At 34.5% G+C, this 144,179-nt stretch overlaps 1 protein-coding gene and 1 long non-coding RNA gene across 4 annotated transcripts; one reads left to right on the top strand and one right to left on the bottom strand.

Moving 5' to 3' along the window:
- Positions 1 to 27,152: 27,152 nt before the first annotated feature.
- LOC140849553 (uncharacterized) lies at positions 27,153 to 98,310 on the bottom strand. Of its 2 annotated transcripts, none has more exons than XR_012131570.1 (3): positions 96,977 to 98,310; positions 96,494 to 96,570; positions 27,153 to 30,442 (listed from the first exon to the last, which is right to left on the bottom strand). It is a non-coding gene; the product is annotated as an uncharacterized lncRNA (long non-coding RNA). The 2 variants fall into 2 exon arrangements; XR_012131569.1 differs by lacking the exon at positions 27,153 to 30,442 and adding an exon at positions 93,869 to 96,189.
- A 204-nt stretch (positions 98,311 to 98,514) lies between these two features.
- Positions 98,515 to 141,973, top strand: PCDH10 (protocadherin 10). 2 transcript variants are annotated; one of them, XM_036990782.2, is made up of 5 exons: positions 98,515 to 101,979; positions 103,584 to 103,642; positions 104,190 to 104,296; positions 111,603 to 111,908; positions 136,686 to 141,973. In XM_036990782.2, exons 1-5 carry the CDS (start codon positions 99,352 to 99,354, stop codon positions 136,703 to 136,705), a joined length of 3,120 nt encoding a protein of 1,039 aa, XP_036846677.2. In that variant the 5' UTR covers positions 98,515 to 99,351; the 3' UTR covers positions 136,706 to 141,973. The 2 variants fall into 2 exon arrangements, with proteins under 2 accessions (XP_036846677.2, XP_017531667.3); XM_017676178.3 differs by lacking the exon at positions 136,686 to 141,973 and adding an exon at positions 118,027 to 118,787.
- Positions 141,974 to 144,179: the final 2,206 nt, after the last annotated feature.

Genomic DNA, 144,179 nt, shown 5'->3' with positions numbered 1-144,179 from the left:
GTTATGTTTTTTAGAAATCTAAAGCAATTCTCTTCTATGGAACTCCTTGTAATGATGTGAATTTGATAATATGTTTTGTTAATTATTACACCAAAACCTTAACAATATTAGCAAATACATTAATGGACAGTAACCACAATGTTCAAATTACTTTACATATTAATTCAACCCTTATAAAAACCATAAATATCTTAATTTAAAAATAGCACAGTCTGATGGAGTAACTTGCCCAAAGTCACATAGCTAAGTAATAGAATTCAAACTTAAGAGTTTCAAGTCATGAATATTGCAGAGCAAGTTCAAAAACAGTTTGGACTTCTAAATCCCATTTCTGTATTTTGCTATTGTTTCAATAAAGCCAAGTTCATAAAGAAATAAGAAAGACAACTTCCCTTTGACATTGTTAAAGACTACTTTTAGATTCAGAGGGTATATTCTAGAGATTTGGGGATGCAGAGGTATAAGTCGCTGTCATTTTGTGTGTCTGCTTGCCTATGCTGATTCCCAAAGCTGACAGCTGCGTAGTCACTTTGCTCTAGACAGATCTCTAATTATCACAAGGAGTGTCACAGAATTCCAAAATAATAGTAATTTGAATTTTAAACACTTAATTATGTGTCATACAGCTTTTGGGAACAGAAAGGGGGTTTTATTAACCATAAAGCTGGAGTTTTCAGTCCATCCAAAATGCCAAAAATAATTATTACAGAATTTCAAGCTGAAATTAAGGAAGAACAATACATCTCTTAGATTTGATAGAGCACTTTGAAAGAGTTAAATCTAGGTGTCTATTTAGTGTATTAATCTCTCTTTTTAATAATTTAATACAAAAAGTGTTTATAAAAGAGTGGAAGTCTCTTGGTGGGATGTTTAAATGGAGTGCACAATTTAAGTCCGTGTTCATTCACTGTGATGGGATCTTCATTTGATATGTACTTTACTAATCACTTTGAAATTACAAATATCAAAATGGAGAATTTACCATGCATGGGAGTATCCAACCAAAGAATATTTTTTACTTTTTGATAATTGCAACTTATTTTGAAAGGATAGAAACAAACTTTACTCAAATGCTTTCATTATTAAAATGCAGTATTAACCTAGTGTTAAGTCTTCTGTGCTTACAGGATATTATGTAGATTTAAAATATTTAAGTTTATATATTTCTCTTCTTAACTCATTTTATGAGACCAGCATTGCTTTTTTTTCTTCAACTATAAAGATCACTACAATATAGAAAATAATGTACTTGTAGGTTGAAGTGTATCAATGTAACCTAAAGGACCAAAAATATCATAGGATAGGACTTCTGGCTTCAATGTGGATGCATAAACAGTTTGGGAGTTGTCACTCAGCCTTCACAACAACAACATGAAGAAACTAATAAATGATAAACAATGTATTTCCTTGGACATAGCAGACAACTGACATAGCAGGATAAAAAGGTACTGATAAGTCTGGACAGAGAGGCAGATCCAGAGAGTCACAGCTGGTATCTCTCACCAGGAACAGAAATTACTAGAACCATAAACTGATGGACAGTTGATAATTTTAACAGCAAGCTGGAAGCTGGCTGTGGATTAGCACGAAAATAAGAAAATCCTGGTGGATGAAGCATTAAGGAAGCCCACATATTTTGTGGGTTTTTCCCTCTGCAACTCCTGCTCCCCCAGATTCTCACAGTAGAGAGCCAAGAAATATGCCCTGAAGGTTCTGGCAAGGGTAGTGGAAATGTAACTATTTTGAAACAGTCTAAGAGTCTTCTCCATAATAAAGGTCTATGCTCTAGAGCAAAAGACTTTATTAGGGCTGTATCCCAAATGGGGGAACCCAACTGCAGTCATCTCTAGGCTTCCCACCTCACCTAAGGTGCAGGGGTGCTGGAGGTGGGGAGAAACTGCAAAGTCTCTTATTAGAGAATACTTTCCTCCCTCTGCTCTTATCACCACACCAACAGGACGCTGGTGTAACAGTAGATTAGAGCTAAAAGAAATGCAAGACATAAATTCTCAGGAGAAATTTTTAGGAAGCCTAAGGACAACAGGGGAACTAGAAACAGGACAGTACAGGAATTTGAAGCCCCTAGAACCTACAGCTACAGGAAAAGTTAAACACAACCCATTTCTAGCCACATTAATATAATTTTTCACCAGACCCAGATATTTCTGACAATGACTGCTACTAAAAATTTAAAGATGAATATTGCCAATTTTACACAATCTTTTCTAGAAAATACTAGAAACTTCCTCTTTTTGTGAAACCAGCATTACTCTAGAATGAAAATCAAATAAATATATTACAAGAAAAGAAAATTGAAGACCAATATTACTAATGAACACAGATACAAAATTCTTAACAAAATATTAAGAAATCAATTTCAATATATTTTTTAAAAAGAATTATATACCACAAACAAGTGAGAATTTTTTGCTGCAAGACTATTTCAACATTTCAAAATACGTGTTAATCTACCTCATCAACAGGCTGAGGGAAAACAATCATGTAATCATATCAATACAGAAAAAGCATTTATCAAAGTCCAACAACCATTCATCATAAAATCTTTCTGCAAATTAGAGATAGAGGGAGACTCCCTCAACTTGAACATCTACAAAAAACATTAGCCATAATCATAATCAATGATAAGAGATTGAAGTTTTACCCCTAACATCTGGAAGAAGCAAGGATATCCTCTCTCATCATTTCTATAGAACACTATATTGTAAGACCTAGTGTTCTTATATATCAAAACAAAGAAGTGGGAAAAAGGAAAACAATGTGTTGACAATAGTACCAACAAATGAAATACTTAGGAATAAATCTAAGAGAATACATACAGCATTTATATGAAAAATACTATAAAATTCTGATGAAAAAATATCAAAGATCTAAATGAGTATTCTACTGGTGGGATTGTAAATTGGTGCAGCCACTATGGAAAGCAGGATGGAGGTTTCTCAAAGAACTAAAACTAGAAATATCATATGGCCCAGAAATTCCATTTCTTGGAATTTACCCAAAGAAAATAAAAGCATTATTCAAAATGCATAATTATATGCACTCCTATGTTTACTGCAAAATTATTTACAATAGCCAAAATATGGAAGCCACCTAAATGTCTATTGATAGATGAATGGATAAAAAAGATGTGGTACATACATTCAATAGAATATAACTCAGCCATAAAAAAGAAGGAAATCTTGCCATTTCACAACATGGATGAACTCAGAGTGTATTATGCTAATGAGATAACTCAGAGAACGATAAAAATCATGTGATTTCACTTATATGTGGAATCAAAAAAAATGGAAAAACAAACGAAACAAATAGATCTATAGACACAGAGAACAGACTGGTGGTTGCCATAGGCAAGTGGGTGGGAGGATAGGTGAAATATGTAAAGGGGAAAAAAATTAGTGATAATGTTATCTTGACCTGGGCAATAGGTACATGAGGTATAACCTCACAATTCATCAAGTTCTACACTAAAATTGTACATTTTAATGTATGCACTTAAAACAAAAAATGAATTAATACATAAATAGTGTTATTGTGCTGGAAGACCCAATGTTATTAAGATCAAATTATCCAATCTTAATAAACAAATAAATGGGAGAGAAGACACAAATCCATCAGAACTGCAAATAATTTATGCAGTTACTATATGCTCAAGGAGTGGGAGCATAAACTCTATACTCCTTATGGATAACTACACATGGTGACTTTCTTCAAAAGAGTACACTGTGGAAACAATGAAAAAAGAGAACTTTACAGTGGAGAAACCTGACAAACACTACCTCAGTCAAAGAATCACAGTTAGTATGAATAGTCAAAAATCATATCGATAATATGAATCCCTGATATGATATGATGAAAATGGTACTTTACCTCTGTGGTCTTCCTTCCCAAAACCCATAATCCCAATCTAATCATGTAAAAACTTCGGAAAAATACCCACAGCTGGACATTCTAGAAAATACCTGACTAGTTCTCACAACTGTCAAAGTTATCAAAAACAGAGTGTAAGAAAATGTCACAGCTGACAGAAGCCTAAGGAAAAATGATAACTAAAGGTAATGTGGTATCCTCAGCTGGATCCTGCAACGAAACATGTTATTAGATAAAAATCAAGAAAATCTGAATTAATTACAGACTTTAGTTAATAACAATTTATCAACATTATAACAAGTGTTTCACACTAATGTAAGATGTTAGTAATAGAAACTGGATGTGAAGAATATGGGAACCCTACTATGTTTATAATTTTGCTGTAAATCTAAACTGTTCCATAAATAAAGATTATTTTTAAAAGTCATAAACTTATTTATGCTTGGAACAATTCCATTTTAAATTAAATTATGGCAAGCATACTCTGGAATATTTTAAACATATGTCCTCCTAGGATCCCGTATAGTTTGTTTCACTTCTCTATAGGTACACTGTATTTAACCAACATTATCAAAAATAATCAAAATATTTTAAGGTTCATTTAATAAGAGGAGATGAATTAACAATGGAAACTATTAGTAAAAATTAAATTAAAAATGCCATAAAAAGACCAAGCAAAAGTGGTTATTATTTCTTCTACACATCCACAGCAATTTTCAAATTTATACATTATTTGGTTCTAAACATCTTAAGATCTGAATGGAATTTACCTAAATAATCCTAATAAATCTACTATTGTTTCTTAACAATTGTAGTTGAGAGGTATTTTGAGTATATTTAGTCCCAAGATTAAATAAGTAAATGAATAAACATTTATCAAAGAATCAGACTGAAAAAATGGATTTTTAGGGGAAAAGAAATGGATAAAGATAAAGAGGCTTTTCTCTTTAAATAAAATTGTGTGATCACAGGCTTAAAAAAATCACAATTATTTAACTGTTTCCCAAATGTTAACAAATAGCTCACTTAAGATATTTAAGTTTCCACAATACCAACCTTATCATAAACAAAAGAAAAATATATCATCATTATTTGAATTATACATTGCAGGGCTTATGAAAATGAAATTTAAAATCTAAACAGGGAATACACATATCAACTTACTAGTCATATAAAATATAACTGTTAATTATATAAGCTTGTAAATGTACCAGAATTTCCAGAAAGCCTACAACATATCCAACAGGTCCTAGTCAGGTAAAAAGCTACCTTTGCACAAGATAGTGAGCTTTTAAATTTAGGGTAAGTATTTTGAAAATAATACTGAAAAGTATTAATTCAATTTGTCATTTTAGAAATGATAGCATTACATAATTTAAATTTTTGACATATAATTAATAGGTTATATTATAACTGAAATAAGTAAAATTGTTTCTACTTGTTTCTATGGAGAAGAATAAGCTATGGCAGAGAAATCAAAACAAGATATTTATTTGATGTCATAAAGAGAGATAAACACATTGATTATAATTTCCTCAAATCATTAAAAGAAGCAAAAGATTTTCTGAAATGAGAAGTATACATGTATCTCAGGTTCAATTAGTGAGATAACAAATTATGACATTATGAAAGAATAGGATAATATTAAATAAATGTTGATAAACAGATTAACTTTATAAGGACAAATAAATGAATCAAACAGCAGTAATGGAAATAGTAATGATAACAACCTGTAAAAAAAGGGAATAAAATTTTCATGGATTATTATATGGATCAGTCTCGAAATTTTAACAATATTACTTAAATACAGGATCTTCCCTATATGAGTTAGAATACAAAAGAATATGGAGAGTTTGACATTTAACTGTGTTAGAGAACCAGAAGTTGAGAACTGTATCAATTAATCTTATTTTTGTTTGCAGAGTATGAATTCTCATATTTTAATGTCTATGTCAAATATAGGAAGGGAAATACATGACTCAGACTATCAAATCTCCACTTTTCATCACCATAATTAATAATGTGGATAAATATCATAATGTTCAAATTCCCACTGAATTTGATTTTTTACACTTCATTTTGAAAATACTGGTTGTATGTGGCAGGTTTATTATTATTATTATTATTATTATTATTATTATAGGTAATAGATTTGTTACTCATTTATATTAATCAAGGATGGATTTAGAGCCAGAAACAGAAACATTTTGACACTAGATTGTAAAAGATAGAGAAAATGTTTCTGATAATATAGAATGATCTGACTTAATTGTTAGAATTAAAATCAGCTAATATTTTGAAGTTACAGATAAGTGAAAAAATGAGAAAACAGGGAGAACTGAGAAAAATAATTGAAGTTCTACTAAAATAAGTATTTGAATAATATTTTCAGAAGTCCCATTTGTTTTTTGGTGATTGCAAAATAATGTATAACCACTCATATTTTATATTGATCCCTAAAGTATGGGTTTCTTTGAAAGCACTGACAGTGGGATATCAAGAATAGCTGGTTTAGATAATAATGGAACAATACAGTATTTTGTGAAAGTTGGAAAATCTGACTGAGGTAGTAAAATTATTTTGATTGTAATATACTGTTCATTATAAGTTTCAAAAAGGAGAAAATGAGGTTAAGAGATGAACAAATAAAACTTTGAAATGGTATATGAAAAAAGTCCATAATTTGCTACTATCGAAATATTAATAATTTTTAAAAATATTTATGAAACATACATATTTTGAGCATTTAATTTTCAATTGATACAAGCTGGAAAACTACTGATCATTCTAAAATCAAAATATATACTTCTTCTTTAAATAAATTCTGTCATTCTAATTTTTATCTGCACTTAAAATATTATACCACTAAAGCATTAAAATAAAACTATTTTAATTTCTTTTATACATACAATATTTCACACTATGCAATCCTTTTCTCTATCATTAGTATTTTAATTTTGAGGTGAAATGATCCTAGGTTTCACTTTAACCAGTTCTGACAACCAAAATTTAATTCTTACAATTGCCAACATACAAACACACAGATACACACATTCACTTCAGCAAACATTACATCTAATAATTTCTGAAGAAAATATTTAAGACTGTCTACATTTGCATATCATTTCCTTCCTGAAAATGTACTTCCTCTGTCTTAACTACCATTTTCACCCTTTCTATTGAAACAATTTGTTCTCCCTGTGCCTTTTACCCAAACTGCCTTCCCTCCCAAGTCCACTATAAAACAGTATGTTAACACTTCCTTCATGGATTTTTTCTGTTTGAACATATTACAATTTATGTTTATAATAGCAATTATTTTGTTCTTCTATAGAGGAGATTAAGTTCCTAGAAGGCAAAGCTATTTTATTCATTTCATAAACCAAATCAAGAATGATTCATATATTAATTCATATATTAATGAATCATTCACTGTTTTAGAGTCACTGAAAAGAATGAACTCAAGTTCAAACATACATTTAACTTAAATCAACAGGAAGCAACAGAGAGCACTGAGAACCTACTAGGGTCCATATGCACAATGGAAAATTATTCCTTCAGTTTGTTTTTGTCTGACTTCGGGGGTCTAATTTTTTTTAAAAAAATGTTTTTTTGTGTATATGGACATACATTAATGAAAGAATTTCCAAAAGAGAAACATATAAACATATAACTAGGAAGAATTTAAAGTAGGAATAACATTGTATTTCTTTCTTCACTTATAAAAGTGGTCAGTCATTTGTAATTAATGACCCACACTTTGTCCAAAACTTTAAGCATATCTATGTGCTTGACAATGCGAACTCAGAATAAGAAGGTGACAGTCTCAGCATCTGCTCGGCCATTATGCCCCGATGATCTCAGATCACATCGCATCTGAATCATATTAAGATGATTTACGTAAGTTTTACTTTGAGCATAGAGTAAAATGAAACTATTACTTGAAGAATAACTATGCAGATGGCACTCTATCAGATGTCTTGCATATGTAAGTTAATTTAACTCTAAAACAAGCCTAAAATGTCTGTCCTGTTTCCACCATTTAAAGAAAAGAAAACTAGGGTAAGCCAAGTCATTTGACTTGCCCAAGGTAACAGCTGCTAATGCCTTTTTGAAGACAGCATGAATAAAGTGAATACATGAAAAAGAATGTGAACTTTCTAACGTGTATAAATTATTTAGAGAAAAGAGAATTAAGAAAGTATTCACTGCAGTAAAGAAAGTGAAGTTTGGAAGTTTGGAAAAATAGGTTGGGACCAATGTGTAAATGGCCTTGAATACTAAAGAATTTAGGTTTCGTCCTATCAACAGTAAAGAGTCATTGCTGGTTTTCAAGCTGGGCCTGATAAAAGTAGAATTTTAGGAACATTAATCTGACAGCAGTTATATAGAATGGATTTTTGCCAATGACCTAAATAATGGGATTGAAAGTTTATTCTCATTAAGACATTGCTAAAGCTATTTGAGATAATGTGTTGTGAAGAAATGATGCATAAATTGTTTTCTAACAACCTGAAAATATTTTTCAGTGCCTTAAAAAATAGGATACTGCTTTTTTGGGTGATAGTTGTTTGCTTGTATATTGTCTTTTGTTTCTGTTTTCTAAAACAAAACATATCTAAATAACATTTAATATGGTGGCATTGATTAAAACACTTGCCTATCCCCATATTTTGTATAGCCAAGTAGGTTATATTTGATTTCACTTACAGTCCATTCATTCTTATGAGACACACTTTTGCCCACAAAATAAATGTATTTTCCAATTAGTCAATAGATTTTTATATTTGGTCTAGTACATAGGCCACTCATTGTTATGCACCACAGTTTTATCCACAAAGGATATGTATGTATTTCTCAGTCATGTATAAGTGTGCTTTTATTTTTTTATAAAGGGTATGAAGATTAGAATTAATTTTGCTGATAAGTCTGTGGTGGATATGCTGTGTTTTTTACCTAGAGTAATAGTAAGCATCCCAAATGCATTAAGAACTGATTGTGAATTCTTAGCATAGGGTGCAAAATAAAGCAGAAGGGCTAAATACTCTGTTTTATGAATGAAAAAATTATATATACACACATGTGTGTGTATGTGTGTATATATATATATTATGTGTATATATATATATATTTTATATATATGGATGATGACTTTGGGTAAAAAAGGAATTAATGGTAAATATTAGAAGATGAAATAACAAAACCTTCAATGAAAAATGTCAAAGTACATAGAAAAATTATAATAAGATGAAAAGAAGATACGATGCTGCAATTGCGCCATTAAGTTTCAAGTGGTTTTGAGTACTTTTTATCACAGTTTACAGTGGGGAGGATAGGTGTTTTGCAGAATGAAAGGAAGGAGGCATATTAAATAAGCACTGAGTACTAATTAGAAACAGGTGAAATAAATACTTAAACCAATGTTAGTGTTCCTCATCAAGGTGGGATAAAGTAGGAATTTCCTTCTTAATTTGATTTTTGTTGTTCTTGATTCACTAGAGAGAGTCATAAAATCATTTGCCTATATTGGCAAATGGCTAAATTTTAATGAAAAGGAATAGTTGGGTTTTTTTAAATAGAATTTATTCAGTTGATTTCAGGTTTATCCTCATCTGTATGTAAAACAACATGAATTTCTAAATCAAAATATTTTGTACATCCACTTAGTAAAGTCAGTGGCTTATATAATTTATAATAATACAAGATATGGAAAGAATTAATCAAATATCCTTTCTTCTGTACAGTGAGATAGCACTCTACAAATGCTAAACATCGTATATTAAAAACTTAAATCTCTTCTATCTAGAACAAAAAGATATGCTAATTCCGGCCAAAATGGAGTAAGTAACAGACACTGGATAGATCCTCTTCCTTAAGGTAACAATGTGAACTTAAAAAAAGGAAAGAAACAGCAATTTTTTTTCAAACTATCATTGATATACATATCATATGCTGGTTTAAAATATACAATGCAGTAGTTCAGCAGTTTTATTCATATTATTAAATCTTCACCCCTCCAGTGCAGTTAACTATCAACATAGGAAGATGTTACAGAACCTTTGACTGTATTCTCCATGCTATACTACTGTCCCTGTGACCAATGTATATTGTGATTGTGAATTACTGTGCCCCTTTATTCTCTTTACCCTCCCCCAAACCCACTCTAAGCCCTTCCCCTTGATAACCAGTAGTTACTTTTCAGTGTCCATGAGTCTACTGCTATTTTAATTCTTCTGTTTTGCTTTGTTTTTATATTCCACAAATAAGTGAAATCATGTGATATTTGTCTTTCTCCACCTGGCTTAATTCAGTAAGCATAATACTTTCTAGATTAATCCATGTGGTTTCAAATGGGGGATTTCTTTTCTTTCCATGGCTGAATAATATTCCATTGCATACATGTACCACATCTTCCTTATCCATTCATCTATTAGGTTGCTTCCATACCTGGCTATTGTAAATTGTGTGGCAATTAACAAAGGGATACATATATCTTTTTGAATCAGGGATTTTGAAGAAATAGCAATTTTTAAAAATTGAACATTAGGCAAATATGACAGAGATCCCTGAGAGAAAGGAAACAATCAAAGCAGCCTTGTGATTGTCCTTGTTTCCTAACTGGAAAGAGTTTCTAGGCTGCAGCTCAGATAGGAAGAATGTAGGCAGAACCCAAGCAGCCTCCCAGAATGGAGAAGTTGGAGCTAAAATCCATAAATTTTGTCCATTTTCAGGAGATTCTAACCATTTTGAGAAGGTGCACAGAGTGAGAGCTTGGCAAAACTGTCAAGGATGCCCCTTGGGCCTATAAATGAGTACTGATCAGTGAATTCATACGAGGGTGCTACCCTGCTGAAGAATGAACCACACAAGAGCAGCAGAAAGACCAATTCTGAGCTTTCAGAGCATCAAGAATATTCATATTCCATCGTTAAAGTCAATAGTAAAATCTCATAATTTATGGAGCATCAATTACTCAGAAGATATTGGCTTAATACAGAGGCAAAATTATCCTTAGACAGATGGACACTCTATTTCCAACTAACAAAACTTAAAAGCAAAATTCAGACATCTCAAAATATTACTAAATGATTTAACTGCATTTCAGAATAAAACAGAAGACCATAATATAACAATTTAAAAGTATACAGCACCCAATAAAGGTGAAATTTTCAATATATGGTATCCAATATAAATTTATCAGACCTTCAAAGAAGTAGGCAAATATGAATTAGTATAGAACAGAAACAAATGACACAGATGATAGAATTAATAAAAAAGGACATTATAACAGTACAACAAACTTCCATACATTCCAAAAAAAATAGAATGATGAAGTACAGTAAGTAAACACCTGGCAAATATACCCAACTTGAACATGACATGAAAAGTGTAACATACCATAAACAATAAAAATAAAATCCATTTAGGATCAATGACAGATTCACACAACAAGGAATAAAAGATTAGTGAACTTGAAGATGTAGCAAAAAAAAAAAGCTATCCAAAATGAAAATCAGAGAGGTAACTGAGTGGAAGGAAAAATGAATAAAGCATCAGTGAACTAAGGAACAATTTTCAGCATAATAGTATACATTTTACTGGAGTCCTTGAAAAAGGGAGCCAGAAAAATATTTGAAGAAATAATATCCAAAAAGTTTCTAAATTTAATGAAAGTTTTAAGCTCTGAGTTTGAACATGTTCAATGAACTTCACACCCAAAAAACATGAAGAAATTGATATTAAGTTACATGAATATGAAATTGTCAATGGCTAATGATAATTAGAATATCTTAATCAACCAGAGAAAATGCATTTTGATAGAGAGAAGCAAAGATTTAAAATGACAAGAAGCATCTAATTAGAATAAACACAAGTCATATGACAGTAAAGTTACATATATAAAGTACAGAAAGGAAAATAAAAAACTGTAAACTAGGAATTATATCTCCATCAAAAACATCCTACAGAAATCATGATAAAATAAGGACTTTTCAGACATACAGAAGCTGAAAGAATTTTTTACCAGCAAACATTCACAATAAGAAATGGGAAAAGAAATGCTTCATACAGAAGAAAAATGATATCCAATGGAAATCATAAAGAGCACTAACAATGGTGACTATGTGAATAAATGTAACATTTTTCTAAATTTTCTTTAGTATGTAATTGACTTTTTCAAGCAAAAATAAGATGTAGACAAAATTAATTAGATGATAATGATGCAAAAATTTGGAAGGGAAAATTCACTCAAAAACAGCAAAATATACAAATTCTCATAGAATTATTTGCCAAAATCAAAAATTATCTGGGCCACAAAATAAGTCTCAATAAATTTAAAAATAATTATGTCTTGTAAAGCATACTATCTCACTTTCATGGAATTAGATTACAATTCTATAACAGAAAGATTGCTGTAAAATTTGTAAGTAGCTGAAAAATAATATAATTCTAAAAAATAAATCAAGGATGGAATTAGGAAGTATATTCAACTGAATAGGAATGAAAACAACATATCAGAATTCATGTAAGGAAGGCCACTAGAGCACTGCCTACAGAAAAATTCAAATGCCTATCAGAGAAAAAGAAGGGTTTCAAATCAGTGTCCTCAGTTTCCATCTTAAGAAACTACAAATAGAAGAACAAATTAAGCCCATCATGGCAAGATCACAGTAAGCAGAAGAAGAGAAATAATAAAGACCAAGAAAATAATAGAGAAGAAAGCAAAAACACTAGACCGTCTAATCTGGTTCTTTGAGAAGATGACTAAAATCATATTGGCCTCTAATAAAACTGATTGAGAAAAATGAGAGAAGACACAAGTTATTAATATCAGAAATGAGAAATGTAACATTACTGTTTATGAATTCTACATAGATTAGACGTTAAGAAAATATTACGAACAATCTGTGCCATTCAATTCAACAATTTAGGTTAAGTGAAAAAATTCCTTCAAAGATATAGACTACCAAATCTCACTCAAGAAGAAATAAACACAGATCTAATAATCTTACATATTAAACTATTGAATATATAGTTGAAAAATCTTCCCACAAAGAAAAGCCAGGCATGAACAGCATCACTGGCAAATTCTACCAAAGAGTTAAGAAAAAAGTAATACCCATCCTACATAGTGTAGTACTCTCATACACTTATGACAATAGATCAATGGAACAGAAGAGGGAGTCCATGAATAGACCCATGTATATGGTCAACTGATTTTTGAAAAACTGCAAAGACAAGTCAAAGGGAGAAGGTTAATCTTTTCACCACATTTTACTGGAAGAGCTTCAATTCTTACCTAGCTTCATGTGCAAAATTAAATTAAAATGGATCTTACACCTAAATGTAGAAAAACTACATAGAAAAACTAAACCTCTCAACTTTTTGGAAGAAAACGTTGGGGAAAATAGACCAGGTTAGACCAATATTTCATTAATATGACATTAAAAACATAATGTAATCAAGAAAAAATCATGTTTGTCAAAATTAAAAAAATTATCAAAATTTACAAAATTAAAAACTTTTGCTTTTCATAAGACACAGCCAAGAAAATGAAAAGCTGTACTATGGGAAAAGTTATTTGCAATTACATATCTATAAAAGGATTTGTGCTCCAAATATATAAAGAACTCAAACTAATAAAAGAACAAGAAGGGAGGCAGAGCCAACATGGCAGCGTGAGTAGGACAGTGGGAATCTCCTCTCAAAAACATATATATTTTTGAAAATACAACAAGTACAACTAATCCTAAAAGAGAGACCAGAAGACACAGGACAACAGCCAGACCACACCACTCGTGTGAGAGCCCAGCGCCTGGTGAAAGGGGTAACATACAACCCCCAGCCTGGCGGGACCCGAGCATGCCTTCCCCCAGCTCCCAGAGGGAGGGAGAGGGAGCCCAGGACTGCTAAACACCCAGCCCCGGCCACCCGCACCAGAGCGCAGACACAGAGCATGTGTGGAGGGCTGGAAAATAGGGAAACAGGGCAGAATGACCTATGAGTGGTTTCCAAAGCCGATGCCCCTGTGACAAAGAAAAGCGAGTGCTTTTTGAAAGTCTTAAAGGGAGAGGGGCATAACAGCTGGACGGATACAACACAGGTCACAGCCCAGAGGCTGGAAATTACAGGGAAAACCGGGCAAACTAACCCCCTGGGCAACAGCTCTGAGACCCCTCACGAAGGTAAACAGCCAAACAGCCCCCCTGTCCGTTACCCCTCTGGGTGCTGTGAAAGCAGAGAAGCAGCCTAAGGCAGACCCCACCCTCAGAAAGGAAGCTTCCTCCATACCGGCCGGGCAAGACACAAAGACCCAGTCTACACGCAATTACCCAACACAAGTCAGTAGGGGTCACAGCTGTCCCAGTAAAGAAAGGCCAGTAGCAAGTGAAAAGTTGGGCCCTCCCAGCCGACAGTCAATAGCACCTGTCAACATGAAAAGGCAAAAAAATATGATCCAGACAAGATTAACCCAGACAGCTTCAGCATCTGCTACATCTTCCCCTGAGAAGGAACCTGGGGAGATAGATTTAACCAGTCTTCCTGAAAAAGAATTCAAAACAAAAGTCAAAACCATGCTGATGGACTTGCAGAGAAATATGCAAGAACTAAGGAAGGAGAATACAGAAATAAAACAAGCTCTGGAAGGACTGCAAAACAGAATGGATGAGATGCAAGAGACCATTAATGAAGTAGAAAACAGAGAACAGGAATGCAGAGAAGCTGATGCAGAGAGAGATAAAAGGATCTCCAGGAATGAAAGAATTCTAAGAGAGCTGAATGACCAATTGAAACGGAACAATATCCGCATTGTAGGGGGACTAGAAGAAGAAGAGAGAGAAAAAGGGATAGAAAGTGTCTTTGAAGAAATAATTGCTGAAAATGTCCCCAAACCAGAGGAAGAAATAGCCTCTCAGACCACAGAGGTACACAGAACTCCCATGACAAGGGATACAAGGAGGGCAACACCAAGACACATGATAATTAAAATGGCAAAGATCAAAGACAAGGACAAAGTATTAAAGGCAGCCAGAGAGAAAAAAAAAAAGGTTACCTACAAAGGAAAACCCATCAGGCTATCATCAGACTTCTCAACAGAAACCCTACAGGCCAGAAGAGAATGGCATGATATACTTAATGCAATGAAACAGAAGGGCCTCGAACCAAGACTACTGTATCCAGCAGGAATATCATTTAAATATGAAGGAGGGATTAAACAATTCCCAGACAAGCAAAAGTTGAGGGAATTTGGCTCACACAAACCACCTCTACAGGGCATACTACAGGGACTGCTCTAGGTGGGAGCACTACTAAAAAGAGCACAGAACAAAACACCCAACATATGAAGAAGGGAGGAGGAGGAATAAGAAGGGAGAGAAATAAAGAATCATCAGACCGCGTGTATAATAGCTCAATGAGCAAGTTAAGTTAGACAGTAAGACAGTAAAGAAGATAACCCTGAACCTTTGGTAACCACAAACTTAAAGCCTGCAATGGCAATAAGTACATACCTTTCAATAAACACCCTAAATGTAAATGGACTGAATGCACCAATCAAAAGACAGAGTAGTAGAATGGATAAAAAAGTAAGCCCCATCTATATGCTGCTTAAAAGAAATTCACCTCAAACCCAAAGATATGCACAGACTAAAAGTCAAGGGATGGAAAAAGATATTTCATGCAAACAACAGAGAGAAGAAAGCAGGTGTTGTAATTCTGGTATCAGACAAAACAGACTTCAAAATAAAGAAAGTAACAAAAGACAAAGAAGGATATAATGATAAAGGGCTCAGTCCAACAAGTGGATATAACCATTATAAATATATATGCACCCAATACAGGAGCACCAACATATCTGAAACAAAAACTAACAGAACTAAAGGAGGAAATAGAATGCAATGCATTCATTCGAGGAGACTTCAACACACCACTCACTCCAAAGGACAGATCCACCAGACAGAAAATAAGTAAGGACACAGAGGCACTGAACAACACACTAGAACAGATGGACCTAATAGACATCTACGAACTCTACATCCAAAAGCAACAGGATACACATTCTTCTCAAGTACACATGGAACATTCTCCAGAATAGACCACATACTAGGACACAAAAAGAGCCTCTGTAAATTCCGAAAGATTGAAATCCTACCAACCAACTTTTCAGACCACAAAGGAATAAAACTAGAAATAAACTGTACAAAGAAAGCAAAAAGGCTCACAACCACATGGAGTCTTAACAACACGCACCTAAATAATCAATGGATTAATGACCAAATCAAAATGGAGATCCAGCAATATATGGAAACAAACGACAACAACACAAAGCCCCAACTACTGTGGGACAGAGCAAAAGCAGTCTTAAGAGTAAAGTATATAGCAATACAGGCATATTTAAAAAAGGAAGAAGAATCCAAAATGAATGGTCTAATGACACAATTATCGAAATTGGAAAAAGAAGAACAAATGAGGCAGAAGGAGGTCAGCAGAAGGAGGGACATAATAAAGATCAGAGAAGAAATAAATAAAATTGAGAAGAATAAAACAATAGCAAAAATCAATGAAACCAAGAGCTGGTCCTTCGAGAAAATAAACAAAATAGATAAGCCTCTAGAGAGACTTATTAAGAGGAAAAGAGAGTCAACAAAAATCAACAGAATCAGAAATGAGAGGAAAAATCACAACGCACCCCACAGAAATACAAAGATTTATTAGAGAGTACTATGAAAACCTATATGCTAACAAGCTGGGAAACCTAGGAGAAATGGACAACTTCCTAGAAAAATACAACCTTCCAAGACCGACCCAGAAAGAAACAGAAAATCTAAACAGACCAATTACCAGCAATGAAATTGAAGCGGTAATCAAAAAACTACCAAAGAACAAAACTCCCAGGACAGATGGATACACCTCGGAATTTTATCAGACATACAGGGAAGACATAATACCCATTCCCCTTAAAGTTATCCAAAAAATAGAAGAGGTGGGAATACTCCCAAACTCATTCTATGAAGCTAACATCACCCTAATACCAAAACCAGGCAAAGACCCCACCAAAAAATAAAATTATAAACCAATATCCCTGATGAACGTAAATGCAAAACTACTCAACAAAATATTAGCAAACCGAATTCAAAAATACATCATAAGGATCGTGCATGAGGACCAAGTGGGATTCATCCCAGGGATGCAAGGATGGTACAACATTCGAAAGTCCATTAATATCATCTACCACATCAACAAAAAGAAAGACAAAAACCATATGATCATCTCCATAGATGCTGAAAAAGCATTTGACAAAGTTCAACATCCATTCGTGATAAAAACTCTCAGCAAAATGAGAATAGAGGGCAAGTACCTCAACATAATAAAGGCCATTTATGATAAACCCACAGCCAACATTATATTGAACAACGAGGAGCTGAAAGCTTTTCCTCTGAGATCAGGAACTAGACAGGGATGTCCACTCTCCCCACTGTTATTTAACATAGTACTGGAGGTCCTAACCACGGCAATCACACAAAACCAAAAAATACAAGGAATCCAGATTGGTAAAGAAGAAGTTAAACTGTCACTATGTGCAGATGACATGATACTGTCCATAAAAAACCCTAAAGATTCCACCCCAAAACTACTAGAACTGATATCGGAATACAGCAAAGTTTCAGGATACAAAATCAACACACAGAAATCTGTGGCTTTCCTATACACTAACAATGAACCAACCGAAAGAGAAATCAGGAAAACAACTCCATTCACAATTGCATCAAAAAAAATAAAGTACCTAGGAATAAACCTTATGAAAGAAGTGAAAGACTTACACTCTGAAAACTACAAGTCACTCTTAAGAGAAATTAAAGGGGACACTAACAGATGGAAACGCATCCCATGCTTGTGGCTAGGAAGAATTAATATCATCAAAATGGCCATCCTGCCCAAAGCATTATACAGGTTTGATGCAATCCCTGTCAAATTACCAGCAACATTCTTCAATGAATTGTAACAAATAATTCAAAAATTCATATGAAACACCAAAGACCGCATATAGCCAAAGCAATCTTGAGAAAGAAGAATAAAGTGGTGGGGATCTCACTCCCCAACTTCAAGCTCTACTATAAAGCCATAGTAATCGAGACAATTTGGTACTGGCACAAGAACAGAGCCACAGACCAGTGGAACAGATTAGAGACTCCAGAAATTAACCCAAACATATATGGTCGATTAATATTTGATAAAGGAGTCATGGACATACAATGGCGAAATGACAGTCTCTTCAACAGATGGTGCTGGCAATACTGGACAGCTACATGTAGGAGAATGGAACTGGACCATTGTCTAACCCCATATACAAAAGTCAACTCAAAATGGATCAAAGACCTGAATGTAAGTCATGAAATCATTAAACTCCTGGAAAAAAACATAGGCAAAAACCTCTTAGACATAAACATGAGTGACCTCTTCTTGAACATATCTCCCCGGGCAAGGAAAACAACAGCAAAAATGAACCAGTGAGACTATATTAAGCTGAAGAGCTTCTGTACAGCAAAAGACACCATCAATAGAACAAAAAGGAACCCTACAGTATGGGAGAATATTTTTGAAAATGACAGATCCAATAAAGGCTTGACATCCAGAATATATAAAGAGCTCACACGCCTCAACAAACAAAAAACAAATAACCCAATTAAAAAGCTGAACAGACAGTTCTCCAAAAAACAAATACAGATGGCCAACAGACACACGAAAATTGCTCCACATCGCTAATTATCAGAGAAATGCAAATTAAAACTACAATGAGGTATCACCTCACACCAGTAAGGATGGCTGCCATCCAAACGACAAATGACAACAAATGTTGGTGAGGATGTGGAGAAAGGGGAACCCTCCTACACTGCTGGTGGGAATGTAAATTAGTTCAACCATTGTGGAAAGCAGTATGGAGGTACATCAAAATGCTCAAAACAGACTTACCATTTGACCCAGGAATTCCACTTCTAGGAATTTACCCTAAGAACGCAGCAATCAAGTTTGAGAAAGACAGATGCACCCCTATGTTTATCGCAGCACTATTTACAAAAGCCAAGAATTGGAAGCAACCTAAATGTCCATCGATAGATGAATGGATAAAGAAGATGTGGTACATATACACAATGGAATACTACTCAGCCATAAGAAAAGGGCAAATCCTACCATTTGCAGCAACATGGATGGAGCTAGAGGGTATTATGCTCAGTGAAACAAGCCAAGCAGAGAAAGAGAAATACCAAATGATTTCACTCATCTGTGGAGTATAAGAACAAAGGAAAAACTGAAGGAACAAAACAGCAGCAGAATCACAGAACTCAAGAATGGACTAATAGGTACCAAAGGGAAAGGGGCTGGGGAGGATGGGTGGGTAGGGAGGGATAAGCGGGGGAAGAAGAAGGGGGGTATTAAGATTATCAAGCATGGGGGGCTGGGAGAAAGGGGAGGGCTGTAGAACACAGAGAAGACAAGTAGTGATTCTACAACATTTTGATATGCTGATGGACAGTGACTGTAAAGGGGTTTATAGGGGAGACCTGGTATAGGGGAGAGCCTTGTAAACATAATATTCGTCATTTAAGTGTAGATTAATGATACCAAAAAAAAAAAAAGCAGTTCCTGTGTGGTGACCTCCAATGAGTTCTACACAATGGTATAAAGGGCATATAAAAGTGTAGGCAAAGAGTCTGTTTGTGTTTATACAAAGGATCAAAGCCTAATTTGGCTACCCCCAAAAATGAACTAAGATACGATATGAAAAAGAACTTCCAACATCAGCATTCTCTGGAAGACTCATACGAGAAGATGATCATCAAAAAACTCCAACAAAGATCCATGTGCTGCTACAGCTGTAGATGCACTCATACTACCAGTTCCTGGACTTGCTATGGGAATGAAGAAGGAGGTATCTAGGCTGGCCTGTGCATACAGTAAAACAACAAATTTGACTGGATCTATACTGTTGGAACTCAACCGAGAATTAGAAGTGCAAATTGTAGCACTCCAAAATCTTACAACTACAGACTATCTACTGTTAAAAGAACATATGGGATGTGAACAGTTCCCAGGAATGGGTTGTTTTAATTTGTCTGATTTCCCTCAGACTATTCAAGTTCAGTTGGACAATATCCACCATATCATAGATAAGTTTTCACAAATGCCTAGGGTGCCTAACTGGTTTTCTTGGTTTCACTGGAGATGGCTGGTAATTATAGGTATGCTTTGGTTATGTAACTGTACTCCTATTATGTTAATGTGTGTGCGCAACTTAATTAGTAGTTTAAAACCTATACATGCTGAAGTTACTCTACAAGAAGATATGTCAAAGAAATAATCAATCTTCCCATGTTTTCTTCCGCCTGCTACTTCTATAGCTTTTCTTCTTCCTTCCTAATTACAACCCTTAAATAGAATTCGGGCCTCATATCAAATTTACCGAGTATCATAATTCTTCGAAGTGGTAAAGATACCTCAAGACATATGCTGGGCATAGAAGCCACAGGGCCTAAAAATGCAAACAAGTAAAAAGCTAACTTTTTCACACAATAAGGCTTCTCTCTCACTTACCAACTTAACATTTCCCTGAATGACCCCCGAAGATGACTGGTTAGCCAGAGACGGGTAAGATTCCTCAAGAGAGGAACAACCTAAGACAGGCACAGTCGCAGCGGGGCCATCAGGTGAGAAATTGGGGATCAACAGAGGTGAGGCTTAGAACCTCTCCCCCCCTGTTCTGAGAGAAATCTTCTGCATCCGTGGATGTTTTATTGCCCTTGTCTAGCTTGGATTAATACATAGTCTACAGGCACACACCTGCTCATCTACATTTGCTCTCTTACAACACTACACTATATTTTCTACCTTTATCTTGCATCTACCTACCACTTCAGCATTTTATTAAAAATAATAATAATAAAGAGAGAAATGTGGTATCCACATATAAATCAAGTATAAAAATCAAATGAATATTCATATTTGGACTGATTGTGTATATTTCATAATGCATGATCAAACCCAAAAGTTTCTGTGATGACTGCCGTTGTACTGTTCACCATGTAACTTATTCACTATGTAAGAATTTGTTCTCCATGTAAGAACTTGTTCATTATGCTTCAGAAGATTAGAGGCTGATGAAAATTAGGCTTGGGGTGGATTAATGATTGTGCATTGAGCATTGACTCCCCTATTCAGAATTTTATTGTTGTTAACAACCGTTTGATCAATAAATGTGAGAGATACCCTCTCAAAAAACAAACAAAAAAAAGTACACACTTCCAATTGTAAAATAAATAAGTAACCGAGATGTAATGTATAGCATAAGGAATATAGTCAAAATATTGTAACAACTTTGTATGGTGATAGCTGGTAGCTAGAATTATCATGTATATGAATGTTGAATCACTGTGTTGTACACCTGAAACTAATGTGATACTGTGTCTCAACTTCCCTTCAATAAAAAATAATTATCTACAAAAAAAAGAAAAAAAAATAAGAACAAGTAAGACAAAAAATAAATGAGCAAAATATTTTAAAAGACACCTTACCAAAAAAGATATAGGGATGACAAATAAACATACAAAAAGATACTCAACATGATTAGGAAAATGACAACCACAATGAGATAACTCTACATACCTACTAGAAAGGCTATCTACCTACTGTGAGAATTGGTAAGGATATGGAGCAACAAGAACATCCATACATAGAATGGGAATGGAAAATGCTACAGACTTTGGAAAGTTTGCTGTTTCTTAAGTTAAAACACCTATCTTGGGACCCAGACATGCTACTCCATATTTCCTAAGACAAATGAAAGCATGGGTCTATACAAAGATTTGTACATGGATATTCATAGCAGGTTTGATAGGCCCAAACTGAAAATGGCCCAAATGTACACCAGTGGGAAATGGAAATATAGCATATCCACAAAATGGAATAGTACTCAGGAATAAAAGGAATGAGGTTTTGATATACACAAAAACAGCTTTCAAAATAATTATGTGTAATGAAACAGGGCAGATAAATAAGAGGCTAAGCAAACAATAAAAACATACTGTATGTTTTTATTTATATAAAATTTTAGAATATGAAAACATTATTATTGACAAGAAGCAGATAAGTAGTACCCTGGAGACAGGGTGAAGGATTAGGGTGAGGCATAAGAAAGTACAGGAAGGGGCATAAGAAATTTAATAGTTGATGGCTGTTCTTACTATGTTGAGAGTGATGATTTCACAAGGGCATCATCTTTCAGAACTTGTCAAATAAGTATATACAGGTTATTGTAAGTCAATTATACCTCTATAGAGCTTTAATACATTGTTAGGGCATCTTCTTTTAGGTATAAATCTAATTTTTCCATTAGCTATAAATCTAATTTTCTTATTCTCTTCATAAAATTTGTATCATGTAAGAGTTGGTCTTTTCTTCCTGTATTTCTTTCTTCACCTTGTGTTCACTCCTCAGTCCGTGCCAACCTGGCTTCCACCCCAAGCTTCTGTCGAAATTGTTCCCACTAAAGTAATCAATGACCTCTACATTATTCAACCTGAATTACTTTTTCTTTTCCTGCTTCACTTGGCTCCTCAACAGCATTCAACAATGTTAACGTCTTCCTTCTTTTTTCAAACACTCTGTTTTACTACCAAAAAATCATTTTCATCAAGTTTTCATCCATGTTTGAGCCAATCTCATTATCCAATATTGGCTCGGTCATCTCAACTTGTTCATCAAATGTCAGTGTTCCTATGAATCAAGTTTCTCTATTCTTAATCGTCAAACCACCTCAAACAGTTTAGTCTTCTTTTTTTAACCCTTTCATTCTCTACAATATGGCCTGCATGGCTTTTTAAAAATGCAAATCTTGTTTGCTACCCACTCCTAAAATCATTCATATTGACAATCTCAGATTAAAATTATAGCTTCAGCATGATCTCAAGCATAATCTTGTCCTTACCTACTTGCAGACCATCTTATACATACTGCTTCTAAGTCTTTGAATTCCAGGTGTACCAATCTTATTTAAATTACTTGAACATTGCTTTCCTTCAAACAAGGCTTTAATATGCTTTTCTCACAGGCTGGAATCCTTTCCAAGCCCTCCCTGCCTTTCATCTTTTTAAAACTCTATCCCTCAGATCCCAGCTCAAATGAATTTTTATTAGGAAAGACTTTCCTGTTATCAGATCTGGAGGCAGCCTGTTTCTTTTCCTCTTGGCCCTTTTAATATATTTGGATTAAAAACCGATATATTTGCTTAGTGAATGTATATTTCACCAATTTAAAAATCTCAGAGGCCACAGCCATATCTATTTTGTTCACAACTGTTTTCTCATTGCCTTGAACAGTGCCTGACACATGGAAGATAAATGAATCAACAAATTAGTATTGTGTGTGCTGTAGAAAGCATTATCACAGTTAATTCTCTCAATAACTTATATAGGATACAGTATTATAGTCTAAAAAGCACAGGCTTAGATACAGAAGTTAGGGGGTCAAAGTTAGCTTCCACCACTTCTTAAATGTGTGACTTAGATAATTTATTCAACTTTCTAGGCTTAAACTTCCTAATCTCTATAGTACTTTATAATTAATAATAGCTCTCCCTTGAGGTTTTTTTAAAGTATATTACATTCAATGATCAATACAAATTCTCAATAGAGAACCTGTAAAACTAGATGGATAATATATTTTAAATATCATTTCATACATTAATATATTTTAAAGGGAAATTGCAGGCAATCAATTCTTGCATTAATTTCAAGAGATTTAAACAAAAATAGGTGATGCCTCAATATGATAGACTTTCAAAGATAATACTTAAGAATTTGAATGCAGTAAGTTCAGTTTAGGATATGACCAGTCTGCATAATAACAGCTTGTGTAAACTCGTTTGATTACTTGAAGCTTTACTTACATTCATTTTCCATATATTTTTTTCAGTAATACTTAGATCAAGAGAGTGATTTTTTTCATACTGGTTATAGTTATATAACTATTTCAATGTTTATATTACATTACTCACCATCAAATAATTTCATTAGCTCCCAGTTTTATTTGCATGTTTTCAATGATTTAAAAGCAGTATCATAAATTAATTACACCATAAATAATAATAAATTATAATATATATTTAATATAGAAATAATATATAATAATTAAATATTTAAAGTCATAAGGAAATTTAAAATCCTATCATTAATTTTATAATTACTAAATAAACAGTCATGTACATAATCATTATTCATGGTGTTTTGATTGATACAATCTGGGAAATGTGTGAAACAAAATGTGTTCAATTTTTCCTTTTTCATGGAAAAGTCATAGGACTGTATTTCCTTGGCCTTGAAAAAAAAGTTGTGAGAAACTTCAACTGCCAAATGACTTAAAACATATAAAAATCATTAGTAAGGAAAACACTATGAAGAAATGGTTTAATATAAATAATATATTAGCTTAAAAAATACTAAAAGTTAGGAATATGATAACAAAACATGTTTTTAAATATCTCCATTTTTTTCAACAAAAAAATGTTCTAATTAACATGTCTTTAGTGTTCATGACTCAAATAGTATAAGAAAAAGCAGAAGTTCATAATTTTAAATGTAAAGGAATTTTAACTTCATTATATTAAAATATAAATACTATATTAGAATTTCATTGAGATCAACATGATCTACATTATGGTAAATTAGTAGTATGATCAATTAAAATGGCCCCATATGTTTGACTAGATTTCCCAAGGTATGGTGTATATTTCTATTCCCCTTGATTCTGGGCTAGACCCATAATTTTCCTTGACTACCAGAACACAACAGAAATAACTGTGTAACTTATGAGGTTGCACCTTAAGAGAGCTGAAGTTCTTACCTTCATATGTTCAGGAAGTTTCCTCTTGGAGATAACCTACCATACAGAGAGAATTTCAAAGCAGGGATGCCATGGGGAAGACAGTCAAGGTGCTCCCACTAACATCCTCAGCTGTGTCCAGGAAACTGCCAGAATTCACTACCAGCCTTGTTGAGTAAGCCATCTTAGATGTTCCAGTCCAATTGAGCCTCCAGAAAACCACAGTTTCAGCTGGCACCAAGTAAAGAAGATCTGCCAAATTTACTCCACTGCCTTAGTCTATTCAGGCTGCTGCAGCAGAATACCACAGACTGAGTGACTTACAAACAAACTTCTTTCTCAGAGTTTTGGAGGTCAGAATGTCAAAGATCAATACACTGGCAGATTCACGGTCTGGTGAAGGCCTGCTGCCTGGTTCATAGAATGTCATCTTCCCACTGCAGTCTCACATGGTAAAAGGGGAAAAGGAGCTCTCTGGGTCTCTTTTATAAGGGTTCATCTCATTCATAAGAGCTCCATCCTCATGACCTAAACATCTCCCAGAAGCCCCACCTCCTAATCCCTTCACACTCCTGGGGGAACACAAACACCAGTCAATCCAGAAAACCAAGAGAAATAATAAACCATGTTGTTCTCTAGAACCACTAAGTTTAGGGTGGTTTGCTATGCAGAAGTAGAAACTGAAAGAGAGGATACGAGATCAACTGTGACTTAAAACGAACTGACAGTAGTTCTATGTGTGCCCTTGGTCGATTCACAGTGCACTCCATTTCTCTGAGTTTTCATGTCAATCAAAATCACTTTGTGGGATTGTCGTGAGAAGTGAAAAGAAGAATTCCTGTAAACAGATAGTGAAACTAAGTGACCAGAACTTAGTAAAAAGGTCAAAATTGTAGTGGCTATCACTGTGTTGTTGCTATTGATGTTAATGTTAAGCTTGTCTGCATGAACTATCATATATGAGGCTTTAGACTGCTGAGGGCTTGTGATGTTAAGCAGGGAATAGAAAAATAAAAAATCATATAAAAATATAAAGCATATAAAAAGAAATAAACAACAAAAGCAGATAGCTTAGATTCAATATAGATATATATATATATTTCAAAGGATACATATTTTAATAAGTTGTTATTTTAAATAACAGCAATATTGGACAGAAAGGTAATTTTGACATTGAGTAAATGATATAACTTATTTTTCCTAAATTACTGCTTCAAAGTACATTATGCTTTTCCCTTTTTGCCCAGAAATATTCAAATGGATGCATTTATAATGATGTTTTTATGAAGTCTAAATGCCTGATGTTGGTTTACTATTTATCTATAGTTTGGCATGATGATAGAATTTATGTTATTGCTTATCTAATAAAAATTATTGATTTGGGTATTTAATATAAAACTCAAATGATCTTATCCCAGAAATATGTCATGTACATGTCTCAATTATATTTCATTAGATGCCCCATTTTGTTCTTCATTTATCTGATTAAATTTTAATTTCTGACAAGAACTTTCACTTATCTTGGGCATTCAGGGAATCCTTTTTTCTTTTATTTATATTTTTAAAGTTTCCCAGTGGTATTCTCTAATTAGCTCTAAATTTTGACTTCACATTTAGAATGGCTGTTCTTTGTCCTTAAGAGAAAATTAACATGGGATTGATACTAATAACTAGTATCTATTTGTGTTACCCAAACAACAAGTATTTTTATCTTTATGTTTGACCAACTGCACATTGTAAACCACTAATTTCACTTGCAAAGAGTCAAACTCTTAATTTTCTCTGCATTTACCCTTTCCAGCTCAGCAGGACATGTCTCTTCTCTCAAGCCTCGATTACAGACTTAATTTATCCAATATAAAAGGGCAGTCATTTTAATACATGGTTATGAAAACTCTGCTACTGCTCACTAGTGATCTGTCCACCAAATGCTATGTATACCTCCTTTAAACTTGTATCTTTAGAGTTCTCTTATGATTGACTAATTTCTATAGGCTCATGGTATTAACATAAACCTAGAGTAGTTCCAACAGATTACAGGAGAAATGCAAAAGGGAAGTGAATTAAGAGAAAGTTATATTTCTGAGGAGAATACAGTTTATAAAATTTACTAAAGAGAATACACATATATTAAAATCATCCAGCAGTTCCTACAGCCTCCATTTTATTTAGTGTAGATATAAAGTAGCTACTCAAGCTTAGTCAGCCCAGTCTATTTTCTTACTCAGAGTTGTCTTATTCAGAAATGTCTTGATCAATGTAACAGCTACATTCAAATTCTTATTTTTTGTAATTAGCGAAGTCAACAAAAAAAAAAGACAGTAAAAATCACAGAACTTGCCTGATATTTTTCAATGATTAAACAGGACATCATTAACAAGAAATGTGATGAGAAAAATTACTTTAATGGTAAAAATACAGGCACAAATTAATGGACCAGTGTCAAGTAGGAAATTAATAACTAATGACTAGCTAAATAAATTTTGTTTTCAGATTTTCTATCACTAGAGTTGTGTTCAAGCCTTTCAATAGCATCATTTTAAAAAACAATCTTAACTGGCATAATATGGGTTATATTATCCGGAAGGTATTGTGAAGATCCTAGAGCAAGAGAAACTTCCTTAATTGTCCAGGCTGTGACAGAAGTGAAACTGATTTATCCTTGTTACCTAGTGGTAAGCCCACAGTGAATATCTGTACCAAAATACCACCTTATATATGCAAGAAAGAATAAGGATAAATGGAATTTGGATGTCAGAGCAAAGCTATAACCCTATGACAAATAGTTTTAATTATCAGTTCATGGCTTCCTTCCTTGTTCAATAGAGACTCAGCCAAGGACTATATGAGCTAAGCAGTTCAACATCAATTAGGTATCAGATTCACCTACCATACAGATAGGCATGACCAACAATATTCTAACACCAAGTGGAAGTAGTATACAGAGAACAGAACCCAAGCAGGTTTAAAGACATAGCTAAGCAGCATGAGGAGCTGGCTCACACTCAGTTCCACCTATTCTTGCCACATTTCCATCTTTCCTTCAGGTCATAACTATGAACCCATGATTCCCCAAATACAAATCCAGCTTACAGATAGTGCCATGTTGGTATTATCCAAATATAACTGCCACAGTGGTACCACCACATTCAGGTGACTCTAAAGGAGAAGGAAAATCTTCCTTGGGGACAGAATTTCAAGAATACATTTAGTTGGCCACTTGCCCTGAAGGAGAGTTGGCCAAAGATAGAGACCTAAGGAGGGCTGATTTTCCTTCTCTGCTGCCCTTACCAAGTAGAAAATGTGGTATTGGCCCATGAATGACCACTCAGATTCTCCTGGTAGAGGCTTTCAAATTTGTAATCTGAGAAATTTATACAAATATATAAAGTCAAATTACAGATTGGGTCGATTATGGCAGACTCAAGAGACCAGGTGCAACAGTCTCAACAATAAGAGTCAATTAAAAATAAAGCACTGGTGATGTTTAACCAGACATTTCCTCTGGGTTGTCCTGCTGACATCGGTCCTTGTCCAAGCCTACTGCTACAGGACTCCCTAAAGTTCCATGGTCCAGCAGACCCTTTCCTAAAAAGTACTACTTTATTCAAGGAATGTTTTTTGAAACCAAGAAATATGGCAAATACAATGTCATCTGTCTCTACATATAAAGATAACTTGAAATTTTTTATTCACCAAGAGATATATTTTATGAGTTTAATGCTAGATGTCTTTGAAAAACAAAAATACTTTCACTTCCAACATATAAACATTTATGTATAGAGATTTGTATTTTAGAATTAAATTGTCATTCTGGGGTTAAGTTTTACAGAAAAGATAGCCATAACTAATATAAAGCTCCATAAATTGCAATGCACTAAAATATTATTTGAATGGTTTTCCTAACAATATAATGTAAAAATATATACATATATGATTAGAAAGTTTCTAAAATGCTGAAAGCATTATATACTAATTAGCATTTGGAAGCTGAGATTAATGTTGTATTTTAAAGGGAAATATGAAGCTTTTTCAGAACATAACTGGAGTTGAAATAGAATAGAAATTAAAATTTAATCCATACTTTGTAAAAAATTGGCTTTAATATGAGAATTGGTCTAAGTACACTAATGTGGCAGGACTGTAAAATAATCAGCAAGCAAGAAAATAAATTTTAAAAATGCATAATTGGAAAGCAATAATAAATAATGTTTACTTTGTTTGAATAATCTATGAACTATAATTACCATTTCTGTTTATTCAAGTCTGGCTCAAAACATAAATCAATTTAAGGCCAAGTAAGCTGCTGTTTTCTTCTTCTGATCTTTCATTTCTTTAAAGAATATTTGCAGGGGGCAGCATTTCTACTTCGCTTTTAAATTGGAAGAAGAGCCTACTGAACTCATGAATAGAAAACTCAATTTAAAACTTAATGGCATCATTTACCATATGAATTATTATAATTAAGCATGTTAAGTGGGCCTTGGCTTCAATGTCTATGTTCAGAATATTTGAATACTCGAATAGAACACTGAAGATATTGTTCCTCCTCGAACCAATAAAGTATCATCAAAGGGAGCAACTGACTTAAAGGAACTGTGGTCACTACAAATGTCAATGAAGCTAGAAATAGTCCTTTAAAAATCAGTTATGCTGCCAATGAATGCAGAAAGGTGAAGCTTATGAGTCACTGATACAATCAAATAAAGAGTTGAATGGGCTTAATCAATAAATAATACAAACTAAAATATCCAGCACTTAAATTCATTTGGACATATTCAGTTTAAAAGACCACATTCCATATACAAAGAGATATAACATTTACTTTACCTAACAATGTTGTTTTTCTACCTGTTTTAAAGAGAAAATAAAAGTGATCTTGAGCCATAGTATGAATCTCACTCTGTACTTAAGCATAAAGGGAGAAAACATTAGAAATAATAAAGAACATTCTTCTCCAATCTCCAAACACACATTTAATCGGCATAATGTAACTGATGGACGTCCTCCACAAAAGTATGTAGAGGTGATGGACAGTGCCCAAGTCGCTCATAAGGCACTTAATAAATGAGAGTGAGAGAGAGACAGACGCAGAATAATCAAGTATTTCAAAAGGAGTAAGTTGTAGGTTTTTCCAAGTTGAGAGGCATAAAAGTGTCAGGATAATTTAAACTGTTTGATACGCAAATGTGTAATAATGTCTTAGGATCTCAAAAGAGATAATGCAACTTGCAAAAACTCTTAGGTCAGAATTTATATACTAATTTTATCTCATTCAGAATCTAAATTAAAATAAGCCTTGGCTCTGACTACATACTTTGCCAGAGTTTTGATAAAAAACATGCTTTGATAAAGTTAATTCATATATCAGGAACCATCAAAATGGATGCCATTCCAGTGGCCCAGCTGTAAACTTTAGTCAGCCTATATTTACAGGAAACACCTATCAAGGAAATGTAACATACACCAGTTACAATCCTCCAGGTTGGCTTTAGCTAGTGAAGAAAATAAGACCTGTTAGCCTTATCTTGAAATCCTTACCCTCCTAGCCAACAATGCCGTTTCCACATTCTCTGTTCCAGTGCTCTTGTGAAGCTCACTCTTGTCCCATATCCTTCCTAGTAGAATGTGCTACTACTTGTCAGGTGCTGTATTCCTCCAATGCATTCATGAATTGTTTAACCTTGAACAAAGAACAGAAAACAACGAACTCATTATTACAGCATTTTAGTCTTGTCATTTGACAGTTTTTACCAATCCACAGGCACTGTTGCTACTTAACATGGCAATGGGTCTTGGAGGCATTGGTTATTGTGTGAAATATTCAGCACACAATTAAAATTATAACAAGGCAATAGTTTTTGATCATCTCTCCCAAAAACTCACTAAAATATCTATAAAAAAAGAAAAAAAATGACACGAAGATTTACTCTTAAAGAAAAAAAAGACTCTTGCCACTACATGAGTAGATTCATTTAATTAGATCTAAGAATTTCATTTAATCTTGTCCCTCTTTCACATCTAAAATGGATCATCTTCATAAATGCAAAAGAAGGCATAAAGATACTTTGTCTTTCCTTCAATGCTTGCATGCTAACCAGAAACCCTTAAACTGTAGTAACCATACTCTAAAATTTGGGATAAATACCTTACTTAAAGAACAACACTATGAAAATAATCATTTTAAAAATAACAATTATGATTTCCAAAAATAAACAAAAAACTGGATTTTGTATTGAAAAAAGAACATACTAGAAAGTAAAATAATAAATTTAGTGTTTTGGAAGGAAAAATTAGAGACCTGGAAGTCTAAATGATATAATCTTCTAGAATGACTTATAGATGATTATATAGCATTAAGGAGTCAGATTTTAACTTAAGCACCCACCAAGGAGAAAGTTCCAGGGCACATTCCAGAAAATGAAATTCCTAACTAGCTACACCTAAAGAAAATAGATGAATAAAGATATTGCCTCAAACCAGCTCAATCCCTGATTACTTCAAGGCATTTTTTTCCCCCTATACTCATTCATGGCTTTCCAATAGCTAGAAAATTACTTTTATTTTATTTTTTTATTGAAGTGTAATTGACATAAATTAATTTAACTTATACAACATAGTGATTCAACATTTATATACATTATGAAGTGATCACCATAATAAATCTATCTACTATCTGTCACTGTATAAAGTTATTACATTATTATTAACTATGCTCCTTATGCTGTACATTGCATACCCACATCTTATTTATTTTATAACCAGAAGTTTGTCCCTTTTAATTGCCTTCCCCTGTTTTGCCCATCACCCTAGCCCTCTCTTCTCTAGCAACTACTAGTTTATTCTTATTATCTATGAGTCTGTTTCTATTTTGTTTTGCTTTTTTAGATTCCACATATAAGTGAAATCATACACTATGTCTCTCTCTGACTTATTTCACTTATCCTAATACCTTCTCGGTCTATTCATACTGTTGCAAATAGCAAGATTTAATTCCCTTTTATGGCTGAGCATTATTATATATATATATTTTCATTGTAGCATTACTTACAATAACCAAGATCTGGAAGCAACCTAAGTGTCCACTGAAACATACCAAATCTTTATCCATTTCCATTCATCTTCAGACAGGCACTTAGGTACCTACTGTATTTTAGAGGTGCATATACCTTTTCAAATTAGTTTTTTCATTTTCTTTGAATAACTACCCAGATGTGGAATTGCTGGGCTGCATAGTGGTTGTATTTTAATTTTTGGGGAAACCCATGCTGTTTTCCATAGTGGCTATACATTCCCACTATTGGTGCATTCCTACCAACAGTATACAAGGATTCCCTTTTCTCCATATCCTCATCCACCTTGTTTTTTTTTTGCCTTTTGAATAGCAATTTTGGCAGGTATGAGATGATATTCATTATATTTTTGATTTGCATTTTCCTGATGATTAGTGATGTTAAATATCTTTTTGTTTACCTGTTGGATATCTGTATGTCCTCTTGGAGAAATATCTATCTATTCAGATACTCTTTTAATTGGACTGTTTGGGTATATATATATATATATATATATATATATATATATATATATATATATATATACACACACACACACACATATATATATATGGAGAGAGAGAGTTGTGTGAGTTCTTTATGTATTTTGGATACTAACTCCTTATCAGTTATATCACTTACAAATATCTTCTTCCATTCAGTGGTTTGCTCTTTTGTTTTGTTGATGGTTTCCTTCTCTGTAAAAATAGTATTTTTTACTTGATATAGTCTCATTTATTTGTTTGTGCTTTTATTACCCTTGCCTGAGGAGACAGCTACAAAAAGCAATATTTCTTAAAGTATACTCTATATAGGGGAAAATCTCTTCATAATAATTCTAAGGTACTATTTGTACCAATGATGAAAAATCAATAATGGTTAGGTGTTTGTGCCTTAGTACAAATTAAAGCAGTGGCATCAAACTGTACTAACATTCCTTATATTGTCATCTTCTTCACAGCTTGCACTCACAATTAAAACACAATCACATTTTTTTAAATGCCATTACCGCTTATGATGATGCAGTAAAAATGATTTTATTAATTCTTGACTCTTAAAAATGCATTTCTTTCTTATAATGTTGCTATTCAAAGCAATTCTGTCATCTTCTAAAATATATTAACTCAAGAAAAACCATTTATGTGATTTTTTTTTAGTTGCGAACTGAACAGGACACTTTCTCATGGGACATCTTTTTAATGGAATTATAAAAGGATAGCAGAGAAAGAATGAAGCAGAAGCAACACTTGAAGAGCTTAATGGCCAAAATTTTCCCAAAACTAATGTATAAAGAATGTAGCACTGAAAAGGTAACACAGAGAAAACAAAATAATTTTAATATGGAATTAATCCAAAAGAAAGCAAGCAATTGAAAAGGAATACAAAAGTATAAGTGGAAAACATGTAATAAGGTGATAAATATACACTTCATACATTTAATATAAAGGGAATCAAAACACGAATTAAATAATATTATTTTCAAACTGTAATAAAACATCTCACATACATGCCACTTCAAGAGACATGACTTAAACCTAAGGACACAGAAAGATGGAAGGTAAAATGATCTGAAAGAAACCACATACACAATCACAAAAGGCTAGTCTAGTACAGTATTGAAATGGGACACTGTAGGGTTAAAAGCATTATTAAATGCAAAGAGAATCATATCATAATGATAATGTGTTCAGTACACCATAAGATATAATTATAAAACTATAAGCACCCTGTAACATAGCTTTAAAATTTTTAACTCTATAATTGACAGTAATCAAGGGAGTAATACATTCAAAATATTGATGTATGATAAATAACATTGCCATAAATAGAAAGCTGAGCCCTACAAAGATAGACTTTATTCTTTTCAAGTGCAAATAGAGCAATTACCAAAATAGATGATTTTCTTGGTTATATAACAAGGTACAGCATGTTTTAAAAGACTAAAATCACTTAAAATATATTCTCTGGCCACAACAAAATTAAGTCAGAATCTGGTAACAAAATATGGCTTGAAAATCTCCAGTTTTTGGGAAATTAAGCAAAACACTTTTAAATAATGCACAGGTAAAAGAAATCACTGTAGAAATTAAAGGGAATTTTCAAAGGAAAGCTAGTTAAGTCATAACATTTCAAATTTTGTGAGATGCAGATGACACAGCACTTAAAGGAATACTGAGACCCTTAATCATATATTACAAGAGAACAAAAGTTGAAAATAAGTGATCTATGCTTATATTAACTATTTTAATTAAGAAAGGGTTAATAGAATCTCAAAGCAGACAGCTATATCTAAGTTCACATTTTAGTAGAGCAACAGAGTACACCCGGAAAGAACACTTATTCTATAAATGGTGCTAAATCACTTGTACAGTTATATTTAAAAAATGAATCTTAACTTCTCACACCATAAACAAAAACTAACTGTAATTAGAATATAGATCTAAATATGGAAGGTAAAATAAAAATGCTTTCAAAAGCAAACATGAAAGACTATCTTTATTATCTTAGGTAACAACCAAAATATTTTAACAAAATGATAATAGAGAATAAACATAAAGAACAAAAGCTGTACACTGGATTATATTAAAATTTATTTGTTCAAAATATACTATTTAAATAACAAATATATCTTTAATAATTCTATATTGTTTAACATATAATGTTATCATATATATATATATATCCACACAACAAAAATATAAGTGGAACAACTAAAAAAAAACCTGTATATGTCAAAATGATAAAGGTAGAACAAAATGGAAAAATATTGAAATACTTGAGCAAACTATTCAAAAGAGAAATATCTAAGCAAATTACATCAAAAATCAAGAAAATGAATATTCAAGATGAATCAACAATTACTGTGATAAATACATTGATATATTTTAATATTTTTTGAACTGACGGTTTTTTATTTATCTGTAAAGAGCATCTTCTATATAATGGTGTGCTACTATGCATCACCTCCAAATGGAGATGGAATCAGCCATGTTGGGAGTATTACCATCATACACGCACAAAAAACAGCAAATACTAAAAATCAGGTATTTTTTTGATTGTCTATATTTCAGAAACATAATGTGTATTGTACATTAAAATAAAAATGTGCTTTTTCTGTAGCCAATACATTGTGAATAGAATGAAAAAATTTAAAAAATGTATTATTCTGCTGTTCTAAACCTATTATCTCAATTCAAGCAGCAAAGAAGTTCCTCACATCACTGATGAACAAATGAGCTTATGATGTGTCTTTGTTATTTCACTTTGTCTTACTCATTGATGCAAATGAAAAATATTAACCAACATTCATGTCAGGGTTATACTTATTAGTCAACACATCCAATAGGATTGAAGCAAAAGACAAGGCAAACACTCTGTGAAAACAATTGGCTATAAATAATTTAAAATCAACAGTATTGAATATTTTATTATTTTTAAGTCATGTGCTGTACATTTCAATCAATAAAATTTATTAGAAACATATATGTATATATACATATGCATATATAATCACACATTTTTGAGAGCCTGTTTTTAAATATTTTAAATATTTAGCAGCATAACAATGAGGCATCCAAGTGTTATTTAATAAATTCAATTTTTTTGTGATTGTGATGTATAGGGCCTTTCTAAGGGGCAGGACCCAGAGAAAGGTTCTCCCTCATCAGGTATAAGGAAATGGTACTATTAGGGAGGTTAAATTACTCTCCCAAGGCCCATCATTTTTAATGCCGTAAAAGACCTTAAAGCCAGAAATTCTAACACTAGAACTCATGAATTCTTGGCTCTCCAACCTCAGTGAGAGCATAGGATATATATATCCTAAGAAAGCAGAGAATATCTGTAAGTGGAAATAAATAACATGATCATGGTTGGTGAAACTAAATAATGTACGAATGTCAGTTTTCTACAAATTAATCTATATTATAATCCACATCCCAAAACTGATTGTAAAAGCTGGTAACTGGAGGGTGGAGCCAGGAAGGCAGTGTAAGTAGAGCAGTGGAAATCTCCTCCCCAAAACACATAGAGCTATGAAAATATAACTATGAAAAGAAAACTCTTCCTAAAATAGAGACCAGAGGACACAGGACAACATCCAGACCACACCCACACCTGAAAGAACCCAGCACCTTGCGAAGGGGGTAAGATACAAGCCCCGGCCTGGCGGGACCCGAGCGCCCCTCCCCCCGGGTCCCGGCGGGTGGAAAGAAACCAGAGCGGTTTTTTTTTTGGTGAGTGCTTTTTGGAAACCTTAAAGGGATGGGGACCCGGATGCCAGGGAGGCAGGGTGGCGGGACTGGTTGGTGGGTGCCTGAGACCAGCGCCTGAGGACGTTTTTCCCCTTTTTTTTTCTTCTTTTTGGCGAGTGCTTTTTGGAAGCCTTAAAGGGACAGGGACCCCAATACCAGCAAAACAGGGCAGCAAGACTGGTGAATGGGTACCTGAGACCGGCACCTGGGGACAAAGAAAATCACGTGTTTTTCCCAATACTAGGGAGGCAGGGCGGTGGGACGGGTGGGCAGGGGCCTGGGGCCGGCACCTGAGGACAAAGAAAATTGCACGTTTCTCCCTTTTTTTTGGCGAGTGCTTGTTGGAAGCCTTGGAGGGACGGGGACCCCAATACCAGGGAGGCAGGGCAGCAAGACCGGTGGGCGGGTGCCTGCGACCGGCGCCTGAGGACAAAGAAAATTGCGCGTTTCTCCCTTTTTTTTTCTTTTTGGCGAGTGCTTTTTGGAGGTCTTAGGGGGACAAAGATCCCAGTGCCAGGGAGGCAGGGCGGCAGGACCGGTGGGCGGATGCCTGGGACTGGCACCTGAGGACAAACAATATCATGCGTTTTTCACTTTTTTTTTTTTTTTTTGGCAGGTGCTTTTTGGAAGCCTTGAAGGGACAGGGACCCCGGTGCTAGGGAGGCAGGCAGCAGGACCGGTGAGCGAGTGCCTGGGACCGGTGCCTGAGGACAAAGAAAATCACGTGTTTTTTTCCTTTTTTTTTTTCTTTTTCCTCTTTCATTGTTGCTGTTGTTGTTTTGGTTTGGAGAGTGCTTTTTGGAAGTCTTAAAGGGGCAGGACAGGACACTTAGACCAGAGGCAAGGAATCTGGGGATCTCTGGGAACTCTAACCCCTGGGCAACAGGGAGCACAGAGGTCCCTTATGGAGATAAATAACCTCCCGGCCGATACCCCTCCAACGGGGCTCCACCATTTTGGAGGAGCAGCCCCAGCCAGGCCACGCCCACAGCAACAGAGGAGATAAACTCCATGGCAAACGGGCAGGTAGCAGAAGCCCTGTCTGTGTACAGCTGACAAGCATAAGCCACTAGAGGTCGCTATTCTCCCAGGAGAGGAAGGCCACAAACCAACAAGAAGGAAAGCTCTTCGAGCGGTCACTCGTACCAGCTCTACAAACTATCTCTATCACCATGTAAAGGCAAAACTGCAGGCAGACAAAAATCACAAAGACAACACCTGAGAGGGAGACAGACCTAACCAGTCCTCCTGAAAAAGAATTCAAAATAAAAATCATGAACATGCTGACAGAGATGCAGAGAAAAATGCAAGAGCAATGGGATGAGATGCAGAGAAAAATGCAAGAGCAATGGGATGAAGTCCGGAGGGAGATCACAGATGTCAGGAAGGAGATCACAGAAGAGAAACAATCCCTGGAAGGATTTATAAGCAGAATGGAAAAGATGCAAGAGGCCATTGAAGGAATAGAAGCCAGAGAACAGGAACGTATAGAAGCTGACATAGAGAGAGATAAAAGGATTCCAGGAATGAAACAACACTAAGAGAACTATGTGACCAAGCCAAAAGGAATAATATTCGTATTATAGGGGTACCAGAAGAAGAAGAAAGAGGAAAAGGGATAGAAAGTCTCTTTGAAGAAATAATTGCTGAAAACTTCCCCAAACTGGGGGAGGAAATAATCAAACAGACCATGGAATTACACAGAACCCCCAACAGAAAGGATCCAAGGAGGACAACACCAAGACACATAGTAATTAAAATGGCAAGGATCAAGGACAAGGAAAGAGTTTTAAAGGCAGCTAGAGAGAAAAAGGTCACCTATAAAGGAAAACCCATCAGACTAACATCAGACCAATTTTTCAGACCACAAAGGTATAAAAGCAGAAATAAATTCTACAAAGAAAACAAAAAGGCTCACAAACACATGGAGGCTTAACAACATGCTTCTAAATAATCAATGGATCAATGAACAAATCAAAATAGAGATCAAGGAATATATAGAAACAAATGACAACAACAACACAAAGCCCCAACTTCTGTGGGATGCAGCAAAAGCAGTCTTAAGAGGAAAGTATATAGCAATCCAGACACACTTGAAGAAGGAAGAACAATCCCCAATGAATAGTCTAACATCACAATTACCGAAACTGGGAAATGAAGAACAAATGAGGCCTAAAGTCAGCAGAAGGAGGGACATAATAAAGATCAGAGAAGAAATAAACAAAATTGAGAAAAATAAAACAATAGCAAAAATCAATGAAACCAAGAGCTAGTTCTTTGAGAAAATAAACAAAATAGATAAGCCTCTAGCCAAATTTATTAAGAGAAAAAGAGAATCAATACAAATCAACATAATCAGAAATGAGAATGGAAAAATCAGGACAGACTCCACAGAAATACAAAGAATTATTAAAGACTACTATGAAAACCTATATGCCAAAACAAGCTGGAAAACCTAGAAGAAATGGACAACTTCCTAAAAAAATACAACCTCCCAAGACTGACCAAGGAAGAAACACAAAAGTTAAACAAACCAATTACGAGCAAAGAAATTGAAACAGTAATCAAAAAACTACCCAAGCACAAAACCCCGGACCTGATGGATTTACCTCGGAATTTTATCAGACACACAGAGAAGACATAATACCCATTCTCCTTAAAGTGTTCCAAAAAATAGAAGAAGAGGGAATACTCCCAAACACATTCTATGAAGCCAACATCACCCTAATACCAAAACCAGGCAAAGACCCCACCAAAAAAGAAAATTACAGACCAATATCCCTGATAAATGTAGATGCAAAAATACTCAGTAAAATATTAGCAAACAGAATTCAACAGTATATCAAAAGGATCATACACCATGACCAAGTGGGATTCATCCAAGGGATGCAAGGATGGTACAACATTCGAAAATCCATCAACATCATCCACCACATCAACAAAAAGAAAGACAAAAACCATATGATCATCTACATAGATGCTGAAAAAGCATTTGACAAAATTCAAAATCCATTCATGATAAAAAATCTCAGCAAAATGGGAATAGAGGGAAAGTACCTCAACATAATAAAGGCCATATATGAAAAACCCACAGCCAGCATTATACTGAACAGCAAGAAGCTGAAAGTATTTCCTCTGAGATAGGGAACCAGACAGGGATGCCCATTCTCCCCACGGTTATTTAACATAGTATTAGAGGTCCTGGCCACGGCAATCAGACAAAACAAAGAAATACAAGGAATCCAGATTGGTAAAGAAGAAGTTAAACTGTCACTATTTGCAGATGATATGATTCTGTACATAAAAAACCCTAAAGACTCCACTCCAAAACTACTAGAACTGATATCGGAATACAGCAAAGTTGCAGGATACAAAATCAACACACAGAAATATGTAGCTTTTCTATACACTATCAATGAACCAATAGAAAGAGAAATCAGGAAAACAATTCTATTCACCATTGCATCAAAAAGAATAAAATACCTAGGAATAAACCTAACCAAAGAAGTGAAAGACTTATACTCTGAAAACTACAAGTCACTCTTAAGAGAAATTAAAGGGGACACTAATAAATGGAAACTCATTCCATGCTCATGGCTAGGAAGAATTAATATCGTCAAAATGCCCATCCTGCCCAAAGCAATATATAGATTTGATGCAATCCCTATCAAATTACCAGTAACATTCTTCAATGAATTGGAACAAATAATTCAAAAATTCATATGGAAACACCAAAGACCTCGAATAGCCAAAGCAATCCTGAGAAAGAAGAATAAAGTAGGAGGGATCTCACTCCCCAACTTCAAGCTCTACTACAAAGCCATAGTAATCAAGACAATTTGGTACTGGCACATGAACAGAGCCACAGACCAGTGGAACAGATTAGAGACTCCAGAAATTAACCCAAACATATATGGTCGATTAATATTTGATAAAGGAGTCATGGACATACAATGGCAAAATGACAGTCTCTTTAACAGATGGTGCTGGCAAAACTGGACAGCTACATGAAGGAGAATGAAACTGGACCATTGTCTCACCCCATATACAAAGGTAAACTCAAAATGGATGAAAGACCTGAATGTAAGTCATGAAACCATTAAACTCTTGGAAAAAAACATAGGCAAAAATCTCTTAGACATAAACATGAGTGACCTCTTCTTGAACATATCTCCCCAGGCAAGGAAAACAACAGCAAAAATGAGCAAGTGGGACTACATTAAGCTGAAAAGCTTCTGTACAGTGAAAGACACCATCAATAGAACAAAAAGGAACCCTACAGTATGGGAGAATATATTTGAAAATGACAGATCCGATAAAGGCTTGACGTCCAGAATATATAAAGAGCTCACATGCCTCAACAAACAAAAAACAAATAACCCAATTAAAAAATGGGCAGAGGAACTGAAGAGACAGTTCTCCAAAAAAGAAATACAGATGGCCAACAGACACATGAAAAGATGCTCCACATAGCTAATTATCAGAGAAATGCAAATTAAAACTGCAATGAGGTATCACCTCACACCAGTAAGGATAGCTGCCATTCAAAAGACAAACAACAACAAATGTTGGCGAGTCTGTGGAGAAAGGGGAACCCTCCTACACTGCTGGTGGGAATGTAAATTAGTTCAACCACTGTGGAAAGCAGTATGGAGGTTCATTAAAATGCTCAAAACAGACCTACCATTTGACCCAGGAATTTCACTCCTAGGAATTTACCCTAAGAACGCAGCAATCAAGTTTGAGAAAGACAGATGCACCCCTATGTTTATCGCAGCACTATTTACAATAGCCAAGAATTGGAAGCAACCTAAATGTCCATCGGTAGATGAATGGATAAAGAAGATGTGGTACGTATACACAATGGAATACTACTCAGCCATAAGAAGTGGAAAAATTCAACCATTTTCAGCAACATGGATGTAGCTGGAGAGTATTATGCTCAGTGAAATAAGCCAAGCGGAGAAAGAGAAATACCAAATGATTTCACTCATCTGAGGAGTATAAGAACAAAGGTAAAACTGAAGGAACAAAACAGCAGTGGAATTACAGAACCCAAAAATGGACTAACAGGTACCAAAGGGAAAGGAACTGGGGAGGATGGGTGGGCAGGGAGGGATAAGTGGGGGAAGAAGAAGGGGGGTATTAAGATTAGCATGCATGGGGGGGAGGGAGAAAGGGAAGGGTAGGCTGTACAACACACAGAGGACAAGTAGTGATTCTACAACTTTTTGCTAAGCTGATGGACAGTAACCATAATGTGGTTTTTAGGGGGGACCTGATATAGGGGAGAGCATAGTAAACAAAGTATTCTTCATGTAAGTGTAGATTAAAGATTATAAAAAAGAAAGAAAGAAAGAAAGAAAAGGGGGATTACTCCTTGATAGGATAAAACTATTGGTAAATCAAAGATCAACGCATGCTTTTAATATCCTTAATGTTGATCACTTAAAGGGTGTCAGATGATCATCTATGGAGGTACTCTTTTCTGATAATATTCCTTACTCTTAATAAAAAAAAAAAAAAGCAGTTCCTGTGTGCTGACCTCCAATGAGTTCTACACAGTGGTATAGAGGGCATGTCAAAGTGTGGGCAAAGGGTCTGTTTGTTTCTATGCAGAAGATCAAGGCCTAGCTTGGCTACCCAGAAAATGAACTAAGATACGATATGAGGAGGAGCTTCTGGCATCAGCACTCTTTGGAGGACTTGTGCCTGGGGACGATCATCAAAAAGCCTCCACAGGATCTGGACGATGCTGCAGTTGTGGCTGCATCCACCCCACCGTTTCCTGGACTTGCCATTGGAATGAGGAGGGAGATGTCTAGGCTGGCATGTGCATACAGTGAGACAACGAATTTGACCAGATCTGTACTTTTGGAACTCAACCAGGAGTTGGGAGGGGTGCAAGTTGTAGCACTCCAAAATCTTATGACTATAGACTATCTACAGTTTAAAGAACATATGGGATGTGAACAGATCCCAGAAATGGGTTGCTTTAATTTGTCTGATTTCTCTCAGACTGTTCAAGTACAGTTGGACAATGTCCATCATATCATAGACAAATTTTCACAAATGCCTAAGGTGCCTAACTGGGTTTCTTGGCTTCACTGGAGATGGCTGGTAATTATAGATTTGCTTAGTTTATGTCACCATATTCCTATTATGTTAATATGTGTGCGCAAGCAAGTTAGTAGTTTAAAACCTATACATGCTTAAGGTACTCTACAAGAAGATATGTCAAAGAAATAATCAATCCTCCCATGTTTTCTTCCATATGCTACCTCTATAGCTTTTCTTCTTCCTTCCTAATTACAACCCTTAAATAGAATTCGTGCCTCATATTGAATTTACCGAGCATCATAATTCCTCCAGGTGGTAAAGATACCTGGAGACAAGTGCTGGGCATAGAAGCCACAGGGCATAAATCTGCAAAGAAGTAAAAAGCTAACCTTTTCAAACAATATAGCTTCTCTCTCACTTACCAACTTTACATTTCCCTGTATGGGCCCGGAAGATGACTGGTTAGCCAGAGACAGGTAAGATTCCTCAAGGGAGGAACAACCTAAGACAGGCACAGTCGCAGGGGGGCCATCAGGTGAGAAATTGAATTGGGGATCAACAGAGGTGAGGCTCAGAACCTCACCCCCCTTGTTTTGAGAGAAATCTTCTGCTTCCGTGGATGTTTTGCTGCCCTTGTTTAGCTTGAATTAATACTTAGTCCATAGGCACACACCTGATCATCTACATTTGCTGTCTTACAATACTAAACTATGTTTTCTACCTTTATCTTGCATCTACCTACCACTTCAGCATTTTATTAAAAATAAAAATAATAATAATAATAAAGGGAGAAATGTGGGATCCACATATAAATCAAGTATAAAAATCAAACGAATATTCATATTTAACCTGATTGTTTATAGTTCATAATGCATGATCAAAACCGAAAGTTTCTGTGATGAATGCCCTTGTACTGTTCACCATGTAAGAATTTATTCACTATGTAAGAATTCGTTCACCATGTAGAACTTGTTCGTTGTACTTCAGAAGATTGGAGACTGATGAGAATTAGGCTTGAGATGGATTAATGATTGTGCATTGAGCATTGACCCCCCTATACAGAATTTTATTGTTGTTATCAACCATTTGATCAATAAATATGAGAGATGCCCTCTCAAAAAAAAAAAAGAAAAAAAGCTGGTAACTGAACTATAAATTCATGTGGAATAATGAAGGGCAATGCCTCACCACGACAAATTTACAGCTGTAGCATTAGGAGCAGCAACTTTATCCTGTCAGATATTAAGACATGATAGTAATACCAACTGTGTAATGATTGGCAACAGATAGACAAATAAAATATAAGAATTACATCCAACTTCTCCTCAGAAACAATGCAAGCATAAAGATAGCAGAGTGAAACATTTAAAGTTCTGAGAGAGAAAAAAATCACCAGCTTAGAATTCTATATCCTGTGATATTATCTTTTCAAAGTAAAGAAATAAAGATGTTTTCAAATAAAAACTGAAGGAATTTTTAGACATGCCTTGCAAAAATCTAAAAATAAGTTCTTTAGAGAAGGAAAATAACATAGGTCAGAAATTTAGATCTACATGAAGAAAGGAAATGAATTAAAGAAAGTATAGTGAAGGTAAAAATAAAACTTTTATTTTCTTAATTAATCTAATAGATAACAGTTTGTTCAAAATAATTATAGCAACAATATATTCCATTATATATGATTATGTGTATATCTTATGTTTGTGTATATATATGATTACATATATTGTGTATACATATATATGATTATATATGAGAAATGAATGGCAGTAATGATACATGAGACAGGAGGAAAAAATTAAGATTATTTTCTTATTAAAAGATATGCTCCCCACAAATTGATGTACTGTTATTTGAAAGTAACTTTAAATTAGTTGTAAATGTACACTGCAAGTTTTGAATAACCACTGATAAAGTAAAAGAAAAAAAGATATAAATGTAATGCTAAGGAGAGAAAACTGAATCATATAAAATGTTTAATTAAAACCACAAATGGCAGTAAAATAATGGAAGACAAGTATAGGAACAAACAAGGGCAACAAATAGAAAACAGCAATGAATATGCTAGCTATTAATCAAACTATATCAATAATCACTTTGAATGTCAGTGTTCTAAATGTACCAACCAAAAATTAAATTTTCAGAATGGATCAAAACAAATAACACAACTGTATGTTGTCTACAAAGAAACTACCTTAAATATAAAGACTTAAATGAATTAGAAATAAACACATGGAGAACTATTTACCATGGTAATAATAACCAAAAAAAGGCAGGAGTAGCACTACTAATTTCAAACAAACCAGACTAAAAAGTAAGAAAAGTTAATAAAGACAAAGAAGGGCATTACATAATGGTAAGGGGTCAATTCTCCAAAGACTTAAATCTTAATGGGTATGCATCTAATGAAAGAGCATCAAACATGAGGCAAAACTGATAAAACTGTCAGGAGAAATAGATAAATCTAGTATCATAGTTGAATAGTTCAAACACCTCCCTATCAGAAATGGAGTAGATAGAAAGTCAGTAAGGACAAAATTAAACTCAACAACACCCTTTACCAATTAGATAGAATTAACATCTATAGACTACATATTCCAGCAAAAGCAGAATAGACATTTTCTCAAGCAAAAATAGAACATTCCTCAAGATATACTACATATTTTAGGACATAAAACATATCTTAATGAGTTTAAAAGAATTTAAATATATAATGATATACTCTCAGAACCAAAGTGGAATTAGACTAAAGATCAATAACAGAGAGATAACTAGAAAAGTCCCCAAATACAAAGAGATTAAACAAACATTCCTAAATAACACATGGATCAAAGAAATCACAAGAGAAACTTAAAAATATTGAGATGTAAGTGAAATTCAAATACAACCTGTCAATTCATGGGATGCAGAACAAGCAGTGCTTACAGAGGACATAAAGAATGTATACATAAGAAACAAGCTCTAGAAACAGCAATATAAGTTTCTACCTTAGGAAATGAGAAAAAGAAGAGTGAATTAAACCCAAAAGAAGTGAAAAAAAAGAAGTAAGAATAAGAGCAGAAATCAATGATATTGAAAAAAGGAAATCAATAGAGTAAGTCAATAAAATAAAAGTTCTCTGAAAAGGTCAATAATCCTCTAATCATGCTAACTAAGAAAAAAAGAAAGAATGCAAATTACTAATATTAGAGATGAAAGAGGGGTAATCACTGCAAATTCAATGGAAATTAAAAGGATAATAAAATAATATTATGACTAATAATATGCCCATAAATTTGGTAACTTAGATAAGTGGGTAAATTCCTTGAAAGACACAATATGTCAAAATTTACACAAGAATAGGCCTGTAAGTATTAGAGAAATTGAATTAATAATAACCTTCCAAAACAGAAAGCATCAGGGCCATATGGGTTCACAGGTGAATTCTACTAAATAAAAAGCAAGAAATTATACCACTTCTTTACAACTCCTTCAGAAGAAGGAAGTACAGGAGATACTTCTTAACTCATTCTGTAAGGCCATCATTACCCTACTACTAAAATCACACTGATTTTAAGAGCCTATAGAACATAATTTCTCATGAACCAAGATGTAAAAATCCTCAATAAAATATTATCAAATCAAATCCAACAATATATAAAAAGAATTATACATGATAACAAAGTGAGACTTATCCCAGGCATACAAGACTGATTCAACTTTCAAAAATTAACTAAAATAATCCATCAAATAAACAGATGGATAAATAAAAATCAAATGATCATATTAACAGATGCAGAAAAAGTAATTCAAGAAATATTCTTGATAAAAAGTCTCAATAATTTAGGAACAGAAAGGGACTTTCCCAATTTGAGAGACCATCTACAAAAAAACCCTACAGTTAACATTGTATTTAATGATGAAACTCCTCAAAGCTACCCCACTAACATCAGGTACAAGGCAAAGACATCCCTTCTCACTACTCCATTTCAGCAGCATACTGGAAATAATCATTAAAGTAATAAAGCAAGAAAAGGAAACAAAAGGTAGGTATATGGATTGGAAAGGAAATCATAAAACTGTCTTTGCAGAAGACACAATTGTAGAAAATCTGAAAGAACTGACAAAAATAAATGATTATAGCAAGCTTTCAGGATACAAGGTTAATAAACAAAAGTCAACTTTTTCCTATGTACTGACAAGGAATGAGTAGAATTTGAAATTAAAACACAGTATCATTTATACAATCAAAAACAAGTACTCTTATATAAACCTAAGAAAATATGCACAAGATCTTAATAAGGAAAACTACAAAAATCTGAAAGAAATCTAACAGCTATGAAATGGTGACATATTCCATGTTCATGGATAGGAAGACTCAATATTGTCAAGATGTTGGTTCTTCCCAATTTGATCTGTGAATTCAGTGCAATCCCAGTCAAAATCTCAGCAAGTTATTTTATGGATATTGACAATCAAATTAAATCTAAAGTCTATATGAACAGGCAAAAGACCTGGAATAACCAACACAATATTGAGAGGAGCAAAGATGGAGGACTGATGCAACCTGACTTTAGTATGTATATAAAGCCACAGAAATCAAAACAGCATGGAATTAGTTAAAGAATAGATAAATAAATCAATGGAACAGAATAAAGAACCCAGAATAGACTCCCATTCATACAGTTAACTGTTGAAAAAGGAGCAAATATAATACAATGAAGCAAAGATAGTCTCTTCAACAAATGGTACTGAAACAAATGGACATCCACATGCAAAAACAAAAACCAATCACACCCTTTACAAAAATAACTGCAAATGTATCATAGACTTAATTGTAAAATGCAAAACTACACAAATCCTTGACAGTAACATGGGAGAAAACCTAGATGACCTTGGGTGTGACAATGCCTTTTTAGATATACCACCAAAGGCAGGACCCATAAAAGAACTGATAATCTGGACTTCATTATAATGAAAAACTTTTGCTGTGAAAGACAATATCTAATGAACTAGAAGAGAATCCACACACAGGGAGAAAATATTTTGTAAACAATGTATCTGATAAAGGAGTGCTATCTATAATACACAAAGATTCTTAAAGCAAAAATAAGAAAATAAACACCACAATTAAAAAATAAGTCATCCTTAACAGACATCTCAGCAAAGAAAGATATAGATAATACACATATAAAAATATAGTAAGTTATCTGTCATCAAGGAAATGCAAATTAAACCAAAAAAATACCACAACACATCTATTAGAATAGCCAAAATCTGGAACAGTGACAACAAATGCTGATAAGGATGCAGAGCAACAGGAACTCTCATACGTTGCCAGTGGAAATGCAAAATGATACACCATTTTGGAAGATAGTTTGACAGTTTCTAATAAAACTTAATATACTTTTGCCATATGATCCAGCAGTCACACGCCTGAGTATTTACTCAAAGAAAAACTTAATCTTTACACAAAAACCTACACAAGCATGTATGACAGTTTTATCCATAATTGTCAAACCTTGGAAGCAATCAAGATATCCTTCAGTGGTAAATGGATAAAGAAGCCGTGGTATATCCAAAAAATGAGACACTACTCAGCACTTGAGATACTAATCACACTGAAAAGAAATGACTTATTAAGACATGAAAGACCTGGAGTAAGTCCAAATACATATTACTAAGTGAAGGAAGCCAATCTGCAAAGGCTTTATACTTATGATCCCAATTATATGACATTCTGAAAAATGCAAAAGTATGATATAATAAAAAGATCAGTGGTACCTCCCTCGCAATTGTGTTTTCAGCCTAAAATTTCTCTTAATAAAGTGTCATTTTAAAAAAAGCAAATAATACCCCCCTCAAAAATAGTACAAGAAAGGAAAATTACATAAAAATTCACGGTTAAATTAAAGAGCAAAGATTGTAAACAAAATATAACATATTGAATCAATCAAAGTTAAAAAGAAAAAATGATAAAATAGCCCATGTTAAAGTTGAATTTATTCCAGGAATACAAATGTGATTTTATATATATTTTAAATCAATTATTATAAAATTCTACTGCATATTAATGAGGAAAATTATATGGTCCCCTCAATAGAAACGGTGATAAAATTAAACATCCATCCACGATTTTAAAAATGAAAATTTCTTAGCAAATTAGAAAAATAAACTTCCTAAACTTGATGAAAGCATGCAAACCAACCAACCAACCTACAGATAAAAACATAATTGAAATATTCTCTTTAAGATGAAGAACAGATAAGAAAGCTTTCAACTGATGTTTCTATTCGGAAACGTGTAAGAGTATAAGCTATGGCAGCAGACCAGAACAATAAAAAGAATGCTTAAGAATGGGGGTAAAAAAGACTCTTATTCACAGATGACAAAATTGCCTACAACAAAAATACAAATGAAATTATAGAAATAAAATAAAATAAAATTTCATAAAGGTTGCTGGGAACAAATCAATACATAATCAATATGTAATCATTAATCAATACAACAAAATGACCTCGTACAAATAAGCAGTTTTTAAAAATTCAGTGGGAAAATGAGCAGAGTATGAAACAGGCTCTTTACAAATAAAGTAATATAAACGGTTATATATATTTTTAAATGCTCAAATGGTAACAATCATCAAAAAAGTATAAATTAAATCAATAGGGACTTTTTCACATATGGATTGACAGTACAACTAAGGTCATGTATTGCAAAGAATGTGTGGAAATATGTATTCTCATACACACTTGATGAGAATGTCCACTAGTAAAATTCATCTGGAGGACAATTAGATGGTATTTTATAAAATTAAAATGTCCAAAATTTGAACAAAACAATTAACACTTTTTGGAAATTTATTCCACATTGACATTCACAGGAGCACATAGGTATATTCATTCATTCATTCATTTATTCATTCAATATATACTTATTAAGTTCCTCCATGTAATAAGACCTATTCTAAGCACTGTAGAATTACCAGAGATCAAGACAGACAGGAGTAAACGTAACATTCTGGAAATCTTACAATCTAGAAGGATGGGGTGTAACAAATCAATAAAGAGTATAACATTTACTTAGGGTCATGAAAGAAAATAAAAACAATAATAATTGGGCATCTTCCTTTTCTGAGGCATTATAAATATACTTATGAGAGGGCAAAATCATCCATGAAGAGCATTATTATAGCTGTCCTGTCAGGGATATTATGAGGGAATTGGGTTTACTGTTTCATGGTAGGAAAAATGCAATCCCAATATAGTACAGGTCAGGAAAATAAGGCATATGGAAATAAAAAAATCATAAGGAAAGAGTGGTAACCAGAGTACAGTGACTTGCAGGGAGCTAAGGCAGTGGTTATTTTTTATGGTTTCCCCTAGAAATGCAATAATGATGAGATAAAAATTAAGTCTAGTGGATACAAAATTAACAAAGTAGAATACTAAGTTTATGGCCCTAAGTCAGTTCGTAGATCAAGATTTTTTTAAGGAATGGGGAGGAATTTGAGGAAAATCCTTGCAATGGTGTTCATAGTTATAATGGATGAATATGTGTCTAAGCTTCCCTAAAAGGATATGCAGCCATTCATTCAAGTGACTTATAACTGGTTAAAGAGAAATACTTAAATCCCCAAAGGTTTTTTAAATATACTCTCTGACTTAACATTAGTTTAGAACACAAATACATCTGAGGCCCCATTGTCAGAGTGAGAGGAAAGATAATAGAATTTTGGTGTATCTCAATAGATTCCCATGGGCCCACAGCAAATCCTATGGTTATTTTTTCAGTTCCTGAATGCAGTTAGAATCCTCACACTGGCTCCCCAGTCCCAGGTGTGACCACTATTAGTGTAATGAAAGCTAAGAGGAGGTTCTTGAAACTGCCTTCTATATACAAATAGAAAATAAAAACAACACATCTGCAAGGAACTGTAAAGATTTTTACTACTATTGAAAATACAAAAATTGCAGTGCTGGTGATTCCTATCCTATCAACCTTTACCTTGACTGTTGACAGTGGAAAAGCCTGATAGATTTTAGAAAGTAACTGGATAATTATGAAAGTTATTATTAGGTTGTATATGCAATAATTTTGGAAAGTATATGACAAATGAGGATGGTGTATGGAGTATCTAGGTAGCTTGAGATGAGAATACATTGAAAACCCAGTAGTTTTGAATACAATTATGTCCCTTCTGCTAAAAGTTATTCTACATTTGAGAAGTAACTCCTGGCAGTTTACTGGCCTCTAATAAAGACTGAATGTCTGTTTAAAGAACACCAAATAAATATGCAGCATGAATTGCCCATCATGAACTGAAGTGTATCTGGTCCATCACTAAATGGAACTGGTATTATGATACTGAGTCCAAGCATGTCAAGAATACACAATTAAATTGCATGAGCTTGGAATCTATTCATGGTTATTCATAATGCTCACCAACTATTCCTAAATCTACAGCTATGGCTTCAGTGGTGAATTCCCAATGACCAGTTAGTAAGAGATGAGAAATATAGACCTGATTTGTGGGATGTGGATGGCCACATGATTATTACATTACTGGGGACTAGTGGTTAGGAAAATCCTCCAGAGGGTATAACATCAGGTAGTGTATTTTGTTATCCACTTTTCATAGAAAAAATGTTTTGAGATATACATTCACATTCACATTCACACTCATCAGCAAGAGCAGAAAATTGAGAAGAAATCAGTTGAACTGTCAGAATGACCACAGAGTATTAAGATACATGTGAAAGCCATGCAAAGTTTAGGAGTCCTCAAGACCATCCTCACTTCTGACACACCCCAAGAACATTCTTAGGTTTAATAATTCACTAGAAGGACTCACAGAACTCAAAAAGCATTTTACTCACAGTCCAAATTTATTACATCAGTAAGATACAGAAGTCACCAAGCACAAGTTTTCAGTTGTCCTTTCCTAGAAAAGTCATTTATGCAGTGCCTACTTCTCATAATGATACGTGACAATATGCATGTAGTTCCAGAGAATCTCACTAGAACCTTGGTATCCAGAGGTTTTACTGGGAACCCCATAGACTAACTGCTGGCATGGCTATTAGTCTTTAGTCTGTTTCAGATGTTAAACTGCTACTTTATGATCTAAGGTCCCCAACTGTAAAACAGTTAGCACAGACTATTGGCTTAGCCCCAGGGATCCTCTTATCAGGCAGGATATCCCAAGGGCTTAGAGGTCACCTTCCAGAATCTGGCAGTAAAGCTACAACTCTCTTTGGGCAAGCTTAAACCTTTATGACATAGTCTATAATATGATGATTCATAAGAAATATGTATTTGGTCACTCAAATGACCAAATATGTATTTGTTCTTCATCCATAATTCCTGATAATGCTTTAGAGCCATAAGGTGAAATGGTAATCTTATTATGTTAATGAGGGGACTTTTGGACCCCACCCTGCGGTAGAGCTGGTAGAGATGGTTGCCAGGATGACGAACAATCTGACTAGATGGTGGGAATTCTCAGCCTTTAGCCTCCAACCCATGGAAGGGAAGAGGGCAGATGATTTGAAGGTTGAATCAACCAATGTCCAATGACTTAGTCAGTCATGACTATGCAATGAAGCCCTCACAAAAAACCCATGAGGAGAACATTTTGTTCTCTTTTTTTGCTTTCTGCTTCCCTGTCTGAGAGAGAACTTCCACAACTAGGGAATCAGAATGCTTTCAGGCACCACAGAACCAGGCCCCGAACTCCAGAAGAATAGAAGCTCCTTTATTTGGGACTTTGCCCTATGAATCTCTTCATCTGGCTAACTAACTTGTATCCTTTACAGTATCCCTTATTATAAATATAATGTTTTATTATATGACAAATATAAATATTTTCCTGAGTTCTGTGAGCTGCTCTAGCAAATAAATCAACACTCATGGGGAGGTTATTGGAACCTCCAATCTGTAGCCAGTTGGCCAGAAGCACAGGCAACAGCCTAGGGCTTGTGCGTGGTGTCTGGATTTGGGGGTGGTGATGGAGGGAAGTCTTATAGGACTGAGCCCTTAATCTGTGTAATCTGGTGCTTTCTCCAGGCAGATGGTGTCAGAATTGAGTTGAATTCTCAGACTCTCTGATGGTGTTCCAGAATAGCTTGGTGTCATGTGTGGGGAAACCCCTTCCCCAACAAACACAATGAAATTGGGTCCAGGAACCTGAATGGATAGTCCAAAAGCAGAAACCCACTGGAGAGGAGGAAAAATGACTTGTTCTATGATTACTAATCAACTTCTTACCCAAACACCTCAGTACTTACTCACTAGGCTCATATAAAAAATGGTCACAGTACTTCATCTGAGATTCATCTTCCTTATTCAAATTTTTTGCCTCAAAACTGATTTATTCTTAAATTTATTGGTCATTTACATATTAATTCCCTTTAGGAGAAACTCAACCCACAATAGTATATTCTTGTCATAGGTTCTGCAAAAGGATAGTCCATCAGAACACAGCAGTTCATCACCTCTATATCCTCAAAGTTTACATCATTCTGTATGAAATACTAACACACATGTGAAATCAGTGACTCAATTTGGGTCAAGATCTTTTAGACTCCAACATAGGAGGCATCCCTTCAACCATCTTTAGATTATAATTCCTACAAAAAGCCAAAAGTGTAACTGGGAATATTCCAGAGGACACATTTTTTCAGGTAGACTGTGGCCTAAACCTGTTGTTAGGAGTAAACATTTCTCTTGAGCAAACATAATTTACAGAGGAAAATTTCCACCATCTCTTGCCCAAGCTATTTTCTTAACTGGCCTTCCTGCTTCCATTCTTGCCACTCCATGATCCTTTTCCTACAACATGCTAAAAAAAGTGCATTTTTGAGTCTTCACGTTTGGGTGTTCTAGTCAAACTCTTCTTTCTGTATCTGATGTATCCCTGACTTAGTCGCCAACTCAGCATCCTGTTTATTTCCCTCGTGCAAGTTTTCATAATTTATAATTGTTTATATTCTCATTCTCTCTGTGTCTATCTCTGTCACTCTTTTGTCTCTGTCTATCTCTGTCTCTTTCTTGTCCATCTCTGTCTCTTTCTTTCTCTCTTTACCCCTCTCTCCCTTTTCTTTCTCCTCACCTGTTTCCCTCTCTCTCTCAATTTATTCAAGTACCCCAACTCCTCCCTGCTCCATCAGGCTGTAACCTCCCGAAGAACAGAATTAAATTTGTCTTTCTTGTTTTTTTTTTTTAAATCTAGTGGCTGGCACATCTTAGCAATAAATAGGTTTACAAACTTCTATAAATAATTATTTGCTAGTGTTTACTATGCATGCCAGACACAATTCCTAGTATTTTAAAAATTAAAAATGAAAACACAGTCATTTGTCCCTCATAACAACCTGACAAGGTAGCATCATTTTTATCCCTATTTAACTGTTGAGGAAACCACAGCACACAGAAGTAACCTACCTGATCAAGGTCACAGGTAATAGAATTATAAACTCAGGACATCTGGCTATAAGGAAACTTCTTAACTACTAGCTATGTCAATTGAATTAGTGGAATGCTGCTCTCATTTTTTTGCAGATTTAATTTCCTGTAACTACTTTGATGGAATCTTTCATTTCAGAAGAGGCCTTTGATTTATATGACTTAATTTAAAGACTCGTTCAAGAGATTCTCCTCTTCATGAAAAGAGAGAGACAGGAGAGACAGAGAAGATAAATTTTCCCTCCTAAATGCTTTTACATTGCATCCTCTAGGGAAAATATTTAATGATTTATAATGGAAACACAAAGGACGCCACCTCCTAAAGTTGAGGTTTTAAAAAATTTTCGTTCTTTTCATTTACTTGAAGAAAGTGTGATACAGCAGTTAAATTTAATTATATCCAAAGGAAGCTCCAGTTAAATTAAATAAGATAAATAAGAACTTTTAGTGATTAGCTCACTAAATTTTCTGATTGTAACATTTATGTCTTGAAAAATTCTCACAAGCCAGTGAAATATTTTTCATTGAGAGTAGCTGAGTGATCCTTCTTTTGGATAATAGTAAATATAACTCACATTTATTTCAAAAGTCAGAACAGTCAAGTTGACAATATTAATAGAGTGGAAAATCCATGATCACAGAAGTTTTCCTGTCAAATATGACAACGTGCTGAATTACTTGTCAAAACTGACCTACACACAAGCTTAGATGAACTGTTAGGCAAGTTAACAGTGAGTGTAAAAGTGAGATAAATCTCAGAATTACAATGATACTTATCACTGTAAAAACCTTGGAATTGAGTAGAGAAAATGGAAGAAAACCTTACCTACTTTCTGTAACCATCTAAGAATGTAAAACATGATTTGTACCAAGTTCAGAGAGAAGAAAATTTTACCACATATTTAATGTAACCATGCCAACAAACAATGGGAATTTGTCTTGACTTATCAAATGATAGGAATTGTTGATAAGGATATCAAATATATAATGTATATGGTAAAATCAAACTACAAACAAGGTATTTACAATTAGGAATACTAATTCCTTTTCTAAATTCAAATATTAATTCCTAGAATCTAGGAATAGAAAGTAAGTAAGGAATAGTTCCATGAGATAATTCACCAACCAAATATAATTGTTCAGCATATTTCTAGATGAAAGATGAACTTAGTTCTTAAAATTTAAATAGTATTTCATGCAATATATAAGGCTAAATATTAGGTATTAGATATTTAATATCTGATGATAGATATTAGACATTAATTTATTATTATGGTTAATATTTAATGAACACTGCAATGTGATAGGCACTCTTTAGTCATCTTATATGAATTATTCCCTTATTAATCACAATTGATCTATAACAATGGGTCTGGTTTCTAGTCTCATATTTTGTGTGTGTGAAAACTGGGTATCAGAAAATGTAGGGATTTGCTCACACTGCCAAGTATAAAGCCAAGATTAAAACACAGATGTTAGACCCCACATTCTTAAGCACCAACACAAGGAAGTCTTTCATGTAAAAGATTTCACATTACTGGATTTTTGTTTCGACAAAATTATCCAAACATCTTAGAGTCTGCATATACATCAAGTGTCTACAAAGGATTTTTAGTAAATTGTAAATTTTCCTTGAATCACCCTTTAGAAATGTTTATTAAGAAGTCAGTATAATTCTCTTTTCATACATAATGTAGAATAACTTTTCTGCTAGAAGAGATCTTAGGTGTTAATATACTTCAAGAAACTGAGACCCTGAGTTTATTGGGACAGAGCAAAAACTGAGCATGTAATAAACCATAGGAAAAAAAAGACAGGAAAATCCTAAAAGTACTGGCATATTCAGATTTCTTCCCACTGCCTCCTGTGAAGTACATTTCTAAGACATTAGAAAGTCATTTGGTCCTTTATTTTCTGTTATTTACTATTTACTATTTATGATTATAGCTATTTTATTACATACATAAATTAAGCAAGAAAATTCTAGATTTCCTCTTGGCACAAAAATAATTTGTTGGCAGCAGAGAGAGCTTATATTTCTCATAGATGCACAGTAGCTATGCTATAGACCCACAGTCTATAGTCAAAAGGAAATAAATAAGCCAATAGCTGCCATTTACTGAGAAGCACCAACACCTATGACATTCTGTACTATTTTCAAACATCATTTCATTTAGGGCTCCCAAGAAATTCCTGTAGACAAATGGAATAATGTACATAATTCAGCATCCTAGATGGCTACAGTTTACCAGCACTGGAAACAAATTTGAGTTTACAAACATTTCTGGGTCAGAAGACACATTGTCTACCTACTGTAGAGTTCCTTTCAGGACCTCAGTATAGAGCTTTGCATAGCATTGGTACTCAGTACTATTCTTAGTATACTAAAAATTTGTTTTAGTAGATTAAAATCCTTAAAGAAGGGAATCGAATTTTTATCTGTGGTCTTTAGACTTCAATCACTCAATTCAAATAATAAAGAACAAGGAGATATAGCTTAGATTCTCTTTCAAAAAGAATTAAGATAAAATATATTGTAGTTAAAGGCCTTAGTTATATTTTTTAAATTGCTTTAACAGAGATTCTACTATATACTGGCCATTATGCTTGGTATTAGAAGCTATGTCCAAGTATTTGTATCAACAACATGGCTTGTATCTGCATACATGAGAATGTGGAGTGGGGTCAAAAGATAAGCTTAATAAATATGATAATCATTTCTAATACATATATGGCTAAATACTCTATTGATAGACTAATTAGTGTTATCTTTTTTCTTTCCCAGATTTTTGCCTTTTTCTGTCTCCCCTTTAAGAAAGTAGAAAGCCGAGTGCTTCATGTATTTACTTAGGAGAGGTATGTAACTGGAAGGGAAAGAAAGGTCATTTGCTCAATTCTTAATCCTTGTTTTATAAATCTTAGACCAAATGAACATAACAATGTTAACGGTAAATCAAGAATGTTTTTTGGAAAGCCGGGGGCAAGTTGCAGTTTCCCCAAAGTTATACTTTTTCTCAGGTTGGTGGGGGACCAGACCTTCAGACAGAATCACGAGGGGACAATGTCCCAAGGCCTCTGAGAGGAATGACTGTGCAGTGCAGAAACAAGTGACCAGGGCCACTGAGTCACCACCTTCAGCAGAGATTCTGTCACAAAAACTATGGCATAAGAGCAGCTAAAAAGTGGCAGATAAGTAGATCACCACTGTAAGTACAGGCAACGGGACTGCCAGCATGGATCGTTGCAGTCACAGTCACCTCCATTCCTGGGGCACCAAGTCAGCCTCTCAAACCCTGGAGAGAGATTACGTCAGGGAAGAAGAATTTACAACAGTGAAAATGGTGTATCCTGTAAAGTTAGAAAATTTAGGAGTGATGGTGGAGAATTTACTCTGTTTATATTTAAAGTAACAATTGATAGGTAAGGACTAACTATTGCCATTTTGTACCGTTTTCTGATTGTCTTACAGATCGATGTTTCCTTGTTTCTTATTCTAATGTCTTTTGTGTGTGTTTTGATATCTTCAAGTATCAGTATACTTTGATTTCTTTATTGTGTTCTTTTGCATAACTACTAAAAGATTTTTTTCCTTTATGGTTACCATAAGGCTTACACAGAATATCTTAGACTTACAACACCTTATTTTAAAATAACAACTTAACTTCATAGAATTTTTTATACCTTATGCTTTTATTTTTCCCTCACATTTTGTATTATTGCTGCTACACTTTACATGCTTTTTATGTTATGTAATTAATAACAAATTATTGTATTTATGGTTATTTTTGCTATTTTTTAACTTTTAAACTAGAGTTTTAAGTGAGTAATACACCACTATAACCATATCACAGAATCTATGACTATACTATCATCAGTGAGATTTATGCTACCCTTTTGTTTTTATGATGTCAATTGGCATTATTTTACTACCATTCAAAGAACTCTCTTCAGCATTTCTTTTAAGGCAGACATGGCAGTAACAACTCCCTAAGTTTTTATTTATTCAGGAAAGTCCTTACCCCTTCTGCATTTCTGAATGATAACTTCACTGGGCATAGAATTCTTGGCTGATAGTTATTTTCATTAAATATTTTGCATATGTCATCCCATTCTTTACTGGCCTGCAATGTTTCTGTTGAGAAGTTCACCAACAGTGTGATGGGGGTTCCCTTGTATGTAACCTCTCTCTTTTCTCTTGTAACTCTTAAATTCTTTGACTACTGTATCTTGATGAAACCCTATTTGGGTTCAAACCATTAAGGTTCTTTTGGGCCTGATGGATCTAGATGTCCATTTCTCTACCCAGGTTCAGGAAGTTTTCAGTCATTATTGGTTTAAACATACTTTCTGTCCCTTTCTCTTTCTATTCTTCTTCTGGAATTCCCATAATGGGAATATTGTTTTTCATTGTGTACTATAATTCCCATAGGATTTCTTCACTCCCTTTCACTCTTTCACTCTTTTTTCTTTTTGCTTCTCATACTGTATAATTTCCAATACCTTTTCCTCCAGGCCAATGATTCTTTTTCTACATAATCAAGTCTACTTTTGAAACTCTTTATTGAATTTTTCAGTAGTTACATTTTTCAACTCTCAGATTTGTTATTTTTTTAATTTTCTGATGGATGTCATTTTCTTGTCAAATTTCTTGTTTTGTTCATGTACTGTTTTTCTAATTTCATTTAGTTGTCTGTATTTTCTTGTAGTTCACTAAAGTTGTTTAAGAAGATTATTCTAAATTCTTTGACAATCCATAAGTTTCTTCAGGTAGTTATTGGATCTTTATTAGTTTCTTTGGGTGATGTCATACGTATCTGATTTTTTTGTGATCCTTGATTCCTTACATTGGTATCTGCACATTTGAGTAATGGATCTCCTCTTCCAGATTTACGGGTTTGCATTCACTAAGAAAGTTCTTTATCAGTCAGCTCCATTTGGGGTTCTGGGTGTGTCTGCTAGTAATGTCTGCACAAGTGTGGCCTGCTATTATGAGCTATTTTTTAGTAAGGTCATTGTTCTAGCTCTGATGATGAGGGTATGAAGGGGGGCCACTGGCTGAGAATAGTTGGATAGTACTTCAGCTTTGTCAACTACTCAAGTGAGTCTGTAGGATGGGCTTTGTGGTTGCCTGAATTCTCTGGTTAGGCTTAGACAGTCAGGACTGAATATTACATTCAGTAGTAAATAGGGTTATGAATTAGCTTTCCCCTTCCAGAGGAACAAGCCAGGGCCCAGGGACCATACAGCATGTTGTTTGGGGCCAATGGGACCTGAGTGTGCACTGATTTCCTGGTCAGGTGAGGCCACCAGCCTTGCTCTGCAGACAGGGGAAGCCACAGACTGTGATCTCTATTCAAATGCCCTTGTAGGTAGTGCTATTGAATCGGCTATGCAGCTTCCAATATTCCCTGGATAGGTTCCCTGGTTGGTCAGGCTTAAGGCTATATTCAATGATAAGCAGGGCTACAAATTAGATTCCCTTCCTGAACACAGAAGAAAAAGTAGCTCTAAAACCAGGAAAGTTCTCTGTTGTTTTAACTGAACCCAACTCACACCCCAAATTTGCTTGCCAAACAAGCCCACTGGCTATCTGCTCTCTCTGCCTGTCTCTCAAGCATTGCTGGGCTGTACAGCTTTTGGGTGTTTTTTCTAGCCCTTCTGATCATATGGGGCAAGAAGATACTCTCTACAGTGTGTAGGGCTATGTCTCACCACCCTTGTCTGTGGTGGAGGGGGAGGGGAGACTCCAGGCTACTCTCCATTTCCCAATAGGTTCTTGTTCGGGAGGGATTAGGAGCTACTCTCACGCTTGTCTATGAATTATTCCCCCTGCACAGCATTGCAAGCCCTCATGCCAGGTACAGGCTTTGTTCCGGAAGTAATCAGCTCTGCCTTCCTGCCTCTCAACTCGAGTGCCCATGGGCTACATAGCTTCCAAGGGTTGTCTCCAGTCCTTCTGAACAGATGGGGCCAGAAGACATTCTCCTCCAGGAGTCGGGCTGTGACTTAGTACCCTGAGTATGGACAAACCAGGCTCTAGGTCCAGTAAAATCCTCATCTGCGAATCAGAACCAGACAGATCTGCACCTTGCCAGGTTCCCTGGTAGAGTGAACCCTTGATTTAGTTCTGCAGAAAAGCAAAGTCACTGGTTAAGATTACTGCTTGGTCACTACAGGTAAGAACTTGATATGCCAAGATCCATGGGCTGATTGTTACAAGCCCCTCCCCAATTCTCTGACAGAATCCCAGTGGTTGTACCTTGCAGATTGCTCTACAAGACTCATGTTGCAATATCAGAGTAAAGACTCCCACAGAGTGATCCCAGTGGTGGGAGGTACTGGCTGTCCCAACTAGGTTCTCTTTTCCTTCTAGAGGAAACAGAGGTTCAGGGGAAACCTCTCTGCATTGTGCTTTGCTAGACTGGGGAAGGGGAAATGTGGTCAATGTGTAGCCACTTCTCTTGCCTTCTAATGAAATCTGTCTTGGTCTCTGAAGTGTAGGAGGTTGATTCAGTCTCACTCCTATGTTGTAGGATTCTCTTGGTGGCATCTTGGTCTTGAATAGTTGTTAGTCGTTCTTCTTCTCTGGGGGTAGCAAAGTCAAGAAAAACCTATGTTGCCATCTTGGTGATGTTAATTCCCCAAAATATGTAATTTGATATACATTCTAGGTAGCCATTGTTTCAGGGCTCAAAATCACTATTTCCAAAATTATTAAATAAACACTCAGTTTATGAACTTACTATGCATTGACAATATAGAAAATATAATAAAATTATATGACTAAGCTCTTAACTTTGAAGAATGTGTCATGAACTTGTATTCCACAAAGGAGAGCAGTCTTAGCCCTTACTTGCCAAAGATGAATTTAAGACTTTTAATCCCTTAAAGATGCTATAGAAAGTGTATTATTAGATCATCCTCTGTGTGAATTCTTAGAGCAATTCCTCAGAATTTCATTGGGATAATAAAGCAATTATTCAATTAAAATCCATGACTTTATGCTATTTGGGACTACACACAAGGAAATTTTGGGGTTATGTGAATATACTGAACACAGAAGCAGCATATATAATTGATGACAAAGAGATATACATATATACCCATCCTGCACATACACATATATATATGTTTGTATATGCATCATGCTTACAACACTTAAAAGTGATTTACATTATTGAGAAGCTAAACTTAAAAGATATGTACGGGTAGATATCATTGCGAATATGTTTCTGAATCATCAGATACACTCTGCAATGATGAAAAAACAAATGACTTATTTGAAGTAATATCAAAAAATTCTGAAGAGGCCAAAATAAACTAAATATATATTAATTCTTAAAAATGTTAAGAAGCCTTCCTCATTTGTATCTCATTACTCATAAAACTCAGTCCTAAACAGAACAGTAGAAGCCAGGAGACCAGGGTCTAACTGCCATTTTATAATCATTCCATTTTGTTACTTAAATCAATCAGCCTACCTAAATTTTAGCTACCTTTTCCTTAAAATCAGGAAGTAGATAAGTTGATTTCTGCAGTTGTCTCTAGTCTATGATTCTGATTACATTCTGGATTGGAACCAAAAATATATTTACAGAAAGATAAGAGGCTACCATTTAATGATGCTGTGACCTTTATATATGATATTCCCACAAATATAAGAGGGGAAAAAGCTTGAATACAGAAGAATGAAAGGCTTATACTCCCCCAGAGAGCTACATGGTTCATTACCTCACTTCATTCAGGGCTTTTTTGAAGTACCTTCTCCTCAAAAAGGCCCTTCCTGAAAACCCCATGTAAACATTCACCTATTGTTCTCTGCACATTACCATTTTTTAACTTTTCTTCCTCGTACCTTTTGATACCAACTATTTTATATTTTTAATATTTTGTATGTTTATACTCCCCCTAGTAACATAAATTACATGAGAGCAGTTTTGTCTTCTTCTAATCCACTGTAGTGTTCCACAATAGTGCCTGGTATATTGAAGATGCTCAGTGAAAGCTTGTTGATTGAAGAATTGATGCTTTCAGCAATTAGTAGACTCATACCACTGAAACAAAGAAGTTTGTTGGTACTGCAAAGAAGAAATGGGGCTGGAAAAATAAGCTGGAATTTGGCTATGGAAGAACTGATAGAACAGTCTATGGCAAAATTACCCAATAGAACTTTCTGTGATTATAAAAATATTCAAAATTGGTTTTCTCCAGTTCACTAGTTACTAAGCAAATGTGACTTTGAGTACCTGAAATCAGACTGTGATTGAAGAACTCAATCTCTTTTATTTACTTTTAACTAGGCTTATATTTAAATGTAAAGAGCTGCATATGGCAAGTGGCTACTACACGGAGTTGTGCAGTTACTAAGAAATTCGACACTTACTCTAAAAATTAAGAAGCCATGGAAGATTTTGTAGCATGAAAAATAATGGAATTAGAATGATATTTTTGAAAAATGATACTGAAAGCAATGTTTAGAATGAATTGGAGTGGAGAGACTGGAAAGCAAAATGGCTACATAGAAAGATGCAAAATCTTGATCTTAGGTACTGAGGACATGAATTAGGGCAGTGAAAGCATTAAGGGAAAAAGAAATGATTAAGAAACATCAAAGTGACAAAATCAAAAAGATTTTGATGTTCTTACTATGACTCCATTTTGCTGCTATAGATGATTACATGAACACTAACAAAAGAACCCAGGTAGTAGAGAAAAAAACATACCAGTGTCAAGAAACAGTCACTGATAAAAATTCAACTCACTTGGAATATATTTAAAATCCAGATGTCTAAAATCCAATTGTAGTCTAAAACATAACCACAAACATTTAAAAAAGAGATACATTTTCTTTGTTTGATTTTCTAGTTGGTCAAAACACAAGTCCAAATAAAGCTTGTATCCAATTTAAAGTTGCATTAAATTGAAACTGCTTCTAACACTGGATATACATTTTTTTATATTTGTGAATGTTTACATACATATACACACACAAATACATATGTATATCCATATGCATATGGATATTTTGTAAGCACACACATAGTTTGAGATATAATTTAAGATTTACAATATTATCAAATAAATCCACTTTGTTCCTCATTCCTATATAAAGCCACCTGGGACAAGCAGGCAGCACCTTGCCAGGAGCTTTTCTTAAATGGAGGGGTACATTTTTATTTTAAGTTCACATCTAAACAGTGAAACTCTTTCTATCACAACACAAGGAAGACTTCTCCCATACTGGCAACTGTTTTTATATGGTTGGCAGGTTTCAATGAGTCTGAACATGAATAAAATCAAACTACTACACTGGATGAAAGCTCACAAGCTTCCGCTTTTAAAGATAAAGTAGAAAATAACTGTCAGATGTGAGAAAGCCAAAGAGTGATTTAATATTTCATAACAAAGAAGCCTTGACCCTTATTTGCACTATTAAAATCTAATATAAGAAGGTCATATAATGGGGCAATCAGAATTTAAAAGCAAATAAAATTCATTGGCAGACTAAGGATTTTTGCCATCTGTATCTCAAGGCAGAAGGAAACTTCTTCTGTGTTCAGGTTCAGTGATAAGTATATTAAAGTCAAAGGTGCATCTATATATCTCAAGCTAAGTAAAAATTAAAAGAAATGCCTGTGGGGCTCATGTTCCAAATAAAACTGTCTATATTTTGAGAAATTTCACTCTCTATGGACTTCTAATGATTACAACAGCAGGAGATGGAGCCAAAAAGAATGAAAGTAAGTTGAAAAGCATGATTTTAAAGAAAATCTCCAATACCTAGTAGAATGAGAGTTACTCAGATTTCAATCTATATCAACTAATAGGAATATATTTGAACAACAGTGGCATGATAGAATATAATTCATCTGAGAGAGACTGGCACATAATAGCCACCTTTTTTTTTGTTCTTCTGAAATATATGTGATTATAATTATAAAGCAAAGGAAATTATTTTAAGGAAGTATATGTTTACTAGGATTTCAAGTCTAAGAACTACTGAAATTTTTCAAAGTAAGAAATAAAAGCAACCATAGATAGGAGCATGTGCAGAAGACAGCTTACCACTTAGTGGTTAATACTAGTCTGATATCATAATTTCTAAGAATTAAGCTACAAATTGTTCACAGCCTCATGCTAGAAGGCAAATGTGGATTACAAAAATCTCACAACTGAGACCATATTTATCTGATTGTACTGTATTAATGTAGGTATTGCATTTTTTAATTTTTCTTCCAAATTTATCAGTTCATTACTATACTTTATCTCTATATGTAAACAGGGTCAAGAGATCCATATTCTCACTTTTTTCCCCCCACTTCCTTGGCCCCTCACATGTCCTCAGATGTAGCTTTCAACACTGGTTTTGTTGTAGCAGGAACACTGGAATCACTCGGGCTGTTTTTCAAGAATAATTCCTGAGATATAAGGTTGGAACTTAACCCACTGCAAACATATACATTTGATTTTCAAGGTTTCAAAGCAATAAAACTTGTGTTTCTATAACTATATTAACTTCACTGGAAATAAATATCTTCTTAGGAATAAACTTTCAAAAAGGCCACAACAGTGATACTTATTGAAGACAAATGGCAAATGAACTTCCTTAAAATAATCTTTTTTCTGTTTTGCCCATATAGATAATAAATAATTGCCTTATTTTACTAAAGTACATGCTAAAAAGCAAATGAGGAAGAAAATCCACTTGTCTAAGCAAGTTGTCCTCCAAAGACTCCTTATGTGTCACCACAAAATTCCTCAAAGAGAAAGAAAATATATTAGATTCAGCTAGCTTGTGAAAAAACAGGATCAAATTTTGAAAGGTTTACAACTGTAAATAATTTTATTTGAATATGAATAAGGCAAGGATGCTCATAAGAATTTGGAAGTAGTTTAAATTAGAGCAGGCTCTTTCACTTGATATCATTTGAAGTAATTAAATTTGTAACTTTAAAGTTTGAAACTGTATTTAAGGAGAGACATCAAAGGAATCTGAAAAAGAAACTAGACTTGAGTACATACTTCAACTCTTTTAACTTCCTAGTTTACCACTGTGTATATCATTTAATGTCACTAAATCTCAGTCTTCACACATACACACACACTATACATACATCTTATCCCTTTCATGAGATAACTGAAATAGCATATTGAAAATATTTGGTAAAGAGTACATTTTCCATGTAGTCAGATAGCCAACTAATATGAAGTATGACCAACACTGATATCCATTGGGGGGAGTCTTTATTCAAAGCACTATCAAAAGTAACAACAATTTCAAAACCAACTCTCTTTCATCCATACTTATTGGATACCTAAGGCCCACCATAAATCTTCCAAGATGATGAAAATGAACAGATTAAGAGTGACCTCCAAGTTAATCTATATACAATAAATAAATATACAAGAAATATACAATACCCTTCAAAATGACAGAATTGTTCTCAATAAGTAAAACTTGATTATAAACAAAATATGCTATTATCTCTAAAAAAGAATGTGTCAGAAAAGGTTTTGGCTGGTTAAGGCAACACAGAAAAGAAAGATTACATACAGAATCATTGATAGGAAAGCACAGGAAAATTACATAAAAGTACTAATGACAAAAAGACGGATAAAACTGAATACATTTTATTAACAAAAAGAACTTATACTCATCAAAACACATGATAAAAAGAGAGAGCAAAGATAACTATTTCATGATAAAGTATATTTACAGTATATGTAATAAAAAATGGACTCCTATCCAGAATTATAATATAAGAAAAAGGGCAAAAAGACAATGAAATTGAAAAATGGGAAAAAGAGTTGAACTGACAGTTCACAAATGTATAAATCCAATAAACTTATAAAATTATGTTCAATTTAATTGGTATTTAGAAATATTTAAGTGAAAACTAACATGGAATTTGGCTGCATACCTATGAAATTATCAGATAACTAAAATTTCAGCCAACACAGAGTGCTATTAAATATGTGAGAGCAATGGGAACTCAGATATACTGCTGATGAGAGGTATATTGCTACAATTGCTTTGAAAATATGTCATCATCTAGTAAGCATATATCTCAGATAAAACTGTACAAAGTTATTCTGGAATAAATATATAAAAATGTTCATAACAACAGTTTCTGGGGCAGAAAAAAGAATATAACAAACACATGCAACAAAGTATATAACTAAACTGTAACAAAGAAAAAGTAACTACAGCTGCCCTCAATGATACATGTAATAATGTTTTATTTACATAAAATCAAAAAATAGGTAAAACTGGTGTTATTTTGCTACATGAGAAGCAAAATTTTAAGGAAAGTAAGGAAGTGATTCCAATAAAGTCAGGATATTTCTAGTGAACAGGCATAGGAAGATGACTTTTTAAGGACATAGTGCCTTTTAGAGTGCTAGGAATGTTCTGTCTTGAAATGACTGGTGACTACCCAGGTGATCACTTTTTATAATTATTCATTATATTGTACATTATGCATTATATGTTTTCCTGTACTTTTGAAAAATTTCAGTTTTATAGTGTTTTCAAAAAGTTGGCCATGCCCACTGTGGTGGTCTGAGCCTCACAAAAGAAAAGTCCACCCAGGATCTCAGAATGTGATCATATTTGGAGTAAAGGTTTTTGCAAATGTAATTAAGATGAAGATATCTAGAGATAATCCTGAATTAAAGTGGGTCTTAAATCCAATGCCAAGTTTCTTTGTAAAAGACAGAAAAGGAGAATAGACACAGAGACACACAGAAGGCCATGAAAAGTTGGAGGTGGCAATTAGAGTTATGTTGGGATATTTCAAGGAAAACCATGAGCCACCAGAAGCTGGAAGAAGTGTGGAAGGAGGTTTCTTTAGAGCCTTTAGTGGGGGCCAGAACCCTGATTTTGGGCTTCTGCCCTCCACAACTGTAAGAAAACAAATTTCTATTTAAACCAAGTTTGTTTTAATTTGTTACAGCAGCACTAAGAAACTAATACACACATTCTATAGACCATATTATACATTGGGTCTTTTACACTTTGGGTATGGAATTTGGCCTTGGTTACAATTCTGATTAAATAATTTATAATTCTTAGACAATCCATAATACTTTTTAACATCAGTTTTCTCATGTGTAGAATGAAAATAGACAACAGTATTATCAACCTGAAAATGTCACAGTTAAGGGTAAATAAAAGCATTAAAAGGCCTCAATACATGGGAAGATATTAAGGGCCCAGAAAATTACACACATTTGTATCCTTTGCTCACAATAAGCCACAAATAAAATGGACTGTTCTTTGGGTAAGGCCATCACATGAGCAAATGAACACATTAGATAATTTTAGTGATACTACAAAATTAAATTAAATTAACTTTTTATAGTTAAATGAAGACTAATAGTATTAATTTTACTTAAAATGTGATGGCCAGCTTCTGCTTTCAAAACATAATTAGAATATGTACCTTTGACATCTGATCCACTTTCCTGGTAAAATTGCTTTGAAATTTGTCATCATTCAAAAGTTTTTTCCTCACTGAAAGCTTACTCACACATTGCCCATTCTAATTAAAACCATCTATTCACCTTCATTGAGCTCCTTAACTTTCTAACTAAAGAAGAAAAAGAGTAATAAGAAAATGTACTAAGTGAGATGGTGGTTAAGTGTGGAAATCCATTCTAATTAAGATGAATTAGTAAGGAATATTATGATCATGAGTGAACATAGAGGCTTAGGGTAAAATTTTCAGCTCTGGTAATGAACACTTGTCTCTCAATTTAAGTTATTTAGGCTTTCAGGCCTAAATTTATTCACTTACAAAATGAAGATGATAAGAATACCTATAGCAGAGGTTTAGTGCATGTAAAAGCATTCAGTACAGCATCAACAGATAATATCACTTAATAAATATTAATTGGTTATCAGTCTTATCTCTTTCTAATTTCATTTTACTCTTCCACAAACCCTAACTTTTGGAATACTGTCCTGTCTCTCTCATCTTTCATCCAAGTCTCTCAATGAATGTGTCTATATTTCTCTTCAATTTCACATCTGCCATCCACTGCTCTATCCACAAAAATCTGACTTAAATATAGGGTTTTTAATATACATGCTGTGATTCATCCATATCCACATTTCAAAATGCAATCTATATGCCAGTGACTTAATTTAGGACTGTGAGATGCATACTCTGTCCTCCTTTCCTTCATTTTTATTTAAATACAGAAAGCCATTTTTTGGCTTGCCATGTTACTACAAAAAATAAAGGACAACATTCCCAGGACTGCCTGGCAGCCTGGTGAGATATGACTAAATTCTAGTCAAAGAGAAGTTAACAGAATGGGTTGGAGGCTTTTTAAGTCTATTTAAAAGGGAAGGACTATGCCTTCCTTCTCTCGACCTCCACTTTGATACTGGAAACACCATTGTTATAGAGCACTTCCACAGAAATTCTGGACCCTGTCAGAGGAGCACCGTACATTGGGATGGCGGAGTGAAGATCTGGAAGAAGCCTGGATGACTGTGGGGTGCTTGCTTCGGCCTGAGCTGCCTCCTACCATGCTTCCTACACGAGAGCAAGGCAAATACTATATTAAGTGTCTGTGATATGGTAGCATTTCTGTTCTGTGCAAATTAATCCACTCAATTGTATATATTTGAACCAGAGCTCTCTGATGAGTGCCATTCCTGTATTACAAGTTGCTATTTAATATTTCAAAAGAACTTCAAGGTTAATGTATCTGAAACTAAATTCAACATCTATCTCCCTAACCTATTTCATATATTTTATATATCAATTAACCAGGCCAATCTCTGCCTACCTATTCAAAACCTACATTATCCTAGATGCTTTTCAGAGTGGTAGTTAGTTCTAGGAATGCTGAGTTAATCATATTGCTTATTTTGCTAAAGATGAATTAATAGTGGCCTTTGAGGGTTTTCCAAGGGGCATATATCAAGGCTGGTTTGGGAGAATCTTGGCATTTCTCATCCAATCAATCCTGCACCTTCCTTCCTCTGAGCACACTCTTCCCCTCTTCTCCCTTCTCCTGAAAGATATATGATGGTGATCTTGAGAGGGAATTCAATAATTTTGAAGACTGGGTAAAAACATTTGAGCTCTTCAGAGGCAAGTCTACAGAAGATGACCATGGCCTCGATGGAGACAGAGTCATTGGAAAGTTTAAGGCAGGTTCAAAATAACCCTTTTGTTTGGCTCTACTATTTATAAATGTCAGGTAAGACTCAGTTCTGTCAGTTGGATTGTGGTGTGGGATGTGGATAAGGAAAATCCTTAATCTGTACCCAAGACTCTCTCTAGAACCCCACAAAACATAATTCCAGTCTTTTGACATACAATTGACCATTGAACAACACCAGGGTTAGGGGGACCAACCTCTGGACAGTCAAAAATTCACATATGACTCTTGACTCCCCAGAAACTTAACTACTAATAGCCTACTGTTGACCGGAGGCCTTACCAATACCATAAATAGTCGACTAATACGTACTTTGTATGTTGTATTACATACTGTATTCTTACAATAAAGTAAGCTAGAGAAAATAAAATATTTTTTTCCAAATTGGCACAAATTTCCAAAAAAATTTCAAATGTATTTATTGAAAGAAATGTGTTGTAAGTGGACCCACACAATCCAAACCCATGTTGTTCAAGGGTCAACTGTATTTGTCTTATGGCCAGTGAAGGGGGTTGGGACTCAGTCTGGTGGAATAAAAGGAGACAAACAGTTGTTACCTAAAAGGATCACTGACTTTTACATTGCTGTCCCCACCCCTGACCTACCAAATATGTGATCTATGCAAACTAGTTGGATGGTTAAACTAATCAAATAACACAAGCTCTTCATCTGGCAGACTTAGGGTGTCAGCATCACAAAGCAGTTGTTGCCTTACTATGAACCTATGCATACTGGGCCAATCACATGCAGTGTGGCATGTTGGAAATAGTGTGGGTATTGCCGTTTCCCAATCTGGATTTAAGTCCTAGTTATAATAGTAACTACCTTCATGACTGTGCACTTGGCCTCTCTGAGCCTTGGTTGTAACATATGAAAATAGGAATACTGCAGTCAGGATTGAATGAGACAATGGGAGAAAGCACTAGCTTGGCACCCCCCAACATAAAAGGCACTCAGTGTCCCATCTGATGCTCATATTCATGTTCTTCATGCAGCAGCCCTGTGAGGAGGGTGCTTCTGTATGAACAGTGCTTCACTGATGTTTCATGAAAAAGCTCAGAGGCAAGCAGTTATGTGAACCGCTTAAGGACACCCAGGGGGCAAGGGTGGCACCAGCCCAGGCCCACGGGTCCACTGTGCTCATTCTCCCAGCACTCTGCCTTCTGGGATGCTTCATCTCTCATTTGTAATATAAAATAGTTTACAATATTACACTAAATGACTCTGAAACACATTTCCTCCTTGAGTTTACCCCCATTTCAATAGTATGTTCTTTTTTACCTCTACTTCAATTTTTTATGAAATTTAATGTTATATATCAATATGCTTATACATTTTTGTAGGGCATTTGATGATTTTGGCTAACATCAATATTTTTATAGACATTAGTAATGTTTAAAACTCATGGACAATAATGGTGACAATCATTCTAGCACAGGCTAAACATCATTTGCAAACTACTGATAGGATGCCTCATCCATGTGCTTAGAACTTCTGGAACTCAGTAGTACAGAAAAACATTTTAAACACTCTAGTATGATGACAGGTGATATTTATTGACTAAGGAATTCAATCAATATATAAATATCTGAATTTTAAATTATCTTTATTCCAGTGAAGATCAGATTTGAATTCCTTATCAATGAATAATTTTCTCACAAGAACATTTTGCCATCTCAACTAATGCAAACAGTCATTCATGTGAACTCACTAAAGTGAAATAATAAAAATTTTGAAATATAAAACAGTTTTACAAATGGAAGTAGTACTTCTGGTTGAACATGGTCTTCCTCTGTTGCCTCTCAAAACTTTATTAAAGTGACAAGTGAATGAATAAAAAAAGAAAAAGTTACAAATACACAAAAGGAGAAGATACCATAGCAGATGAGAGATGTCAGGAATTTTTTTGGTAAAAAAGTAGATGGACATATAATAACTGACAGCACAGTGAAGAAAGCCAATGCCATAAGGCCCTTAGGGTAAAGGCAACAAGAACAAAGCCACACACCCCTCCTTACAGAGCACCGAATTACTCAGGAATTGGAGGCACCAGTATAGCTAAAGCATATAGAAATGAAAATAGGGAAATTTGTTAAAAGATGGAATACATGACTTTTCAGATCTTTTTAACTTTCTCACAAGTTCTAAAAGAATCCATTCCCCCCTAATAAACATTAACTTTAAGGAGATGCAAAGCAAAAGAGACTTTTAGCTCTGGGTCACCAGACATAGATGACAGAGGCGGAGGTAAGGGGCCCTGATGAAAACAGAAGGTTTAACATGGAAGTCTGCAGAGTCAAAAACAGAATTTCTCAATCCACTTTTTATGTTTATCTGTGAGAGAATAGAAGATTCTGCTCTATAAAAATTAGTACATGATAAATGATCTCAAGACATTGATATTTAAAAATTCCAGATTAGATTTAAATGACCCTACTGTGAGGTAATGTACTATGCTCAAGACTATCCTTGCACACTGAACATACAATCAACTCTTTTATTCAGCATTAAATCAACCTTTTAGTTCCACATTTAAAACTGAATAGATTCCCAATGAACACCACACATAAAACAATCCTCTAAATGAAAAATAATAAAATCAATAAACAGAAAATAAGATCTGAGAAAAAAGAGAAGAAATATAGGAGGATAATAATTGAAAAGCAAATATTAATTTTTTCATACTGATATTATGAAGGTAAATTCAGGGTAAAATAACTTAAAAATTAAATATATGACAACAGTCAAAAATATTCAATAGAATGGTTGGAATATGAAACTGAAGAAAAACTTAGTAGAAAAAAATCACAAAGAGATGAAGAACAGGAAAGTTAATAATATTAAGGCTCTGATTTAAGTTTCAAGAAAAAAATAGAATGCACAAACAGAAGAAAGGAAATTATTTAAAAAATAATATCAGAGTATTTCCAAAAACAAAGATATATTTTTTTCAGAATGTAAAACAGTCCAATGAGTACTCAGGCCAATGAAATGTGTTTTTTGTTTCATATAGAACAGCACATAGGTTGTATCATTTTCAAATTTAAGAATACCAAGAATATAGACAAAATTCTAAAATCTTTTGGAGAGAGAACAAATGTATGGGTCACATTACACAGATCTAGATTGAGAACCAGAATGTCATAAAGTTTTCAGGAACAACACTGAAAACTAGAATATATGGAATAATACTGCTAATATTTGGAAGAATAAAAATTTCTAAGCTAAAACCTTCAGTCAAATATGATACTCAGTAACATTTTTAAAAAATGTAGGATCTCAAAAATGTAACTGCCAAGATCCCTTTCTCATAACTTTCTGTCAGGCATGTCCACATAAAATTAAGGAATAACCTAGAAAGGAGATAAACTTAAAACTGAACACAGGAGAAATGCAAAGGGAATTGGGATAACGTGAACAAAATGTCCAGGATTGATAGCTGTATAGCTGACCTAAAGGTCAACATCTGTCAAATAAGAAGTTGGCAGTGAAAAAAAAAAAAAGGACCTGGAAAACTACCTGATGTATTTGTACTGAGAATTTTATAGTGTTTTTGGAGAATTTGCAGTGATGGGTATATACAAGTTAAAGAGATAATAAAAGAAATTATTAACTCCAGATAAAAAAGATTGCACATCAGAGTAATTATATTCATAGTATATGGTATTTAGCTCAGACATTTAAAATATATATAGACTCAAAATAATGTAAACAACAAATAGTATTTTTACTGTCATAAGACTCTAGGTGGATAACATTCTTCCACGTAAATAGAAGAATGATTTAAGATGACTCTTTAAACATTTAGGATTATATTAATTAACTGTACTGTAATGAGAGGTAGAGGAAGTGTGTTTTTATAAGTAGAAGATTTTTAGAAGAGTTTCTACTCTGGGACATTAATAAATACATATAGTCAAAAATTGAAAAAGAAATAAAGGAATATCAATAAGCTTTTTAGATATGTAGATACAAATAACAAAAGAAAACCTTACAGAGTTCAAACAACTTGTTCCTGGTGATTGGTTATCTTGGATGCGGATGGGGGGAGCAGATGTGTTTTTTGCACATGGAACTATTTGGTTAAAATGTATGCTAATTTATTACATTGAAAACAAAATTAAAAATAATTATTTCTAAGGAACTATAATAATTTGAAATATGTTAAGATCTAAGATCTAAACAAGCAAACATGTCTTAGAAAGATAAATGCTGTAAGTAAAAAGTGAACTGAAATTCTTTTCAAAGTGATTGAAAATGCTTTGACCATTTTGAACTATTTTTAAAATTTTGAAAGTATGTCATTTTTATGTATGTATATTTTTGCTATCTAATTTTTATGCTATTTATTTATTTAGCGTACTTATTTCCAGTGTTAAAAAAGTTCAATACAGTCACAAATTTTTAGAAATTCCAAGTTAATCAAGGGTGAATTAATATACGATAGACACTAGACAGCAAAATACCAAATGCTGGCATAAGTTCTGCCTTTGAGTCAACCTCAGCTGAAAAATAGCACAACTGAACACAATCTCCATAAAAATCAATACTTTGTAACATAAAAGAGTTACTATTAAGAAAAACAAAAAACAGGCTTCATTATCTATCTGAGACTGAGCTAGAAAACCCATAAACAAAATGTTCCTCATTCTATTACTTGTGTACTGCCAGGAGGCTTCACTTCTGCAATTTATATTCCATCTTGTGTTAATTTTAATAAAAGTTACTCTGCTTTTTTACTCAAGTGGGAGGGAAATGAAAACTGGCACTGGCCTCGTATAAAGCATTTGTAGGGGTGAAACCTTACAGTGAAATCGAATAGGGCTCAGGAAATAAATGAACTTAAGGATTTAACTATATCCAGGAAATAAAAGGTTATTCAGTTTTGCAAATCAAAGCAGTCTCTGCCAGGCCAATTAATGAATAAAATGGTTGTTTCTTTTACAATAGACCTTTAAACTATTTCTACTCAGCAGTCTCAAAATGATTTCACTAGGAGGTATTGGAGTTATTGAGCTGAAATGGCAGCTGCTGTTTTTCTTAGTTTCCTTTGTTTCATAACAAGAATTGATAACTTACATTTGGCTTCAAAATACTTCTCCACTGGCAACTCCCCTCTGTTTTGTTTCTCCCCTAAAAGTTTAATCTAATTCAGAGCATTCAAAGAGGAAAGAATCAGGTTCTTTTTAAAAAGTAATTAAAAGTGTGATGCCTTTTATTCACTTGCTTCTAAATTAGGACTGCCCTTTCAAAGAAATATTAAGCTGAAACAGATAAAGTTCACCTTAGTAAATACTACAATTATCTGGGGAAGAAAGGATCTATATGTAAGCCAAGCTCTCCATAGCTGTGATTTAGCAATATCCACAGGAAAGGAAGATTAAGCCACTCTCAAACTGCATTTTGAACTGTTCAATAGATGTCAACATATTAAATCCCTTACTCTTAAAGATCAATGAGATATATTTTCATATTTGAGTACTTTTTATCAGAAAAATATATTCAGGGGCTTCCTGATAACAAAATAGGATTGATATTGACACTAGATTTTACTAGATTTACAAGCTTCAACACAGTATTACTTAGACAAAAGTATATAGTCTGGAAATTTTTAGTGAGTCATTCCAGAGTGAACAAAACTAAATCAAATGAGTGGGAAGAAATGTATAAAGGTGAGAAATCCTCTGATTCAATTAACTAAAGGCAAGCTCCCTCAGACTCTTCACAACTAAAGATTCCTCTGAGGCTACAAGTAGGCTCATTAAATAGATACCTTTGTGATTCTTAATTACTCTCATTTCTCCCAGAAAGATATTACATGAAATTCAACAATCATTCTATGGCAACTAAGACACACAGTTCCAACTTTCTGTAATGAAATTAAGTTAGAAATAAGATATCCACAGATAAGTATATAGAAGATAATTCTGTATCTGCTATAGTTAGCTCACTGTAGATAGATGAATGATTTAAGATGATTCTTTAAATATTTAGGATTATAAATATATTCCTTAACTGTAAATCCATAAAATATAGAAAGTTCTTTAGAGTCAAAACAGGTTTGCAGAAAATCAGCTATTGTAAATCAGTCAGTTAAATATATAGGGGGCAATTAAGAAATAGACTGACAATCTTAGTGGTGTAATTTAGCCATAGAAGTCTTAAAACAAAATAGTTTTCCTCACAAAAAAACTGAAAGACAACTATGAAAGGAATTTACAAACTTCTTCAATATATAAATGTAAAAAATTAGTATTATTAATGTAATTTATTATTAACTTTGTATAAATGAAGACCAGTTGAAATTATTCTGAAATGTATTAACAATGCCTCTGCTTTGTTAAAAAGAGAGCCGGCAACAACATTTAACCTTTTCACTTTGTCCTCATTATCATTAGCACCTATATAGCACTTAACTGAATTCATCCAGGTTTCTGTTTCTGTGCTTCCCAATCTAGTGATCCTTCTAGCTACATCCTCACTGTAACCCATTTCTCCTTTTCTCATATGTACACCTATAACTTAGAACTAAATGGTTATTCTCAAACTGAGTACTCAGATTAGCCATATCACCTAACCATCTTTCATATGGAAATGTTTTTATACAGAAAAAGGGTTTGTGAGCACACAGCACAGTATCTCAAACATATAGCAAATCATTTCTTTTTCTTTTTAGTGAGTAAATAAGCACATGAAGTAAGTAAATAAATAAGCTGGGGAAATGGGCATGCTAGTAAAATAGAACTATGAAATTTTAGCAGGAAAAAATTTTCCAGAGCACTACAACAAGAGCATTTAGTAATTACAGATTTTGAATGTATAGAGGATATGATTTTTTCTAAGATCACTACTTGTTTATTTATAGGACTGAATGAGATGAAAGAAACTTTATAAAGTATGTGATGACAGCAGCCCTATACTATTGGCAGATAGGACTTTCCAGAAGTCCACATCATACTGACATTTAGCATGTTTAAGCATCTTTATAACTTGAACACAAATCATATTTTTGCAAAAGCCAATAAGGACCAACTTTAAGAGCTGTCAAGTTTGACAAAGTTTTTCACCATCAGTTTCCATGTGAAACTTGTACAAATGACAGTAACTATATGTTTTTTGCTTTTATTTTTACTTTTATTATTGTTTAGCTATTCCTTATGAAAGATAGGGTTTTGTTATGGTAATCAAGAAATTCCTCTAAGGTCTGCTGGGGACTCAACATCCTAAACCAAAGCTTTGCCTTTACTGAAAACTGACCCAGTCTTAAATATTACCTTATGTTTCTACCAAAAAAAAGCAAATCATAAAATGGAAACCTACTCCACATACACACATTCCTTTAACCCTTTACTCTAAAAGCCTCCTTGTCATTAGCCTGCTTGTCCACTCTGCTTGACAGAGTTATTTTACTGGTTCTCCCACTATTTAGTGTTTGGGACAAAATGCCTACTGGGAAAATATTCAGTTTAGTGGCTAATGAGAAATCTAATCTAAAGCAACTCCTGAAGGAAACCTTAAAAAAGAACAGCTACAGTTGTGTTTGTTTTCTCTTCTCATGGCAAAACAACCATCATCACTTACTAATCATCCAACCTACCTCAAGTCTAATTTCTTGATCCTCACAAATTTCAGAGGAAAAAAAGTACTTAATTTTAAATTAAGAGATTCTCTTAACCTGTTCTACTTTTCCTATTCTCCACAGAACGTTTCACCTTCTAACATACTAGATTATTTGCTTAATATATTTCTTTTGTCCGAACACACACACACACACACACACACACACACACACCTCAAAATAGAGGCAAGAACATTTTGTTTATTTTATTCACTAATGTATCCCAAGCATCTTGGCACATGGTGGGTGCTCAATAGATGTATCTGTAATGAAAAAATAAATTAATTAACCAAAATTTCTTGCTATTTTTCATTTCAAATTAAAATTATACAGAGCATTACAAATGTGAAAAATGAATAAGGAGCCCTTACTTAAATAAAGTCAGAAAGCCCTGAATGGGAAGCTCTCACATACATACCACTCATACGTCACCTGCATAACCATTTGAAAGGAGGATAATTCTTATCTTGACAAGGGAGAACATTCTTCACATAGGAATTTTATCCCCTGCTTTTAAAAAAAAGAAAGATCTGTCCCTGCTCTAATAAGAACACACTAACCACCCCCTGCAGACAATGAGAAGCCTCCACGATCTCAATCTCCTCTTGTTGTTCTCCAATGAATTTTTCAAAACACTCCTCAGATTTCCTCCTAAAAACCTAATAAAGTCTGACTTTCCCTTTGTCTTCTCAGACATGCCTAAGGTTTGCATTAGCTTGCTTGTCCCTATTACAACTCCTCTGCTATTCCTGAATAAACTCATTTTGCAAGTAAAATAAGTTTATTTTTAGGATTGTAACAATTAGCTTCTGAGGGGTGGTCTTATATTTAATAAACTTGAGTTCATAAAATTAAAGGGTATGAAACCTGCACTATCATATAGGTCTATGCAAGCACAACCTAAATAAATGATTTTTTCCTAGGCCTTAGCCAAATGGGCAGCAGAAGTCAGTGAAATGTTTATTGTAATATCCACAACTTGATAATATTTATTTCTATTTTATTACACCTAGGCATTAGTAATGGGAAGAAATGAGATCCCAACTAATGTATTTTTCTTTTAAGTTTGTAAAGAGACATATCCAGTGGGAATATGGTAGCTCCAAGCACAGCATTTCTTTCAGGTGAAAAGATACTCATTCTTAACAAACTATTCAATTCAAAAAATTATCTAGGAGAGTAAATTACTCAAAAATAGTAAGATAAAACACCCAACCTCATTTGTCCCTCCCAAGAAGACTGGATTGACCTCCTGTTTTAACAGATTTTCATGGCTTCACTTTATTTTCAAATGAACTTTTATCTCAGTACATTTAGCTAATGTCTCTTGGGTTTCTATAGGTTTATGCCTACAGAAAACTCCAAACATGTAAGGGCGATCTGATTTCCAAATGCTGGAGAAGTCCATCTTACCAAAAGAGAACACAATTCATTGGCAAGTAGTTAGAAAACATTCAGGTTTTGTGAACTTACTGACCTTGAAAAAGAGCAGGAAAAAAAATCTGAAGAATTAGTTTTTGAATCTCTTTATGCCTGCTTTTTTTATGTAAGAATTAATAATACTTAAATATAAGCTTGAGAAAACCAAGTGATCCTAAAACAATCAGCAGCATTAATGTGCTCATTTGCAAGCAAGCATATCTATTTGAAAATTGTAAGCTACATATGGGTCAAGAATTGCAAAGTAATTGAGTGCATTAAAATGAATAAACACATTATGGTGGGGAAGGGGACAAACAAAGCAAACAAAGAGGCTCACACCGCAGAAAACAAACATAAGGTCAGCACAGCTTCCATATCAGCGGTTGTATTCTGTAACGTCAGCCCTACACTGATCACTATTGATTTAACCTTGGGCAAGTGTATCTGAATCTATTCCATTCTCAATTTTCTTCTCTATACATGAGAAATTTAGATTAGATAAAAGGGTTCCAGTTTAAAATGGAAAGGGGTTATTTCACAAAGTTCACTACATAAAATACAAAATCAGGAAAATGACAGGGCACTCGAGTTTGCCCTGTTTACCTCTTTTGCTCTCATTTCTACCCTACAACCCCATCCCCCAACCTCATTTTCTCTGAGAGAACTTCATGAACTTTTAGGATGCACTTTATGAAAAATATCTGGAAGGAACAGTGTCAGTGGGCCACTCTTCTGACTAATGTTTTTATTCTCCATGAGATGCCACAATATGGTTATAGATCATCAGTTTAAGGTTTTATTCTGTTTCTCTACATTATACATAATTTTATTATCATTCTCATGAACATAATACTTTTTGAATGGATATCAGGCATAAAGAAGAGCAATTTTATACTTCACATTCTCAAAGATAGATACCACACCTCAGGACAGTAAATCAAGAAAGCATTGCATCTTTACAATTTAGCAATCAAAGCACATTTGCTTGTGCCTTTTAAAACAGAAAATGTAAAGAGAATAAAAAATTCCCTGTCACTGGTTTGATATGTAATTCTAAGAATCCTTTCAGCTTTAAAATTCTGATCTTAATATTAAATCAACTGGTAAGTGAATATTATACTGTTCCTAATGTATCTTTATTTGATTACATTAAAGTACATTCTTATATTTCTGAATAAATCTGAGATTTAAAATACTTCCCATGAGCACTCTTACCTGATGTTCTTATATCAACAACAAAAAGGAGGAGTGGGGAGTACAAAATGGGGCTAGAAGTATAATAAACTTAAATATAAAATTGTTAACTAACTGAAATATCTTATAGCTACCTGTAATAAAACATGGAATTTAGCTGTGTATGCTGTCACCTATAATTCACTGAAATACTACACATTTCTTCTCATATAAAAGAAGGACATTCTCAGATGTTCCTGAACAAAATAAAAATTCACCAGAGATTTGGGTGACCATCTGCAATTTAAGAAAACAACAGGATATTAAAAACACATCGTTTTTATTTTTTCTTTTACCTGTTTCATTCATAATTATTAAGTTGAAATAAATCTCTTCAGATCAACATTTCTTCCTTTACATCTTAAACTCTTCACATGTAAGGTAAAATTTAAGAGCAGAGCAATAAAGAGTTCTTGTGACAACATTGATCTATGAACCAGATCTCATATTCATATTCATATGTATGTCCTTATTTTAAACATAAAAACACTACTTAAATCATGAGGATACCAGCTAAACCTAAACTAGTAAATTTAAAGGGAAGGAAAAGGAGCACTTTCCTAAAAGGACATTTGTTTTTAAATTGTAAGCGAATTATCCCACCTCAACACACCTTAATTATGACATGCTATTAAAAAGAATCACGATGGGATTAAAGATGGTGGCGTGAGAGGAGAGACAGGGGCTTCCTCCTAAAACTGGATACAATTAGAAATTTTAATTGGAGCAACTAATCCTGAAATAGCAATAGGAAAAAAGACGGCATCAAACTGCATACACCTGGAGAAAAGAGCAGACCTCACTGAACGGGGTAACATACCAGAGCTGTGGCTCTGTGGGAAGTGAGCCCCTCCCCCACCCCAGCTCACCGGTGGAAGGAAGAGAAATGGAGCAGGGAGCGAGTGGAAGGCTTGGGACAGCTGAATACCTAGCTCTGGAGATCTGCACTGGGAGCACAAACCTACATTTCATGGTGCTTTCATGAGACTCAGATGACTACCGGGTTGGAAAGTTAATACAGGCAGAGTTCTGAGGAGACTGGGATTCTGGCTGCTTGTGAAAAGCAGGGATCCATATCCGGCTGCTGTGGGACAAAAACATACCTGTGTGACTGGCCCCCTGGCTCAGGCAGTGGAGACAGGCACAAGAGCCAGGAGGCGGGGAACAGCTCTTTCCTACACCCAGGCACCAGTACCGCTCCCCTGTGACCCCCAACATTGCTTCAGGGGCTGAGTAGCTCCAGAATAGAGCTTCTGGACACTAGAGGGCGCCATATACAAACATGAAACGGCAAACAAACCTTGTCCAGAGTAAAATTGTAAATGCAACTCCTGAGAAAGATTTAAATGATATGGACCTCATGACTCTTCCTGAAAGAGAGTTCAAAATAAAATCATCAACATTCTAATGGAGGTATGGAAAGACATCCAAGAACTCAGGAATGAATTCAAGTCAGAGGAGACAATAAATGAAATAGAAACTAGAGAAGAGGAATACAAAGCAGCTGAGGCACAGAGAGAAAAAAGGATCTCTAAAAATGAAAGAATATTGAGAGAATTGTGTGACCAATCCAAGCGGAACATTATTTGCATTATAGGGATACCAGAAGAAGAAAAGAGAGAGAAAGGGATAGAAAGTGTCTTTGAGGAGGTGGTTGCTGAAAACTTCCCCAATCTGCAGAAGGACACAGTCACTCAGGCCTTGGAGATCCACAGATCTCCCAACACAAGGGACCCAAGGAAGACAACACCAAGACACATGGTAATTAAAATGGGAAAGATCAAGGATAAGTACAGACTGTGAAAAGTAGCCAGAGGCAGAAATAAGATTACATACAAAGGAAAGACCATCAGACTAACATCTGACTTCTCAGCAGAAACCTTATAGGCCAGAAGGGAGTGGCATGATGTACTTAATGCCATGAAGCAGAGCGCCTGGAACTAAGATTACTTTATCCGGCAAGATTATCATTTAAATTTGAAGGAGGGACTAAACAATTTCCAGATAAGCAAAAGCTGAAAGACTTTACCTCCCACAAACCATCTCTGCACTCTATTTTGCAGGGACTGCTATAGATGGAAGTATTCCTAGGGTTTGATAGCTGTCACCAGAGGTAGTAAAACCACGGTAGGGAGGGTGGAGCAGCTGATTGCGAGGCAAATGCAAAATTAAATTGACTATCCCCAAAGTCAATCAAGGGATAGACATAAAGTACAGAATTTGACACCTAATATATAAATAATGAAGGAGGAAGAAAAAGGAGGAGTTATAGAAAAGAACCTTTACATTATGTTTGTAAAAGTATTCTAAGTGAGTTAAGTTAGACTATTAGATAGTAAGGAAAGTAACCTGGAACCTTTGGTAACCACGAATCTAAAGCCTGAAATGGCAATAAGTACACACCTATTGATAATCACCCTAAATGTAAATGGACTGAATGCACCAATCAAAAGACATAGAGCCACTGAATGGATAAAAAAACAAGACCCATCTATATGCTGCTTACAAGAGACACACCTCAAACCCAAAGACATGCACAGACTAAAAGTCAAGGGATGGAAAAAGATATTTCATGCAAACAATAGGGAGAAAAAAGCAAGTGCTGCAGAACTAGTATCAGACAAAATAGACTTCAAAACAAAGAAAGTATCAAGAGTAAAGAAGCACATTATATAATGATAAAGGGCTCAGTCCAACAAGAGGATATAGCCATTATAAATATACATGCAACCAACACAGGAGCACCAGCATATGTGAAACAAATACTAACAGAACTAAAGGAGGAAATGGAATGCAATGCATTCATTTTAGGAGAATTCGACACACCCCTCACTACAAAGGACAGAACAAACGGGCAGAAAATAAGTAGGGACACAGAGGCACTGAACAACACACTAGAACAGATGGACCTAATAGACATCTATAGAACTCTACACCCAAAATCAACAGGGTACACATTCTTCTCAAGTGCACATGGAATATTCTCCAGAAGAGACCACATACTAGGCCACAAAAAGAGCCTCAGTAAATTGCAAAAGATTGAAATCCTACCAACCAACTTTTCAGACCACAAAGGTATAAAACTAGAAATAAATTGTATAAAAAAGCAAATAGGCTCACAAACACATGGAGGCTTAACAACATGCTTCAAAATAGTCAATGGATCAACGACCAAATTAAAATGTAGATCCAGCAATATATGGAAATAAATGGGAACAACAACACAAAGCCCCAACTTCTGTGGGACGCAACAAAAGCAGTCTTAAGAGGAAAGTATATAGCAATCCAGGCATATTTAAAGAAGGAAGAACAAACCCAAATGAATAGTCTAATGTCACAATTATCAAAATGCATAAAAGAAGAACAAATGAGGTCTAAAGTCAGCAGAAGGAGGGACATAAAAAAGATCAGAGAAGAAATAAACAAAATTGAGAAGAATAAAACAATAGAAAAAATCAATGAAATTATGAGCTGGTTCTTTGAGAAAATAAACAAAATAGATAAGCCTCTAGCCAGACATATTAAGAGAAAAAGAGAATCAAAACACATCAACAGAATCAGAAACAAGAAAGGAAACATGACGACAGACCCAACAGAAATACAAAGAATTATTAGAGACTACTATGAAAACCTATATGCTAACAAGCTGGAAAACCTAGAAGAAATGGACAACTTCCTAGAAAAATACCACCTTCCAAGACTGACCAAGGAAGAAACACAACATCTAAACAAACCAATTACCAGCAAAGAAATTGAAGCAGTAATCAAAAAACTATCCAAGAAAAAAAACACCAGGCCAGATGGATTTATCTCAGAACTTTATCAGACATACAGAGAACATATAGTACCCATTCTCCTTAAAGTTTTCCAAAAAATAGAAGAGGAGGGAATACTCCCAAATTCATTCTATGAAGCCAACATCACCCTAATACCAAAACCAGGCAAAGACCCCATCAAAAAAGAAAATTACAGACCAATATCCTTAATGAACGTAGATGCAAAAATACTCAGTAAAATATTAGCAAATCGAATTCTAAAATACATCAAAAGGATCATACAACACGACCAAATGGGATTCATCCCAGTGATGCAAGGATGGTACAACATTTGAAAATCCATCAACATCATCTACCACATCAACAAAAAGAAAGACAAAAATCACATGATCATCTCCATAGATGCTGAAAAAGCATTCAACAAAATTTAACATCTATTCATCATGAAAACTCTCAGCAAAATGGGTATAGAGGGCAAGTACCTCAACATAATAAAGGCCATATATGATAAACCCACAGCCAACATCATACTGAACAGCAAGAAGCTGAAAGCTTTTCCTCTGAGATCAGGAACAAGACAGGGATGCCCACTCTCCCCACGGTTGTTTAACATAGTACTGGAGGCCCTAGCCCACTGCAATTAGACAAAACAAAGGAGTACAAGGAATCCAGATTGATAAAGAAGAAGTTAAACTGTCACTATTTGCACATGACACGATATTGTACATAAAAAACCCTAAAGACTCCACTCCAAAACTATTAGAACTGATATCGGAATACAGCAAAGTTGCAGGATACAAAATTAACACACAGAAATCTGTGGCATTCCTATACACTAAAAATGAACCAATAGAAAGAGAAATTAGGAAAACAATTCCATTCACAATTGCATCAAAAAGAATAAAATACCTAGGAATAAACCTAACCAAGGAAGTGAAAGACCTATACCCTGAAAACTATAAGACACTCTTAAGAGAAATTAAAGAGGACTCTAACAAATGGAAACTCACCACATGCTCGTGGCTAGGAAGAATTAATATTGTCAAAATGGCCATCCTGCCCAAAGCAATATACAGATTTGATGCAATCCCTATCAAATTACCAACAACATTCTTCAAAGAACTGGAACAAATAGTTCAAAAATTCATATGGAAACACCAAAGACCCCAAATAGCCAAAGTAATCCTGAGAAGGAAAAATAAAGTGGGGGGATCTCACTACCCAACTTCAAGCTCTACTACAAAGCCATAGTAATCAAGACAATTTGGTACTGGCACAAGAATAGAGCCACAGACCAGTGGAACAGAATAGAGACTCCAGACATTAACCCAAACATATATGGTCAATTAATATTCAATAAAGGAGCCATGGACATACAATGGGGAAATGACAGTCTCTTCAACAGATGGTGCTGGCAAAACTGGACAGCTACTTGCAAGAGAATGAAACTGGATCACTGTCTAACCCCATACACAAAAGTAAATTCAAAATGGATCAAAGACATGAATGTAACTCATGAAACCATAAAACTCTTAGAGAAAAACATAGGCATAAATCTCTTGGACATAAACATCAGCGACTTCTTCATGAACATATCTCTGCAGTCAAGGAAAACTAAAGCAAAAATGAACAAGTGGGACTATATCAAGCTGAAAAACTTGTGTACAGCAATGGACACCATCAACAGAATGAAAAGGTACCCTACAGAATGGGAGCATATATTCATAAATGACAGATCTGATAAAGGCTTGACATCCAAAATATATAAAGAGATCACACACCTCAACAAACAGAAAGCAAATAATCCAATTAAAAAATGGGCACAAGAGCTGAACAGACAGTTCTCCAAAGAAGAAATTCAGATGGCCAACAGACACATGAAAAGATGGTCCACATTGCTAGTTATCAGACAAATGCAAATTAAAACCACGATGAGATATCAACTCACACCAGTAAGGATGGCTACCATCCAAAAGACAAACAATAACAAATGTTGGCGAGGTTGTGGAGAAAGGGGAACCCTCCTACACTCCTGGTGGGAATGTAAGTTAGTTCAACCATTGTGTAAAGCAGTATGGAGATTCCTCAAAAAGCTCAAAATAGACTTACCATTTGACCCATGAATTCCACTTCTAGGAATTTACCCTAATAATGAAGCACTCCTGCTTGAAAAAGACAGATGAACCCCTATGTTTATCACAGCATTATTTACAATAGCCAAGAAATGGAAGCAACCTAAGTGCCCATCAGTAGATGAATGGAGAAAGAAGAAGTAAGTGGTACATATATACAATGTAATATTATTCAGCCATAAGAAGAAAAAAAAATCCTATCATTTGCAAGAACATGGATGGAGCTAGAGGGTATTATGCTCAGTGAAATAATCCAAGCGGAGAAAGACAAATACCAAATGATTTGACTCATCTGTGGAGTATAAGAACAAAAGAAAAACTGAAGGAACAAACCAGCAGCAGAATCACAAAACCCAAGAATGGACTAACAGTTACCAAAGCTAAAGAAAACTGGGGAGAATGGGAGGGTAGGAAGGGAAGAAGAAAGGGGGTATTATGATTAGCATGTATAATGTGGGGGGTGGGAAAAAGGGGAGGGCTGTGCAACACAGAGAAGGCAAGTAGTGATTCTACAACATCTTCCTATGCTGACGGACAGTGCTGTAGTGGGGTTTGTAGGGGTGACTTGGGGTAGGGGAGAGCCTAGTAAACATAATGTTCTTCATGTAATTATAGATTAATGATAACAGCAACAAAAAAAAAAGTACTTCAGGGGAGGGGGAACAAGATGGCTGAGTGAGAAGGGATACAGAAACCTCCTCCCAAAAGCACACATAACACAAAAATACAGCAAATACAACTCTTCCTGAAAGAGCGACCCAAAGACTGCAACAGGCTGCCTACATCTTGGGAAAAGAGAAGACCTCACAGAAAAGGGTAAAGTAGCAAAGCCATGGTCTGGTGGGACCCAAACCCTACAGCCATCCCAGCTCACACGTGGGAGGAAGAGAAATGGAGTGGGGAGGGAGTAGAAGCCCAGAACTGCTAAACACCGACCCCTGGAGATCTGCTCTGAGAGCACAAACCCACATTATATGGTGCTCTGGAGATTAGAGATGTTGGAAAGCAAAGACAGGCAGAATATTTGGATGCTTATATTCGAGCCGCTTGTGGAGAATATTTACCCAAAACCGTCCACTCCAGGACAAAAGAAAGGTGTGCACTTTGAAAGATTCCCCAGCAGTGATATGGGTGCTAAAGGGGCAAAGATTACACAGAGATTGTTACTCAGAAGAAAGGACAGGTGGATAAAATCATCCTACCACACACAGCCCAGCAGGTTGGGAACTTTCAGGAGCTTAAGATGCTCCATCCCCCTGCTGGCAATGCAGCAACAAGGCCCACCACTGTGATACACAGACTGCCACACCTTCTTCCAGGTAGGCACCAGTCCGCACACCTGCTAGCCCACCATTACACCAGCTGTCCTCACCATCACATCAGGCCAGATGGAGGCCCCGCCTACAGCTCCTACAGGAGCATAATACAGAGGCTTCTCCCTGCCTATTCAGCCCACTGGACCTGGAAGTGGAGGAAGGCACTGCAGTCAGGAAGCAAGAAAGAGCATTTTCCTCCCAGCAGGCATGGATGCTGTATGCCTGTGACTTCTGCCATCACTACAGGATTTGGGCACCTCCAGAGAGTAGAGCTTCTGGGCACTAGAGGGCACTGCCTACACAAAGTTATTATTCCATAGTAATCATTAGACTAATGAAACAGCAAAAGAATTTTGTATGACCCAGAATTCCTCAAACATCAGAAAGAGGGCTAAGTAAAACTAAAATCACCAATCTTCCTGATAAAGATTTCAAAATAAAAATCATAAATATGCTCAGATAGCTATAGAAAAATATTCAAGATCTCAGTGAGGACTTGGAGAGAGATAGAAACTTTGAAAAATACAGTATTCAAAATGAAACATAAAATGGGGAGATTTAAAAGCAGACTAGATGAGGTAGAGGAGAGAGTAAATGAAATAGAAATTAGAGAACAGGAAAACAAAGAAGTGGAGGCACAGAGAGAAAAAAGGATCTCCAGCAATGAAAGAATATTCAGAGAATTGTGTGATCAATCCAAACGGAACAATATTTGCATTATGGGGTATCAGAAGAAGAAGAGAGAAAAATGGATAGAAAGTCATTTTGAGGAAATAATTGCTGAAAACTTCCCCAATCTGGGAAAGGAAATCGTCTCTCAGGTTATGGAGGTGTACAGATCTCCCAACACAAGGGGCCCTAGGAGGAAAACATCAAGAAATATAATGATTAAAATAACAAAAATCAAGGACAAAGAAAGAGTACTGAAAGCAGCCATAGAGGGAAAAAAGGTCACATACAAAGGAAAAACCCATCAGACTACCATCAGACTTCTCAGCAGAAACCTTACAGGCCAGAAGGGAGGGGTATGATGTATTTAATGCAATGAAGCAGAAGGGCCTCTAATCAAGAATACTCTACCTGACAAGACTATCAAAACTTTTTAAATTTGAAGCAGGGATTAAACAATTTCCAGATAAATAAAAGTTGAGGGAATTTACCTCTGACAAAAAAAAAAGAATCATGATAAAGATCAACAGATTTTTTAAATTAAAAAATTGTGTGTGCTAGGTTATTTATTCATTATTTGCCTTCCAGAAATAAATATTAAATGTTTTAACTCTGAGATAATCTTCCATATTTTAATTCTAGAAAAACTATAGTTAATCAGATAAGGGACAATATACTAAAACATAAATGAAGAAGTAAAATCTTTCTAGAAAAATCCTAATGTGAAATTCAGTAAGAAATAACCATAAAACAACCAGTAATTTAATGTTCCAATCATAAGAGATTATCAAAGCTATCTCTGCATATGAGAAACAGACCTCAGTTTTCCAAAAAAAACTCTCCACTTGGAATCTGAAAAGCAGATTACTATTCAAGTAACCTCTACTTGAAAGAAGCATATTCCTAGAGCTCCTGGGATCTCAATACCAAAAGTGGGAATATTTTTATCCTGTTGAGGAATATACTGAAAGGCTAACAATCTTAATTCCCCCTCATCCTGCACCAGTGTCAAAAGGTACTCACGTTATAATAAAAAGAAGTTGGTTTCCCCTTCCAGAATCATCTTCTATTGTCACCATCAGCGGTTTCGGTAGACAGGGGTTGCCTAGTTGAGGCTTTAATGAGAAGGTTACAGTCCTCCCTTTGGGTGACTTGAACTGTGGGAAGAGCATTCCATTTCTGCTGTCCCCAGATATTTCTGTTTGAGTTTTTTCCCTGCTTTCCAGAATAGACCTGAGCAGCATTCTGTAAGCTCTGTTTTAAGAAACATATCTTAAGTGATGTAAATATTATATGTGAAAGGATTTCTATCTAAAACAGCCCTGAAAGATATGAAATTGAGAATATCAGGCATGCACCCTCAGGAGAACAAAACTTAAGGACTGAGACCGATTTCCTGTAAATGCCTGATTTACAAAAGACCGAAACTTATCTCCTGACCAATAACATCCACCAAGAATCTCTCGTCATCCTCAAGCCAATAAATTTACTGCTTGGACTCTGGCTGAACTCCCCACTTTTTGCACTCCTTGCCTATAAATACAGCCACCCCAGTGCCTCAGTGGACTCTTGTTGCTTGCTACAGTTTGCATTTTCTGAATTGCAATTCTTCTGCTATTTCTAAGTAAACTCAATTTCTATAATTCGAACGTGCCTCAGTTTATCTATTTAGGTTGACAAATATTACTGTAGATTTAGTTATCGCATCGCTTTATATTTTTGATGCTCAAATCCATCTAGAACTCATTTTTGGTATATTATGTAAGATAAAAAACTGAATCTTTCCTTTCACAACACACATGGAACTTCTCTATTATAAACCAAGCAAACTTCTATGTATCATCTGACTTTGTGTAATCTATCCTGTCCCACTGATATTGTTGATATTTTCTTACACCAAAAACATAGTTTTAACTACTGTGCCCTGCTCTTTTTCTTACTTGTGTATATGTTTACTTTATACGTACTTCACATATTCACTAAACCCTTTCTTTCTGGTCAACTAATCCTGGCTTTATTAAACTATGAAAAACCTCATGAAATTTCTCTTAATCCTGTATGTATAAAATAATTACCATTCTAATTACAGAATTATATCCAAACTCCATAATAGTTAAACCACAAAAAATATGGGTCTGAGAGTTACAGAATAAGGAAACTGCAGAATAAGAAAAAAGAAATATAGTATGGTGACCAACAGTGGCTTGAAAATCAGGATATTGCTTTAAATCTACCAAGTCAATCAACATCTTTTTTTAGCTTAATCCTGAAACATGCTTCTAAATTATAAAACTCCTTACTCTACCTAAGACATCAAATGTTCTCCCATCTCAGCAATAGTTAGCCTTAACATCTAACATTCTAGTCACAGAGGACTACTTAGCTTATCATCATGACCTTCTAAAAGGAATTAAACAATTCACAGTACTGTCCATTGTACTTACTCTATTTATATCTATAAAAATAGTACATATGAAATATATTGAAAATTAGAAAATAAAGAAAATCATAAAATGACATATCACTTTTGAGTGGTGCTAGTTTGGAGAGAGTAGGAATGCATTTCATTAGTTGTAAGCAAGAGATAAAGTAGTTTTAACACACTTGCACAGTTAATTTTCCATTTTCCACTTTACAATAGCCAACTTAAAAAGACCTTTTTCAAATACAGATTATTAAAAACACAGCTTGTAGAACTGAGTCTAATATCTTAGAAATATATTTTCAGATGAATAATAGTGGAAAGTTAAAAAGTCAAGCGTCCATTCATTTAGTCAGCACATCTTTATTAAGTACTGGTTATGCAGCCAACAAATCTGTAAAAAATATAACATTTTAAGCTGAATGTCTGTTAGATTCCTGGGGCTCAAGCAATACTTTTCTCTCTTATCCTTTCCAGCAGGATGAAAATATGTTCTTGTTAAATTAGATAGGGGGTTAGGTAGTCTGACTAGATAAATTTTTTAAAAAATGCCTTGAGAAAATCAGCAATCAGCACTTCACCATCAAATTAGCAGCAGCAACCAAGGTTCTCAAATATATATGCTAATGAACAAGTAAAAATATTAGGTATTATCATTATTCTAAGACCGAACATTGGTGATTAGCCCAAGCCACACCAAAAGCATTACTCAGGTATGAATGCTGAATGAGGATCTCACCCATCTCTGTTGACCTTAAATATGACCAAGTTCTTTTGGGTGGGGATGGGAAGGAGTAAACACAATGAAACAATACTGAGGTCACCTGGCATCATAGATTAAAGGAACTGGGTCCAAAGTCAAGATATTGGCCCATAACTGAAAAGATAAATTTGCTGTTTTTATGACTTCTATAGAAAAGCTGTTTTGCTATCACTGACTTCACTTCTTTACTGCATGTCTTCTAACCTGCTTCAGATATTGCTTTTTACTAACCTGTATCACCGTTGCCTTTAGTATCATAACAAAACCTGCCCTATTCTCGAAATCTTTGCTTAATTAATTGATTTTATTCTAGTCTTTACCCCCATGCACTCAGCATTTATAGTCATTATATCTTCCAACATGTTTTAATACTGTTTAATCAAGTTATTTAAACCTGTATATGCATATTCTTTATTGATCAAATTGAGTATGAGTCCTTGAGTAAAAGATCTATGATTTACATTTATTTTCCATTCTTTCAGCATTCTTACAACTTTGCTCTTATTACACCAAAACCAATACATGTTTTAGATTCCAAAATTATCAGTTACTAAAGAGAACAATAGCAGTAGGGGGCAGAAAAATGGCTAGGAGGAAAAGGATGACGAGAAAAATGCAACGGGGGCTTGCACCTCAGAACTAGTCACTCTAATATATTCATTTTAAGTAACTAATTTTCACTAATTTGTTTTTAATTTTGAGAAATTTAGTAGTCATTGGCATAACTATAGTAGTAGGTATTATGAATTACATCAAGAAATTTGAAAAAAGTTAAGCGACTATCAAATAAGGGTTCTTTAATCTTAAAGTTTTGATAAATACAAAAATAAGCAAAACTATTTTATGATGAAAGAGCCATGTTCTTACCAAATGATTTTCAAAATCTAACTACTTGCCAGTATTATCATATAAAAGAAAACTTTCAAAAATATAAACTTATCTGGAAGGAAGCAAATAAAAATGTTAAAATAAATCTTATTATAAAAAGCTCATTTTTGTTTTGATGCTTATTAAAATTTAGTTAATTTTGTGTTCCTAATTTATATTTGCATCTAGTCTTCAAAATTATAATTTCCTGGAAAATAGGGACAATGTATTTTCCCTGCTTCTCAAAGTAAATACTTTAGTTGTGTTTCATAAAGGAAATAAACCCACTAAAAAAATCACTGTTAATTATTCTCAATAAACATCTTATTTAAGGACTACCTCATTCAAAATATCTTGCTATAACATTACCATTTACTGAGAGTCTACTATGGACCAAGAATCCTACATATACCATTTTGGTTTAAGCCTCACAATGATTCACCAAGTTCAATATATTAATATCTTATTAGATTTTTTTTAAATTTTAAAATACCATATTTTAAAAGATGTTTAGAATATTTGACAATCTTTGACCGAGTTTCAAAGGAGTTATATGGCCAAGTTAAAATATTTGGAGAAGAGGATATCTGAGCCCAAATTGGTTTAATTCTCAAGTTTGTGCTCCTCATAATTAACTGCATCATCACCTACCACAGTTGAGTGTCTTCAGAAATAAATAACATATAGAACCTACCCAATAGGGCCCATATGATACATACTCTAGATTATTTGGTGTACTTCCAAAAGAAATATGGTATTTTTCTTCTGTCTGTACTTATTACCAAAACAATAGTGCATGTTTTACTTATAGTAAGTAAATAAGATTCCACAATAATCTTCCTTTGCTTATTTCTTTCCATATTTAAAATTATTTTTAAGTTGTTTCCATCTTCTGCTGGCACAGATTATCAAATAAATTTATATAATGCTCAAATTTTCAAATTAAAACAATCTTTTCTGAGTAACACTGAAGAACTAGAATAAAGTGGTAGTTAAAATTTTGCTTTTTAAATTAAAATACATACAACTATATTAGAAATGTATTAGGTTAGAAATATATATAAAATAAACACTAAAATTTGCATGGTGTAAAATAAGGGCACTTCTTGTGTTTTTTTTTCTAGCTTTTAACAACCTCTGATGAACTAAGTGGATAAAGCAATGATCAGCGTGGTGTTTTCAGGAATGAATGAAGAAGAAGTGCCTTTCTTTTGGACACTTCTGTTTAATCAATTTCCATTTTCAGTCATTAAATCTACGATTCTCCCATCAGTCATTGCTGCACAAGGAGGAGATAGCTCCTTGTAATTTATTCACTTAGGAAAAAAAACACATTCAAGTTGGGGTTTCCTAACAAAATCTCAAAATAAAGAACAACAACCAACTCTTCAACTACATGGATTTCTCCATAACTTAAGTCAATGATGTACCAGCCATTCTGACGAGGATAAAATCAGTACTCCTGTAGGTACAAAATCTGGATGAACCCCTTCTCTAAATTAAGTCATTGTTTGTTTCCCCTAAATAAATCCAATTCAGATGGCTTAAACATCTTGATGTAGTAACATGCATCACCATGAGAATCAAAAGGCCTAGATTTAGATTTCTATTAATCTGATGATTTAGTTAAATTCTGAACATCCTTTTATCCTTATCTATAATGCTGTGATGATAATACTTATGTATACGGGAAAAATACTATAATTCATGTAAGAATGCATGGCACACATTGGCTTAAAAACCATTAGTCACATTAACTAAAAATAAAATGAACAAGAAATTGCAATAAAATAAAGCACTTTATACTTTAGCACTGTTAAGCACATTTAAGCAAGACATCACGGAAACCAAGTTTCTTATACAAAGAGTTACTCTAACCAGGCAGTCAAACTGAGAGAGATACTTTTTAAATTGAAGTTCTATTTGTTCTGGTTACTATCATAATTCTAATTCTAATATAATTCTCAAGTTATATTTGATATTCTTCCCATGGTATCTGTCTCCAATAATATTTTCAAACTCTTCAGAAAATAATGCTGTGACTTTTAACCATAATCACAGTTTGGGTAATCTTACTACTCTGTATTTATAAAACAAGGGGCTTCTCTTTAAGAAAACAGTTTATATTTGCCAGACAAACGTTAGTATTAAGTTGACTGTATCACGTTGAATAAGATGCAAACCCACTGCAGAAGAAAAATGAGAGAATTCTGGACAGCTTTTCTCTTACTCATATAAACTTAATCAGGGTTTGCAATTAATTGTTTAAATTGTTCTATATCGACCTTAATGTTTAAAGCTTCATTTCTACCTCTAGGCCCATCAGTCAAACCCGTACCTCATCCCTGTTAGCAAAGCAGCTGGCTTTTTAAATGTGATATCTTGTAGTTCTTATTTACAATCCCAATCACATCATTGATTTCTGTAATCTTTCAGTAAGAGTTATTACTAATGCTGTCAAAAGCAGAAGCTAGAATTCATTTTTTTTCTTTCTTTAGTAAACCTAGATAATTAAGATTAAATCTAATAACATGACTTTAGAGCTCTCTGGGTAATTAGAAGTTTCCTGTGGCTGAGTATGTAATAAAGCAAAATTAAAATTTAGTTAAAATTCTACACACACCCCAAAATACTTATACACATCACAAATGGTTAAAAATGCTAGGAGTAATTACTCATCACAACACAGAGGCAACTTGATTTTTTTTTACTTTTCAAACAAAAAACAGGCACCACATAGAATTTTGTCAGACTGATTTTTTTTTCTATAATTTAAGAGAGCCATAAGCTCTCTTTTGTCTGCTAAGGCCAAAAAAACTAAGGCATATGGCTTTTTTTTACTAACTCAGGTGTCTTTCAAACACTAACGAATTAAACAATGTCCTGACAAAACAGGATGAAACACATATGAGGAGGTAAGAGACATTTTGGAGAAGTCAGATTTTTCAGTACCAAAAGCAATGAAAGAAAAGGGTAAGATGAAGTAATGCACCTTGATTTTCAGAAGGAGAGGTCATGATGTAATGACAATTATCATTCTAAGTCGGATATATTTACCTGCATTTTGAAAGAAGTTGTGGAACAAGAAGTAAGTTTGCAAATAACTATTTAGCACCAGAAACACAACATGTAAAGGAGTTGACAAGAAACTTACTAAGTTCAGTGTTTATTCATCACCCCCTCCCCATACTCAGGAAATATATATATATTTGGAAACAATATCAAACACCACTGCCTGATTTAAAAATATTTCTGGATCTCTTATTGATCAATATCTTTTACAGAAAGGATGAGAGTATAGCATCTGAACTAAACAGTATTATTAGAAAATGATATTGTGAGCATTAGGATGTATAATTCATGTTGCTTTCATTTGCTCAGACCACTGTAAAAATCCATAAATCATTTTCTTCTTCATGTATTGCTTAAGTGCAATTTGTCATTTTGTATTAGAGGGCTACTTCAGCTCATTGGTGCTTTTAATTCACTGTTTAGAGTTTAACAAAATGCTGGCCCTGTCATATAACTGAAAAGACACTGAAATGTGAAGCCATAACAATATTAACTAGGTTAAACAAAATGGGGAAGAAGAACATTTCTACTACTTTGAATATCAAGTAATCTTTAATGGGGCATCTAGTATTCTCAATTCTCAAAACATGGATTGGTTTGTTCTCGATTGGGTTCAAAACATTAGAACATAGAAAATATAGTTACCTAAATGCTTATAATAGCATATGCTATAAATGTTTTCCAGAAACCTTAGTCAACATGCACTCTTTACTGTACATGAGCAGAAACCAAAACAGTCTCTCTGGCATTGACTCCAAAGCCTTGCCTTCCCACCTCTTACCTTAGGTTGCACTACCACAAATAAACCTATTTCATGGTTACCCCTAAGAAAGGCAATACAGTCCAGGTCATTTGCCTTGCTCTCTGCATACTGCTTGCTGCAAATGGCAAGTGCCAGGAACCATATAGCTCAATCCTGGTCTGTTCTAGTATTTGAAAACCTCCTTATTGTTAATGTAAATTTTTTTCTTCAAAAAACATCTTGTCTTAAAGCTCTTGGCACACTGCAATAATAAGAGGATTTAGAAACAAATTGCTCTGAAGTCAAGCTAAATCATTGCAAACACTCATTTAACCACACGTTGTTTAATAAACTTGTTTGCTTCCAGTCTGTCCAGAAAAAAGTAGGGAATAAAGCAAACCCGTTAACCAGTTTCAAAGTTTTTAACTATGAATGTAAAATGCATTTGTGGGATCCTCAGCTTCCCCTCTGTATCTGCTGTGCTTAGAAGCCAAAGAAATAGACACTCAAGTGTGTATTATTACTCTCATACACCAAGCAGTTACTTGAGTGAAAATTGATTTTGATAACCCCCCCTTCAAATAACAATAACCACTTTTCCCCCTCTGTTTTGGGATGCAATTAGTTTAGGCCCAGAGAGTTGGCGTTCCAGAAAAGGGCCGTTGGGGATTGGAATGGAGGGTTGTTTGCTAGGGATTGCTGCTCCCTCCCTCTTCCCGCAGTGGGGGCGGGGGGCGCAAGGGGCACAGTTTTACTCGGTGTTCTGCTCTGCAAAGAGGTCTGCAACCCCATCACCCAGGCGGTCATTTATGTAATCATGTCCTCACTACATTCTGGGATCCACGGAGACTGGAAAAAGAAGATGGAAAGGGGAAAAAATCTGCTTGACTGACACAGAGAGGAAGAAAGTAAATCTGTTACATTTTAGAGTTATTTTTAAATGGTAAACTTAAAGTGCTGTCTTGTTTTGTGGGTGCGGGGTGGGAGTATGTAATGGTTCCAGGAGGAGCCAGAGAAGGGAGGCAGAAAAGGCTCTTAATGCCAGTGTCTAAATTTTGTCCGCCGAACAAAATGCTCTTGCAATTGCCCTTGGCTGGAACCACTTAGAGAGGCAGACCGGCGGGCTCAGGTCTGTTCTCCCCGGCAGAAGACCCGTCGTCACTCCGCCCGTACCCGGGCATCTCGGAGACTACAAGTCAGAAAGGCGAGACCTCTGGAGGACCTGGGACAGCGTCGCCAGAGCGAACTCGGGCCTCGGAGACCCGACAAATCCTGCAGAGCCCCCAACAGGCGAGCCGGGCGGAACGGGAGCTCCAAAAGCAAAATTCTCTGGCTCGCCATATGCTCCTTTCGCCGCTAGGAGGCGCCTTTAACCCACGTTTGCGGAGAGTGTTCCCTGTTCAAACAACTGTTAACAAAAAAAAAAAAAAAAAAAAAGGCAGCTCAAGTGTTACAGTGGATGTAGTGATTATTTACAGGCAAATCTGGCCATCTCTCCACGTTTTCATCTCCACCTCTGGAAGCTCTTCGGCTCTCAGCGAACGCCCTGATCTGCTCAAACTTCATCGACATTTTGAGAGCACAAACGCTCTTCCCCATATTCGGGATCCGCATTGTCATTCAGCCTTAGGTCTCTCACACGCAAACACACGCGCACAAGCGCATACATACAAGTGTTTCCATACGTACAACTTAAAACATTAGAAAATTACCGTCATTTAAAAAATTCTCCAGAATTCTGATGAGTCAGCTTGAAGAGCTCAAAACATTTCATTTCAATCCTGCAGATCTAAACAAAAAGTAAAGGAGGAAAGGGTAGAAAAGTATAGATGCAGTGTTGTTAATATTCAGATACACTATAATCTCCTTTTCACTGATCCACAGGTCGTTTTATAAACTGCCGCTCCATTCTCAGCCACAGAAGGGAAGCTAAAATCGTTTTAACTGCAACGGTTTTCGCTTGGATTTGACCGGTCGTCAATTTACTGCAGCTGGAAACGGATTAGCCATTTTTGCTGGCATCTGTTCACTCTAACTGCTCAAAGGCAGGACCCATCTTTGTGAACGAGCCCAGGGGCGGGGGCCGAGGGAGGAGACTCGCACTCCCGGGACTCACAAGGACAGGCCTCAGTCTACGGTCACGCCCGTGGACACCCGTCCTCTCTAAGTCACTGCCAGGAGGGAAAGCAACGTACCTCGGGGTCGGGAAACGACTCTCCTTTTTCCGCAGGTTGTGGCGGTGTTACTCTCGGGTCATTCATTACCACCGCAAGGCACCTTCCTATCTGGTGGCAGACGAAGACTGAACGGGGGCTGCTTTAGTGAATCAACCACCTACTACGGCCCATTAACTAATATTAAAATTCAGTTTAAATATTTTTTCTTTGAGAACTAACATGCAATCCACTCTCTAGCACGGAGACTTCGCGCTGTATTGTTAACTTCACAAGAACTGGATGCGCCAGATGCTCGGCTTTGCCCCCGCTCCTCGCGAGTGGGCACTCGGCGCTCGTCAGGCGCAACACCGGGGAGCCAGCAGGCGGGTGGCGACTCCTCTGGGGCAGACACAGAGCAGTGCGCGGGCCGGGGAGCGCGGGCGCGAGCACCGGGGATGCACTCGCGCGGCCGCAGATGCCAGCCGCGGCACACGCTCCAGACCCTTCCCGTCCGCTCGTCCGCACGCCCGCCCTCCTCTGTTCGCCACTGGCCCGCCGTCCTCAACCGCAATCTTGCCCCAGGCTCTGAAAAAATTGATGTCGAGGTCTAGCATGGGGGCGGGGGTAGGAGTCTCTAGCGGTCAGGAAAAAGCAGAAAATACTGCGCGCGCCACCACTGTGCAGCGCCCGGCCTGGAGGCGCAAGGATACCCATGGCGCCGCGGTGCGTCAAACGTTCTTGGCGCCGAAGCCAGTGAATCCGACTGGCGGGTTGGAAAGCGGAGCTCAAATGAAACTACTCCTCATTGATCCTAGCGTTCACAACTAAACTAGGTCCCCAAGCGTATTAGTCTATTTGGTCAGAATATTGTGGATGCACACTTAAGAGGGGAAGCGGCGAGCCTGACGCGTGCGCCCGTCTACAGGAGCTGCCAGCCCTCACGCTCCGGCGTGAATCCCTCGGCTTCAGGACCATCGCCGTCCCACTCTCCGACTGGCTCACTCCTTTCCCACGGCCCCCTGGACCCTCACGCCAGTTTGATACGGGCCACATTTTATCCATGTTAATAAGGTCTTGCCAATCTCTGCGGGAGCCCCTTCGTTAAATAACCCTTGCCAATTAGGAGCCCTCTGCAACTTTTTCCCGTTCTCGGTTATTTATTTCCACGATCAATATAGCAAGGAAAATACCTTAAAGGAAAAAGAATGTTAGCGTCATTGGAAACCCCGCTCCTGGGAGAGAACACCGCTGCCGTTGCTATTATGATTTCGCATTTGCTGATGCAAACAGGGGAACCTCTCTATTCCCTCCCCATTACCTGCGGCTGGGGACTGGGAACTTTCCGCGGCAGTCCCCAGCCAGAGCCTCGGGACCTGCCGGTCTCTCCTCGCCCTCACACTCACACTCACCCCGGCAGCCGGGCGCGGGTTCTCTCAGCACCTCCCCGCTGCCGCGTGACGCGCCTGCTTGACGGACAGCTCGGCCAATTAGCGGTGGCTCGGTGGGTGGTGCTCCTCAGCGATTGGTTGGCAGATTGAGAGAGCTGCGCAAAAGCACAGAAGCGGAGCGCTCGGAGCTCAGAAACTGCCAGCCGAGACCGCGGGCTTAAGGGCTGAGGCAGAAGGAGGGAAGGACTGGGAGACAGGTCAGAGGGAGAGAGGCTTGGGAAGCAGAAAAGAAATTGCTCATCACACTTACATAGAGGCAAATGACGGTGGAGATGAGGACAGAGACAACACAATGAAAGCCAACAAACGCAAATAGAGCGAGAGAGGCAAAATGCCAAGAAGAACATCCATCAAGAGAAATGAAGAGAATGAAAGTTTTATGCTGCAGAGCCGTTCTATGCTTTTCCGGCACAAAATTCTCTCGTTGTTTTTAAGCCCTTTTGCATTTGCCAGCCGTTGACATTGAGGCATGTTCAGCGGTGCCAGCAGCATCTCCTTTTCCTACTCTTCCTCTTCATCTTCCTCCTCCTCCTCTTCCTCTTTTTCCTCCTCCTCCTTCTCCTCCCATCAGCAAGAAGACAAACCGAGGACAGTCTTGAAATACCGAGATTTCCTCCTTGGGATTTGCCAGCGCCGCGTTGCGCCAAGACTGTCGGAATAAAGGACGCTGACTATTGTACTATTATTTTATTAATTGGTCAGTGGGAAGATTACAGATGAGGAAAGGGGACGCCTGTCACCCTTCCTGCGCTAAGATTGAAAAATGAGGGTGAATTGGGGAAGCCCTAAAATGAAGCAAAAAGAATAAGATTTTTAAGGACAGAAAGCCACAGGAGCCCCACACATAGCGCACTTTTGTTTGTTGTTTTATTTTGGGGGTTTTTTTGAGATTTTTTTTTTCATAGTGGTGGGGGAGGTGTTGGGTGACTGACTGGCTGCGGGAAGCTGCTTCCTTTCCCTTTGGAGATGATTGTGCTATTCTTCTTTGCCTTGCTCTGGATGGTAGAAGGAGTCTTTTCCCAGCTCCACTACACGGTGCAGGAGGAGCAGGAACATGGCACTTTCGTGGGGAATATCGCTGAAGATCTGGGCTTGGACATTACAAAACTTTCGGCTCGCAGGTTTCAAACGGTGCCCAACTCTAGGACCCCTTATTTGGACCTCAATCTGGAGACCGGGGTGCTGTACGTGAACGAGAAGATAGACCGCGAGCAAATCTGCAAGCAGAGTCCCTCTTGCGTCCTGCACCTGGAGGTCTTTCTGGAGAACCCCCTGGAGCTGTTTCGGGTGGAGACCGAAGTGTTGGACATCAATGACAACCCTCCTTCCTTCCCGGAGCCGGACCTGACGGTGGAGATCTCTGAGAGCGCCACGCCAGGCACCCGCTTCCCGTTGGAGAGCGCATTCGACCCAGACGTAGGCACCAACTCCTTGCGCGACTACGAGATCACCCCCAACAGCTACTTCTCCCTGGACGTGCAGACCCAGGGGGATGGCAACCGATTCGCGGAGCTGGTGCTAGAGAAGCCTTTGGACCGAGAGCAGCAAGCGGTGCACCGCTACGTGCTGACCGCGGTGGACGGGGGAGGAGGGGTAGGAGGAGGAGATGGAGGGGGAGGCGGCGGGGGAGGCGGCCTGCCCCCCCAGCAGCAGCGCACCGGCACTGCCCTACTCACAATCCGAGTTCTGGACTCCAATGACAATGTGCCCGCCTTTGACCAACCCGTCTACACTGTGTCTCTACCAGAGAACTCTCCGCCCGGCACGCTTGTGATCCAGCTCAACGCCACAGACCCAGATGAGGGCCAGAATGGCGAGGTCGTGTACTCCTTCAGCAGCCACATTTCGCCCCGGGCACGGGAGCTCTTCGGACTCTCCCCGCGCACCGGCCGGCTGGAAGTGAGCGGCGAGCTGGACTATGAAGAGAGCCCAGTGTATCAAGTGTACGTACAAGCCAAAGACCTGGGCCCCAACGCCGTGCCCGCGCACTGCAAAGTGCTAGTGCGAGTGCTGGATGCTAACGACAATGCGCCGGAGATCAGCTTCAGCACTGTAAAGGAGGCGGTGAGCGAGAGCGCGGCGCCCGGCACAGTGGTGGCCCTGTTCAGCGTGACCGACCGCGACTCAGAGGAGAATGGACAGGTGCAGTGCGAGCTGCTGGGGGATGTGCCGTTCCGCCTCAAGTCTTCCTTCAAGAACTATTACACCATTGTGACCGAGGCCCCCCTGGACAGAGAGGCGGGGGACTCCTACACCCTGACCGTGGTGGCTCGCGACCGGGGCGAGCCGGCGCTCTCCACCAGTAAGTCCATCCAAGTGCAAGTATCAGATGTGAACGACAACGCACCGCGGTTCAGCCAGCCGGTCTACGATGTGTATGTGACCGAGAACAACGTGCCTGGCGCCTACATCTACGCGGTGAGCGCCACAGACCGCGATGAGGGCGCCAACGCCCAGCTAGCTTACTCTATCCTCGAGTGCCAGATCCAGGGCATGAGCGTCTTCACTTACGTGTCCATCAACTCCGAGAACGGCTACCTGTACGCCCTGCGTTCCTTCGACTACGAACAGCTCAAGGACTTCAGCTTTCAGGTGGAAGCCCGGGACTCCGGCAGCCCCCAGGCGCTGGCTGGCAACGCCACTGTCAACATCCTCATCGTGGATCAGAACGACAATGCCCCTGCGATCGTGGCGCCCCTGCCAGGGCGCAACGGGACTCCGGCGCGTGAGGTGCTTCCCCGCTCGGCAGAGCCGGGTTACCTGCTGACGCGCGTGGCCGCAGTGGACGCGGACGACGGCGAGAACGCCCGGCTTACCTACAGCATTGTGCGGGGCAATGAAATGAACCTCTTTCGCATGGACTGGCGCACCGGGGAGCTCCGCACAGCGCGCCGGGTGCCGGCCAAGCGCGACCCCCAGCGGCCTTACGAGCTGGTGATCGAGGTGCGCGACCACGGGCAGCCGCCTCTGTCGTCCACGGCCTCTCTGGTGGTGCAGCTGGTGGATGGCGCTGTCGAGCCCCAGGGAGGGGGCGGGGGCGGTGGGGTGGGGTCCGGGGAGCACCAGCGCCCCAGCCGCTCCGGTGGCGGGGAGACCTCTTTGGACCTCACCCTCATCCTCATCATCGCACTGGGCTCGGTGTCCTTCATCTTCCTGCTGGCCATGATAGTACTAGCTGTGCGCTGCCAAAAAGAGAAGAAGTTCAACATCTACACGTGCCTGGCCAGCGATTGCTGCCTCTGCTGCTGCTGTGGCGCGGGGGGCTCGACCTGCTGTGGACGCCAAGCGCGGGCGCGCAAGAAAAAACTCAGCAAGTCCGACATTATGCTGGTGCAGAGCTCTAACGTCCCCAGTAACCCGGCCCAAGTACCCGTGGAGGAGTCCGGGGCCTTCGGCTCCCACCACCACAACCAGAATTATTGCTACCAGGTCTGTCTGACCCCTGAGTCCGCCAAGACAGATCTGATGTTCCTTAAGCCCTGCAGCCCTTCGCGGAGTACGGACACTGAGCACAATCCCTGCGGGGCCATCGTCACAGGCTACACAGACCCGCAGCCCGACATCATCTCCAACGGAAGCATTTTGTCCAACGAGGTAAGGCTGAAGCGAAAGGACCACCATCTCTCATCTCCTCCATCTGAAAGCCTCCTCTAGTCCGGCCCTTGAATCTCTGGTGCGCTGTGTATTTATTTTTAGGATATTAGCTTATTTGTACCTTTGTAGGAGCAGAAATGGGGAGGTCACCCTATCCCACCCCTTCGTGTGTAACCTAAACTTCGTGTTGTCCCCATTTTTCTGAGCTCCATCCTCCTCCACGTTTATTTCCATGTCCTTCCTTTGGTGCTTTGCCACCTTGGACCTTCCTTCTTCCCTCCCTCTGGCATCTGTCCTTTAAAATCCTGGCCCCCTCACAGTCTTTCACTTTTTGGATCTGTGGGTAAAGGGGAATTTGCGCGGGGGCGGGGCGGGGGGGAGGGAAAAGCTGTGGAGGGCCTTTCCTGCACTGGCAAAAAAGGTCTTTTTCTCTTTGCGTTTGTCCCAGGCGTGAATAAAGTTAATTCTGTTTTTGCTTTGTTTATCGATGCTCTTAGTCGCTTGTAAAAGTAAGCTATAGATTGTTTAACTTTACATAGCTGTCTATAAACTCGAATGTATGTTTCAGTAAATGAGTTATCAGATCCTTGTCCTCTGAACTCGGGTTGCAGAAAAGCCTTCAGTTCTGCCCAGGACAGCGTTTACAGACGCTCTTGAAGCCTAACGCCCACACAGTGTGAATTTGAATGAAGTTGCTTTGGCACTAACCCCTGTAAACGTAAACTAACGAAAGGCTTAAACAATTGTTGTCTTAAATATATCTTTTAGTTAATAATCACCTTCTTGCCACTGTGTTTGATACACTGATGTTGGCTTTTTCCTCATCAAAGAATCTGCTTGTCAATTTCGATTTCTTTTTAAAAGTTGGAGAAGTGGCAAAATTGGAAGGAGGGAGGGGGAGAATAGAGTTGATTTATGTAAAAGAAAAGTTTGGACCGGAAAGGGTGTATGGGTGGTGGAGGCGGGGAGGAGAATCAGAGGGTGTTTGGAGGGGAAAAAGAATTGGAGCGGGAGGGAGGACTATGAACTCCTTTCCTGGCAGGTTATTTATTTGAGTCTTAGATATTATTGACTTTCATGAATATTTGTACAGCTCATTTGTATCTTAAGCACATTTTGAAAATAAACAACAAGATAATTCCATAAAATAACCAAACTTTTTGCTTATTGAGCGTGCTGTTTTTCTTGTGTCAACCTGTATACACCTAAACACTGCTTCAGGCCACTGAAAGAAAGAGTGCAGAGTATAACTAGGTTGACTGTTTTAGAGACAATAGTTCATGAACCCTACCTATGAGGTCATTTGTATTCATTCTCTCCTTTAAAATAAGCCCACTCATTAAAAATTGGCCTTTTATTTCTGCATTTTTCTTCTTCTTCTTCATCTTCTTCTTTTTTTACCTTTACTGAAAATCTAGATCGAGGTGTCTGCATATTTTCCTGCCCTTACTAAGCAATCACTAGACTGAGGTCTTAGGAAAGCTTGGGAATTCATAAAAATGTACACAATAACTTAAGCTAGAATTAGTTCCTAAACTCAAAAGCAGACTATTAGTTAAACCCTTAGCATTCAAATGCTCTTGGTTTATTTATTTTTTTTCTAGACTAAACACCAGCGAGCAGAGCTCAGCTATCTAGTTGACAGACCTCGCCGAGTTAACAGGTATGGACTCCTCTTTTTCCCAGCTTGGGGTATGAACAATTAACTATCTACTTAATGTAGAAATTAGATATATTATTCAGTATTAAAATATAAAATGTATGAAGTACCCCCAACTAGGGCAGGCCATAAATAATGATTATGTTGGGGGTTCATGGACAGTATAGTAAAAACATGGGTATATTTCATTTATATACAACTTACCAAATATAGTAGAATATTTTGTCACTTAACATGCCTACACTGCTACTGGTAGTCTTCCTAACTGTACTGGGTGTATATATACATTTCTTTTATGAAAATGATGTAACCATATACTTAGCTCAAATCATAGAATAATGACTAAACTTTACATGCCTTAAGGGCTCAAACTACTAATATTCAATTTTAAAGAATTAGGTTTAAGGTTATGAAAACTAGCTTTATGCAGAAATAAAGCCAACTGAGATCTGTGAATCTGCAGCACCATTGGTGACCATGTGGTGGCAGAAGAATATTTTATGTGTTTCTTCACCCTTTTTATTCTGATATTCACATTCTGTCCTTCTAGTTCTGCATTCCAGGAAGCCGACATAGTAAGCTCTAAGGACAGTGGCCATGGAGACAGTGAACAGGGCGATAGTGATCACGACGCCACCAACCGCGGCCAGTCAGCTGGTAAGTGTGTTTGTTCAGAGGTTATGCTGACTTTTATAGTTGTTTTTTGTTTCTTAAATAAATCTAGAAATGATGATGTCCTAGATAATTATCTTTAAGTTTAATATTAGTAAATCTATAGAAAAATGGTGTCATTCTATGTTGATAATTACATACTTAAAGATCATTATAAAAATATAATGTTTCTTTGGAAACATATTTTTTTAAAGTTCATTTAAAGTTCGTGTGGAATGTGTTAGAATATGAAATATGTCTTCCTTATGTGATGTTCTTTAATGGAATTATATTGCATACAAAAAGTTATAGATTTCTCACCTGGTCTATTCCTCAGCCTTCAGTCAATTAGGGTATTATTAGACTCCCTTATGGATGAGGTAACTGAAGATGAATGAGATTGATTGACCTGCACAAGGTCACAAGAGTATAAGTGGATGATTGGGGACTAGAATCTAAATTTCTTGCTATTAAGAGCAATGCATTTTGCACTGAGTATTGAATAAAGAAGCAATGGTGATTAAACCATGAATAGGTTGAAAGCAGGGTTTCCAATCCTGGGTTCTTAGGCTTCGGGACATTGATAATCATTTAATAATGTGTGTTTTTGGAAGCATCCTGAGATGCCTCGTATCTTCAACAGGGTCTATGACCTGTCAGAAGTTGAACTCTGTGTATATTTGCATGCAGGCTTAACAGTAGTCACTGATGGGTGTTGCAATGTGATGCATATATTTTACTTTATTTTTATCTATATAAATTTAACATTTAAGTTTTATGGGATTCTGATAACTCTTAATTACTAATATGGAAAGAAAACCCTTAATAAAATATGTACCTTCAAATGATGAAACTAATTTCATAAAATTTGAATTTTCTTTCCACTTTATTTGCATTTCAACTCTGAAGCCTACTTGTAGAAGTTCCTTACTTTTATCTTTTTCGAGTGAGCTTTGTGTATAGCTGACACATAAAGAAGTGGAAAGGCAAGTCAGCTTTTGTAACTTCTAAAAATGTCCATCATCAAACAGTCTTTAGGTCAACTCCGTTGCTTGAGATTTGAGCTTTATTTTGGCTAATGGCATACCCATAGAGTGATAGGGTCCTCACTTTCAAGGTAGCATTGGTCCTCGAGAGCACCCATTCATTAGCACACTTGGTAGACCTCCGAGCGGTGCTGAGGCCATGTGTCAAAGGGCAGCATCCGCCCCATGGTCGCCTGGCAGCAGGAGTTGCAGCAAGCCTCTCACTCGGCTAACGTGTGCTGTGTCTGCGGCTGCCTTAGCCTTGGGAAACACAGGCAGGAGGAGGGGAAGAAAGGCTGCTCAAGGGTCTCTTTATATTGCTGCAAGTCATTAATATGCAGACCTAATGAGACTTGAGAACTGCCAAGAATCCCCGGAGGTCCCTGCCCCTTGCGGGCCTGCACGCTAAGTGAACAGAGCATCTATTTAGTGTCTGGGAACCTGACAACAAACTAGATCTTGCCAGAAGTTTATATCTGAGTACAAAGTCCCTTTCATTTTTGGCCTATATATATGGCATATGATTTATTGTTACCTTTAAAAAGCTGTGCATTTTGAATTGCTCATTCCTATTCTTTTTTCAGTTTCTAATTTAATAGTCAGCTTTTTAAAACTTGTAAAACAAAATGTTTAATATTTAAAAGAGAGTATCTGCTTCATGTTCCCTCGGATGCATTTTATTCTTTTCCCGTCCCCAACCCTCACTTTTGATTTTTTCTGTAGCACTCCAATCTCCATGAACATTTCAATTAGCTTAGTCCCTCAGACATAATGAGCCATAATAACCTAACTGAAGAAAGAGAAAGAAATAAACATCTGCAAAAAGTGCTAAATTTGGACGATTGATGGAACTATATTCTTATCAATGCTCTTTCCCAGTAGCTATTTTGTTTTACAGGCATTCAATGTTGCCATTTTTGCATTGTTTCTTTCAAATTGACATTAAAAAGAAAATTAAAATGCTAAATAGAGTTCTTAAAAAAGTTTTAAAAAGCAAGGCTTTTTTATTTTTCTTTCTAAAATACAGAAACATTTTTCTCAATCCTTAAGTTCCTAAACACGTAAAAGTATTACAGGATTAACAATCTGTCACATATTTCATTCGCAGCACAGGGCAGCCATAACATACTGGGCACAATAATAGCTGTTTTGGAACTGTGAAAACACACTTGTATTAAGAAATAATCACACTTTTGTGTGCTGAATTGCAATCATATTTAATGTGTATAATATCACTGTAAGATTTTGAAGTGTTTTCTTTTTTTGAGTATAAAACCCTAAATGCAGATAAAGTGCATTTACTTAATGACTTTCCAGCCCATACTGATGTGTACTATAAACTTCATACCAAGTAGCTAAAATGTTTCCTAAAAGTTAACCCCATTTCAGGTAAACAAGTACATCTATTCAATTTCTTGTAAAGCCAGGTATTAATGATCTTCCAGTTTTGTGTATTTAGGAAATTTTTTCCTAGCACATCTATTTCCAGGATAAGGACATGAAAAGAATTCAAGCTAATAAGCAGATCTCAGTCAGTGAGTCTTTAGGGGGAACAGATTAGATTATCAAGGAAAGATAAAACTGGAAAGATACCAATTCTGCATTCTCTACTTTGTACTTCATTCCATATTACATTATTTACACTATTTAGTTCAGCACTTCACCTGTTTAAATTTCGGAACTTCTTGTTTATTCCCACTTTCTTTTCTATGTGAGCTTTACTCTGTATTTATTTATGTAGATATGACTTCTATTTTTCTCTTCTTTGAATAGTTTTCTTTTTTGTTCTTTCCCCCTTCCCCCTTGCTTTTTTCCTTTCTAAGCCATTCGCAGTCACCAATCTTGTTCATAGAAGGGCTTTAAACACGGAGGCAGCTGCACAGAGAATCACACAAGCTTTTTGAGTTTTCCACTGCACCTGGCTCCATGTGTGAAATTCTTCGGTTTGACCACTGCTCTGTGGCACTTTCTTTCTATAGCCTTGTCAAGGTGCTTTCCGTTTTTTTTCTCTGCACTATTGATGTATTGGTTAGATATGGCAGAAGTCCAAGGAAATGTGGTAAATGTATGCATAAACCATCACAGGAGGAAAAACTGATTAATCAGAGCTAAAATAGGCAAAATAAATAAACAAATAAAAGTAGACTTAATAGAAATACACTTTTAACTTTGCTTGTTATTAGACTAAAGGATAGACTTTTTTCTGATTTAGAATACTGATACATTTTTAGTACTACAGTTTTAAATATTTAAATATTACTGGAGGTACATCTAGGGAGATCTATTTAGTCATAGGAAAAATTTTCCTCATTTATTAAATACTTAACACTGTGCATAATGCTAGGATTAAGTATGAATTTATATTTAATAATTGTGCCTTCTTAAAACATATATTGAAGAGAACCTTAATAAGTATGTTAATGTTATGATTTGCTGAAAATGATCAAATTGCTGTACTTGAACATTTTTCTTTCAGTTATAAGGAACTTAACTTCTAAATGTGTTTATTTCTCAATTATTATCAGATTGAAACATAATAAAATTTAGCTCTTTATTGAAAAACAAGATGATTTGAATTGTATCTTCAAACTAGTAAAGCATATCATGAAATGTATTAAGCCATTGCAGAACTACTGTGATATCAAGAGAATTCTTGATTGACCATAAATACCAAATTCTCTTTCCCAACTCCAATAAGAATTTAGATACTGGCAAATTAGCTTCTAGATTTATAAATAATGAATTTACACCAGTTTGCAAAAGTTTCTTCTGCTTTCTGGTGAAAACCTGAGTTACAAGTTGATGCAGAGAGACTTAGAATTGGAAAAAAATATGTAAGACAAAATATTGAGAGAAAAAAGAGAAAAGCAAACATTTTTGAAAGATGATAGGTAAGGAGAAAATTTTGAAGTACATGTTTAAATATTTTATAAGTGAATTATGTTAATAAATATCTGCCTCCAAACCATATTTTCCTAAAAATTATAGCATTTTTGTTATTATAATTAATACCCCTCTATTTTCCAGTGTTAAGTGGTTACAAGAAGATTGGAAATTCCCTTAAAAAGTTGTGTTGATTTGCTTTAAAATTAATGTATCATGTTTAGAAAAATTAACTATATTTTTATGAAGGCTTGTGCATGAGGAAGAAATGTAAAAGCAATTTCATATCACATTCGTCAGAAAACAGCAAAAATTGAATACAGTTACCTGTTTTTGAAATCACTGTTTGTTCTCAGTGGTAATATTATTGCCTCTGACTGTAAGGGACAAGTTACTTGCCACTTAAAAATGATGTATTTTCAAATTTGTCTAAATATATCTTTGCATAACAGGCAGTCTATCACGTCAACTGTCATGCCTTGTAGAACAGATTATTTCTAAGAATTGGAGAAAATAAATAAATAACTAGGAGAAGAAATTGCAAGTAAAATATATATGTTGAGATATTTCTTAGAAATTACCAAAACTTCAAAACAGGTTTGGCATGTACTTTTCTGCTATACAAATCCCATAGGTTCTTTAATAAGAGCATTTGAATGAAGAAAAAAAGAATCAAGTTAAATTTATTTATTCTTGTGCCTTATATCTGAGCCATTAAAAAATTCCAAGAGCACTGTGAAAAAAATCCATTTTCAATGAATGTTTTTGTTACTTACTTGAAATTGGTGTACTACTTATGTTATTTTTAAGATTTTTGTTTCTATGTCTAATATTTTCTTCATGAGAAATGGGTATATTTGCTTTATCAGTAAAACTGGTCATGCACAGTTTGAGCCACCTTATCATTCAACCTAGTTATGTAAAGCTGTATGTTATCACTATGGGAGTTCCACTTTAAAAAGATTATTTCATTACTTTATTAAGAACATTATTTACAAGTGTTTCTTTCCCTTCCATCAAGTAACATGTTCTCAATATAAACTATATCATATATCTCACTTTTCTTGGTATATACATGATATATTTTTTGTATATATTCTCAGTACATGAGAACTTTTTTCCATCATCCAAGGGAGTTTTAACTAGCCCCTAAAAATTAAGAGAAGCAAAAAACATACACTTCAAGAGAAGAAGAATGGGTACAATTGCATATAAACTACCTGTAAAAACAAGTTCTACTACAAGTAACTTCTAACATAATCAGCAACATTTTAATAGTAATATTGAGAAAATAGTTTATTGAAAATTTCTAGGTGAGATTATCATAATAAAAATTATAAGAGTATTTGGGTGCAAGTGCTCAAAAAGATTGTGAGAGTATCATGGTCTCGTGTGGTATACTTAAATGATATTTATCAGTCATGTGAAGAAAAACTGTTTTAAGTCCAAATTCTGCATTAGTATCCATCTTTATCAGGACTCAATACAATTCTGTCTTAATATTTGAATTAATTCCATCAACTTCAAAGTTAATGTAAATTATATTTGGCTTTAAAATAAATAATTGCTCATAATAGTTTAAATGTTATTTCCATCACAAAAGCATTTTTCTCCCATTGCACTACAAATAGAGAGCTTTTATAGTACAGTGTGTCAAAATACAAATCTGTCCGGTTCTGTAGCTTCTACTCACCTGGTAAGTCAATGTGTCTCAGGGACATTCTCCTTCCCCTTCTTGTTTTCTTTCTACTATATTTTTGCAGAACTAGGACGAAGAACTGAGTTTCTCTGGTGTCTAGAGAAATATTGACATGTTTTACATGCTCTCCTTAGTCTGGTTCCTTATCCTGGCTGCAGCTCACGTTTATGTCCCTCAACAGTTCACTGATCAGTAATTTATTTCCAGGCTAATGCATGACAGTTATCAATGGAATGTTATAGTCAAAGTCAGACTTGGCATTATATGCAGTTTAATTTAAAATAAAAAAGTAATTATGAAGTGAGATTAATGTATGATAAGAAGGTTGGTGTTATTTCTTTAAACAGAATTTACCTATTTAGCTGTTCTTAACTCCAAAATACTTGCAGATCATCTGGAGGGTTAATAATTGTGAAAAAGCAATTTATTTTATATGTATACAGATGTTAATATGTACACACAAATACACACAAATAAATCAGAATGTGACAGAATACCATCAGGATTTTAAAAACTAAAACTTGCTCAATAGCTCAAATCACTCATATTTATAGAAGAAACAGTCAATTATGTTCATCAAATAGATATTATTCTGTTGGTTAAAAAAATGTCTTTTTTTCAGACAGCATGCATTCAAGGGTTTCTTTCATCAGAGTTATTGTATTTTGGTTATTTCAAATGGATACTGTTTTAAAACATATTTGATAAATGTATTAGTATTTTAGAAAAACATTAAAATGGTTTGATTTACATACTTGTTTTTATGTGTTGGTTAATGAATACCAAGTAGCATTCTATAGTGATCAAAAATTGTGCTTTCCTTGAGAAACTGGATGAGCTTTCTTAACTCTAATTGAATAATATTTAATAGTCTTATCGATCTATGGGAGACACTGCAACTTGAATATATCATTTGAAATCTTGGTATTCTAGAATCAGTAAGCAAACAGTTCTATGTTGATTAGGATAAGTGTTTTCCAATATAGAACCAGTAATAAGGTATTTGTCAATAGTATCTGTAGTTGACTCACACTGAACTTGGTTACCTTGGTTTCACTAATTACAGTCATTTGTTCTGAGTTTGTCCAAGGTGGTAAGTGATGAGTGATTTGTGGTAATATGTGCCACCAGAATGTCATTGAGAAATGCATTTTCTAGGAACATGAGAAAGCGTGCTCTTGGCTGCTCATGAAATCATTTCACTCTTGTTATTTACTGGTTTACTGATATGTATGCTATGTTTCTGTTAAATTTCACTTTTTGTTTCAGTCCATATTTCATAATCTAAATATCATTGTTAGCATTTCTCATGTTTTCTATCTTTGGTCTCTAAGAAAAAAGCCAGATGACTTATCATTAGAGATTGTGGGTTATAAATGCTCTATACTACATTTTTTTCTCTGTTATAGAGATTTAAAAATGTACACATTCTTTTTCTTCTCAACATTTTGTATTTAAGTAATTTAGTGCCTACATCTCCTCTGCACAAACTCTGAGTAGCTTAGAAACACCTCTCTCAAAGGTCTCTCTGCCAAAAGATTCTTACCCTTTACAAAATTTATTACACAATTTCTGATTCCTGGCACATTAAGACAAGAACAATTTCTTGACAATTCCACCCATTGCTCTATGCTACCTGTAATCTTTCCTAGCTAAGCAGCTGATCAGGTTGGTGAAACCTAGTTTCTCTTTTTTCTGTCGATAGGTATGGATCTCTTCTCCAATTGCACAGAGGAATGTAAAGCACTGGGCCATTCAGATCGGTGCTGGATGCCTTCTTTTGTCCCTTCCGATGGACGCCAGGCTGCTGATTATCGCAGCAATCTGCATGTTCCTGGCATGGACTCTGTTCCAGACACTGAGGTGTTTGAAACTCCAGAAGCCCAGCCTGGGGCAGAGCGGTCCTTCTCCACCTTTGGCAAAGAGAAGGCCCTTCACAGCACTCTGGAGAGGAAGGAGCTGGATGGACTACTGTCTAATACACGAGCGCCTTACAAACCACCATATTTGAGTAAGTATTACATAAAAGGCTGTATCAAAGTATTCCTTTTGAGGGAATAAAATGAAACATGCCTTATTCTTAGTAACAATAGAGTTCAAGTTGTTTTCAGAAATAAGGATAAAAGTGACTGGATGCAGGCAGCACTTTACTATGAATTTACTAGACAGCTTCCTGTGTTAGAACATGGGGTCAACAACAAACATAACTGGATGTCGTTGAAAACGTTTTTTAAGTGCTCTTCATAGTTTCATTGGATATTGCTCTCTTATTGATTTACATGTGTTTTGAGGAACTTAGTTAAGGTGGAAAAATCTCTTGACACTTGAGTCACTATGAGATCTCATTTCTTATCAATGCCAGCATTGTCACCTAGTTATCCTCCTACCAAATTGGCATTAAACATCTTAGGTAAGTTAAGAGATCAGTGCAGCCATCAGTTTGACCATTCAACATGATTTAGTAATATGTCAGGATGGTTCTTAATTTATTTAAAATGATAGGTTCTTCTAATATTGAGACACTGATAATTGCACTCAACTCTTTCAATATTGGGGCCATATTCTCTAAGTGGATTATTTTATACAACTACCATGAGAAATGAAAATGCTTTGAGATTCTGTAGTATATTTCTCTTGAGGATATTGTTAATGAAACTATCTCTGCTACATAGAAATCTTTTCTTTAAGTTAGGGGAAAGCTCAATTTACCATGGTCAAACTACATAAACTATTTGGTTGAACAACCTAAACTAATATTTGATAAGGATCAAATTCATAACAATTCAATCAAAAGATTACTTTTACATAGCAAATGCTATCTATGTACATGATGTTTTCTGATTTTCTTCTAATACAAAAAAAATCGTGGAACTGTAAGCTAGAAACAAAAATGAGACAGATTGCAGATACCACTTTTTATGACTTATGAAATGGGAGGGAAAAAAATTAAAGGAAAAGAAATCTAGAAAAATAAATACTTTAGCCCTTATGAATGTAAATGTGAAAGGCATGGACTAGCATTGAACATGACTATTATTCTGGACTTTGATAATACGAATAGACAAGTGTCATGTGATTAAAGGAGTGGGTCTGTCATCGGATACATACCTTTTGATGGCAACCATATTAAATGGTGTTTTAAGAAGGACTGCATTCAGCGTTTCAAATTATTTAGAAATACCATTACCACAGCATGATACAGTATTTTATCATTTCAGAACCAAATAATTGTGTCTTTCTCTACATTACTGATATTTGTTTGGCTCTGTTTTTTAAAGTTATAAAATACAAGGAGGACACAAATATTTAAGGAAAGGAAAGTATTGAAACATCTAACATACTAATTACGATGTAATCTGTATGCTAAAGTTCTAAAATTTAACTCACACATTTACACACACGAGGGATTTAAACTAGCCTAAAATCAAATGTTAATAAATCAAGACTATGATGCAGTCTTTGACTCTCAAACTGAATTCTGTATCTTTATTGTTTTTTTATTATCAAAAACCAAGCTTTCCAAATTTTAAACAAGATATTCTCACTATTGTTTCACTTAGAGTAAAAATATACATCATATCATATACATTATCAATAATTTCAAGGCAAAAATTCAGGGCATATGTTTCACAGTAATTCAAATTTATATTTCTAAATAAATACAAGTATTTGCTTTTAGCATTTATTAACTGGTAAATCTATATCAAGTATGTAGAAAGATCAATTCATTCTCTTTTACTTGTGGTGAGTACTAATCTTGATGAAATTTCACTTACATATAGAAATGAAATTTTAGTCACCTAAAAATGTCTTCTCCACTGATTAGTTTTTCTTTTTAATGGCAAGCATCACAGTAACAATTTTTATTAATAAAAATATTAATGGTGCATATATTTTAATGAAATTTCTTTAACTTTTTTTAGAATCTAGTGTCTTTATTTAGAAATCTGATTTTAGTAATTATGAAATATATTAACAGTTACATATGCTGCTAGAAATCAAAGAATGCAACTGCTATTTTACCAAAAAAAATAAGATTTGGTTACATGTTATCCAGATATGTAACAATTTTTTGTTTCTGTAATAATCAGCTGATAATGCTCAAAATTTAAGGTTTGGAATGAAGTGTGACCTGGATGAAAAATAATCAGAAAAAAATAGCTATTTTGTAGTTTTTACTTATATTATGTTTAGTTCTACATATTTTTATTCATATCAGAATTTTTTTGACTTCTAGTGTTTAATGTTAGACTCACACAGTTACCTTTAAAATTACATCATGGCTCTGATTTAATAGGCATAGTCAATTTTATGGTGAATCGAAGTATCAACCAGAACTATTCCTGACCATTTGCCCCCAGAATTCACATGGTAATAGTTGTTAATACTTATATCATTTATCAGCAGGAATGGAAATGTTCTCATCTTATAAATTGAAAAGCACCTCCCTTACGTAATTAAAGAAGCTAAAAATTGACACTAATTACTTGCTTTTAATCAGAATGTTTAAATAATTATTGAGGTAGCAGTTTTTCTTTTGCTAAACATGCATTTAGTTTTTTAATGAACATAATGTACATTTTGATGTTAAGAAAAGATGGCTTTATATTTAGTTATTTTTGCAAAGCTCTAAAAAAAGCCTAATGAGGCTACCACTGTCATTTACAAAATGATGACAGGGAAATGGTGATAAGCCTAATAACACAAATGAGATCATTGTTTATATCCAAGAACTTTCCGTGTGTACCTCTGATGCTAAAATTAAAATTAAAAATTGCAAGAAACTAGCTTCTACAGAAAAGTACATGTATGCATGTTAGAAAAATGTACTTTCTATGTTATAAAAAATGCCTAAATATTTCCTTCTTTAAAACTGTATATGAAAAGATCCATGAAGAGTATAAATGATGCATTTAATGAAATGCAGCTTATTTTTTTAATCAAGAGTACTTTTGAACACATTTTTCCATCTTTATTGCTCATGAGCATGCTTGCTCTTATTTTTGTTATAATATTGTAGTTCGCTCATACACTGATAAAGATTGAACAGGTACACAAAAGATTAAGGAAATAAACTGAAACATGTAGAATATGGTCACATATTTGAACACAGTGTTGATTTTTCTAGCGTTAATTTTTATTAGAGTAACAACAAATACAACAGTATCACTTTAATTTTTTTAAAGATGAATCATTGTTATCAATACTTATTAAAATGAAATATAAAAACATTTTCTGGAGTTTAAAAATAGTGCATTTTTATCATGAGGAATTCAAGGCTTATTTAGAATTTTAGACATCTTATTTAAAAAATTAGTCTTTCAAGTGATATAATTATTCATAAAACAATATGGATAATCTCAGCAAATAAGGAATACAAAAATTACTAAAAGCTATATTGTTCATATAATTTAAAAAGCACAATAATAAATACCTTTACTATTATTTTTGTAATCATTCTTGCTTATGATTTTGGCTTCACATTTTGAACATTATCTCTTAAGATTTTTGTCAGCAAACCTGTCAGTTCAAGTTAGCCTAAATAATATAGTATTAAAGGTATAAGGATTTATTATTTGGAAATGGGTTGTTTTCTTGTCAATAAACATAATCATTCCCTAAGAATTGAAGAAAACCCAAAAGATAACCAATAGAATATCTAAATACATTTGTGAAAATCTTTCTTTCATTTGATTAAACGGTCATGTACAGTAGTAAAAATTATATTGAATGAAGTGAAAAACTTCACCGATGTAATGATCTTTTAAATCCTAAATCCATGAAATTTTCTAGAATCATTGGACTGTAGGGAACTATCTATTGAGAAGTGTCACAGTCCATCCTGCCTTCATTAGACTAGTCCGTGTATGCCCACAAACCACTGTAGTTGTCTCCTGACCAATTTATTTTTGCCTACTTTTGAGCTCCGTTGCCATTTCAATGCAATCACCCGTCTCATAAGAAAAGATGTCAGAATTTTGAAACATTTCTTTTAAAAAATTGCTATCACTTTACCTAGACTTCTTTTCAATAGTTTTCATTTTGGGAAAATTCTTTTGGACATCTGTATTATTTCTAAGGAGCACTTCAGGTTTATAGTTGATTAAAATTGTAGAGCATGATTTCAATAGTCACATCTCTTCTGATCCTTTCCTGATCTCAGTTCTGCCTTCTGTGAGTGTTCATAATTTGCTGAACTCAATAATGTGGTAAAAGCATACACAGAATTCAAAATCAAATGACTTTTCTTCTTGTTCCATATTATCCTCATGTTTATGTATCCCTGTGTAGTGTTTTCTCTGGGATTTGTATATTTCTCTAATGTCATAACCATAGCATAATTTCATCAAACATTAAAGTCTACAAATAAGTGTTTTTATATGTGGCCTCTTAAGCATTTCAAAGGTCCATATATCACTAAATACATTATATTTAGTGAGCCAATCTAATATTTCCCGAAGTATAATAAAAATCTTGGAAATCTGATATCAAGATTCAGTAAGATTCCCTAATTAACCTCCCTATAACTCTTGATAATAAATAAATATTTTCAGGATGTTTTTCTTTTCTAGTAGATATGTTAACTTCTGTTCACTTTTTTCCAAGTTTACTTCTTTTTCTTAGTATCCTATTTTTGAAGTTTTTGTTCTCTGTCTTCTTTATAGGAAGGAATACATCTAGATTTGTGGACCTAACTAATTTTCTCACTTTTTAGTTTATCTCTTTGTGACAAAGCTTGTCTTTAAATCACACCAGTCTTTCTATTTTTCCATTAAAATCGACACTCACTCTTCAAGAATTAATTTCTCAAAGTCAAAAGAGTTTACGCACCTCAATCCTGTGAGCAGGAAATAAAGATAACTCACGAGGAGAAAAAACCCAACTCCACTTCATATTCTGTATATATTTCTACTTAGAATGTAATGTTAACCAAATATTATATTTTGCTTCTTTAAAAAGCAGGAATCTATTCACTCTTCAAATCATTATTCCAGTTAACTGGTGCAGCAGCTGACTGGAACCTCCCTATAACTCTTGATACATGAGATATTATAACATTCTCTTTGTTTTTAGTTGTTGAGTTGTTGAGTAATATGATTTCAAATGAAAGCTATAAAAATCTTTTGAGGTGCAGCTATGAAACAGAACTGTTATATTACATCTATACATCTGGCAATTTCTGTAGGCAATTTGTTTTTTACTACTTCAGACATCAGTGATTCTCGGTGACATACCACATCATTGAAAATTTTTGAACTTTGGGTGCATTGGGACTAGTTAGTATCCAATACTCTCTTGGCATATTTAGACTTATTACCCAGCTATGCATATTATTAATGCTTAATAATTATGTGGTGGGAAAATGAATGTATGAATGAGCATTTTTTAAATACCCACATTTTCTTTAGTGTTGTCACCATCCTTTCATTTACACATGTCTAAACACACAGTTTGTGATATCTGTAGGCAAAATTTCTCTTCTTCCAATTTCTTAAAAATGTTTTAAATCAGTTGTATTCCTCTACCAAGTACCTATAAGTTTTTATGAGGAGAAGCAGATATTCAACTCACTCAAATATTGAAGTACACCCAACCAAGATGTTTAGTAAGATATGATGGAGTTTTTCAATACTTTGAGATTTTAAACTTTTGATTCATTGTAGGGTCGTATTCCATATCCTAAGGAAGAGTTAAATTTGTTTCGTATTTCTTAACTCTCTTAGAATTTTCATTACTCCTTTTATATGAAGGCTCTGAGATTCCCTTTCTTTTACATATTTTGTTTATTAGCATTTCTCATACTGTAGCTCTTACTTTTCCATAAAGCTAATAGAAATATATTTTCTTCTGATATATCATTCATTACCCTTATTTAATTCCCATGCAAGAGTTATTTATTTACAAGTTATTAATGACATTTTCGACTTCATAGATATATGGTTAAATAAAATGTACATTTAATGGTATAATTGATAAAAGTTATTTATATATTTATTCAATATTTTACACTCCATAATATGTGAGTCTTCATCTATTATTGAAAGCAGTTTACTTCATGCATATTTGGCATTTATTGAGTTAACATATAGCAAATTAATGTTATTTGTATACCTCATTTTATATTACAGATAATTTCCATCCTCTTTATTTTGTACGTTGGAAGTAAATCCATATAAGCATTTGTGCATCATGTGAGCTAACAAAGGAAGATTATCAATTAAACTGTAAATAGGATTATTCAATGAAAATGAATATCTGCTTGGGAATTTTTTCCTGCCTCATCATACTGAAGATTTATGGGTCAAAATTTAAATGCATTAAGTTATAAAGATATTGTAAATAAGTCTGGAATATATAAATTCAATTGCTTCTAAGTATCATTAAACATTATGCAATATTCAATGTGCTAGACTTTTTTTGGGTGAGCCTGTGTCTTCTGAAATCCTTTTAATGGGGATTAGATAGCATCATTTAGATAATATGGGTTAGAAACTGTTTCAGACTGTGAGGTTCATTTTTCAAGATTAAATAATATTACTGAGTCAAGACTAAACTAAGCATAATGTGAGCCAATCTAATATTTCCCGAAGTATAATAAAAATCTTGGAAATTTGATATCAAGATTCAGTAAGATTCCCTAATTAATGCCTTCCTGATCTCTGATCACCTACATCAGTTTAGGTGGGGAGAGCATAGAAGATTTGAAAAATAATTGAACCCCATAATGTAATTACATACAAAAGAACATGAATAAAACAAATTTTGAGCTAGAAATTTTGCAGATAAAAATTAGGGTTTTATTTCTAATTCTATAATTGATGCATTTTATGACATTATTTTTCTACATAATTTCTAGGCACATAGCCATATTTCTCCTAGAGATACATTTCTTTTAACTAGGTTTTGTAAAGATTATATGTGAAATTTATTTCAATAAAATTTCTATAATCTGTACAATAGTGTTATCTGAATTATCAGTGATAGCTTTTAAGTAATTGAGTTCAACAAGTGGTTATAAATACAGTTTCTTTGCTCTGTTTTCATGATTTGGTTATATAGATACATATGTACATATGTATGTTCCAAGATCATTGAACTTTTTATTTAATTTTTAATTCTTTGTATCTATTACCAGAGAAAGGACAGTGATTATGTTTGCTACAAGACTAAATGTACTTAATGAATGGCTACTTCATTAATAGAATCTTTTAACACGACAGTATCAGGATTTTTGAAAAACTGACAAGTGGTACAATCAGTTTTAGTCTGCTCCTTTATCTTTTAAGGTACTGGTTGTGCTTTTAGAGGATCAGTTCACATTGCATAATATAGCCAAATTAACCATGCCACTGTACAGAAAATAGATGTCTATTTTACAAGGAAGATATTTTTACTGCTTGCAAAAATGTCATCAGTAGGGCTTTTCCCTCTTTTAATGTTGGCGTAGAATCCTACACTAGATGCTGATATTGCCTGTGTCGGATATTTAATTATATATTTTACGTTTCCTAGAAAAATGACTAGTTTGTCATCAAGTGTTCTAAGGTTCATAAATATGCCAATAACTATTTCAGCTGAAAATTGGATAATTACTACATTATCCCATAAAAGGCATATTAGTAAAGGTTTTGTCAAAATTTTTAAATAGTGTCTCAATAAAGAAAAAGATCTAAGCCTTGAAGTGATACATAAATAAAATTAATATCAAATAGATATTTTCTGGGTTAAACTTTGCATCACCCAAAAGTAAAGAAATAGCTAGGGCGGGAGGATTCTCTCATATTTAACTAAACAAGTCATTGGGTTTTTTTTCTCAGACAACACATGGTAAAAACTTCTGAGTCAACAATGATTATAATAGATAAACTGTATGTAATAAGTTGTCTTGATGATATACACCTGATAGTGTATGTAAGATAGAGTATTTCATGTGTAGGTTTAATTAAAATAATAGTCGGAGTATGTCCATAAGTATGAGAGTCGATGTTATGTTTTGAAAGTTGCTGCATAATTTCATTCTTAGAAAATGTATACAAATCCTCAAGGCTGATCTGGAAAATTAGTATAGAATTCTTGTACCTTTTTTTCACCTTTAATTAGCCTGATGCCAGAACTAATTCCTCACTAGTCACTAGTAATGTGGATGTAAGGTTTATTTGCCACAGAGTTACTCATCAGATGATTATTACATTGGAGGTTAATAAATGTAGATATGCTTTGGTAGATATATCTTGATTTTTAAATTACCTTAATCTTTCCTATAAGAACAGTTGTAATAAAGAACAATGCTTGGCCAAATTTGTTTCATCTTGATGTTAACACACTGCCCCTTCACTCAGATTTTTAAAGCAAATACAAAGATTCTATGTTTAATCCATTAATATTTCACTGATATGTTTATTAAAGAAAGTTTATCTTTAACATAACTTCAAGAACAGTGTTCATTCTGAAAATGTTTCCTTACTATAATTGACTGTTTAGTTATTTTTCAAGTTTCCATATTTTTTTCATATTAATTATATTCACAATTAATTTGATTCATGACTAAAATAAGGTTCATAGATAGCAACCATTTTCATTTTTTATTTCTAACCTTATTAAAGTACAGCAACCACAAATGCATAACTCAAGAAGTTTTCACAAAATAAGAACACCTGTGTAACCGATGAGCACAGCATTAACTATGTACTTTGTTCAGTAGCCAAAACATTACTAGTATCTCAAAAAGTCCAGTATCCTGTCCCCTTCCAATTACTATCACCTCTTGGGTAACACTGTCCTGGCTTCTAACCAAAGACTACCTCCCAGTTTTAAAATGTAGGTATTTTGAATAATGAAATAGTGTAATATATTTGAGTTTTACTAAAATGGAATAGCCAGTTATTCTCTCTGAGAATACAGGGAAAGCAACTAGCAGATCCTAAAATATAACTGCAAACTGAAAAGACAAGTTAGTAAGGATATGTTCTCCTTGCTAGTCATGTCTGGTCTTTCCAAAATGGTTGATACTTGCCTTTATATATTTTTTATTGATTGAAACTTTATCATCTGTTAACTTAGTGGTGGTGTTTTATTGAAACATATATTTAAATATGTTGATTTAAATAACAGATTATAACAGAAGAGTAGAAAAAATGAAATGTCTGTATTTCACATTTCTTTGAGCCTAGATTAGAAGATTATGGCAAATTGGAGACTATGATGCTTAAGGGAGACTCTGAATAAAGAAAAGGGATTAACATTTTGGAAAATAGCATATCTGAAGAGAGTTTAAAAGGATCTAGGGATTGCGAATTGAGAAGGAAAGGGGAAAGGTGACATACCAAATGTTAAGTGTTTAAACAAATACTACACAGAGAAGATACTGATCGGTTACTCTGTCTTTATTGAGAGCAAAAAAGAGAAAATGGATCTCTATATTGCATTTGAAGAGGTTTAAGTTACACATTGTAGGATATATCCTGACCCTTGCATTGGCATTTGCTCCTGAAAGATATGGAAACACTTCACCTAAAATGCTTTCTAAACTACAAACATGCACATGCCAGCTGTGATTCGGCGGACTAGCACTTTCTAGCCCTTTGATGTATTTCCCACAGAATACTTTTCCTAACACCAGGGCTGGTAAAGGAGTGAAGGGATGAGGCTAAATTTTACTCGAGTTTGAACGAAAGGTCATCCAGTGAGCCTGAGGTTTTATCTATTTCCTTCCCTTCCTGTTTCTATGTGCGTGACTTCTTATATTTCTTTGGAATTTTGAAAAGGAAAAATTTGGTTTCTTAAAGCATTTTTTTTCCCTCACACACTGAATTGCACTGAATGATTAAATATCCAGGAACAAAACTTAATAATTTTAGTTTTAAAGGAACTTCGGGCAAATAATGCAGAGAGCAAAAGCTGAGTATAAAAATGTGTGTGTGTGTGTGTGTGTGTGTGTGTATGCAATAAATAACATAGAATGTGCCTATTAAAAGTATTCATTATAACTTAAAGGCTTAAGACTTCATATCATATTCAATAGTAATTTATAAAAGACAAATTATTATATATTTTATCATATGCAATAGTAATTTATTAAAGGAAGACATCTGACTATAGATTTTAAAGTCTTTGTGAAGTATTGAACCCTTTACCAAAGTAGCTTATTTTTATTTTAGTAAGAATTTTCCACTTTTGATATCATGTTATTATCTGCCGAATTTTAAGAAAAATCCTTTATGTCAGTTACCATGAAATGGCTCACAAATAAATAAAAATTAAGCAGCCATTATTGATGATTCAAGGCTAACTTGCCTACTTCTCAAACCTAGTAGTAATACATGTTTTCTTAATTATTTTGAAAAATATACTGAGCAGGCTTTATATGACTGTTATATTTTATGTTCATATTTTGAAAGAAATTTAAAATGCAGCATTAGCTTGGTAATATGGAAGCATGAATTCATCACACACTTAAAAATAAAATGAAAGGGAAAATAATCAAATAGGAAATTGTGTTAACATTCATGCTAAATGTTAAGATAATAGTAGTGGTTACCACCGAGAGCCCGTTTACAGGAATGAGAAGATAAAATAAGACATAATAAAGGCACTGATTTCATAAATATACAACCACTGTTACAAGTGATAGTTTATTCTCATCAATCTAGGGTCATGAAATAACCTCTATAATCTCAGGCTATAATAAATAGTTTTAAAGATAAGATATATTAATATTTTTTGGTTTTATAAATGTATTCATTTTTATATAAGCAAAGTGGGTGTTTGGTATTAGACAATACAGAAATGCGTTTTGATATACTGGGGTGAATCCTAAATACATTGAACTTGAATTATGCTAAGGATTTGGGAAATCTATATATTTTAACTGTGTTATGGAATAGTGTGAAGATAATTATTTCTTAAATGATAACAAAATATTGGCTTTTATTTAAATTACTGGGAAAAATTTTTTTTAATTCAGTCTTACATTAGAATTACTTTTAGGAAACACTTGACATTAAGTCATTTAATTTTCATTTCTCACACTTAAAATTGAGCTCAAGATCTAGGAACATAATCCTTGAGAACTTAAAGTGCTGCTCTGTAGGAATTCTTCACAGAAACTGTGTTTTCATTATGCTTATAAAAATTGTGCTAATAAAACCAATAGGAGGGAATACTACCTTCCCTTTAAATACAAGCATTTAACATATTTTGCAAAGGGCATGTTATATTGCTTGAAGTTAATTTTAGATCTATACCCTCTTTTTAATGATTTAAAGTTTATCACATTTCAATTAGTTTATAATTTCAGAGGGATGTTCAATAGATCCTGTTATTTTAGTACTGTTATTTATTGTACAGTAGTGCCATGGCAGTTTAGAACTGCAAAATGTTTTGAACCAGCTGCTTTACGCATGTCTTCCAAGTTACTGACAAAAACAGTGTGACCTACATAAACTTATTGTCAAGCACCTAGTATATTCCAGTCATAATAGTCTTCAGGTTAGTTTGCCCTAGAACTAGATGGTATAAATGTTCTCAAAGCTCACTTCATAGAAAAACAATTAGGCTTATGAACTCATCACAGACCGATATGAAAATAAGATCAACATCTTAATTTATATAGATGCAATAACTGAATTAATTGAAATACTCCCAAGAGATATCAGGAGAAAAACAGAAATGCTGGGAGAACTCTGGTTGGCAATGTAAAGGGCATCAGATCAACTTCACTGTGAGGGATCACACATAGTCTCATACATTCTCATTCGGTGTAAAAATACCATACATTCTGCACAGTCCAAAATACTCACATCTCAGTGTCACCCGCTCTGGGCTGTCCGAGAAGCACAAAAAGCATTTTTAATATTCTCCCACCCCCTATCTCATGCAAATCACTAACCCTTCTTTGAGATCATTTTGAAGAAAATGAATAAATCAACCTTGGGCATTTTACAATACTAGTGAGAAGTTTTCGACTTCCCTTATGATGTACATAAAGTACACCTGCTCACCTCGTTGGATTGTGTTGTCCATAGTAAATATTTGAAAAATGCTCTAGACTTATTATTTTCAGGGTAGATTTTCCTAAGCATCACTGATTTTACACATTTTCTTTTTATGATAACTTGGAACTTTTAATTTCAGAAGATTTCATTTTGAGATATTCTCAAAATATGCATGTATTTCCTTTGGACTCATTACTTACTATAGAAATACAAGAATGAATCTTTATAATGTTCTCATCTCAGAGAAGTGATGTGGTATGGTTAATATCTCCAGCTATGGAACCAATCTTCCAGGGTTCAAATACTGATCCAGCCAGTTACTAGCTGTGTGACCTCTATAATTTCTTTAAACTTCTTATAACTTGTTTTCCTCATTTGTGACATAGTTCCTAAAAAGCTCATTGCGGAGATTAAATTATTTAACATATTTAAGGCAGTGAGTGCCTGGCCCAAAAGAAGCACTCATTAATGTTCAAGCCAATCATATATTCAGTTAAAATTGGAACAATGACATCAGCCTGGGTATGAAGAAAATTAAAATTCTGGGCTTAAATAGAACTAATTATGCTTTATTTAATTCCCACAGAAAAATCAGACTCCAAATGTTCTTTTCATGATATATCACTATTTTATACCTTCAATATATATTCTTTCACATAATATATATGTTTTAAAAGTACTGTATTCCTACATTTCTTTTTCATCTGTGAAACCAGTGGAATTGGTAGAATAGAACCAAATGTAAAATGCCAAGCAAAGACTAGGTTTTGCTTTATGATGTTAGTAACAAGGTATGATTATAACCTATAAAATTTCACACTCTTAAAATCTGAGGAGTGGATTTGCAAAGAGTGAAGACACCTATTATGTACAACAAACAGGAAAAGTTATCTGACAATGTTCTTTTTTCTGAAAAAAAAGGATTTTTACTTCAGTATAGGAAGCAGCATATTATACTTGGTGATTGTAGAAAAATAATGTGTATTTCTCCAGGCCAAAAATTTTAAAAAGTGATACAAGCCAATGTCCACATCCAGTTTGACTTAATTTATATTTGACAATTGTACTAATCATTAGAGTAAATTCTAGCCTTAGACAGGATATTGTTACTCCAAAGTTACCTGTTGGAAAGACACAGATGCCTGAAAACCATCACGCAAAGTAAGTGAAAACAATCGGTTAGTGTGGAAAACTGGATCTTTCTGTGAGATATACCGAAGGTATCGATATATGCCATGAATCAGCATTTGAACATGCAGAAGCCCAGAGATTTTCTTGCCTCCTTTTTCTTCACTAAAATCCTATTCTCTGATAAAACTGATTCTCTTAAGCAGACTTGTATTTATTTTTCTGTACCTTTCTTTGTCTTTCAAAGTCAGACAGAAATGATGCTGCAAACTAGGCATTTCTGTCACAAGTCCACGAGGGAAAAGTCTAAAAATTGCTCATATTTTACTTTTTGTTTATATTTATTCATTGGGCTCTCTGTGTAATTCTCATGATATTATGATTCTGTGTGTTTTTTGTCTTGTGCCTCACCCATCAGTTTTGCATATGTATCACTATTTTACTTGAATGAAAAGAGACCAAACAACTAAGTTGTTCTAGTGTCCAACTGCAGTTAAGCATCACACTTTTTTAGTTCTTCTTATGTTAACATTCCATATGAAAGCAAAAATTTGTCACTTTTTTATAAAATAATGTATTTCCTGCATTTAATAGTGCTGTTTTCCAACTATGAATGAGATGAAATTTTAAAACAGATTTAATTGTTTTTCATTTAACATATCTGTGAATGAAATTGCACTGTAAACTGTAATTTAGCATTTTCTCTCTTCTCAAAATGGACTGGTTTTCAGGGATTCTACCTTGATTTAAATTTCTCATCTTATTAACAATGAACAAGATATTAGAATAAAATGTCTTTGGCTATCTTTAGAAAAGATCCCTTAGAGTGTAATCAAGGAAGAATTTATAGAACTCTCCATTAAGGCCAATATTGGAGCACTATGTGCATTATTTTAACAGATGGAGAAAAGGGACATTCTAGGAATGCACAACTGCATGAACACAAATGCAGAATAAGACAGCAAATCAATATGGAGAAGCAAATATTCTGTTGCCAAATCTGTAAGTTAAAACCAGGGGGAAGGGTGGAAGTTAAGGTTTGAAAGTTATGTTTTAGACAGATTAACTCATGTTTTTAATAATAATACAACAATAATAGAAGCTAACAATTATTAGGAACTTATGAACCTCAAACTACTCTAAGAATTTTTCACCTATTAATCCATTTAATCCTTGCAGTAACCAAATGAAATAGGTACTCTTACTATCCCCATTTTATAGATTTTAAAATTAAGAAAGAGAGATGTCTGGTAACTTGTGCATGTTCCAATTACTAGTGAGGGAAAGTCAGGCTTTTCCTTTGAGACCATCAGATTCTAGAATAAGTATTTGTAACCAATTCACTGCTTAAATCCCAGGCTTAAGAAACTGGATACTGTCCAGAAGGAAGTCAGTATTTCTTGTGCGGGGTTTTATTTTTGTTTTGTTTTCAAGCTGTGTTATTGTAGCCGTCAAGCTCTGTGGCAGTAAGGACCTGCTGGAGAAACAAAGTTAAAGAATTACCATTATAGAATTTTGAAAAAAAAGGTATGCTATTGAAATTCTAACAGGAACAATAAAAAGTAAAGAAAGTAGTTAACAAGGATGGTCCTCAAATCTTGAGAGTGAATAATAGGGAGCAGATTGCATTCCCAATACTACAACTGAAGTTCTTATATTAGGAGGGAATCAGTTATGGTTGGAGAACTGATAACAACTAGGAACACCCTAGAAAATGCATTTCGGTAGAATGGAAAAAAGATGAGAAACTATATCCAACATATATGTCAAAAGTGCTGACATTTTTATACTGTGTCACAGTTAATTGTGAGGTTATAAAAAATAAGTACTCTCTTAAACTGATATTTTTACAAGTTAAAAGTAGACACAAGGAAACACGATAACTGAAAATACTAGGAGATTGAGATATAGCAGTAGTTACTTTTGTATAGGAAAGATATGATCAAATGCATATGACCTTTGACCTCTTAAAATACACATTAAGAGTCATAATTAAAATTGTCTCTGTGTCATCAATGTTTCTGTGAGCTGCAGACCAATGTTCTTAGGGTGAAGTTTACTTGTGACTGTCTCTCTATGAAAGAATAAATGCAGAAGTAATATTTTATTAAAAAAAGATTTGGTTTCACAGTTACAAAGTGAATTTAATATTAGTCTATGATCATTATCTGCCCCTGTTCTTTCTTTGTTAAAATCTGTGGGAAAAAAATCTCCCCTACTTTTCTATAGTCTCCTAGCTTTTATTGCTGCTGACACTATTTGAGGCAAGGGATGGCATCACTTCTTTGAGTAGCTCGTTTCACCACTTTTTCTTTCACTATTATCCTTAGAATTATCAGCCACCAAACACCCAAGCAGTCATATGACTGCAAAACACTTTGTTATATGTGCAAGATTTAGGGTGATGGGATGCTAACTATTTCCAGATATGTAAAGTCTGGACTCTCCTGGGCAATTTGAGGAGGCACATACATATTTTCCTTTGCAGTCTCCAAACTCAGTCCTTTCTGCCTAGCTCATCAAAACTAATGAAGACCCCTCAACTTTTCCATCTGTATTCTACATAAAATAATTAGAGTAGTTATTTATATTTACAGACATTTGACTTCAATAATCTCTTTAAAAACTTTGAGATGCTCTCTGTTGCAGCCATGATAATGTTCACATTTTTTCTAGCTTTAATTTTTTTGTATTTAAACCCTGACTACACATTTTGCTTCATATTGTTCAATGATTGCTAGTTTCTTGATACACCATTTTTTCTAGGCCTTTGTACTTTGACACATTCTATTCTTCTTCTGAAATGCTCTCTCATCTGCAGTACTACTCCTCACTGCATCTGCTTGGCCATCTCTTATTCATCAATCAAGACAATTCATTTTACCTCTAATGGTAAGCTTTTCCAGACAATGGGCTATATACATTCTCCTTATAACTTCCCACAGATTTTATACATGATTGCTGTATTTAAAATACCTTGTAAAACAATAATTTCCCCATTGGACAGTTAAATCTCTTAGAATTCATGTGCATTCATTTTAGCACCTGAGGTCCCAGAACTTTAGAGCAAAGCAAAGCCCCCGTAAATGCTAGACTGCATTAATGGATCGGCAGATGAAACATCCTAAAACCAGGGAAGGAAGTGCATTTTTTTCTCTTCAGTTATTTAGGTATCTTCCCAACTTACATAAATTAATATGATTATATTATCTCTAAATGCCAAAACAACCAACCAAAAAACAACCACCCCCAAAACTATAACCATTTCCACTTTTAACACACTCTTTTCTGGATTTAAATATCTTTCAATCTTACATGATGTCCACCTTCTTTTTATTCTGGCTTTAACTACACTAGTTATTTTATTCTTTTTTTCTGATTGGTCTCTTTAAACAACTCCTTAAGCTTCACATTTCACCATTACCAACTGCCAATTTTACTATTTCTTAACAATGGTTTATCACATATAATTTACAAACATACATTTAAACATTCAGCAAATACAGGGTAATCATAAACATGAACATACATGGAGTCCATTAGAGATACATGAATATGGGCAGGAGGTTGTTAATATACAGGGTAAATGGGGCTAGAGAGATAATCTGACTTATCTTTAGGTTTCTGAGGTTTTCATACAACAGTCTTTAAGTCTTTTGTATTTTTACTCATCTTCATATTGCATAAATTATTATCAAGATTTTTTTCTTAGATATTGAATGTTTTCTATGGCATTGTATCAACTAATGAATCTCTCATGCTTTTTTAAAATAACACAAAATTAGGTTTTTTTGCAAGAACTTTATTATGAGGTATGTTAGTAGGTTTTTACATTTGTCTTACTTTAATAATGATGTAAATATGTTATATATAAATACACATTGTCAACACTATTTAAACAGAATCTCTTATTGGCCCAAACAAAGGTTAATTATTTAAAATTTGAAATTTTTCTTTGATTTGTTGTGATGCTTTTCATAGATAGTAAGTGTATAACATGACTTTTACTTCTGTTTACTTTATTATATGATCAAATACTTGCAGTAATTAATATGAACCCTAACCAAACACAAAGTTTAAAGTACTGGAATCTCATAATAAAATAATTCAAGGATCAAAATCCTGCCATTTAATTAGAACATAACTAAAATTATTTTTACTTTATCAAGTATAGTATAATCTTATTTCAACAATTTAGCATTTTTGTGATTTTACTAAAGCTGAATTTGATTCACTGCTTATCAATTTTCAAATCTCTAATCATCTGATGATTGAATTGTAAGAATAAGAAGGAGGTGGTTTAATGAGCTTTTAGGATATAACTAAAATTAAAATGCACACTTATGCTTAGATTTTAGAATAAATAATTAAAATTATGTAATTATATAAAGAAGATTTTATCTAATGTGCTGCATCTATCTCACAGAAATAAAGGCTTCACTCAAACCAAGGTTAAAATTTAGCCATACTACAAAAAAAAAGCAATTTAAATAACAATTAAGATTGTATTGCATGTATGACAATCAGGCAATTAATCATTAAATATGAATTTATATTTTAGATCACTGAATTTTATTTATCTCCTTTTGAATTTGAAACCAGTTTAAATTGAATTTTTTTGACATTTTAATTTTAAATCATTTTTTATAGAAATACATAGAGGAGCTATGACATGAATCTACAGTGTTACAAAATAATTACAAAATATAGTGTTACATTTTTTTAGAAAACACAATATAGCATTTGCCTCAGTGGTAATGTCATCTGTGCTCTATGAAGCAGATGCCTTGAGGATAGGGTTGTCAGGTTTAACAAAAAAATTGTGACACCCAAATATTGCATGGGATATATGCATAATCAAAAATTATTCCTTGTTTATCTGAAATTTAAATGTTACTGGGCACCCTGTATTTTATCTGACAACCCTGATAGAGGGGTTGTTAAAGCCTGTAGTCTTGGGTCTCCTAACCTACTTTAGTATAGAGGTGTTTGTCTCAATGCAGAAAAAAGTATCCAGAAGACTTTATCCTGAAAAACAGCTTTCACTTTTTAGTGTGTTAGCATTTCAACCCCCTCTGAGCCTGTAAGTCCTGTTTTTAGTCTGCTGTTTGCTTTGACATAGAAGCAACTGAATTATGTCAGGGGAAATCAGATCAAGTATATTAAATAAATAGCCACACTTCTACACAGTTTCTAAATTGTGTTTGTTATGTGTGTTTTGTTTGAAAATAAACTTGTGTAAATTGTGTTACAAGTATTTTATTTACCAACCCAGAATGTTTTTCACTTATTTCCTTATGGCTTCATCATCTAAGGTTGTAGTTAATTATTTTGAAATCTATACGAATGTAACATCCCTATAATTCTAGGAACAGCCAATCCCATTCAGACATTTTCCATGCCTTCTGCTTGAAATTAATGCTAATTTCAACCTTACAGGGAAGTAACTAATTTGATCTCCTTTTAATGTTGTTTTGAAGGAAACTACTTGAAATGCCACTATCTAAATGTCAGTAAATATAATCAGCCCCATATTTCTCAAAGAAAATAAAAGGAATCACAAATTTTTTAAAGGAACATAGGAATATCTTGCTAGGATTTTAGATACACAAAATAATGGTATTTGTCTAATTTAAGTGAAACTATCCTTTGCCATTATTAAAGTAAGGTATAATTGAGTGGATTGTCTTCCAAAGAAATATCAAAGGTATTTCTCTATTGCCAATGCAAAATATGCGATTTTTCAAATAGTTCTGGAAGAAATCACAGTTACCATGTTTTAGTTGATTATGATAAAGTATTCCAGGAAAAAATTTCAGTGATATTGTAAACATGCAGAGCAATATGTGTTACAGTTCCATTTCCTAAATATATGACAATACAGTTTCGGCGCATTTAAAAAATATTTCAGTCTCCTAACTTGATTTTAAGATACCAGTGAGAGAAGGAAGTATTGTTTATGAAAGAGAGAGTGGTATAGCCGCCAAAGTGTCCTGGATAAGGTCATGTTCTATTATTTTTTTCCCCTCAGGGAAAATTTGTCCAAGGAATAATTTTCAACATTCCTAGATAAATCTGGAATAGATCCATCCCTTCAATCTGTAAAAATCAATTCAAGTACATTGTCATAACAGTTCTTTTTAGCAAATAATTTAAAAGTTTAATTTTTTCATGTTTAAAAAACAGGTGTTTAGAATATTAATAATTCTTTCTCTAGATGGAGAAGTTATGCATGGTTACTGTGCTTTTAGATACATTACTCAAATCAATTCGGATAATGATAATAAAATGCATTGTCTGATTAAAGGAGATGATATACTATCATTGGATTTTGATGTAATTCTCAAAGCACTCTTAATTAATATAATTTATTAGAGATAAAGAATTTTAAACTAAATAAAATTGAGTTACTATAATTACATCTGTCCTGTTAAAAATATCTGTGGTAGTTGACACGGTTGCGGTAACCCACAGAATAGGTCCTTCCTGGTAAGCCAGTTGTAAATACACTATCACCTTTGTGACAGGTAATTTTAAATTACACATGCACACAAACAACATATACTGTATATAGAAATTTCTATAAGCCTATGGATCTTCTATCTAGAAGAAATCCATGATGGTTCAGAGAACTCAGTACCTCGTACAAAGGTGTGTGTGGGTAACAGTATATTGTCATATTTGTGGATTGTCCTATGGACAAATAAATAGAAGCTCCTATTTGCAAGGCTGGTAAATCTTTTACTTAACAATAAAATTTAGTTTAAAAGGAAACTCGGAGCAATACTAAATTCTGAAATTTTCACTGGTAGTAAATTCAGGGCTTTGCACAGTGGCTCCACTTCACTTGATCTCAAAGGTACAGTCCAGCTTATAAAATAAATTTCTTTACTGCCCACATCATTCTTAGTGAGAAAATGAGGCCCAATTCATTTTTAATCCATAGCCTCAAATTGGTGTTAAAATGTCTATGAAGAGAATATTATCCTCACGCATCTTTTCTTCTCTCTTAGAAATGATACCTTTTACACAGTAATTGATACACATTTCCACTCAATAAAACAATTGCCAATGTCATCTCTTAAAATACCCATAGATTTACCTTTTAATCTAAAAAACATTTCTTAATTGCAGATTTTATTGTAAGCACTACATATACGTACAGACTAAACTAAAAATAAATACTTGCCTTTATTATGTATGTATTTATTTCTTGAATGGTCTGAAGGATTGAGTCATTTATTTCACAAAGTTTCCTTTTTAAAAGACTAATCAAGTTTATAAGTGTGAACCACCTCCTCTAAATGAATTCTTGTTGTCTAGGTGTATTCTATAGTCCCTTAGCTCTGTCAAGCTAGAATACAGAGGAATACTGTTTGATGAAAGGAAAAAAGGAAGTGTAACGTGTGCAAATTATGAAATAAATATAAGAACTCAAGTTTATGGTTCCCTAAGCTATTCTTATTATTAGACAGAAAGAAAATACATATTATACTAACAGAAGACTTTTAATTTTTATAATTCATAATAAATTACGCATAATGGCATATACACATATTTTTAATTTAAAATATTTTCATGGAGGAAAATATTTACAATATGAACAATACACAGTTATGTTTTTAAAAAGTAAAAGCAAATTTAAGTGTGTTCAAGTGAGAAGATAAAGAACCAGCAGGGACCCACATTTTATAGTTAACACTACTACACTCATTTCTGGACTTTAGGGTTAAACAGAAAAAAAATCATTATAGATATTTTTAAAGAGAATCCCCCAAAATGGTTGAAGGGTTGAAGGATAAGATAGAAGAAAGTTAAAATAATTGATTATTCAACTGGACAGATCTCTAATGGAGGCTTGCTTTTAAACGATCTTTCAGTTTATGCTATGCTCTTACACAGGGAACAAAGAGCAGATGTTTCTGATTTCTTCAAGAGGTAATGGGCTTAAACTTGTATCTAGATTCACTTTAAATATAAAGAAGTGTCCTGACTGTGAGGCTCATGAAACATTTGAGTGAGCTCTGGAGTTGGTTGCTGATCTCAGCCTCGGAAGTTTTTCAGTGTAGTGGGGAGTCTCAATTATATGAGATGTTTGAAGGCTCTTCTTTCTTTCTGTTGCAGAAATAGATTAGATTATTTCACAAGGTTTATTTACTGTTTTTGTTTCTGTGGTGTTTACTGTCATAAAATATAAAAGGTATTTTTCATCCTACTATCTATGCAAGTAGAAGAATTTGAATATTCAAATTATTAAATTGCTATTTTAATATACAAAGTTATTTTCACCTGGTTATTATTATACTATTATACATGGTATAAGCAGGCTATCAGTTCTGATTTTTTTGTACTCTTACAGTCATTATTCTTAAGTTGTTAATCAGAATTTTTTAATGTTCACAATTAAATATTGTATTTCATAAATTACTAAAGGCAATAACAGGATTCCATAATATAAAGGAAAATGTGCATCATAGAACTTTCATTAAAATTATATATATATGCTAAATATATACATGCATATATATATGTTAAGTATATATGGACATATATAAGCTAAATTCTAAGAAGGCAGATACTTGAATATCTGTTTTCCATTAGGACTGTTTTTTCATCTGTAGTTCAGACAGTAGGATAAATATCTTAAACGTAACATATCTATGACTCACTATGAAGAATAAACATAATGAAGGAAGAAATAGAGGCAAAAAGGAATACTAACAACCCTTTTCCTATAACTTTTGATTTGACTGAAAAGAAAATCTTTCATTCATATCAAGTGACCAATTCCCTACACGTGCTGATGAATAGGTAGGGCAAAAAAATGCATTTGTGAAATGAAAAAAAAAAGTAGAAATTCTCCAAGTATGCTTAGAAAATTCTAAAATATATATAAAGTACATCAGAAAGCATAGATATTCAATGTATTTGACCCATTCTCTCCAGCCTGAAAAGCTTCACAAAAGCATAGCAATAATAGTTAGCACTATGGAATAACTCCTCGGCACTGACTAAAATGTAAGAATATTGCTTTTTAAAAAAAATAGCATTTGTGTGTTTACTTATCTAACATTAACATACACAGCTCCCAAAGGATAATGATTATGAAGTATTCAAATTCACCTCTTAAAAGCTTTGAAATAAAATGTATGTGACTGTAATTTTAGCAATAATATAGTATTCCATTTTCTCTAGTTCATCTGGTGATACTTAACATTTGGGAAATTAATTTCTGAAATGGAGGAAATCATCCCTCCCTATTCTAATTTGTTCTGACCTTTAACCTCAGCCCTTAAACTTGTCCTATTCAGATTTGCTTTCCTGAAATAACATATAGATGGGAGGAGATAAATTTACTGAAAGGTGATTATATTATTCATACAACTACTGAAATAAGTGTGCTTTAAATAAAAGCAGCACACATACAATTGTAAGCAGTAAAGTATGCCTTTTAAGCTTATCTAATATTTAAGGTATTGAATATAATTGTGCTAAACTTCTGTGTTCTTGCACCTGTGAACCATTTAATGCCACAATTTCTTTTTATATTCTGATGAAATCAAATGAACATATAATATCTATGCTAATAGATTTTCCTTCAAGTAGTCTTTTAACATAATTAGAAATATTTTACTGATTTAAACATGTGTTAGGCTGATTTCTGCATTAGACTAAGATGTAGCTTCTCAGTGTCTTCATTTTTTTCACATAATGAATTAATTTATAGGCGAGTATAGGTCATTCCTGAGTTTCTTTTTTACCTGAATTACTAGAATGTATTTCCTATAAATCAGTATTTTATGATTGATAGCATGTAAAGAAAAAACTTCATCCTGTAAATAATATCTCCAATTTCCTTTGAAAAAGAAAAGTTATATTATTTGTAGGTTGATCAGATTTCCTGGGTTGTCCAGGGTAGAACCAGATGATGTCTTGAGTAACTATTACTAGGGCTTCTTTTCACACAGTTGTTTAATTTGAATAATAAGTTATTTGATTACTGTAACAATTTGTTCCAATTCATTTTGTAAACATTAATTTTTATGGCAGCTATTATAATTTATTGCAGAATTCTAAATTCTGGTTGGCATAAACAAAAAGTCTTTGAATCATTTATACTTTAGTTTACCATGAAACGGAATTTGAATACAAGGGCATAGGAAAATAAGATTTGATTATTTTCAAAGAGCAAATTTTCTACTCGCTAAAGAATATTCTTCATAGCATTGTGACTAGGTAAGTCATAATAGCTACTATGTAGTCCTACGTTGTAGCTAACTCAATTTATAATTCATTATATTGTATATTACAAAACAAAATGTTTTCATTATTTTCAATCTTGTTACTACATATCTTATATAAATATATATTCAATGTATATATATATATTAATTTTCACTTTAATTTCTGCCAAAGGTAATGCCTGAGTTTTATAATTTTATAATTATTAATTGATGCACAATTTGTAATTTTAATTGATGTCTCTCTGCTAGAAGGTGAACCACTAGCTTGATGGTCTTGTGAGAAATTCAGTTTCTGAGGAAAAATAAATGAGAGAATCAGAGAAAATAAACTAAGAAAAACATATGAGAGATAATCTACTTGATTCAGAGTATAAATACCACGGAAGCAGTATTACACAACGTTTTCACATTTGTGTAAAAAAACAAAATAAAACAAAACAACGGATATTCACCAGATTGAAGGAACTCTATTATCCTTAGTACAGTTGTTAATTTTTAATGTGATGATATATATGTGATTTTTATCACAGTTGCGCTCTCTTACTACATGTTTATTATACATCTATTTATGCCAGATACCCACCTCGGGGATGCCGTTTCTGTTCTCATTGTAATTACCATAGAAATTACAAAAATTATGGATGGGTGAGAAGAAGTAACCATTATCACTATAAATAAATAAAATGCTTAAAATCATAAAATCTGAATGATTATCTTTGAACATTGTACTTCATAATTCAATATATTTTATAAGAATAGACCAAATTCAGTAATATCTTTTTCTCCCCTCCACCTTTACCCTCTTTATGAGAGAACAGTTCCCTTTAAGGGGTAAATTTACATTGTTTTTTATTTTGCAGGCCATAAAAATTTATTTTTTATATAATTTGAAATTGGGATAAAATAAGCCTAAAACATATGAATTGTCCTTTAATTTCTTAACTGCATAAATCCTTTCTGCTGTATATGTTTTTATTATATATTGATTTCACATATATAACTTTTAAGATTATTAAATTAAATATATACTGTTATTCATAGATATTCTAAAGACTTGTTCTAGAAATGTAAAGGGCCACACATATTTCTCCATACTCTGATCATACATACATAATGAAGTGGACACATTGTTTTGTATGTAAACTTAAAAAGTTGATCTCCATAAAATTGGTGGTTGATATGTAAAGTATACATTTCCCATGCAAAATCAGTTTTTGAAAGTGTCAAAACTGTCATTTTCAGAAAGCCAAACAACAGAATGACTGGGACTATTAGAAATCAAGGTAACACTGAAATATTTTGACGCTGGTATGGGAATACAACTTGTTTCCAGTTATTTTTTATTCTCTTACAGTTTGTACAATTCTAAACTCCAAAACTCAAGCTCTATTTCTTAAGAGTATTTTTCTTTCTTTTTCACAGCACGGAAAAGGATATGCTAGTCAATTCTACAGGACTTAACCTGAAGCAGCATGATTTGCACAAAGTCGACCAACAAAAGCATCAACTTTTCAACTTCATTATCTTGGCCATCCAGTTAGTCGTGTGTACCTGAGTATTAGACCGCCGGAGTCACCATGGCCAGTTATGGGACCTAATTGCTCTCAGCAGGCCTGAGAAATGAGTTGAAAGTGCAGAACTGTAGAAACTTTAGAGGCAACTGATTTTGCCTCTCCGATCAGTGTGTGCCTGTTTACAGCACTATATATCTTTCTCTCTCCAAATGTCACTGAGCCCTTTAGATGTTTATATTCACCACGAGAAGCCAGTCATAAAGATAAAGGAAATTTGTGCATTATAAATGCAATATCACTGTTTTAAAATTGACTGTTTTATATTATTTTTGTGTGATCAAGTGTTCCCCAAACTATTCTAACTTTACAACAGAGATTGTGATTCTGTTCTTTTCACCTGTGGGTTATAAAAAATGTTGTATTCTGAAGACCCACAAAATATCAAAGACATTCTGTAGTTTATACACCGTGTGGCAAAGTGTTTACTGTACTATTTCAAAGCTTCTAAATAAATATAAAATATATATATATTATATTATATAATTTTCCTAAAATATGGTACAACTCAGTTGGTTTTTAAATGGATTCATATGGTCCACATCATACAATAAAATAAAAGGCAATTCAGGGTCCCAAAGATAAACTTACTAAGAAAAAGTAATCATTAATAGTTTCCTCCCAATTTTCATATTTTATTCAATCCTGTTTTTCCTTGTTTAAAAGAAAATGAAGCTCTAAGCTACAAAATTTTGTCAAGAACTTCTACTAAATTTTCAATGCCAAAGATATAGCTGTCGATGTTATCAGAGGAGCACCAGACATGTACTATCAAAATATCTAATAATCTAATTATTTCGATTCTATTTCTATGGCTTTGAATTTAGAATCACTTAAAACTTTTATAAAGAATCTATAAATTCACCTGTATTTGTTGTTAGAAACAAATGAACAAACTCTGGGTGTCTGTACATTTTGTGGTGTAAAATATGTAATTGAAATTACTATTTTAAGAAGTCCTCGATCATATAACTCACACAGAATTTTATTTTACATAGTTTTATGTAGTTTTGTGACTCAGTAACACATGAATATAAAATCTATTTATAACTCTATATGAATATATAGAGATATATAAATATATGATCTGGTAAAGAATAACTAAAAGACATAAAAGATCTCTAAATTTAAAATAAATTTAAAAAATTTGGAGATAGAAACATGGTACATTATTGCTTTAGTATTATCTTACATGTGAAAATTTTATGGCTTAAATGTAGTCAGTGTTTTATTAATGAGAAAATAATCCATGAGTGAGCTTTGAAAAGTTAAGGCTATATTTTATGTCAGCAAGGTTAATGATTAAATTCAGTAAGATGTATTTTCCTTTCTTTTACATAAATTTTTTTTCTACTGTTGTTTAGTGCTTGTTGAAACACAACTAAGAGAAGGAAAAAATCAGAGAATGTGAGATAATCTGAGTAAAAAACAATTGCCACAGCTCTCCTTTGAAAATGCTTTCACATTACATTTAAATGTTTGCCCAATTCAAATTACAGATCTGTTTTGAAATATCTCCCTTAATATTTAACTAATCTTACATCCAGTGATAGTTTGAGTCTTTCTATGTTATAAAACAGCACACTAAAACATAACACATAAATGTTTTTCACCTAAATTTTTTGTCATTTAAATGGGTATATTTTCCTTAGATTTAACATTAAAATACATACATATATTCATGAGTCCTTGATGTGTATATTTTGAGTGATATCTTGGTATTACTCATTTACTTACCAATTATCGTATTTATATGTCATGTAATATGTGTAATGTTCCAATCTTTTGGGGCTCCTTTAAAAATATGTGAAGCTAATCCATCATGTTTGACACAAAAAGCACATACATTCATTAAATACAACAGTAACATTTTCTCAAACTTTTGGCATTACTACATTCATATTTGAAACGATAAATTATTTTTAGTAAGGCGATGTTTTTATGTAATTTAAATGGAAAATGTCTATTTATTTTAATTGCTTTTTGAACAAGAAAATCATTTTCTTGTTGAATCACTGTTTTAATTAAAACCCTTCATTTATCATTTTACAATTATGGGTGAAAATACACATCCATCTGCCTCATTACATGCATTGAAAATAAGGCCATACTCACTTCATATATAATAGCTATATTAATTCATTTGACTTAAATAAATTTTCTTTATTTAGCCCTTAATATCATTGTATATATCTCCCTTGAACAAACTTCTGATATGATATATGTATTAGTTTTTTTATATATCATGGTAGCCAGTTATACTGATTTGCATTTTAATCTTAAATTTTATTATCAATCTACAAAAAGGAAAGAAAGACAAAACTTTTACCTAATTTGTGGGACAGATACAATTATTTAAACATAAAGTATTAACTGGTTTGGTTATTAATATATTCTCTGTTGCATCCAGAAGAAGTCAGAAGTTACAACAGTGTGAATGTATGATTTTAGTAAGTTGGCTAAAAGGGAGACTGAAAAATGGAAAATTGCAACCAACTAAACCTAAAAAGGTTTACAAACATTTATTAGATTAGTATGCAAAAGAATTATAGAATAGCTTTTCTATTTAATGTAGTCATCCTAATATCCAAGCTTTCATAATTTTATACATTTCAAAGAGAAGTAATATTTAAATTATTACTATTTCATCAGGAAATTATTTCCGAAAAGAATAATCATGACATTTACTCCTTGTTAACACGGTTAGTTTTAGAGTAGTAAGAAGTCAAAATATTTTCCTGTGGAAACAGTGTTAATGTTTCAAAGGTATGTCAAACGACAATTTTAGAAATATTTTACCCACATAAAATTCTAATTTTTAACTTGTGAATATAATTTTGTGAAATCATCTTAAATCAATATTTCAATGCCACATCAGAATTACTTTACAGACAATATCACTTTAAGTGTATCATCTTTCTTGGGAAATATTAAGGAAATATGTGTTTTATTTTGTGACGATATTAAATGCAATGCCTTTATCAAACATTGCAAATTAAGTACTGTAGTAGAAGACTTAAATATTTTAATTACTTAGTCTCCTGTTTCAGTTCTTACAGTGTAACCATTTGCTCTCAGATCTTCTGTAATGTAAAAACCTCCTGCTTCTCCAATAAGAGGGAAAAGAAATCTAAACAATTCTTGACATAAATTTTAGTAACTGTATATTAACTGTGCCATTTTACCTTCCAAAAGTTATTTACTGGAGTAAAGTTAATCTTTAATACAATTACTCAGAATATTGGAAATGTTAAGCAGGATAAAGAAAATTATTCATGTTACTGACTGATAATGGCATTGTTATTTGTCATCGCATGTGGTTTTCTTCCTTCCCCTCGTATTTCTATGTGTGCTTTTAATACCCAAGGAACTCGAAAGTCCCTAAAACATTGGTATATTTGATAATTTTTCTGAAAATCTTATATTTTTCTTATTCCAATTTCTTGGGTTCTTTATCTTTTTCAACCCTAATTTTATAGTGGTAAAGGCTTTGCACTTAACATCCTTTTTATTTTCCTTTTTAACAAGGAAAAACAGAAAATGACAAAATTCCATATTTTTTATGCCATGGAGTAGTAAAATTATTTTATATATTGTTAGCACTTCAAGGAATATCCCTCTACTAGGTCAAACAAAATCCTTATACAGTACTTTGTGAAACTACCGTTCAATAGTGTTCTTTTTTTTTCTTCTGAAACGGCATAGACTTTAGATTATAACATTCTATGAGAATGCCCAGAGATGGGTGCCGCCAGAGTATTGCAGGCAATAATATGACTAACATTCTAATACCTTTAGTGTGCATGCATGTATTTCTAACCACTGTTATTTTTCAAGTATTTGTAAAATTAGAAGAATCACTCTTATTTCTTGAAAACTTGTCACATGCTTAGTTTGAAGTTTTATACTCCAGATGTTCTTGAGTTGCATGAAAACATTGCATTACTTATGCAAAAATACAAAATTTTCATGAGACTCAAAAATTTCTGAACGATAGAACTCAGACTTCAGTACATCCATACATCCTTGAGCTGAAAGTCAGCAGGGAATTTCAGCTCCAAACACATTTTTGAGACAATTATCTGTAAGTGAAAACAGGGTATTATAACAAAAGATGAGTTTAAATCTTAACTATAGTGTTTGTTACTGTGACTGCTATAATAATACATAAGTAAATGAGTGTAAATGTAATATTTTATTTTATACTGCTGTATACATATGAAATAAATAAAATTAGGATACATATTATGCCATTTTTCCATGCATGGGTCTTCCACTGACGCCTGTCGGAGCTTTGAATAAAAATCAGTGGCAAAATATGGCCCTAAGTTTAAAAACAACTAATGCTGATTTAGTAATTTTAGTCTTAATATAACAGGTCTAAGGGGACATCTGTTCAAAACTGAGTCTCGTTTGAAGCAACATATGCTAGGTTTAAAGGATTTCACTATATTTGTAATTTTGAAAGTAAGCATTTAGTTCCATATGATTTTCATGATACCCACAATGAATATTTTAAATATATATTTTTCCACCTTATGCTCTATTTTCTTTTCTTTTTTATTTGTAGTAATACCAAGGGTCTACAAAGATTAACATAGTGGTTGTATATGGGATATGAATGCCTTCAAACACTAAAAGAAAAAAAATTTATCTAAAATTTTAGAAATAAATTAATTCACATTTAAAATTGATGGATACAAAAGAAAAAATAAAATTCATATGGGTATCATTTTCCAAGAAGAAAATATGAATTAACTATAGCATAATTTTTTATAATGTAAAAATAATCTGAGTAAAATTTACAGAAATTTAATTTCTGAAATAGCAAAAAGGTAATAGAAGGAATTTCTTTATTCTCATATGTGGTTTGTATAACTGATTTTATTAAGTTCAGACTACACATATCTGGACATGGGTTCATTTTATGAAGCAATAGGAAGAGGACTAGGTATTTTTGTTGCTCTGAACATGTATAAAGCTAACCCTATCGTGGGAAAGAACTAAACAAAGTATACAGGAATGATAGTTGCCAATGAAATGTTAACTGCAAGTTACTTGGTTCCCCTAGATCTGTAACTCTTATCATTGACTTTTCCCCTTTCTGAGAATCAATCATGGATTCTGCTACTTAACCAAGATTATGAATGTTTGGAGGTAAAAGCTACATTTTATTAGATTACAAATAAGTATCACAGCCCAAAAATAAGGGGAGATAATAATGCATGGTAATAACTACCTTCAGTAAAATTCTAGTTTGCTTTGGGAAACAAAGAAATTATAGGGGAATATTAAATAATTAAATGATCATAATTTGTGGTCAAAATCCAACAGCTGGTGGCAAGAGTAATTCAATGTATTAATGCAATAACATAAAAACAAAAGTAAATAAATAGAATAGGAAAAAAGTAGAATAGAAAAGTATGAATACACATCATTTATGGTAAAAGCAAACACTTCTTTGTGGAACATTTTTTCAGATACATGTGTGAAATAGGTCACAACGTGAAATATATTTCTTATTATGAATCATTGCCAAAATGCTTGAAAATCCCTGTACCACATGACTTGTATTTAAAATGTAAACTTATTCAATGCTGTTGAAAGTCAGGGAAGATATTTTCAAAAAGTTACTTCACATTTGAATCTCTCTAATTTTTACCTTTGTAAAATATAGAGGAATACATTTAGTTGTAGAAGTTTTGTGAGAATTAGGAGAACTGGTATATGTGAAATGTACAGCATAATGCTGATACACATTAAGTGGTATATTTTATCATTAATATTATTTTTCATCACTTCATCATGATTCTTGGTTACCAGAAGTATGGAATATAGTCTTCAAATCAAAATAATTATTTTCTCAAAATTTCAGATTGTTTTCGAGCTGTCTTTAAACAGTGCAAATTTCAAATCCTCAAGATGAAAACAGACTTGCCTTTGGTATTCACCCATGAGCTCAGTTCATCATTGCCTCTCTATTGGTGGTATGGAGTTCAGGAAATAAAACTCACAATGTTGAGTTCCAGTCATCTCCTTCAAGTTATGGAGTTCAGGAAATAAAACTCACAATGTTGAGTTCCAGTCAAACTCCTTTTTTGCAATTCTCAAATAACCCTCTACTCCTACTATTGAAACATATATATGTATGATTGCACTAGGACAGATTTACCTGATTTTTTTCCCTTGATCCCAATGTGCTTTCTGAATATCTTTCTATTTCCATGCAAATAAATGTTTGGTGGAGTTACTGCATGTTTGACAGAATCATATTTTTTTGCGAATGACAAATTACAAAGGTAAATTTGGTCAGTGTTACCTAACAAAAATTCAACTCAGTAAATTTTAAGGATCTAATTGGCTTTATTGAATAATTGTTGAATTGGGCAGTATCCTGTCCAGCTAGTAAGTAGAAAGAATCTCTAAAGGGCTGCAGGAAGGAAAAGGTTTTTAAAGACAGGAAAAGGAAGTCATAAACAAACAAATGTAAAGTATTATTTCCACCAAGGTCACTTCCCTTTCAATGACAAACATATTTTATTAGGTGGAGTATACCTTACTGGTGCAGATCAGGAAATTTCCCATTGACCTGTTAAGACAACAGTCCTGGGGGAGATTGAAACTGCAATTAGTCTAGGTATGAGGTCCTGGTTTGGTGACATGGGCCTAGCACAGGGGACTCCATTTTGGGCATGTGGTTTTCTTTTTTAACAATTGCCTACTTTTGATTAGACTCTCAGCCTGACTGACAGATGAAATCCAAACTTCATTTGTGCCACTCTCTGGTACTGCTCACAGCTTTTATAGTTCATTTGCATCATATCCATAGGTCATGACTCTTTGCTTAACCCCTGTGGCATTCACAGATTCTGGGTTCATAATCCTTAAATCAGTTACTCTCTTCAATTCTTTTCTGTGTTCCAGTGTTAGAGAGACATTTTCTTGGTGTTCAGCAGCTGTGAATAAGTAAGGTTTTGAGAAGACTAGAATGCACCAGGGAGATTATTATGTTTACAATGAACAGGATAATTCCCAATGTTTGGAGTGCCCTTTGGACCCTTGGTGCCCAAGACCCAAACCAATCAAAGTCAAATAAGTCAAAGGAAGACCTTGCTGAAGGAGTCACCTTTTATAAGCCAAGTGGCTTGCTCAGTAATCTTAATGTAACTGAGTTTCAACTTCCCCAGAAGTGTTATTCACATGCAGCAGGTGGTACTGGCCACAGCACAAACTCCTGTTAGCTCAGCTAAAAAGATAATAAAAGTCTATCCTGTTGTCAAGAACAGCCTTGGCCAGAGAGTCTAAGGATATTTGGTTAGCTATTGTCACAGGAACGGATTTTGCA

This window comes from Manis javanica, chromosome 5 (assembly GCF_040802235.1).
Source record: "Manis javanica isolate MJ-LG chromosome 5, MJ_LKY, whole genome shotgun sequence".
NCBI lineage: Eukaryota > Metazoa > Chordata > Mammalia > Pholidota > Manidae > Manis > Manis javanica.
Note: the sequence above shows the minus strand (reverse complement) of the source record. Positions and strands in the feature narration are given on the sequence as shown.

Bases quoted from the DNA above. Each gene is read 5' to 3' on its own strand.
- PCDH10 (XM_017676178.3), top strand. From the start codon at position 99,352: ATGATTGTGCTATTCTTCTTTGCCTTGCTCTGGATGGTAGAAGGAGTC. The intron at 103,643-104,189 runs GTATGGACTCCT...CTGTCCTTCTAG, and splicing joins AGACCTCGCCGAGTTAACAG to TTCTGCATTCCAGGAAGCCG. The intron at 104,297-111,602 runs GTAAGTGTGTTT...TTCTGTCGATAG, and splicing joins CAACCGCGGCCAGTCAGCTG to GTATGGATCTCTTCTCCAAT.